Source organism: Rhopalosiphum padi, chromosome 4 (genome assembly GCF_020882245.1).
Source record: "Rhopalosiphum padi isolate XX-2018 chromosome 4, ASM2088224v1, whole genome shotgun sequence".
NCBI classification, from domain to species: domain Eukaryota; kingdom Metazoa; phylum Arthropoda; class Insecta; order Hemiptera; family Aphididae; genus Rhopalosiphum; species Rhopalosiphum padi.
Genome location: NC_083600.1, coordinates 34,492,290 through 34,611,869, shown reverse-complemented (window position 1 = coordinate 34,611,869; position 119,580 = coordinate 34,492,290). Strand labels below are relative to the sequence as shown.

At 31.0% G+C, this 119,580-nt stretch overlaps 1 protein-coding gene across 1 annotated transcript; it reads right to left on the bottom strand.

The window, feature by feature from the left end:
- Nucleotides 1-1,107: 1,107 nt before the first annotated feature.
- LOC132930961 (BMP-binding endothelial regulator protein) lies at nt 1,108-69,683 on the bottom strand. Its single transcript, XM_060997089.1, has 13 exons — nt 68,852-69,683; nt 49,410-49,514; nt 23,142-23,227; nt 13,994-14,099; nt 13,249-13,425; nt 8,473-8,667; nt 6,281-6,546; nt 5,965-6,124; nt 5,644-5,831; nt 5,299-5,500; nt 4,926-5,199; nt 4,534-4,799; nt 1,108-2,035 (listed from the first exon to the last, which is right to left on the bottom strand). The coding sequence occupies exons 2-12, from the start codon at nt 49,489-49,491 to the stop codon at nt 4,658-4,660; spliced, it is 1,878 nt and encodes a 625-aa protein (XP_060853072.1). The 5' UTR covers nt 49,492-49,514; nt 68,852-69,683; the 3' UTR covers nt 1,108-2,035; nt 4,534-4,657.
- Between the last annotated feature and the right edge of the window lie 49,897 nt (nt 69,684-119,580).

The following is a 119,580-nucleotide window of genomic DNA, read 5'->3' as shown; positions in this document are numbered from 1 at the left end:
GTATATTACGCGACGGTAATACACCGCGTTCTCGCGCACGCGTATATTATATAATATATATATAATAGTATTGTCACATCCGTACGGAACGCGTGTAATATTATTAAGATTGTCGTTGTACCGTTGTTGTTAATATTATTATACGGCGCCGTTGGCGGCCGGTCGGCGGGCGCACTGCTGATCACTCGCCCAAAGAAATCGACGGTTTTCCAATCTCGAAAGTCTCTCGTCCTCGGACGGGAGAGTCGATTGTCTCGCGGTGAGCGCGAGCGATTTAGTCACGCGTTCCGCCGGTCGACCGCAGTCATCATAATATTATATTATTATTATTATAAGATAGTATAATATATTAATATTATTATTTTAATATAATACCGTTCTGGTCCCGAGCACTTTTTGGCCGGGCCGGAAACCGTTTTAAAATATAGATTTTTTGGATTTTCTTATAGCGTCATCACTACGATACTGTTATTTTTGTTAACAATTTGTTTAAAATATAAAAAGTATAGAGGCGTGCCTTGTGCGTTTGTGTTTTGCGCACACGACACGCAATTACAAAAATCAAAAATTCCTGTGTATGTGTATCATCTTGTTTTATATTATTCTCGTATACCTATATATTATGTATAAAAGCACAAGTGTTTTTTTTTTCTCGTCTCTCCGGCACGCTCTATTTACTTAATTACTTGCGATTTTTTGTAAATCATTGTTGATAACCGTTCAAAGAATCGAGGATTATACAGTATATTGTGTTATACGACTGAACAAACACGTGCCCTCGGTAAACCAAAGCACAGAAATGAATCTGTGGCGCCATCTGTTAGATATGTTTAAATCAATTTTTATTTTATAAAAAACATGATTTCACCGCCCGGCCGAAGTCGGGTATTTGTTTCATTAGGATCATAACGATAATATTGTGAAAGAAGTATATAAAATGTACTTACATTTTTTTTAAAAGTTTATTTTTTATTACACAAAAGAAAGTATAGTTTTTTTTCTAGAAAAAATAAATAAGTGAAAAAAAAAACATAAAAGTAGGAACATAAATTTGACAAATATTATTTTACAATATTTTGCTTAACGTAGTTAAAATACTTTTTTCATAATAATAATTCTATAGCATATAGTAATATAATATGAATCCTTCTTACCTATATTATAATATATAATAAAATGATTTTAATAACTATCTATAATTACAGTAATCTATATTGGTTTTGTGTTTTCTTCGAAAAATAAAATACAATTATTAAACAATTTGATATTTTAAGCGCTCTACTTAAACATTTTTTTAACAATATTTCTAAGTATAATAAATAATAATTATAATAACATATTATATAATATAAATATATATATATATATATACGACAACCAGGATGTATAAAAGAACGTTGTTCTCTCTGTCAACTAAGGCATGCTAAATAGCTTACGTAGCAAAGCCGCTTACGGTTATGCGCAGCTACTTTATAATATAATAATATAATAATATTATATTATTATCACGAATGAGGAGAAAAAAAAAATCGTCAAAATTCGTGTATACACGAAAACACACTACAAATAAATTATCATAGGCCAATATCGAAATATGAGCGCCAACAATAACATTACTCTGTAATCTGTTTTGTGGTACTTATATATATATATATTAAAATCGCGGTATGTATATTACAATGTAAACGCCGGCGTTTAGGTTTTTAAAAACATCGGCCGACCTCGGTTAGGTTAGTCGCGATCGTACAATCGAACTGATTAAGTGTATAAATAAATAAAACCATTGACATTATGGTAAGAGTGTATAATATTATTGTGCGACGACCACCCGTCAAACGGTAGAGTCGCCGCCGGGTCGGGGTTTGTTGTAGCCACTTAAAAATTAAGTCAATTGTTACTATTACTATTATTACCTACTATTTTTATAATTTTATTTTATTTTATATAATAAATTTTCATAAGAACAAAATTCGGCTGTTCAAGTAAAATACTGTTTAGTCGGTCGACGGTAACGTGGAAACGGTCTTGTCACGATCTGAAACAACATCAATAAAATATTTCAAAAATTTTGCAAGATTATAAATTATAATTATAATATTACGATTATTCTTTGCACTTGTATATTTTGGCAAAATCAAAACTATTCCTGTGAGAAAACATTTACATTTTTCAAGTGAAAAAAAAAATGGAAACACCGACCAGGTTTTAGCCCCTTCAAATTTTTTTTTGTTAGTAAATTGAACTTAATTTGTACCTTTGCTGAAAACATGCAAATTTATGTATACCGTGAGACGGAATGCTAATACTAAATTATTAAAACGACAGAGGCCATGTTCGGGTTGAATTAATTCGATAAAATAAGATAAACCAAAATTCGGGGACGCCGATATTATTGTGAATATACAGTTATAATATATTTAACGTACCTCTCTACTCTTATTAAATTCAATACAATATGTACGATTTGTCGGACGTCATACATCAGCGAAATATTATGCTGTACACTCGTAAACTAAACAACGTTATTTTATATTGACGATTTCGATTAATTAAAATGATGAATCATGGGTAACCACGCGTCGAGCGTGTCTTATGATAATTTTCTGTAGAATTGTTTTCATTCGTTAAATAATATCATTATTTAGTAGTCGTGATCGATGCACATAGATATAGGTAGTGTAAACAATAAAATTAGTTTGAAACTTGCCGGTAGTGTAATTATTCTATTACAGAAAATAAAAACATTAAGCTGATAATCGAAAATACTTTTATAAATTAATTTAAAACGTTATCGAACAATGGCATCACGTTTTATTATTATAATAATTGGTATACATGCGTACGTTTTATTCGGATTTAGACGTAAAAATTAAAATGATTAAATTATAATAATTAAGTATTACATACATAGATGATGATTTAAGATACCTAACGTCATTATGCGCTGTACATAGGTAAATATGTTTATTCAGTGAAATTCTTTGATGTTTGATCACGTAATAACTAATATTATCGTTTATCAGATCTGTGTATCTAAAAGCGCGAGAAGATTTATGTTCCTAATAACGTCTTGAAAAAAATATTATTTCGTTCCTGCGCGTACGCATATTAAGGGATACTAAAACGTATAATTCCCAGCCCCTAGTTGTACAATTATCCAATGATTTATTAGGGTAGTCTTTCTTTCGATTCGTTAGAAAATACATATTTGTATAATTTACATATTTACATAACATCTCAATCGGTATCACTCCGTTAATTATATTACTAAGCGGTCTAAATGTAAAATGTTAATGTTCTCGCGTTATCGAAACCGTTTATTACACGTGTATAATATATTGTAATATATATATATATATGCCGATATATAATATGCAAGTGACGTAACACTGTTATTAGTTATTATATACATTACAATGATAATTTATGTAGGTAAAAATTGTTGATATTATTGTTATTATTATTATTATTATTTGATTAATATATTGTTGTTTAAGAGTTTGACGCTCCCGTCGAATATTATTGTTTATAATCTACCGGCGTTGTGCCTATGACGATTTTGTCAGTGCGGGTACGGGACTACGGGTTATAAGTTATAATAACTGTGTATAATTTAATGCAGTAACTACCTGCCAAGGCGTTGTAAAATAAGGATATTTTCGTGTTGTAAACACCGACTAATTCATTTTGATTCTAATCTAATATATGCACGACGCGGTCGGTTCGCTCGACAAGCATTTTTTTTTCTTTATACACATCTTATTAAACCCATAATTTAATGCGTTTTATAATCCAGAATGATGTAGGTATAATGTCACAACAACGATTGCGAATTACAATTGTTATTCTTCTTTAGGTTAAATTCTTGACAAACTTCCATTTTCAAATAGTCGGTTATTTTTTTGTAGACCTCAAATGGTCGAAATTGTTATTCTATTAACTAAAAATAATTGTCTTTCCATCAATTGTTATAATCATACACTGCTTTACACAATATATTAAACTTTCATCGAAACCGAAACTACAAACAGTAGATTATGTATGTGTATTTTTATTATGTATAATTTGTAATAAATTTAAAATTATTTACGGTTATGAAGCATCTCATGGTAATAATATTACTATTTCCAAGATTATTTTTAATTATTTATAGTGAATGAAAATGTGAAAGGTAGCATAATAATTTTTAAGACTCTTATAGTGTTCTGATTATATTGCCAAATTCTTGATTTTAAAATAATTTTTTTCAAAAAAGTCGTGTAAATATATTATTTTAATCTTCACTTTTATTAATGAACGTGTTAAATCAACTTATTGTTTACTTCAACCATATTATGACCTTTTAGTATTAGTCAGGTCATGACTTAATTCGAGTAGATTATTTTTGTCAACTGGGAATGCACTCAATTTCGACTTATCTCTCATGATTTCATCGCAAACAGTAATAATAACAATAATAACAACAATTGTATTAGTATCATAACATTAATTAGGTATACAACGCATTTAATTGTTTTTAATATATATACTGACCATTTCGACGCGTCGGTCAGGTAAACGCGCGGCGACTACCGCAAAGTTGAAGGTGTAAAAAAACAATGACTAGCAACAACAAACAAGCGGAGTCTACTGCACGGGATGGATGTGAGGACGCGGGTCAGTATGTGTGGCATCCGGTCATGGTCCTCCAGTCCGGTAGCGACACACCAAGGCGGCGACAATTGTGCGCGTAAGCGGTCATCGCCTCGCAATAACACTTCCGGCCGGTGGGACACTCGCACATGTCCGTCAGACAGGACCTATATAAAAATGTGTGCAAATTCGAAGTTTAGTTTACATACGTACAGAAACATACCGGAGAGGGCGCATAATATCTAACAAACGTTTACGACTATACATATGTATATACTGTGTATAAAACAAACCTGAAAAAGTTGACCGGGTTGAGCTTTTTGTGGCATGCGGCAAACATCCGTTGTCGGAGAGGCTTACACATCCGTTCTCGAATTCGGGGACCCTTTTTGGAACACTGTGACGTCTGCACAAACGTGGGTTTCAGCGGCCGACTGCACGCGTTCTTACCGCCCACGCGCCACGACGATCCAAACGCCTGTGCATCCGACTCTACTCGGCCGTCCTTAGTGGTCATGTCGTCTCTCGGCACATTGTTGAAATTTCCACATAGTCCGCACAAACTGCCTGTGGGTACCAGAAATATGCAACGATTACAATCATTTGTTTATCATATTATAATATGATAATAGTTATTCTCGTAAACGTTTTAACGAATTTTCTTACCTTTGTACCTCGATGGTACGGACACTTCTAGAAATCCTCGCCCGTCCCAAATGATAGAAACGCCGATTCTGGTCTCAACCAATACGGTATCGTTCATATTAGATATGGTCAGCTCGTTGCTCCTCTTGTACGGCACCGAAACTCTCTGTCCGTTGATCTTGATCCGTTTATTCTCGCCAAGGTTTACTTTCAACCCTCCGGTCTACGCGGACAAATGCGTGTTAAATAATTACATTTTATTTCTTATTTTTTAGTCTAACTACTATTCTAGCACTTTCGTCAAGACGAGTATTTTACAAAGCACTATCGTTCTCGCGTAAAATTTTTAATAAACACAATAATTACCCTCAAAGAAATAGTTTTTGTCCACGCTGAATTTTTCGTGTTCCTCGCGTCGTTAGTCACTCGAATGCTAAAGGTCCGGCCCACACAGTCCGCACTTAGCAGATATTTGCACGGTCCTTGGAAACTAAAGAATTTTCCGTCGTATGTCCTGTAGTGTGGGTCACCGAACACTGTACACACTCCGTCCACTGAAACAACGACGATAAACATAACATTTAGATATGTAATAACATTAGACACTAACAAGTTGAAACAAATCTGTCCAATCGTTTTTGCTAAGAAACAAAATGTGTAAAACATATAGGCACGCGGTAGACTTACTCGGTACACAGCGGGGGCAACACGAACCCGGAACTGTTCGCAACTTCATGTTTACCGGGCACGACGTCGAGATCGGCGGACACAACTCTTGGGCACACTGCACTTGACCACGAACGCACAAACACGACTTGCACTCGTCCACTTTCCAGCCGTCTCCGTTCTGAAATGAAAAAAAATATTTTCAAAACGATTGCCAATACGGAACGAACGATCGATAGATCGTGTCAGAGTAATAAACTCGTATGCTATCTTCTTATAGTCGTGATTTTTCGATTAATATATACGTCATAATGTACTACATTATAATAATGCCCACCATGTAAATGTTGCCGTTGTCCATGCACGTGTCGCTCTTGTCCACGGTCCTCGGGCACTGCGGGCAGCACTGATTGTGCGACGCGAACGTCTGTTTCTCCACGGGACAGTCCAGTGGCGGGCAAGTCTCCCGTTTGCATACCACCGTCGAGTTGGCGCACGTGCACTCGGTGCACCGGTCCGGGTGCGTCCCCTGGCCCGACGGCGTGATCTTATCGCCCAGCAGACATGCTCCTCTCGGTGGGTCCATCAATTTTCTACTTTTGCCTGTAACAAACCAACATTAGCGTTATTATAATATATCCACGCACCGTACACACATCCAAGTCTATAGTCGAGTAAACAACAGAAATGAGTTACTGGTTAAGCTAAGTCACAAGTTGTATAGTAGTTGGAAAATTAAGTATTTACTGATTATGTAACTCTATTTTGACTATTTAACTCAACTAAAATAAGATTATTTTTTTTTAATTAGCACTTCGGTCACACAGCGGTTGTACAACAATATATATATAATATACGTATTTTGGTAAGTATTCACCATATTTAATTTAAATGCATTGTGGCAGTGATTATAGGCAATAATGTATTATAGTCTCGATTAAATTTTTAAATCAAAAAATATTTATTAATTTATTTGTTTTTAAAACAATCATTGTATACACGACACTGCAAATGACAAACATGCGAATTATTAGTAGGAATATATTTAAAAAATATTGTGTTACCATTTAGTTGGCGAAATTTTATAGCAAAATAAAAATAGCATGAATGGTGTACATTTATATTTATGTTTGCTTCGAATTACAAAATTGCGAGCTCTAATAAGTTTGTCAATTTTTAATCATTGGACAATGATGTATAATGATATCATATAACTTACAACGAAAACTACAATAACCGTTATGATAATAGATGCTGTATAATGTTTTGTCTGGAATGTTTGATTATTGTGTCCATATTCGAAATAAGACGAACAATTTAAACTCAGTATATTATATTATATGCGCTTGTATTACATATTTCGTTCGAAAAACTTTCAAAGGTTTAAAGCGGCGAAGATTAAGTACGTACGTTAGTTACACAGAGACTTATATTATGAACATCGTTCGATATGATATTTTGACGGTGTTTTATCATCGTGTGGGTCATTTGATATTATAAACGATTTAATTGTATACGTCTGCGAATAAACGACCGTAAGATATATTATATACGTGTGTCATAATACAATATTATTTTATTGAATCGTTTGGGCCAGCTCGATTATTTCTTACACAAAAAAAAACGTCTGTGCCTTCAGTCCTCGTCCATCGCCGATCCGAAAGAGCCGAGAATACAATTCAAAACCATAACACGATCGGTTGGCGTTTTTCCACTGTGTATTATTATTATTATTATTATTATTTTATACTACCGCGAATAAACATATCCGTAGTTTGTCAGACGTTTCCGTCCGGTACGTCGTCGTAGTCCGGTTATTATATTATAGCTGTGTTTTATAATGACAAAATATAATAATAACGATATTATACATATAGTATACGATGATGACTATATGATTTGGTTTGGATGTTTGATACGGGTTTTGCACACATTCCTAACAAAGGCCGGATAAAGCTACAGTATCTTTCTTTTCTTTTTCTTTTTTTAATTTTTTCTTCAAATACTTTTGAAAACAAGATATGCAATATTATTTTCGTGGAACAAAGTATATATAATTTTATAGAAATCATATTTTAAAACAGACCCATTATTGTAATGGGAATTCGGGACAATAGGTCCCGACAAAAATTTTGTTAGTGCTAAAATGTTTTGTATTTCAACGGTTATACTGTAAAAAATGTAATATAGTGGACATGTTAGTATATATAGTTATAATATACTACTGGTCGAGTAAAGTTCGTTTATTTTCTTATCGTTTCAACATTGTTGCTACATTCTATTGACTTTCCCTAAACCTTACGATATCGTACATAAAATGAAACAATTTTAAAACGATATCCTAAAATAAATTAAATGTGTGGTTTTCAGATATTTTTGGTAGTTTGTTATATTATATTATTTATGTTATTTGTATTAATGTTACTATCGTAGTATCGTCGTTATTGTTGCAATAACTTTCAGAAGTAATATAACATTACATATTAAATTGTTTCGCATCGGCCTTAACGGCCAATAAATTTCACTTACCCACACATCTGGGGCAGCATTCACCCGGCAGTATCTGCATGCTGCTGGACGGACACTGGAGCACAGGGCACGCCTTTTTCGAACAGGTGAGCACCGGTCCGGCCGCGGATCTCTCGCAGTGACAGGTCAGACACGGGTCGTCGTACAGGCTGATGTTCCTCCAAGCGGCCACCTCTTGCCCGATAACCCGGCAACCTGTGGAACGCAAAACCGGTTACCGCAATCGCATAGATTATAATAATAATATTATTATTATTAACTGTCTGCCATCGACAAACCCCTCTTCGGAGCTCAGGTTATCGATAACGGATTTTTTTTTCCAGAGAAACCAACGCCACCGTTTCGCGTTTTTCTCGTTGTGTTTGTTTAGTATGTACACTATATTATTATTTATTATACTTCCATATTATCCATACTGTATAAGTTTTACCGGCTTATTTTGAGCGGTTCAATATTGGCAATTTTAACAACTTTTATTAGAATAAAAAACAACGCGATGTTGTTTCTACTGTATGTATACATACTATATGCAACATTTTATAAATAAAAAGGTCTGTGTCAATAAAATTATGATTTTATGTCGTAAGTTTTTTTCAAAAGTATATAAAACAATAAAGTATTGTATTATATGTATCAATCTGTTGTAGCTTTTTTGACACTATATTTTCAATAGTAAATAATATTATATTATATTAATATTTAAAGCAATTATCGATTAGGATCAAAAATAAATAAGTTAACAGTTGAAAAGCATCTTTTATGGAAGCTCCGAAATACTACAAAACTGGTAGGTACCTATTTTAAATATATTGAAATATAATAATACTGTGGTTGTTAATAAGCGGACTGTTTCTATCATACATTTCTATTAAATACCTACCTAATAACATATTTTTAATTGGGCATATTTTATTGTTCTACAGGATTGCGTTAATTAAGATGGAGAAAAATCGGTCGTCGTGACAGACGAAAGCATTCGTTATTTCAAAGTATTATCCATATAAGTTATTAAAGGTGCACATGTTTTCAACAGTATAATAATATTATACAGTACTCAAAACGGGGAAGGGCACGACGACCGACTACTACATAATAATTTATAAGTAACATAAAATATAAGAGACACACGCACCGCCGCGGTCCTGTCGACTCACGCACGATAATAGATATCTAACCTATCCTACTAGTGTAAAGTACCTACACGTCAATAATATGTCTTTTCGAAAAAAAACCCTCGTTGTCTCAGATTTATTCGAATCGGTCGACTGTAAAAACATAAAATGGTACATTATTATATGTTTGAAAACGTAATACACTAACAACTGTGCGTAATTGACGAACGAAAAATATATAAAGGAGACTAAAATATAACGATTATATTTTGAAATTTTGTATGTTGTTAATCTGATGACGACGAACGTTGACCACTTTAACTATATTTCCGCCCTAAGACGTACATAAGAAATATTATATTAAGACTAGGCGTTTTTTTATTTCACTTCTTTTCCGTTTAAAATAACAGCACAGAAGTTTTATAAATAAAAAAATGTGTTTCTGATCTGTACAAATTTACAGTTAGATCCGTTACAATGGCTTGTAAACGCGGTGATTTTTTTTAAATATTTTTTTCCGACAAATTATGTTCTAATATAATGTTTCCCCTGAAATTAAAAAAAAATATTGTACAAGTTCATTAAGTCGTCAGAATTGTGCGTTGTTGATCGTGCATTTTTGAGCTCCTCACACTAATCACCGCGGTATTACGATCGTCGTCATCATATAATTGAAATAACTAGCCTCGCACGATATAATTTTCATAAACATCCCTCTCTATATATCTTAGCCGCTATCGCGTGCTCACTGCTCCCGTGATGCCGTCGGTATAGATCATCATCGTGAGTTGCGTACACGTCGTTGGATCGCGCGCGCCGCGAAGTAATATAATTATGATCTCTGATTTAAAATTATATTATAATTTGTTTTTTTTTTTCAGACGAGAAACCGCGCGTGCGTCCGTACCATCCGACGAAGGTTCAGAGGATTGTTTCGAATTTTTTATTTTTTCGTTATTTTTTTTTCAATGCGTGTGGCATCCAGTCTTCAGCCATTAGCCCATCTCCGGCTCGGACGCGCGGTTGCCCTCCCCCCACACACACCCCCGGCCAAGAACTGCGACGTCGCCGCCGCCGTCCAATCGTTTTATCCGGTGCGCGTGCAGCGTGCCCCCTGCCCGCTCGTGTAATCTTTTATTTGTTTTAGACCCGAACAAGTATAATAAATAATAGGCACGACGCAGGCACCGCCCTCGCCGCGTAGTCGCACATCATATAATACATAATATATTATTATATAATATAGGTATAGGTCCATAACGATATGGACAGTATAATACACTTATTATACTTATATCTAATATACCTACATAATAACATAATAAAGCCGAATATAAACCCAAAGGAGATGAAAAAACAAAGAATATTATTTGGTATTCTGACGATCGTCATCGTGCACCATAATAAATTACGACCCGGCATGTTATATTATTACTATATATATATAAATGTAGTTGTGCGTGTGTGCGTATAAAACAATATATGCTACTTCTAGTATTTTTATATATGTATATATTATCTACATCATACCGACGTGCACTGGCGGTACCACCGTCGACGAATATGACAAAATAATGAACACACGGTCGAAAAAGCAACGCGCGCGCACGATTATATCGTCTGTCTGCCATTCAGACCTAAGTGAAAACGCAGGTACCGCTGGTTATAATATATTATTATTATATATACACATATCTATTGTATATATATATAATATATATAGAAAATATCATAATATATTAAAAAGTCATTTCTTCCACCGCTGCCCCCCGTGGGCCGTGACTCGAGGGTCTGACGTGCTCAAGAGTTGTTTTTCGACCAATTACCGCAATAAAGTAACTCGGATATAGCTTCATTAAAATGTTTGAAAACCCGTAGCCTAAAGGTTCCAGTCGAATATGTTTGTTATAACAAAAACATATTTATTAATGAATCTATATAAAGCGATAATGAAAAAAAAAAGTGGATTTCCTTTGGCTATTATTTTCTTTGCATATTTTTAATAGAACTTTATGCGCTATGTTGCAATCGTTTTCAATAATGTACATATATTTTTGACTTAGTATATCATAATATAGTAAACATTATGTTTTATGATTTATGTAATGTATATTCAGTGTATTTCAATATTTTAATAATACCGTTTCCTATCATCGTACCATACATTTGCATTCATATCGTGATGGTATATTATGTAATATTATAATAATTGTATATCGAAACGCTAATTTGGACATTAATATCAGCGGGCGGCAGTTTTGCTTTGAAGTTTTGAGAAAAACTAACGTATAAAAAACATCTTAATTAATATAATATGACGTATACTGTATATATATATATATATATTCCCTAGGGACTAGAATATTATTCACTAAGCGATTATTCTGTTAACAATAATGAATGCTCGGAAATTATCATGTCGGTAACGTATTTATTACAAACTACGCCGTAGTTATTTCTCGGCACTTTACAATACTGTCCGATTAACAAATTATTAAAAATATTATTTAGGCAGGTATAATTATTATTTAAAAAAATTGAATCCGACATTTTTGATAATTTAAAATGTCCTTCGAACCTGTAACAACGTACCTATATATAAATGTATATTGTATAATAATATAGGCAGGCAGGCACATAATATTATTATTATTATCATTATAATACGTGCGTTGATATCGATACGCCAACGATAACCGGTAGCTATAAGCACTAAAGCAGACCGTTTAACATGTTTATGTTGTGCACAATGTTCGCTGCCGGTGGTCCTGCCATCCATCTCTTTATCCGTTTGGCGTTCTGTGTCTAACCTTAGACGCTACTCCTATTCCCTCCTCCTCCTCCTCCTTCTACTACCCAGAAACAATTTTCGTTCACGAACGTTATAATAATAATAATAATACATTATACCTAGCATCCATCCATCCATTGTTTTTTATTATTATTATTTGTATGTGCGTGTGTGTGTGTGTGTGTGTGTGTGTGTGTGTGTGTGTACGAGTATATGGTCTGAGTGTTATTGTTTTATTTTCGTCAGTGCTATACGGCGAACGGAGTTAATGCCACCACATCGTATAGCGGAAGAGAAGACGTATAACATGGGGGTTCATTTCCCACGAGTCACTTGACGGGCGCTTGTGTGCCAGTCGTGATTTATCATGACTGCAAAGCTTCCAAAAGAATGGTTTGTTTTTCTAATGCGCCACGAAAGATTCTATTCCAGAGTAATATTGTACCATATTGTATACCTTCTATAATATATTAATAATATATACGTATTAAACAATGCATAATCCGAAACAATTTTTAGAGACAGAACTCGGAGGGGGACCCTCAAACGATCCGTTTCAAACGAATTCGATCTCGTGTAAACTGTCTTATATATACATGATATTATTATATCTTTTAATCACTCTCCCAGTGTACCATTTACAATTTGACTCGATTCTCTAAAGCATCTACCCAAGAAACTAAAATAACCGCGTTCGACACAACGTTATAAACAAGTCGTGCACACCGACCAAATACAAACGAATACGCACGGACTCGGATGTTTTATACGTCATACGTATCGATCGTAATGTTATTATATTGTGTATAACAAATAATAATAATATATTATATGTACAGCTAAGGCAGACTGTTTTTGTCAGTTGTCACTCACCCGAACAAGTTGGGCAGCAAGTTCCCGGTTTTGGCGGCAGCGGCTGTTGGCAGGGCGTGATGCACTGCATGCGAGTCTCCGTGACCACGCCAGCCTTACAGGACATCACCATGCACGGGTCGTTCGGATCCGTCCACTCCGTGCCGCTCTCCCTCGGCACACCCTTGTACATACAGCCTGTAACGAGTGACGTAAATACGGTATTATTATTATTAAAATTGCGATTTGTGACGAAAATGTTGTAGGCAAAACAATAAATTATGATTACATAATATTTTTGATAAGAGATATTATGTTTTATTGTGATATTTTGATCGATCGCCGTAAAATATAAATTAAATTAATGTTTGGTGAATGATCTCGCGTCTTTTATCTCATCAGTAAAAGAATTATACGTTAGTTAATAAATATTATTATTATTATCTTTTGATCAAGTACCTACTTATGGATAATTGATATATATATATAACTTGTTATTGATCTCTAATATAAAGCGTTAGTTTATAATGCATAATCGAGAAACTTTTACGAAACGATTTATTTTATATTTTTCATTTCTAGTTTTTTTTTTTTTTTTAAACAAATTGTTACTTGTTGTGAGTTGACGAGTTGATAAAATATAAACGTATTCGTGTCTTATACTTTGCGATTATTATAACGAAATAGGAAATTAAATGAGTACAAGTCGGTTTGCACAATATTATGGTTTGTTTATGCCAAACTTGACGTAGGTAACCGAACTTACCTTTACAACGTCTGCAGCATTCTTTCGTATCCACGAAAACGTCTTGTAGCATATAGCAGCCCTGTTCGTCGGGGCACTGGTCCTTGACGCACTCCACGAATCCGTTCTGAAACACAATAAGCATATTATATGGTCGGTTATTATATTGTATTTTAGTATTTATTCGCATTTATAGTTTAAATGAAGAAATTAAAGTAGTTGTCGGACCGTAAATACCATTTTACACGTATAATAATATATACCTGATATAACTGACGATAATTATACGGAAAAATGTACGATATAGATCTTTTGGAATTCGTTTCTGACGCCGCGGCCGCCACCGGTGCGCGCGCGACCTTCCTCCCGTCGCGGTATTCGATTTATTTATTTTTATTTTTTTCCGTCGTATTTATTTATATATATATATATTTATAATTATACTATGCGCGTATTATTATAAAACACTGCGACAGCGACGGTCGGGGCACGGTCGGAAAGCAATCCGAAGTACGCGGCGAGCGTATATAATATAATTGATTAATCGCGCGATTTACGCACAATCGCGATAGCCTAAGCCGCCGGATGATTTACGACAGCATTTTCTGTAATGAGTGTGTGTGAGTGTGTGTGTGTGTGTGTGTGTGTGTGTGTGTGTGTGTGTGTGTGTGTGTTTGTTCACGTTTTCCCAGACTGCGATGTCGTTGTACACATTGTGCACAGTCACCCGGTGAAACGGTTACGCGATAACCGAACGAACGTTAGCGCTTTTCCTATACGGAGTAAACAATAATAATAAACATTTAAAGAACGGAAACTAAGCTGACGAGTTTTGGTGCGAAAATACATCACGATGTGACAATAACAATTAACAACTAATAGTCATCACTGATGAAAGATTTTGCATATAATTGTTGGTTTTTATTTTTATCATTTTTTAAAAGTAATAAGTTCCAGCCACATATTTTGTTTTACATTGCTGAACCGGTAAATCGATTTATCGTCGCATAATTCAGGGTTTGAGCATTATAATAAATATTATATTCAAATTAATAAACTACTGAAAATGTTCTAGTATTGCTTATTAAGTCGTATTTTTAGTGATGTGCTGCTTACATTTAAATACAAGTTTAATTTTTTTAAATAATTTATTCAATCGTTTTAAATCCAACCATAAGGTTTTAATAAAGTCTATAGCATTTCCGTGTTTTTGTTTTTAAATCGATATCCAGAGAATGTTACTCGACGAAAAACTCGACTCGAGCGGGAACGCGGTGCAATAATAAATAGTAAATAATATGCGTTTTGGCGGTAGTGTGTTCGGCTCGGTTTTATTATAATTTATATTACGAGTTTATTATCACGACGTGTGCAGTGCGTACGCATAGCTGCAGTACACACTAAACATACATCATCGGCCGCGGTCATGACGCGTCCCGCGGCGACCTTTTGAGCTGCAATCGCGGCCGGCAGTATAAAAAAAAAAAAAAAAACTCCGCCATTATAATAATTAAATCATTGCAGGCCGCTGCACGTGTCCGTTTTTGTAATAACGCGCGTGTAGTATATGTATATAACATTAAAATGGGTGTATATTTTTACTGGGCGCGTGTTAAAGTCCATCGAACGGGTAGGTTACCCACCTGATGTATTAATTTCTCCGGACGGAATAATAATAATAATAATATTTTAACATTGCACACTATTCACGAACACGCACCGGTACGGTTGGTATATATACGCACGCGCTAACACGGTACGGTTATATTTTATTATCATTATTATGCAGGTGGTTTTACTCGACGGCCGAATGATATGATAATGTCTTTTCGGGAGAAGTAGCCGACGCAACCTTCAATCGAAAGCGAAACGCCTGGTGGCGTCCTTGCAGCAGCGTACCTATGGCTACACCGACAGCGAACGAACGGGGTGCGCCGCGGTTGCGGTGAAAGGACTATGTTATGATACGCGCTTATTACATATAACACTATATAATACGTATAAAATATATCGACGAGTTTTCCTCGCGAAACTACCGAAATATTTCGGCGTCGGGTCATCTGATGCGATCGGTAACTTTACGTTTGGATCTTCGGGGTTGGTGCTACACAGCATTGACTTTTTTCTTGGGGGGGGGGGATACGATGATCGAAAATCGCCGATTGACAATCTACTTTAATTACGCAACATAATATTATTTAACAATATAATATACAAGTATTAATTAAAAGGAAACTTTTCACTAGAATAGAAGACCTTTTAAACCTATATAGGTATATAATATAACATGTTATGTTTGTTATTCAATAGTAATATTTTGTTAAAATAAATGTAACTATACAGTAACCTACTGTATAATTACAGTACCTAGAATTTAACTTAGTCTAGTAAAATTCCAATTGAATATCAATTGTTAATATTTTATTTCAAAATAAAACATAGAAAATATTAGATCGTTTTTAATATTTTTGTATCATAGACTTTACTATAATATTTTTGTACATCAGAAATCGTTGATAATAAAATATCCCATTATTATTCCGCCCGTTCGACGTCGCTGATACGCGTAACTCTGGTAGCGTATTTTATTTTTTTAGTTCGTATCTACAACGTTTTTAATCGTTTCGGTGCATCGAATATAACATGTTATGTTTATTATGTATGAGATTGAGTGTGTATATATAGTGCGCTTAATAAAGAAATATAATTCCGGTTCGTATAAGTATCGATCGTCAGCGATAACGATTGCTGGCTCAGATGAGGTCGCGATCGAGATCTCTGGAGATAAATAGTAGCTGAGTAACGACAACGACGATGAGAGGCGTATACGGTCGAGGTATTAATACCACGGAGTGGGTACACGACGAATGCTTATCAAAAAAATCCAGCCAGTTGATGATAGGCGTGGAAGGGGAGTGGAACGCTAACTTACATGGTTGATAAATCAAAAAATGCACTCATATATTATAGGTTTACTGCAGAGTGATATTTTAACGAGCGTTTACAAGACACCAATTTTCTAAGATTTTTTTTTTCGAGCAAGTAGTATTATCGTTGCGGATTTCTAAGAATCGTATTTTTAATCTTACTTTCGTAAAGTAAAATTAAAAATACGACATAAAAGATATTTCTCTCTCTGATACGTTGACAAAAAAAAAACATGTCATATGCTCATCATTATATATATATATTAATATACCTGCACATATATTATTACTGTACAACCGACGGACCGCGTAAACGTAAACGCCTTACTCTGACCTCGCGGAAATAATCTATTCAAATACCTATATCAATTAATCAATTATTAAGATTCCGATACGTACACGTTTCCGTGGAGGGCATTTAATATTACATATTATATAATAGACAAGTATTATAATAATTTTATTATTTTCCGTAACGGTCATCAACCGCTGCGTAATATGCACACATATACGATATAGATACACATTAATACACGCGAGTGCGTAATAATAAAAGCGCATTCGTAATGTTAAAATGTAAGACGCGTTCGGCGGGACTATGCGCATAACATTATAATATAGATAATATATAATTCGAAAAATAATACACCTGTGCCGACCGTTTGGCGCGCGAGAGGACCGCGAGTTCGATGGGATCGGCGGAGATCTAGCCGACTGCCGGGTGAGCGGCGGCGGCGGCGGCGCGGAGTGGGCACGTGAGTTCTTTTTTATTTCACTCGGCCAAACTGGTTTTGCGCACACAAATTTCTACTACGCACCGCACACACACGCTCGCGCGGTCGATCTGCAGCCGTCGACCGTCGTCGTCGGGTAGTCAATTTTTTTTATGGGACATACCGGCCGAAACCCGTTCGACGCGCGGGTTTTCCCGAATTTCTCACCCGCCGCCGTGCATATATGCATATACCTATAATATCTCCGTGCGAGCGCAATGCGATATTAATATATTATACTATTACTATTATTATCACGAGCACCGCCGTCTATGTTTTAATAGATTTCGGGCGGACCGAGAATCCACTTTACGGGTATTACATTTATTATTTACGTATAATATCGATTAAGAGGTTTATCGGGAGACGCGGCGTCGAGAGGTCGGCGTGAGACGTCCGGTTCGCGCGTAATCGGTTTCGTAACCATCACCGCCGTCGTCTTCACGGTCGTTGGATCGACGACGGCGGAGACACGACGATGGCGAAGAAGAAAACGGCGGCTGGCCGACTGTCGTGAATATAAATTAGATATAATTCTGTTGGCAGTGCCGCCGTGGGTCCCCGCGAACTTCGCGCATATGATATCATATTATATAGTGTACAGTATATATGTGTGTACTTGTACTGGTACGTAACCGCGAATTCGAGTAGGTAATACGCGACGCGCGGACTCGGAAATGTAATTAATTTATAAAAACAAACCGTAAATCGCTCTTTAAACGGGGCGTTTCGACAAACGGATAGGACGTCTTGCTGTAATGTGTTTTAATCACCGATCGCGTATCCGGTTTTGTTTTCGGTTATTATTCGTATTTTTAAATATTCATTTTTGCCCGAACACCGACCATATACAATATTATAAATTATAATAAAGCTATACAGTATACAATATACATATATTACATACTGCATAATATTATGATATTATATAGCGATGTAGCGGCAAAGATGATAATGACGTACACGCGTTAAACCAAATACAATTTAAAAAAAGCAGATATGTATGATTACAGGCACGATATACTGCATCACATAATATATATGCATTCATTTATTTTATCGAACAGTGCCTGCCCATTTAATATAATATAATATATAGGTGCCTATAGGTGCATTATGTGCATAACGTGTTCTCTGTAATTTCTCTTCATTACTATATATACTATAGACAGTATAGACTATATAGTATATAATATTATTAACTTTCATCCATTTATATTTACATTTTATAAACGATAAAACAATAAAATTGTAATATATCATCTACTCGTTTTAATATAACTACGTCTAGTAGTTAATACTTATACTCGAAACGTTGCTGTAAACACGCGATTAATTGTCGATCGCCTGCCGCGGGTGCTTCTACTGTTTGACATCGATTGCTTTTTATGTTTAAAATATCTGTTATCTTGGGTTATTGTGGTGTAATAAAACTCATATGGAGCGGACATCACTGCGTGAACGTTTGCTATTACTGTTACTATAACGCATAGGTGTACCTACGCCATAAGTTATAACATACATTCTTTAACGTATGTTGTATTAAGGAGGATGTGTGGTCTGCAGTATGTGTTGTCTCAGTCTTATAAAGTGGACATGTGTTGTGTCTAACACAGAAAATGTTTATTTAGCAAAATTTATTTTGTATTGACGAGTTGTTAGCTTAATAATATTAGAGAGAATCGACTTATTATCAAACAAAGCTAAGAATATTATCCAGAGTATCTTTGCATATAGACATTTATTGATATTTGAATTTTATTGTAAAAATAACTATATATATAAAATATTACAATTTTAAAATGTCTATAACGACTATAACCAGCTTTAAAATTAAATTATAAATAAAAACCAACGATATTTTTTGAATATTTCATGGATAATGTCTTAAATCTTAACATAGAATTTGATGTTTCATTAATTCAATATAATATTCACGCTATTATCGACACAAAATAAGTTCTGTTGAATACACATTTGCTACGTTGTACAGTTTATAAGACGGAGACAATACCTCACGATGTTTAGAATTTTTTTTCAATCTATTTTTCTTTTATTCAATAAACATAATATTGTTAAAGTCTATTGGACTATCAAATTGATCCTAGGACGTATAAAACGATTATTAATAATAAATTAATAGTATAGTTAATAATTATATAGGTATACCTATTATTTATGCCTATTCTAATTATAATAATATAGACCTATATTGATAATTTATTGTGTTTTGCTTTTACTTTTAAATACGCATGACTACGCGCAGTAAAGAAAGTTTATACATTTTGAATTACGATTATTATTATTGTTTTTTATTGTAACTGAAAAGTACATATGAATCGCGTCCGATCATATCGAGACCTACATATATGTATATAGCCGTTACAAGCAGCCATGAATGGATGGAAAGGAATTCGCGATATATATATTATTTGTTACGTTACAGTATCGGTAAACGTATATATTCCGAGTTTTCGATTTATGTCCGTAAACACAGAAGTTGATTGAAAAGTTTTCAACAAACTTTGTATAAAGTCAAAGCCGCGTAACGACGTTTTATGAGTGTGGCAAATGACGACTGACAATATTGAATTCTCTTATTTTTCCCGCGCACTCCGAAACGCGATTACGCAATATCGAAAACGACGAACTGTTCAATAATTTTCGGTGTAAAATGTCGTCAAATTTGTCAATATGTTTGTCATTTTTCTTTTTATGATCGTCACGCTGTACTTAATTACCATTTATAAGTAATAATATGTATTTAACCTCGAGGGTGTTATTAAAATTAAACAGTAATAATTTCTAGTGGTACACTATAGTGCGATGACGACAATTCGTGGTAAACTGTGACGTACAAAACGAGTTTAATGCACTACAGCCTTGGCATTTGCAAAGAAACACAGCCATCCATAGTGTATCGATGTGTATTATTTTTCATTTTAAGCCATGTCGTCGTCGACGTCTAAAAATTTGCATAGTTATCTATAAATTACGTGTTGAATTCGTACCGCTTACGATAGTAAAAATATGTTATATTAAAACAATCGTCGTGATCTTCAAAGTTGGATAGTATCGGTATCAATATAATAACGATATTATACTACATCAATTAGATATGTATAATAATAATATATCTGATTTTCACTCAGATTGACCGATTGCTATATTGATGGTATTCGTCGTCAAGTATACATAAGTACGGTGACTCAGGTATTATATTCGTATAAAACGTTCGTTATATTATTGTGTCACATATAGTCCCATCAAATTACGACAGTTATCATAACAAAGCGATAGCTTGACATATCGTACAAAGCACTCGTCGACAGTATAATGTTTACACATATGTAGATATAGGTATTCGAGTATTGTGTAATTTACGCGGTATAATCGAGAAAAAAACGATTAGTTTTTAGTGATTTAATGTAGTGTTTACCGGAATTCAACAGTATAATATAATATTATATAGTCCGATACGTGGGTTTTTGGCCTTTGGTGTATTAACCAAACCACAAATCATGCTGTAGGACTGCGTATCGCGTGTCTGCCGAGTCTCGTTATTATACGTATTAGATTATTATTTATTATTATTAATATGTATTTCAATCGGAACGTAATAATAATAATAATAATAATGATATAATTCGCAAAAGTACGTATCCATTGGTATGATTTACAAAACCAGCAGAATGTAAATATGATATGTAATGCAAAATATATTATATTATTAACGTTTAATTTATACGTTAATATAATATCATTATAACATTTATATTTTATCGGCGAGTGGGTAATATTTTTTTTATGTTGGTACATTATGTATATAATATATATTTAATATATCTATACATTTAAGTTTCGCCTAACTGACTAAGCAATAAATTACTTACTCTCCTAATTAAAATGTGTACGAAATTAGTATAATAAATATAAATATTAATGCAAGTATATTGTTATTTTATGGCCATATTAAAATGTTAAAAACCATTAATGATGTTACCGAAAGGAATGTACGTAAAACAATTTAATGTCATGATACGCTTAAGACTAAAGAGTGTTTTTTATGCGTATCGATTGAACTATTTTTGAGTTTAGTAAATACAATATTTCTTCCAACTATAGTTGCAATATATATATATATATATATATATATCGTATCAGAGTAATATATTGCTATAGAGGCATATAGACCTATTCCACTTTAGCGTACGAGTATAATCGAGTGCCGATAATGTTTGACCGAAATCGTTCAATTCGTTATTGATTGCAGTAACTATACAACACTAAACATTTCCAACACAAATAATAATTATTTGATGATTCGTGTACGTATATAATACATCTTATATTATATTATATTTAAATATATTTTTATTAATTGTGGTATGCGACGAATAACTATAGGAATATTAATTATTACGTTAATATCAATAAAATGTTGAAAAAATAACGCTTGTTTTTGTTCCCATTCGATTTCTATAACAGATAACAAGTAATTTTGTATAGTCACCCAAACTACCTATTAGCTAATAATTTAAATAATTCCATGAAATAGCAATGTACAATTTTACAAATTTATTAATATTTTTAAGTGAATTTTTAATTTTTAACTTTTGTAAGTTATTATTTATTTTCGTTTAATAGATAGGATGACTCGACTACTTATAAATAACTAATAATAATAAATATGTTTTAAAGTCTAAATTTTAAATAATTACCGTGATTTAAAAATATGCAAGTTGTATATTGTTCTTACACAGTTACACACAGTGAATAAGTAAAAATTTAAAAATTGTCATGAAATGTGGATTTCAGGATCCTTATTACACAACCTTAACTATAATTCAAGGTCATCCGCTCCAAGTATTTAGTATGTTACTGAAAAATGATGACACATTATGAACATATTGTATTCATATGTATTTAATGTATATTATTACACGGATACGATACTCTCTCATATTATAGTCTAGTAGTACTGAACACGCGCCGGACAGATCAAATTCAAAGTGCAATTATAATCAGCAGGTACCTAACCTAACCTATATTATAATATGCACGTGTGTATACTTGTGTTTATTATAACACGACTATAATACAAATGACTTGGGTGACCGAGTGAGCAAAACGGCGGTGGCAGCAGTGGTGACGCCGGCGGATTCCGGACGGGTTATCTGCGCACAGTGCTTTGGGCAAGGTAGTGTAACCCAGTTTTGAGAAATGGAACTTTCACCGCGCGAGCTCCGTTATTATTATTAATATCGTCGTTGAATTATTATTAAACGTATATTCCCGTGCAGAAAATTATACAACACTTAATGCATATACTTCAATATACTATTATCGATTTGTCCACTTATATTATATTAGGTGTTTTATAATAATATTAAATATATTATTAGATATATACTACAGATACATATGTATATTACACGTGTACATGTTATAATAGGCATGAGTACTCACTTTGCACATGCAAGTGTAACACATCATGTTTTTGATGGTGAGCACGTTCACAATCTCTCCTTCGTTCACACAGCTTTCGGCGTAACCTGTAACACAAACCATAATAATATTATTATTTAGTTGGAATTCACAAAGATACAATAAATGTATCAGTGTATAACATTATGTGTATTTGCAGGCTTATAATAACCGCACGGCTACATGTAATTGATAATATTATGTGTTACATCTCTGCAGCTGTGGTGGAAGAATCTCTCAGGGTAGATGATTTAAAATATTTTCACAAAAATTACGAACATCACGCGTGTAACCATATCGTTTTAAGTACAGCTGCATATCATAAACTTATACAGACACTATTTATTTTATGGATGAGTAGTCGTTTTATTCAAAATATTTGTTTATAAATAGTTATGTTTAATATATCATATTATCATTGTTTGTATACATCCTATCTTAACACATCGTATTATAATTTTGAACATTATTCAGTCGCATAATAATCACCACAATAATATATTATTATGTACGACATTATAATAACGTTTCTTCCGCAAGTATATCGTATTATATTTCTAACGCGGATTTCTGATAACTCTGTGTATATTTTCATAAATATTATTGAATTGAATTTAGATAATGATATTTTTGCTAATGAATTTGTTGAAAATTGGGGAAATCTTTCAATCTTATATAGTATAGTACCGATATCCCTATTGGTTGGGTATTCATTTGAATTATAAATTGAAGTGTGCCCAGATAAAAGTCTAAATCATGATTATATCGATATGCCCGTAAGTCACACATTATATTATATCAGTGTAATATTTTGCAAGCGGCAAACCGTAGTGCAGGATGATATTATGTTGACGCAAATTATTTTTACCATCTAAAACTCGATGATCCACGCCGCGGATTGATTTTATGAAGTGACGGCTCGGGCGGTCGGTGAAACTCAAAAACTAACCTACCCTAAGTATAATTTCATATATCACATATACCCGCATATACGTGCGCTGTTTTTTCGAACAACAATCGAATGCAACAACGATGGGACGGGCGCGTTCTCGGCGCCCTTAAATCCAATAATAGTTGGTGCTCCGGAACGGGTATAATAAATTTATGTCACGTAAGATATATAGATATATGTTTAGTGTGTACATATACATAGGCGACTGATAACAGCGCGTAACTGTGATACATATACAGTATTCGTGACTCGGCGGCCGTGTACTCGAAACGGATTCGTCGCAATAAATTTTCTGGCATCGGTCCGCGGGCCTCTGTTCAGTGTACGTCCGCCCCAATAATCTGCAGAACGAACAGAGATTTTTTTCCACTCTTGCGGATTGACGTCCGCCGTTGTTTATGCGTACCTACTGCACGGACGAGGTTTTCGGTATTTTTTTCCTCCTCGTCGTCATCGTTATTGGGCGATTCGCCCACCGCCGCCGTCGGATCGCGGTTACTATAATTTACAACTCATCGTGTGCGTGTGTATAATATAATGTATAATATACACAGGGTGATTCACCGAGCACACGCGCTCGATCCCGTTTTTTCCCTTGAATTATGTACTTTTCGAATTGCGATTTTGTACATTTTCGAAATTATAATATAATATCAATAACAATAAAATTGTTATATTGAATACTATAAAAGAAAAATAATCATAATATAGTCTTCGTATATTTTAAATCTATTACCGTATAATGCTCAATACATAACTCACTGATAAAATACTACTTGTCCGAAATTCGATTAGTTACATTACCTAATTAAGCATGCTAACAAATAAAAATAAACATTATAAAAGAGCTTGAAAAATATTGTCTATGCCATTTAAGAAACACGTTTAAGACTTTAGCCTTTTAAAGTATTGAATATACCTGATAAGAGTACCTATGCTTAAAATTATTCAAAAATCTGAACTTATATAAATTTGACACTTAAGGATAAAACAAGGATGAGAATTCCTGGTGTACCACACTGTATATATGTATAATTAATAAAACTTGGCAAATGTGATCATTGGTTTAAACGAGATAGAAATTCCTATATTATTCTTCGCGTATATCGAGTATAAACTATTCGCGTCACTTTTGAAGGCGATGGCCGATGGCTAATGTATTTAACGAAACAATATTGTATTATAAATCTACAAAAATGAGGATATAATTTTATTTGAACAACTTTAATGTGATTTTCGTGATTACTCGTTATAATATTCATTATCGATGGGAACGTTTACATGTGAGTATCTATATAACACATTGTGTATCTATATGGGGACGGGCGTTATAACTTATTTCATTTTCGTACAAAAGGCAAAATTTTTTATTAAAATATGATAAATCTATAGTTGCATCTAAATTTTGAGACGACTCCTGATGGTATTCTTTTCAAAAATTATTTTACCGGAACTATATTATAGTAAGCCAAGAACAATAAGGACAACGTACATCAGAAGTCGGACGAAATCACGTATTATTTTATTATTTTTTATTCATATCAATGAAACTTATATGATATTATGCTGAAGATTTAAATGATTTGTGTGTATAAAAATATTATTAAAAATAATAGCAATTTAGTATAGACGTTCTCTACTGGGTTTTAGTTAGTATATAATATAAAAAGCCCTTAAATAGACTTCAATCTTGGCGATTGTTGGCGTCGGATTTGGTGTAAAATGATATCGTGAAACCGATTCCACATAGCCATAAACGTGCATTTGCATGAATAAATTAATCGATTTCACCGACTGATCCAGCTACTGTATTACAACCACAAATCAAGCGAGTATTTTACAATGGTAAAATTATAACTCTTACGAGGTGAACGGCGCGTGTTTTTTTTTTGCATAATGATGAAACTGCATCTGTTTATCGTTCAAACTAAAAATATAACTATCGACAACTCAGTTTACGTAGATCAGCAGAATATAATATAATATTTCCATACGCGCACAACTATGTGTAGGTAGTAGGTACCTATTATAATAAAGTATTATTTACTGCTTGCTTATAGGCGACCGAAAGCATCATATAATTTATTTATATTTATTGCTCAATTCATAAAACTTTTATCACTTCACTCGATATGCAAGCGTTAAAAATCCTTTTATAGTCAAAAATACCAATTATTGAATACATATATGAATACGATATTAGGATATGTTAACCTGTGTAGTAGTATACTAATATCCATAAAAATCTATGCTATTGATTTCCTGCAGTTTGAATGAATAAATATAATAAATAATTGTATAATTCACCTCTATATTACCTATAACATAAATTTAATCAAACCGTTCCTAGACAGGTATTTTTCTTAGATACTTCACGCACAATTTATTATTCTCTATTTCATTATTAGCCCACAGCAATGTCATTACCGAGTAAACATTTTCAAAATGATTGTTTATTACGTTCTCTATACTGGCTGTTGGCCAGCTGCAGTATTATATATGTAATATGTATATGTATAAGTAATAATAGGAACAAATGAGACACAGTTGTCAATAGAGAAGTCTCGAATTCGAAAGCCATTCTCAATGACGTTTATAAATAACATTTTCAATTAATACCATTTTCCTATTGTAATAAAAAGAGCTGGTGTTTGCATCTTTAACGAATGATAATAAGTTTCGGTCGAATTCGTTTCGAATTTCTCCACCTACCCGACATCAAATATGGCGAAGAAATGGATGAAGAAATCGCTCATAAGATTTTTGTCTGTATTTTTACTATCAATTACAACTCTCTTCCTTTATTACTTAAATAAAACTATATTAAATTAGATGATTTTATTATACTCGAAGGAATCGCGATACGATATTTATAGATAACCATAAATGCTGCTAAACCTGCAATAAGAGGAGCACGCCTCGATTTATGTCAATTTGTATTTTTCCGAGTCTAACGTACCATTCGCGAAACGTAGCAAATTCACTATTCAATTCTATAAACACTTAAATGAAAACGCATAAATCACTTCAAAGCAGAAGTATCGAAAACCAGAGATCGCTATATTAGCTATATATAGCGATACAGGCTCGCCGCGTAATATATCGTACGAAAAGGAAAAAATATAGATCGTAGACTGCGGATGTAATGACGTCTCTCCTATAGTATAATCTTCTAGTGTACTTAATGAAATGCTTGTAAATAAAATAAAAATAATTATTACCGATTTCGGATCAAGTACTACTAAAACGTCTCTTCGTGCTCCATCAATGATGGTTGGGGTATTTGCATGTTATATTGAACCGGCGATACACCGAAGACAATATAAATATTTGTTTTACGGTAATCGAAATACAGTCGTTTTCGTGTCGATGTGGAGCCGATCGTGAAAAAAACACATCGTGTAATGTTAATACGTGTAGTAATAATATGTATGGTATATTATATGTAAATTCCGTATAAATACGATCGACACAATATATATATTTATATAATACTTAACGAGAAAATGGTATAATATTATACACACACAAATATAACTATACACATACATATAGTATGTGATGCGCGTGTGTGTTTAATGTTTATGCATTATAATTCATTTATCAAACAATCGTAACACGAAAACCCACGAGGACGCCGCCGACGTTCGTGTGTTTTTCAATTTTTTTTTTTTTTTTTACCGAACATCCTTTGTTGTTCATGTGGTCGTCATCGCGGGCGTGTCGGCTCAGTTGAGGGGTGGGTCGGGTGGAGGGGTATATAGATATACACCGGACCGCATCTACTTCGGCGGTGGTCCACAATCGGCGGCGGCGTCCAGTTACGACCAATCCCGGGGGTTATCACTTAATTCGTTTTTGCCGCCCGCCACGACCGGCCGCCGCCGTCAAAAAACCCGATGACTTTATATATAATAATAATGACGACGACGATGATGATGATAATAATATAACCACCGCGTGCCCGCGCGGTATCTATCGGTGCGGTAATATATATAATAACACGGGTCCGGCGAAATATGTTACCCTGACATCGTTATTAATGAGTACCCCCTCTCCCCCCCACTAGACCTTTTGTCTCATCATCGTAGTCGTACGGCGCACCACACACGCGGCGCAATCGTGTAGGTATATATTTGAGTTGTTTTTTTTTTTCATCTGAGAAGAACAAACAACACGATAATCATAATAACGAGAACGAAAAAAAAAAAAACTAAAATAAATAGTAAAAACAACAGACCATCATTATTATTAACGTCTACCACCGACTACATTAATAAATATATATGAACAATATATATAGTGATGATTTTATTACGTGTGGTACCCCGCGCGTTCGCCAATTTCTGAAATTAACGCTTGTATGGGGGGATGTGGCCTCCCATCACGAGTTGATGCGTCGGAATTTTTCGACTTTTACCAATCCAATTAGGACGGTGAAGAATTGTCGGGACACCGCAGGAGGTCAGCCGGTTACCTATATTATACAATGCATTATGAACACGGACGACGATTGTCTCTTCGTCTACAGCAGGGTGCGCCCGACCACCCCCTTGGAGACGTTTTTACGTTGAAACATAATAATAAATTTAGCAGTCTTTTACCCGTCGACTCTGCAATGTACCAATAGGTATAGTATGTTATTATATGTACATAAACAAGCCCGCCTGTGTAAGATACCACCAAAGTACCGCCGAACGCACTTACATGACATTGTATTGTATTTGTTATGTTTTGCACTGACTGGGTGGGGCTATGTGTATTTAACGTATGTCTAACATATATATATATATATAAATATATATCATACGGTTTATACCGCATACCAATACCACACTACGAACACGGTTACGCACACCACGTGAAATGCGACTTAAATCGGACGAAAATGATACGAATAACAATACTATGTATATAAAATGTTTTGTGTAAGACGCTCGTGTATGCTTTATAAGTTATCATCCATGCTCAGGCATACCTATAATAATATATTAATATAATATAAAAATACACACAATCGATTCGGTCGATTACCCTCAATTATTCGAGGTCGATTAGGTTGATGTGTTCTCATGCGATCTCTTAATCGTCTGAACAATTGTATTATATCAATATCCTAGTAACATTAGGTTAAAATAGATGTAAAGACGGACGGATGTATGGTATTCGGTAAGCGTTTACCATGTATTATGATGGCGTCTGTCAAATTACACGGTTGTAAGAACACAACATTTTGGTAATAAAGCGTAATATTTTCATTTTTTTAAAAATTAATTTAAATGTTTATTTGAATCAGTTTCTAAACTGCAAGATGCAGATTTTTAATAAAAATAAAGTATAAATATTTATTCTACACGTTTATTACATATATATATAAATTAATAAAAAATATTCTTTAGATGTGTTAAATTTATTGAATAATCAAAATACATGCAATTTTTCAAGTTCAAAGTCTTTTAAACATATTTGCAAAACTTAAAAGTAACTATTTATAATTTATAATTTACTTTTTATTTAAAAAAAATGCTTAATGGGATTAGTGATGCATTAATTATTTATTGAGTTGGAAATATCAACGTAAAAGAAATCAATTTCAATTCCAGAAAATTAAATTTTTTTCTTTAATATTATATCAGTTAAAAAAATAATATATACTATTAATTTAATGTTTTACTACTACTTCATTGAAGTTTTCCAAGTACATTATAGCATTATAGATATATTTCCAATTTAATTAATAACGATTATTATAATATTATGTATATGTATAATATTCGTAATTTTTGTGTCACAATTATTTCTTAACAATATATTAAATTAAATTATGTATTATTTGCTCTGTATGCATGTACAACAGTGTACAATAATATTGTATATTATATTATTTATATTACGATTTATTTCGTATTATACATATTATTTGGCGAAATAGAGTGTACAAACGAAGTGACTGAACTAACAATTATTTTGTCGTATTACTCATACTCGTATATCAAACTTGCACACATCATGTAATATAAATAATATTTAAACAATAAATCACTACTGAGGTGACTGATCAAAATATCGAATCAGCTATAATAATAATATTATTATGTATATTTTACCGTGGCGGAGAATGATGGAAAACAAAACTACGTTCGTTTACGGCGGAACTCTATACATCGAGAAACGATACATTACAAGTTGCTTATTACGCATATTACATTCCATAATTTATATAGTATATTATAATTAGGGTTTTGCACTGACAGTTCTTACAATATACAAATAAATTTTACAAAGTATGCAGCTAAAATTGTTATTTTAAAAAAAACCTATGGAATCTACATGTTATAAAAATTAATTGATAATTAGTGAACCAAAAATTATTACTTCACCTAACTTAAGTTACATATGTATTGATAAATAATAAATAAATAAATTTCGATTTGTCTTGATAATTTAATATTATTTTTATGATAGCCAATATATACTAAACAGGTACTCATTTTATAAATCAAGATTATGCTCACTAGTTGTTGGTGCAATTTACAAGCGGTCGCAAAAATATAATATATGCAATTATCGGTTACCACTATCTAATTCGTCTACGGTTACCTGACGTAATATTGGTTTGTCATTACTATATTAAGTTTCGAAGTCGTATTTTTGTATATTTTTATCAAACTATAATATGATGATTGTTGTTTCATTATTATGGCTATAGTGATATATTGTTATTTTTCGTAAATACGAGTATATGTGTAGTAGTAATCTGATAATAAATAATTATCTTCTTTTTTTTTTTTGAAGAAAATAAAAATGTAATAAAAAATTTGCACAGAAAATTAATTCATCCATTTATATTCAGTAAATAATTTTATTTTTTATTTTTTTTATCATTTGAAAATTGTGTCCCACTATAATTAGGGTCGAAGAACGTGCCTCAGATTGTCCTTCCCCTATCGAGAGAACAATATTATATTAAAAATTTTAAAATAAATAATACGAAAAGTAATGACTCATTATAGTCGGCAGTATCTAATCGATATACGCACGTTCAATATAATAAACATACTGTTACTGAGCGCGCTTCTACCACAGGATCTCGGTAAAGTTTAAGCATTTCCTTCTGTTCGGTAGTGGTAAACAATATATTATAATATGTATATAGATCTCAACGACGTTTGCACGCGCTCATTTCGTTGAAAGCAATATTTTAGTCGGCCGAGCGGAACACAAAAACGGTCGTGATTGATGATCAACAGCATACATTGTCAGCGGAATAAATAAAAACAAACATTTTACGATCCCTTTGATTGAATATATAGTGACGGAGATAGACGGTACATTTTGATATATATATATATCGTTAATACATTATACGTTTAGTGCAGGGTAAAAATGCCAAAAGTTTCGCCGAAATATCGACGTAACCGGCTAATCTAGTCATTTCGTTAACGTATTTCTTTCTCAATTTCCAAAAGTCGGTTTAGTGCGATATGTATATCATATAGTACATAATACGTATAAAAAAAAAAAAAAAAAAAATACGTTCCATTGTCGTCAATGAAACTTTTATAGGGATTCATATTACGATTTTGAAGGGATGACAAATGATAAATCGACACGATCCCCTACAGCCGCCGGAAGTCAAACTTCCTGGTAGTCCAACCGCCCTACCCTCGCGGACGTTGAAACCTTTAGATATCGTCTGTGCGTAACGTTGTCAGAGAAGTTTTGATAAAACGGATCAACTCCACTCGTCAACGTTTCACAACAAAAACAGTTATTACTGTATAATAATTTATATGAATACCTGAAAATATGACGTGGTATAATCTATGGAATACCTGCATCTCGTCAAATACATATTAGACGTAAACGCCATATAATATATGCATATTATAATACCGAAATTGGGCGTATTAAGTAAAAATCGTTAACATACCATGAACATCTTACCATCATCAACGGCTGTTGGGTATAGCGTAGGTATTGTATTATTTTTTTTTACTTAATAGTTAATAATTATGGGAATATAATTACATTATTGAATAAAGGGTATAAACTTGATTGAGAAAGGAAAAATATCATATAATCATATAAATTAAAATTTTATACGAATCTTAATTTTTGTTTATAAGTATTAGTCGACAGTAAGAATATTTCTAGAATTGACAAAAAAAATCTATTATTAATCTGTTATAAACCTAATATAACGATAACATAATAATATAATATTACCTTTTTTATTTTTCCCAATGTACGAGTATGAACGAAATATACACTTATCGAAATGCAATTAACTACGTTTTATTGCTTGTTTCGGATTTAATTTTGAACGAAATCTCGTAAAATAAAACCCATATAATTTGAGGTTTTCACAAACGTATTTGAATGCTCTACGAGACGTAATAATTGGAGGCGGAATCGAGTGCGTATTTATATAATAACAACAATAACGATAAATACGTTCTTTAAGAATGTAATATTTATTAGTTTTAGTACCCTTTAGCTTTAGCGACCTAAATAATATTACAAGATCAATGCGTGGATTACTTTGGTTTTACACACTGCTAATAATCAATTACATCAGGATATACTTATCTATATATATATATATATATATATGTAGACAATTTACTGTCCTTTTTATTTTTTTATTCTCCTATTACGTCGGTGCGTATACCTTCTAATTATTTAGTCCTTTCATTATTTATTAGTTTAAATATATATATGTTTTTTTTGTTACTCTCCCACGTCCTTATCTGGTCCAGACCGTCTTTGCCGTAATAACAGTAATAACAGAACGGAATCCCAACAGAACGGGATGTCAGAAAGTATAAGATGGTATATAATGTAATGGTCTACGCGCGCGTTCCAGCAATAATAACGTAATTATAACCTTTTATCTGTTGTTTTTATTAGCCATTCGCAGCAGTTATAACCTGTACGGCTGTATGTGTACCTGGTCTTCAATAGGTTTCATTGCAACACACACGCACTTAACATTCAACATTCAAAACTCCAACACGTCCCGATGATTTTACCTTCTTTGCCGAAAATGGAATGAAAAAATCCCTTAATCTCAACCTCCTCTCACTATCGTGGATTACAGAGTTAAATGCTTTGTAAAAGAATCACCATGACGTCGTATACGTATGTAATTTTCATAAGTAATTCAATGTTAAAATAATTGCGTGAGCTTCGTCGATTCCATTGTCATGGTAAATGTTGCTTAGATTTTCACCACAATAACAATACAACTATATATTGTTCTTATCAAAATATATAATTTTGTATTGAACAAACAAATATGTAACATATACGAATATTACAAAGCATTATTTTTTTGACTCAAGTAGTAGAGATGTATTTGTGAAAATATATATGTCATGATATTATATATTATAAATTATAATATATCAATATATTTTATTTATGTATTTAAAGATATTCAAATACAATCAAGTTTCAAACAAATATTGAATGCGAGTTGTAATAATATGATTACGATTGATCACTCATAGTTGCACGATTTACATACACGTAGACGATAGATGGTTTTCGAGAAATTAAATTTATACATTCCCGGTCAGAATAAGATTTTTAGTTTTTAATAAATTATCCGAATAGCGTCAAAAACGAACGCGGCTCACAATGAATATTGTCGATTTTCCTAAATCGCTGGCGTGCTCGTGTGGTTTTCACGATAATAATATATCTCGCTGTCTATTGTTATACTCGCAGCACGCATCAAACTTTTTTGACAGCGCCCGTCTCGCTCAAGAATGCAGCACGCGATTCACGTCGCACAGGTAGTCGTACGAAAAACCGGATCGGTCCGAGACCATCATGTAGTTGCAATGACGACGGATCGTATGAGAGCATAAACGGTAAAAAAAAAAATAAATAAAAAAAAAATACAAAACAGAAATAACACTCGTGTCATATTATAGAAGAAACGGCGTCGACAACGACTGCTATGCCACTATATTCTGATACTAATGGCACGACGATAACATGCATAGGTATATATATATATATGTTCATTACGGGTAATGTATAAATGTATGTTTATAATATATATTATATTTTTTTTTGGAGAGCTAAAAGCGCCAGGAATTCCCGATTTCAAATCGAGCCGATATAAATAACAAAAATAAAAAAATAAATAAAAAATAAACAGAAAAGACAATAATTCCGGAACGGGTATACGTACCTATACGTAGTTATCGTACCGGTTGGGTCCATTAGGAGAGGCGAATAAAATAAAAAAAAAAATAAAAACACACACACCGAGGGTCATTTGTCTACGACGCATCTCAAGACGATATAATAAAACACGCGCGCGCGTTCCATTATAACGTAATAGTATATTATCGTCGTATATAATATAATATTATACTCGCACGCTCGTTCGTATTCCGACTGCGTATGCCGCGCGTGTTTACGTGTGCGCTGTTACTGCAGATCATCGCATTCCACAGCCGCGCGATTCTCCGCCCGAAAATCAGCGAACGTACATTGGTCCCGACGTCTCACCATAAACCTGGTATACGTGCGTAACCGCCAATCGGTACACCCATATATTATTACAACAGTAAACACCGCACACCACTTTTTGAAGCGGTTAATGCGGGTTTGCATTTTACACGCTCGCGTGTTTGCGCTTTCAACGAACTATTCCTCGAACGTTTCACGATAGTTAAATTAGTCAACTGTGGTTATAGTATTTATGCCGTCTACGTGAAAAATTTCGAGCTAAATGAGAAGATTCGATAGCGGTTAACGGTTTAGTTACACGAACGCCGACGTTAGAAACGTTTCTTGGGTTGAAATATGCAAGCGCTAGGTGCAGTAGTATGTATATTGGCTAACCGTGGTATAGGACATACAGAGTCAAGTCGGGTTTCCACTACATACGTGCACGTGTACGCGCATAAAAATACTTTTCTGTGATTGGCTGGTATACATGGTGAGCTTTTGGTATACCAGAGAGTTTATACGCTCTTATCACACGTATAACCACGATATCATGAAGTTGGATCTAGTTCAACTATTTCCGTCTGAACGGTCTAATTTGGATGATAGCAGCAATCACAAATTTAAAAATCTTAACATTAACCGGAATTGCCAGAGTATTTTTCAAGAATGGCGTTTATGTACAGCCGTACACGCAAACGGTCCAGTGGAAACTCACTTTAACGCACGTGAAAACCTAGGTTTATGGGAGAAAAAAGGTAAACGAAACCAGTAACCGTCGATCGTGATTTGTGGCCGAGTCGGACATCACATTGGACGAAGGTAAATCATATTTCTATACTAAAGACTCGATTGAGCCGCAGGGAATGTTCGCGAAAACCCCCAAAAATATGATGGATATTAAATTATTTTTTCCGGTATAATATTTTATTAATATTCGTAAACATAGTATCGTAATATATGTACATGTGATCCGCCCGAAGTGTTCTTTGTTGTATAATGCATATAATATAATACATATATAATGATATAATATATGTATATTTATTCGTGTTGAATTATTAAATGGTGTTATTCTATAAAATACCTAGATAGCTAGATAATTTATACTCTAACTGAATCAAAACGATAGAACTTTAAATAATATACAATTTAACTAGGTATTTTATAAATTCCCCATCATTATTCAGTTACACAAATGTCGTTAAGATTTCAATATAATTGCATAGACTTAAATAACGTAACTATAAACTAATGGTTCTTTTTATGATTATTTTATGATTGTCAATATATATATTTTTAGCAGATACTAATTCTTTTCTCTTTTCAGTAATAATGCACCATATATATATCTTACTTCAAAAAATAATTATAAATTATAAATTATAATGATTTTAATAAATTTACTACAATGGCCCATGCAAAATGTTAATAAATATAGATTAATTAGTATGTTATATAATGTTTATGATTAACTTTTTAATAGATTCAATATTCATCATGACATTGTGTAATACTAATACGATTTTTGCAATTTGTACTAAAAAGAGTGATACTATAATAACTATCTTTGAAAATAATTAAATTTATCAATTATTTAAATTGCAAATACTTTAACAACTTACAATCTGGAATTTTATGGAATGATTAGTTATATACATTATATATATATTGAGATAAAGGATTTATTTAATTATAGGTAATAAAATAACTTTAACTGAATAGTTACGATAAATTATAGAAAAACGATTCAAGAGTTTAACATGTTATAAAATCATTTATTTAAAAATGTATGTAATGCTTAAAATCTATAATCTCTCTTTTGTTTTATCGAAAATCGTTTGAGAGAACGCAATTTTAGGTTAACCTTAAATTAAAGTGAATTAAGAAATGTTTGTTAAACTCATAATATTCACCACAAGATAATTGTAAATACGACACTGACAAGAGGATATTATAGACACAATAATAATATTATGTGTCTGGCACCGTAGACGTACATAATATTAGGTTTATATACATTGATAGATAAAAATATAACGAAATCGGTGTACGAACTAGAAGTACGTCTAGTGTTTCGCTACTATAATATACCAACACCTATTTATACGACTGACGAGGACACGAGGCAAGTAAAGTTATACAGATAAGAAATTTAAACACTATTAGTGTTGGCTATCAGAATACATTTATAAAATGTATAAATAATACATTTTAAGTACCAGTATTGAGTATATTATTATTATATTATTACGTATTAATAGTCGTGTAATTAATTCTGTTCTTAACATATTTTGTATGTGTACCTATATCGGAAAAACAGAATTTTGAAAAAAGTTAAACTGTTTAATTATTGCATTTAACGTTCAAAAATCAAAAACGAGGTACGAAGCAATAGCTTTTGCTTAATTATAATTTAGAATACCTAGGTCTCTAGGCTAATACCGTTTTTATTGTTTTTAACGATGTTTAATATTACCGCGAAGAGAAAAGGTGGACATATTTTTGATGCGGGAGTTTGGGTAATTTGACAATTTAGCGTGGAATCTTTTATAGTTTTTCTAAAAAAATTCTCCGGTACGATACCATTTCCATAACCTGATACAAACCAAGAAGTGTTTTACCCGAGTGAATGCCGAACGGCATCATAAACGATGTATATACCGTTGTCCGTTGATATAATAAACGAAATTTATTTGTAATAATTAACGTTTGGGCTCGAATGCGCGCAATATTATTATTAAACGTATAAAAAACAAATAATAATCTAAGATTTTTATCGACGTTTTTCGTTGTAGTCTATTAAGTTTTTTACGACTATATACGTAAAGCGTTTCTCGTATTATTGTACTCATCACACATTATACATTAGAATAGATATAATTTTAGTATTATTATTATTATAATATAAATGATTAGCGATTAAATTTTATACGGCCAAATAGCTGCTGATCCGGATTCCGGAATATTTTTAAACAATATTGTTACGGTGGACAAAATATTATTACATAACAAAACCGAATATTATTTCTTTGTTGTAATTATTTGAACGAAAGAAAATCAGAATAACTAAAAACGGCTGAACATCGTCCGTCTATATATCATATAAAAATAAATGTATCTAATATTTCAGTGATTTGAATGAAATCGATGCGTCTACATGCGCCGGTGACCGAATAATCAGGTGTCCGTCAGTTGATTCGACGGAAGAATACTAAAACGCCGCGACTTTCACATGGGCATCATTTAGTTTTAAACTGGTAATTTGTAATCGAAACGTCGTCAAAAATAATTATAATGAAACCGTCGTTGTTGCCAAATACCACGCAGCTAGACACCGTATGGGAACCATAAACTTATAGGTACATGATGTATTCACAATGTGGTAACATGCTATGTACTGTGGCTCTATATAATATGTAAACACTATGCACCAATACGTATATACGTTAACCGACAGTTATTGCGAATGAAAAAAAAAATTTAACTTAAAATGCATGGGTTTTCGTAATTTTCCATTTTCCTGGGTTAGTCAAATATAACTATGTACCATCTGCGGGCTTAAAAAACTGAAATGGAGAGAGGCTACATTAGAACTATAATTTAAGTATAAAAACCATCACGGAATATAATTTGATAACAATATTAGCAATTTTATTTGAGTATATTCTAAATGTATAGACTTAAAGAAGCATGAACTATTAATTATATAAATAAATATATAATATATAAAATTTACAAAAGAAAAGATCTAAAGATTTTTGTCCTACCTTTGAATACGTACCAGGAAAAAATGACAAATCGCGGTGGATCACCCTATGCTTACAATAACTACTGCTTTCAACTTTCAAACCAATGCGGGTGTGTTTTTCATAGTATTTTTATATTATTATAATAATGTATATGTACAGGAAATGTATAAGGACATGTAAAATAATTATTCGCCACTAGTTAGTATATAATAATAGTATGTATCGTCAATCGCCATTCGTGTACAAGATTTATATGCATGCATATTAATTGAGTGGTGCGGAAACATATGTCGTGCACAACTTATCGTACGTATATCGATATTTAAAATACTAAAAGTTTCAGTATGCCACAAATTTAAAATTTCTCTTGGAAGCCAATTTCAGTTTTAAAATTTTTGAAAAAAAGGTATTAACATTTAATAGTGTTATTTTTCATTGATTTTATTATAAAAAATACTATAAAAATAAATGAATTAAGTATTGATTAAATCTTTAAACATTAATTTTTTATTATTTTCCCATAATTAAATCGGACTGTAAAAAGTGGATATTATTAATTTCTTTGGAGCTATTAAAATTTAAAAATATATATGATAATGTTTTATGTTCATATAAGAAACAAAACGTATTATTAGGGAACGGGTTTAAATGCAAAAGTCATTTTTTTTTTAAATGTCCAAAACATTGTTTTCCATACACGAAATTCATTTCATACTTCAAGGAATGAAAACATGTAACTATTATTTTGCATTTTTTCATTTTTGACATTTTTAGTGCATTTTTTATGTTTTCAAGTCATTTTTTTAAAGGAATTGATAAAATTCGATAAAAGCAGCTCATAATTATACAGTGCTATTATGAACACAAGATAAAAGTATAACGAATGTATCTATCTAAATACTGTTAATTCATTTTTTGGAGTAAAAAGAAGATAAAAAAACTAGAAGATAATGAAAATGATACGAATAATTAGTACCTAAGAATAAAAATTTATATAATTAAACAAATGTTTCAAATAATTTTAAGATCATTTTTTTAAAAGCATTTAAATCTATTCCCTATTACTTATTATTATACATATTAAAATATAAATATAGGTTAAAATCAATATAAATATAATAAAATATTTATATGAAACCCAAACCATCAACCTGTATTAAGTTTATTATACATTTATATAATTGAAATTAAATTAGAATTAGATGATTAATATTTTAATTTCCTCAAACATAATAGGTCTAAAATTGATTATTTATAGTTTTTGGTATTATATTTAGTCCATAGATATATTATATGTATGTGCAATGTGTGCTTAATATTATGTCAATATAAATAGCATTAAACTTTTTTTTTCGTTTTATTCACTATTTTTTATTGGGGGTGAGAGAGGCATTTCTATGGTAACAAAGTTCTACAGGAATGTAATCTGCGAGTAAACAGTGGAAATCGTAGAAAAATAGACAGAATTATTACAATAATTCAATTTATTTTTACCACTTTTATTACTGTGTATAAACGTACGAATGAAATGAATTGTTATTATATTTAATATAGAAAAAAAAATCGATTCTATTGCGAGCACGACGTCATCAAGTAAGTACGAGAACGGTGTAGGGGAGAAGAGTGCGTGCACATAAATACCCTAGCAGCTCACGAACCTTTCAGTTGGTTCCGGAAGTGCTAGTGTGTCAACTTCCTGTCGTACACCCTTCGACGAGCTTGTTCAACGTAAAAAATAAGAAAAAAAATTCAACAACTACACTCATGCCCACGGCTGTCCAGTGTCCATATAGTTTATGCACACAGATATACGCGGAATATACGTATTGTACGACTTACGTCTTTTGGGTCGTACCCAAAGTGACATATTTTACTGCGTCCGGGCGAATTTGGCATTTTTTTCGTTTTTACTACACTACGCGTTCGGCGTCAATGGACGAGCATATGTGTGTGTGTGTGTGTGTAATGTGTATATATGTACTATAATTATATATATTATATACATTATACGAGTATATAAACTACAACAACAATATATTTTCAATTAACTCCCGAGGTCAGCTACAATAAATGCGTTCTGAAGACGCTCTGGTTGTTTTTGTTTTTTTAAAATCACTCCACAATAACACCAAAATATAAAAGCGTACGTATACGCACCACCATGAGTAAACGAAACCGACAAGAGTATAAATGCGCTATAACATGATAAGTGTTAACTTTTTTGTAGTTGTACGTGACGTCGTTCTCGGCCTTATAATATTATATCAGGTTTAATTATTATTACTATATTTTATTGTATTCATATTATCGTTAATTATAAATACTACTATAATATAGCAGCCAGCAGGTATATCATAACACTTTATTTATAATCTATGAACATTGAATAACAATGTCTGATTTTCGTATGAATTATATTATTTTATTTGGGTACATTACAATCTGTGCCCACCATAAAATATCACAATCGTAGTTAGCGAGTTGTTATAATGTAATATTATTATAATACTATTTACAGGCGCCGTCAAAAGTATTCGACACTTTTGACATATGGGTCAAGATCCATTTCGTTGAAAAATATTTGCGATCCTCTGGGCCCCGGAGCCAATTTTATCGATATACGCCTCTCAGCTTTCTCAGATCTCATACTCTTTTATTATCTGTCTGTCTTTATTCCATCAATAATCCACAAAAAAAAAAAATAATAATAATTTATCAGGACGAAACGGACTTCTGCTGCAGCAGTATGACCCATACCGATCGTGTACTTAACCGGAAAACAAGTATACTTGATTCGCACTTTGTAAACGCGCAGTTTATCTACTATTATCATTATTATTATTATTATTATATGAAATGCGAGCGCGCGCGATAGTTTGCCACACATGTGCGCGGCCAGCAACCGCCGCGGGGCACCTAAACGCGCGTCCGACTGGTCACTACTACAACAACTATAACGGCAGCTTGACCTTGCGGCTGGTGCGCACACACGTAATAACACTGGGCCGCCCGTTAATCTCGTTTTGAATGCGCGGACGGAGAAAAAAACGCAAACGTCGATAACCTAGAAAATGGCAAGGGGAAAAAAATTGAAAAAATTTCATCGTGATTCGGCTGCGGTGGGAGTCGGCGACGTCTATAGTAAACACGATACCCCTTCTAAAACCAATGCATCGAAAACAAAATATACACTTACTCAGTAACTATAGAGTCTTGGACAACAACAATAATCATAACACTCAGTACTCACCATAGATGGTGCAGATGTATATGGTGGAGAACGGTGAACATTCCCTTCCAATTGCTCGTTAAGTTAAATGATTGTTACTTATTATATAACTTATGAAATATAAATTCTTTAAAGTTAAATATTAAAGTATATGTAGTAGTTTAGTTGAAAAAAGATAAAATAGGAAATATAATGTTTTTTTTTTTTTGTTTGAAGGAAAAACTATTTTGCGTATTGGATGGGATTAAAGCATCTTGGATGAATAGGGTCGAAAGGTAAGTGCTTCAACATTGTACTGAACGTTCGTCAAATGCCTATATTAGATTCCAATAACTATTTGTTATTCTGTTAACTGTTATACTTGAACGTACATTTTCTGTTCTAAAGAGCATATTTTGTGGATGTGAATGAAATTTTTGAACTATTTACAATTGAAATAATATCACAATAGAAAAAAATATATTAATGACCTATGAATAGAACTCTTCTAGAAGAGTGAAAGTTTTAGGTTGGATACTTGAATTAATAAAATATACAAAATGTTCGTTACACAATATTGTGATTATATTAGAATATGTTTTAGTAAAAAATTATTTTAAAGATGTTTATTAAATATTGAGTATAAGTATAATGTTCATCATTATACTTATTTATATGAATACAATTTACCTCTTCTAATAAATATAATGAAAATTGTACTTAAGTTTAATGAGCTTCCTTATTGCTCTCTCCCCAGTTACAAAAATCACAGACACACGACAATGTCACATCATTCACTCTATATATCTAATATTATATACATTATACGGACGATGATGGTAACATAAAGATAAAATAATAATATTATACAGACACAGAAATTATACAACTCACCAATAATAATAACATGGGACAAACAATAATAATAAAACGAGCCCTACGTATACGCATATAAAATGTGTATAGATGGATTCGAGGAGATTATTATTACTTCTACTACTATATACTACTGATCGCTACTAATATTCATGTGTGTGTGTGTATTAAACGCGACGATGAGAAATGAAGACGTCGCGGTGCACATGTACAGGTAGATGGTATTACATATATATGTATACGCAGATTGCCGTTTACCTTTTTTCTCTCTTTTTCTCTCTTACCCTCTCCCGTTAACCATTACCCGTCGTAAATACAATATATATTTAATACCTTTCCTTTATGGTACATAATATATTATATACTCCACGCGTGGTTCTCGTCTCATCTTAAACACGACGTGGTAATTTTTACCATAAGTTATTGGCGCACACACGATAAAACAAACGATTTCCATCGTGCACGTTGTGGTGCACATGAGAAAATTTTGTGTTGTATATTATATACTATTTATTTTGTTTAAATTTTACTAATATTTTATGGTAAGTATATAAGTGGCCTCGTAGTTAAAATTCGAAAGAATAAAATAAACCCTCTTCTAATAGATTGTATACCTAAACGACTGCGCCCAAGAATGTTGACATACCCTGTTTCAGACTCCAACCCTACCATCACTGTCAACTACACCTTCACCATACTCGAGTAATCCAGAAAACAAGGAATCAGTATCTAACAATATATAAATATATGTATATAATCTACATTTATATTATACATATTATAGTAGCAACTAAGTGGCGAGAGGATGTTAATAGATATATAATAAGCTTTAGGATCATACCAGAGTTGAACATTTATATCCCGAAAATCAGTACCTAAATTATTTTTTTATAAAATTATTTTCTTTCAATTTTATTCTGAAACAGGTTGGGTTAGGCTAGGTTATATTTCACAGTAGATGAGACGATTTTTTGTGGATAACTGCTGATTTCTGTCATCGGGAATGTGTGGTCGGTAACTGCTATATTACAGCAAATCACTCTAATAAAAAATGTATGACATACGACATCGTTTAATTTGTACATATTAGAATTATTAGATACCTCAGAATACATTTTTTAACTGATTACGGAATATATTAAACATTTAATATAATATAGATACTATGATTAAACGATCCACCAAAGCAGGTATTTAATATATTAGTAGTATATCAATGTATAGTACGTGAAGATAGACAACCACCCGCGGTAAAACGAAACGTCTACGACTCATTCGTGCCCTTGAGTTCTCTATATTATATGTTGAATTAACGTATAATAAAAAAGTAATAGAAATTTTATAAGTCATTTATTCGATTAAAATCTTAAACATTTAAAATAATATACTTTACATAATATGATATAGGTACCTCACTGTGCTATTCGACCGTAATATATTTATAGTGTAGACACATTTCCGACCAATTGAATAATATTAAAAAGATCGTAAAAAATAATTTATATTGATTTAAATATATCGTTACAACTTAATTTAAACAAATACGTTCATTTATTTTATTTTTTTTAAACAAGATTATTCCGGAAAAAATTAATTTAAAATTGTTTTCTAATGTGACATAAACGCGTGGTAATTTATGTAGAAAGCAATACTCATATTATAAACATAGACATGTTATTTTATTTTTAACGTGTCTTTTCATTTATCGGATAACAATACAAATCGAGGCATGTTAAAAAATTGACAAGAATCGTTGTTAACGTATGTATTGCGTTGTTTTAACAACCGGAATTCTATAAAAACAAAATTGCACAATTTAATCGTTTAATGGTTTTTATTTTAATATGCAATAAAGAATTTATGCTATTGTGTACAAGGAAAATATAATAGTAAATAGATGTCAAATACGTGTTCAATGTATTTTTTGTTTATTTTTTTTTTTTTTTGGTTCAAGCAAAGTGGTTTATATTATATACATTTATTATTTGGTATATTACAGAGACGTAGAATATTTGAAAGAAAAAAACTCGTACCCCAATATTATGTCGAATAAAATATTATACAAAATGTAGCGTAGGACGTATAGGTTGTTCTTATTTTTTTCTTATGTTTCAATAAACGATGTGGGAGATCTGCAGAAACACCAAAACCACCGTGTAGACGGCGGCGGTGGAGACTACAGTTTACGACCTATATCGTATTATTATATATTATGTATTGTCGTCGTCGTCGTCGTCGTTGTCCCTTGTCGGGTCGCTACAAGACCTACCCAAGTCCAACGTCGGCCATTTTGTCGTAAAGGATTGGCATTGCCAACCGCATGCAGAGGGCCGGCCGGTCTCGTACGACCGGCTCGTGCAGTAAAGAGTAAAGACTTCAAATTTATCACGGCGATTTCATCAGAACCGATAACACGCACACTGCACAATGTCTGTCTGTCCGTCTGTCGGCGTAATTACGTGCGCACAATGCACGCGGCGCACTTTAAACGCCATACACACATACACACACACAGACATTATATGAGTATAGCGGTTGGTAAAATAATATTATACGTTACAAACGTATATACACTCAACAGGATCCCGCGAGATTATTATATTTCGTTTTTGAAGAAAATGTTTTTTTTTCGATCTTTGTCGGGTGTGACGTCCGCATCGGTATGTTCTTCGCGGCAAGGACGTCAAAAAAGCACATTATAATATATATATATATATATATATATATATATATATATATACATACACCTTTATATACGCCCGTACATCGCACAATAATAAAAATAATTATTATTATTCTCTCAGTGGTCATGTGAGCGCGTATGTGTGTGTATGTATGTATGCGTGTACAGCCGAGACTCAAGGAAATGAAAAAAGACCCGACGTGTTGTCGTTAATTAAATAGAATAAAAACGTAATTAAATAATGTACACTGCGCGGTATCAGAATACTATAATATAATAATATGTAGTGCGTTACCCTGTATAGGTACGCTGCCGTATCGGGGCGCGCACAAAGGGTGTGACGAATTCGGTAATTAATAATATGATTTTTTTTTTTTCCCACTCACCCTTTCACCGGAACTTTCAAGTATTCCGACTTCGGGTGCGCGCACGACGCGGCCACCACAATACACGCGATAGTAATAATAATAATAATAATATAATGAATTGTGTTTCCATTGGTCGGCATCCGTCGTCGTCGGCAACCCGATAAATCTCATCGGTCTATATAATAATATAATACATACCTACCTACGTATATAGGATTGTTATATACGATATGTTATAGATAATAAGAACATGATTTAGGTCTGTTGTATAAATGCACACCTATAAACACACACAAACACATATTTATACTCGTATAAATAGGTCCTAACTTTCCTTTCAACCTTCAGCATATCGGTGCATCGTGAGAACCTAATCGATCCCCCACAGCCTTCCGTGCACCCCCAAAACGCCAATAATAATAATCGGGGTAGGAATTTTTGACATGTCAATAATATATATATACTTATTATATATAAATACTCGTAGAACCATAATATTATATTGGGAGGTAAGGTCAGGTATTATGTAATAAGTATATGTTCATGAGCCTATACATATATATTTACCGAGTTTATTCACTGAGTTTTCGTCACACATAAAAAATGTTCTTGAACCAAATGAAGTAAATATATTTAACGAGATTGATACATTATTATTTAGCGAATTGGTTGCAAAGGTACTAAATAACACACGAGTAATGCGATTGCCTTTAAAATAATAATGTACCTAAATAATTCCTAATTCGCATTCAGATAGTATCTGCAGTATAAATTACGTATTGTGTATTATTATAAAAAAGAGATCAACGTCAAAACCCTCCCTCTCATTAAAATCATAGCTACTTTATATATACCATAAAGTTTTACATATATATATGGGTCTCATCGTCACGCCTTGACAGTTTTTTTTTTAGTTTTAAAATATAGAATTGATAATTAGTTACTCGATAAAATGCAAAATATAAAATTACGTATCAATTGCAGCGACACGAGATAAATGTATAATTTGTCTAAAGTTTCCTATTTTAGTTGAGCATATAAGATCAAACATATCTATTCGGTAAGACAGTATTTTGTGAGTGGAAGTAAACAGATTATTAAATTTAAACGTTTGCTCGTTATCCATCAAGTTTGAAAATTGCATTGTTTACCTATAATCATATTATTATATAAATTATGTCATAGTCGAGTGTTTCAACAATAAACTATGAATTCCGTCTTAGCGAAAAATCACAACAATCATTTCCAGTCTCTAGCCCAGCCACAAACGTTTCGTGCACCGAGTAAACACCCGTCGTCGTATAATACTGCGAGAGCGTATACAATAATATATAGTTACGCTAAATCTGCAGCAGCAGGGCGTGCGTAAACGGAAATAAGACTTTGTTTTCGGTTTCGAACTGCGGACTCATCGCGGTACCTATAAATAATGCATGTGTGTCGCGTGACGGCGCGATCCCGACCGAGTTTCACATAATAGCCGATGTATCACGTAAACACGATAGAGACCATCATATTATTATTATTATTATTATGTCACGTGTATAATATACGTAATAATGTAACATTATAACGTTTATGTAAATGCGTCGTTGGCAAAGGACTTCTCGGCACCCGTTTACCCGTAATGGCCACGAGTGAGATGCCCCGTACGTTTGTTGTCACTGCTGCGGCGCAGGATGACTGCGATACGCGCGCGTGTATATAATGATATGATGTCATTGATCCGTTTCCAAAATATCCGGAGGCGCGACAACGTTTAGGAACGAACGATCCATTTGGTTAATGTATGAGAATAACGATATAAATATACAGGACGAAAAAAATAAATGGAAAACGGTTATTTTCGATTTAGACCACTTATGTGCGCGACCATTAGTACGGACAGTCGCGGGACGAAACCGCGGCGACGTCATATACCTATAGACACTCACGCATTATACTATAGTAGTATAATAACATGATGTTTTGTAAATCGTTAGCTATTACGTGTATTTATGTCATATTGTGTATAAATTTGTAGACTAGATGAATAACACATGATCAATAGCTACTTGATACTATTTGACTTATTATTATTTTTAAATTTTTAAATATTTTACTTATAATATATTTTGTGACATCTAACCCCAACAATAAGGTGAAATTCAATTTTAAAATTTAAACCAAAATTAATATTTTACGTGAACATTATAATTTGTTGGCTATCAATTATGAATAATGAAAAAAAAAAATCAATCGTGTTCAATATATTAGTACTTATTTTTAGAAAATAGCTTTAAAACCTCAAACGTATTTAATTGAACTTATCGTTTACCATACAATATATAGATTATTTTAAAATAATTATTTTATAAGTAATAAACTAATAAGTGATAAGCACTAATGTTTTTGTATAATATAAAGTATAGGAATAACATTAATTTTGAGTTCCTGTTTTAAAATGCTTCAGTTATTAAAAACAAATATTGCAATTGATATACGCTGACTGGTAAAATTATGATAGTGTTATGAAAATGTAATAGCGAATTGTACAGAATTTGCTTATAAAACATAAATATATTGTTGTTATTTAAAATAACGATGATTTTCTTTATCAAAATGAAAATGAGAACGATTTATTTTAATAATTGAACATTATTTACTTGGGGAAACTGTGACATTATATTATTATTTATCATCATGATACTTATCGATATAATATTATCATATTATTATTATTATAATAATATGCTTCTAATGTATTGAAGACTGATCAGTAATGAAAACCAGGTAAAACATTATGGCATTTATTTTTATTTTCTTTACTATAATATATAAAATATACATCCATTAAAATACTAAAACTTATAGTGGAACAACTGTTAGTGGATTACGCGTTGCTCTCTTTAAGTTTAATAAATGTGACCTAACAGTGTCTTTTAATAGAACGCCCAACGCGTTATACCTATACTATTTTATCATAATACAAAATGTAACAAATACTCGAATCGCTTTGGCCTGGTGTCGAATTCATGCGCTAATATACTTGTGTTCATTCATAGTCGAATTTCCAAGAAACGGACGGCATCATTGCCCGAAAAAAGTAGTTTGAAGAGGTATTACTCATCTTGTCTAAAAACGATGTTGTGATCCGTTGAGTTAATAAGAAATCACACATTCATTATGTTAGTACTATAATATATATATATATATATATATCATTACGTCACCCACACTTGTCTCCGCAAGTGTCCAAAACAGCAATACTCGAACGACGATGTTTAAAATTCGAATACTTAACGAAATAATATTGTATTACTGTATTATTATAATTATAAATTATTATTCAGACGTTTGAAAAAAAAAACAAGGCTTTTAATAATTATTCAAAATTATTCTTTATCACCAATATATTTTTGCTAAATTAATGTGATTCTAATTTCTGAGTCATTACGAAGCGACGTTTATGGAAAATATGTATTATATTCTATTTTTTATCGTTTCGTTAATATGCGTAGGTATTTCTACTTTATTAAATTACAATTACATTTAATATTCAGAAACAGAATGTTTTTCTGAAGATATTAATATTACGAGTATGTAAAAAAATGTGTAGGTATGCAACGAGAAATGATATAATATATATGTATACATATTCGTATGTACATAAAAAATTATGTGTGACTTTTTTCTTCTCTCCATTTTGAGCTGTCTTCAAGACTTAACCCTTTTCTGAAACGCCGCGCCGCGATGACATGTGCTCTGTTATATGCTATTAGTAATATATAATATACCCGAAGAAGGATAAAAAGAAGAAACCCCGTTCTTAATCCTCGGCGACCGGCTATTAACGCGAACAATTTATTTGACAAAAAAAACATACACACAAGCGTTCGTGAGTGTATTATATATTTATATATGAATAAATAATAAAAAAAAATTGTAAAAAAAAAACTTGCCTCTGAGTTGATTGGCGAACATCCCGACGGGCAACAGAAACCAAACGACGGCGGCAACGGTGATTATTCGGCAACGGTCCATGGTGCGGCGGTTCTCTGGTCAACCTGAAAGTAAAAACCCACACAAATTCAATTACTGCACTGCTCCGCTAATGCTAACTAACGCCCGAAGCGTGGATTTCGACATAATATACAACTTGTTTTGTCCTTTTTATTATTAATATTGCCATTATTTAATTTTTTATTTCGCGGCTCTTTCTAATCATGCGAACGTAGCAATATCATATAATAATAATATATACGTGTAGTGTATGTATACTATTATATCTATATATATATATATACGTGTACAATAAACCTTTTTCGTGGACGACAATACGAATCATGTGATTAAAATCACATCCGAAGATTATTATTATCATCATCATTATTGTTACTATTATTATTTTTTTTATTATTATCATTATTATTGTCCTCAGTCCTCACACATATACAGTGCACACACACACACACACACATACGTATTATAAAGTATAGAGTTATATATACGCTTGGTCGGCTGTTTTGACGTTCCGAGAAGTTGCATATAAGAAGACGAAGAGAGTGGAATGGACGAGAAGGAGCGGTAGTAATCGGTCCGACAAAGATTACGAAGACGACTGCGCTTTTTAGCTGACACGGTGTGTTTTTTGTATAAGAGTATGTTATAATAGCCATTAGTCGCTATATTATACTAAAGAACGTTTTTAATTTTTTATCTTATTTTTCTATTACCTATTATATACCTACGAGAGTATACACACATTTTATTATACACAATGTGCTCCCATATACACTACGTGTTTAATATGATATATAATATACCTTCAATACATACGCGTGGGATACGTTGATCTTTTGAATTCAATATCATTTTTGTTTCAAATACATTATATTATGATACATGGCCGAATAATAGACGTACCCATACGCATTTTCGAATCCATGAATAATGGTCGATTAATATCTAAACGTATGGTGTGTATATTTATACACTACCTATATAATATACAATCATGTTTGCTATTATAAATAATCACCTGTACCGAGTCTTTAATACATATTTTTGTTTGTAAAAATATAATAAATTATTATTTTAAAAACGCTATACAAAAAAATCATCACCTCGTTTAAATTTAAGCTGATAAATTGAGATATGGACACTTTGTAGTTCGGCTCTACTTAAGATTTGTAATACGCTAAAGCTATTATTTATTTGTTTATTTTGTTTTTAACAAACATGACAAAATTTAAGTGATTTGCCAGAGGGGCGTATCATGCTTTACCGGCGGCCTTGTTAGTTGGGAATAAACTACAATGTTACTGTACGTTCCTGAATTCATTAAGCAAAAAATTGCAGCGTCTTCTCGTAAAATATTTAAACAAGTTCATGAATGATCATAAATCAAAAACTGGTCTAATTAGTTCTCAGTCGTGAATATTAAACTTTTTTCATCAAACGTTATGTATACAGCGAAAACGATTCTTTAAGACTAACAAAACTACTTATGTCATTAAACAATTTATAGATTTTATACCAGGCTTATAATATATATAAATATATATAATATATGAGGAACCATGTCTGATGTGACTGTATTTATATAATTAATTAAAACGTAGGCATGTCAACGCGGTTGTGTTCATATTTTTCAACGCATTACGCTTTACTGTATAAATAAAAATTAAATATAGAAAAGATAGATTCCATAATACGATTCCAAGCATGCATCATACATGATAATACGATTTTGAGTAAATAATTAATTCTACCAGACATCGGATAAACTTAATTGAAATAAAAATTAATCAAAATATCGGCGTACAACAGAAAATCTTGTAAATAATGTAAATTACTTTTTATTTTTAAATTTGTATTTAAAAATTAATGATTAAAAAAAATCAATTCTAGCCTGTATGAGGTTAACAGACGAGACACACATGATGGTACTTTTCTAATTATTTGCAACGCATTAAAAGCAATATTTATTATTGTAAATGGGAGCAAGGATGCATTTAAGTCCATCGTTATAAACAGTATATAATATGCTCTTCTAATTAAAAATTCATCTGGCGCGACAACGATTGATGAGTCACATAGTATTAATATTGGTATGGTAATTTTTTTTTTTACAAAACAAATTTTAATTTTAAATTTCCAACGATTATTTTTCTATAACTATAAAATAATAAAAATAATGATTATGTTATGATAATAGTTTTAGTAATTATAATAATAGTTATATAGTACAGGTAGCGCAATAATAATAATAATAATTGTTATTATTATCAGTTACGCTGTGTGCATCGGGTGTCGAGTATACTATAATATACATATTCGACGATATAATTTATAATATATCTACCCGAGTAGTGTATATAAAAAAAAAATCGTTTATTAAGTCGTCGTGATCGTTGTAAATTGTGATTCAAACGAATTCGTTTAACCGGTATTATCCTATAGAGCCAGCGCTCTAGTTGTAAAATATTCGCATTTAAAATTAACTATGGTAAATTATGCAAATTAGACCAGGGTTTAGTTCGTTGCAGCAGCGCCTGCGACACGAATCGGTTTCCTGGTACACGAAAAAAACATACTTAATACAACATCCTTTGGCCGTGGCAGGATGTAGAGCTTTTTACACGACGATATTTTATAATATTCGTTCCTATATCGCAATTGTCAAAAAAAAAAAAAAAAATCTATTTTTGGGCAAACAATAATAATTACTATTATAGGTAACGTATATTATTGTATTATATGAAGTATAAGTACACGCGCGCGTTTCTTGTCCGTCCGACTCTCGTCGCTTCTATACACGTGTACCAAACAGTAAGTTATAATAACCTACGCGTTATTATATTATTATAATAACGATAATATGACGTAAAGGTATTCACATCAGTGCGAAACACAATATTATGTCATGACCAAATGCGTTCCGGTTTGGAAAAAGTAAACGACACCGAAGTAATAGGAAGCAAGCACTAGACGTTTTATCATAATATATTATAATACATAATATAATATATACTATATGTGTTTAATCCACAACAGCAGAGTCCCGGCAAGACTTCAATAACCCGAAACGGTTTGGCGAATTTATTCAAATCTACATGATATATCATATTACAATGTTCACGCGTCGACAGTAATATTATAAGTCACAACCACTAGTCAGATTATTCGTTTAAATCTCTTTTTTTTTTTTTTGTTCTACGTGATTTCGGTGCTATCGTGTGCGGTCATTCGCAAAGATCGAATACATCGCTATAGATGTTTATTTCACTACGCGTACAACCACAGCAGTGATAAACAATATTATAATATAATATAATATAGTGTTATGTTATATTATATAGTAACGAGAAATCTTCGATAGCTGCCGTTACGAGTTTATTCTGATATGAAATACTACCCCGCACATAATGTGTATATCGTAAACTTTTTTAAACTCAAATTGTCGATCGATCACTTTCGCGCAATATCGATTCCGCGGTGTACCTATATTTATTCATACGTATACACCCCGTCAGGGATAGCCGCTCGCGCATGTGTATAATATCGTGTTTAGCGGTGATGCGGTAGGCGTCTCGGCGGGCGCGCGGGACTCGTCCAAGTGTCCAAACTTTAAAATACAATAATTTGTTATACCGACCATCCCCCTCGGAACTAAAAACGCCACGATTTCTCTCCGCGGTGAATGTTTAAGGGGAATTTAATCCCTTCTGACGCCAGTCACTTGGAATAAAAATTTTGCGTTCAATGTATAAACTGCGGTTATTATTATTTACTATAATGTTTATACCGCAGCGGTGGTGTGTTTATCGCGGAGAAAAAAAATCAATTCTCCCCGATAAAACGGCCAATTCTTTTTCTCGTCGACGGGCGGTGACGCGAACGCAGAGAACACTCTACTCGAAAAGCTCGCCCTAAGGATCGACAGCAAAGCGCGGTCAACTGTAGCGGAGATTTACACGCATATAATATAATGTCGCGCGCACGGCCGACACTGACCACCCACTGTCTTTTTACGGCCGCCCTGCCGCAGAAATTTCATACTGCCGACGGTATATATGATATACTTACTGCATTTATACCCGTGTAAATATTATATTATATCGACTCCCATAATATTATATATGTATTATTGTACTTATATACCCGTGCTTTATGTCAAAAGTGCAGTTATAATATTGTTATTAAGCCTATCGGCTATCGCGTGGCCGTGGTTATATTATTATATTATACTATGTCGTCGATAAAGTTTTTTTGAATTTGAGTTGCTATTCATGTTCTTTGAGAAAATCCAAAATACCTTTACTACCACTTAGCCGGGTTGGCCGTGTCTAAGTAAGTAGAAAACCCTTCAGCGTCAGACCCTGTCCGTAAAACGTACAGCCGTACAGGATATCGGTATATAATCATAATGATATTAATATAATATAATATTATTGTATGCACGCAAATACCTACAGTACAGTAATTTTCCGCGTCATGTACAACTAAATACAATGAGTACACAGTGAGTAAAGCATAAAACAAATTAAATCGGAACATAATAAGTCGTTGTAAAACCAATACATTTATCGCTCCGCTCGTAATCTAGAAAACGTTTTTACTCTTTATAATAACTACCGTGACATAACATTGAAATAACTTCTTTCGGATGAAAAATACACCATCGAATAGAGCAGCGATACCGCATACCTACATCGTTGTATCGGTTATATAATAATATTATAAAGTGACTAAATTATTAGGACGGACGAGAATCGACCAAAGTACCGACACGGCGAATGATGATTATTATAATTTAAATAGAACTATAATATACGCGAGTGATTTATATATATATACACTATGTTGGCTGCTCAGTGGATGGGCGAACGATGCGGAAAAGGACCGTTGCTGTAGCTGCGGTACATTATAATAATAATAATAACGATAATATAATAATAATAAAGCAGACGACACTTAAAAAGTCGCTTTGGATGGGTCAGTTCCGAGATCGCTGGACGCGCGGGCGGTGGGCGTTGCTCATAAAACGCGTCCGGAGGGATTTTTACATTTTGATTCGTGGCCATAATAACGTATATAAAACAATAAATATACTGCAAAATACATACACACACATACGCACAGGCGCACGTGTGTGCGTTTCGTACTTAAGAAAAATAAAACCTTCGGTCGCGCACATATAATGATTTATGCGGTTTTATTTTAATTTTCCAGTCTCATTCAGCCGGCCGGCCGCCGCCACCGCCCTTATATTTTGCAGTCTGTAAACGGTTTTCTTCGGCGCAGAACAGTTTATCAACGAAGGCGATGTCGGGCAACAGGGCAGGAGAGGGTAAAAGGAAACGGAAAAAAAAACACAAAAAAAAAACATTCAAACGCTTTTTATGCGACGGCCGAGTTTGACTCATAATAATATAAGTCTCTCTCTCTCTCTCTCTCTCTCTCTCTCTCTCTTTCTCTGTCCTCTCCCTCTCACTTCTCTCTCAGTCGGGTTAAGGAAGAGGCGGCGGCCGTTGCTGCTGTCGACAATAAAATAATGAATGGCAGCGAATGCACTGTGCAAACGGGGCTCTAATAAAATCTTTGGAGCCACTTTTTTTTTTTTTTATCTCGCGTGTGCGACCGATAATAATGTAATATTATGTGTAGCGGCGAAATTTTCGCAATGTTTTATCGACTCGATGATGGCGGCGAACAGAGTCTCTGACGACAACGATACGACGAAGACCCTTTCGCCATAGTCTTTTTAATATATTATATAGAATATATGGACTTTACTGAACTCACCGAACATCTCGTCATTGCAATATTATTTGTAAGTCAATCACAATTTACATATTTTATACACTATTTAGTTACAATTCTATATTTTTTTTTCTGTTTGATACTTTACAATTTATTTTGTAAAGTACACAATGAGAAAATATACGATAAAGGTAAATATAGACAATTTATACCTTTGATTAAACAATTACGCATCTATCAGTGACACTTTCTATGAAATTATTATATTATCAAAAAAATTAATAATGATATTATTAAAAAACTGTAGGTAGATTACAATGGATTAAAGTCTCCATACTCAAAATACTATCGTTATTATATTGTGTTTTTGTGAAAAATTTGTATGGACATAAACAGATACGTATTTAAGTTCTTATCTTTGTGAGGAGCGGATTAATACAAATTCCATAAATATATACAATTTGTTAGTAAAAATTGTATACATAGATGTTTTAATTGTTACTAGTCAATGTCAATAGTTAGGTAAATTATATCCTGCTCGTTTTTGATATTTCCTTAAAAAAAATGTACAGCTTATAGAGCAGAGAATATTTTAATGATTTATCATATATATTATTAAATATAGACGTAGATAGCTCTAAATGCTGCTTATTGTGCTCAAGGTTCAATCTGCTACATTATTTAATATTATTTATACTGTTAAGTGCCAACACTTTATAATTCATAAATTATAATGGTATACAGTTTAAGTATACTTATTTACATTATATTAAAACAATTTATACAAATAAAGCTGTTTTTAAATCATAAAGATGCTAAAGACTAAATATAATTGACAACGATTTTCCTTACGTTTTGGATATTCGTTGATTATTAGGTACGTATAATCTCATCATGGTTAAACATGAACTTAATACGATTACTTATTTGGTATACATTACGCATTGAGTAATGCATGTCTTAACTCCTAACTAAATAGTAGCCGATCCATTGCGCAGAACATTGTTGACATTTTGAAAGTAATTAACAAACCACAACAACAATATGCGCGATAATAAACGCGAAATTTTCTCGAATAATATAGCTGTACGTCATTTTTATCTCAAAATGTATAATCGAGTGATTATACAATATATACATAATTAATATAAATTACATTCGAGTCGGTGACTAAAAATATTGAATAGAAAATATGCGAAATATAGGAATAATTCCCAGTGTCACGAACACGTACAGTCGGCAATAACTATTAAGTGATGTATAATGCATATAAATAAATTATGAATAATATTCTCATCATAATCTTATAACAATGCACCATAATGACTTTAATAATATTAATTAAAAAAACATATTCAATCTTTTTATCGGTTCTTCTTTCATTTGCAATATCATTATTGCAAATTCATTTAAAATTTAATAAAAGGGTACGGTATTTTGACAAGACCAATAAATTCTACGGTGTTAATCCCCGCGATGTCTTCATTAGACTCATTACTCGTCTAGAAGTAATTCTCGACAAAATAAAATAGCGTAGATTTGAACTTTTCAACTATTTGAAGTAGAAAGTTTGATCTTAAAATATATTCCTCCTTGAAAATGTAATATATGACTTATATGAGCATATTAATAATATAATTATAATATAGGTTATAAAATGTAGTTAAGATAAGCGATGTATAGTGCACGTGTCTCTGCGTAAATCTACGTGGATTATTTTAATAAAACTTAGTAGGTATAGTTCTAACACAACAAAATATTTAATATGCTAAGCGATTCCCAAATAATACGTACAAATATATAATTTAATTTATTTTATTTAGTTTAATCTCCAACAATTTAAAAAAATATTGTAATAATATAGACAATATAATGTTTACGTTTTTTGGGATATTTGCGCTAAAGTATGCGGATGTGGCGATATTATAGCGTAATACCAGTACCTTGTTATTATTGTAGAGGTAATAACTTAGAAAACCGAGATAATACGTGAGTCGATAACTCCCATACCCTACCCTACCCATACCCTACATCACCGAACCCTACCCACCAACTATGAACTTTATTAAAGTCCTGTTGCGCATGAAATGGTGTCAATACTGGATAATAAAAAAGAATTTTTGTGGAATAACCACAAGTTTATGACTTTTTGAGCTGATGTAAAGTGTTTGCTTATGGTTTATCTTCCATTTCTGTAGTTAAGACTTAAGCGCGTGTAATGAGTCATAATAAAATAATTATTTCAAGTACACATATTTTATACAATTATTATATCATTTTAGTTTGTCTTGTATCTCATGTTAGTATAGAATCTATACAATACGAGTACTTTAGATTATTGACTATGATGATTTGACTCCCTATGACATAATTCATATATATATATATATATATATAATAAACATAGCGATGTTTGCGTTTTTATATAGTTTAAAATATTGAAAATAATAAATATGATGTAGCTTGTAAGAAAACTGGTGTATGCGCTAAGTTATTAGAATATGTAGAATTCAATTTCTACATATTCTGAAAACAAAAATAGTCAATGAGATGTAAAGGTATAATTCAATTGCACAGAAACATAATTATTTTTATACAAGAGTTTTATCTTTTATTTGCGTGAAAAAATCATTAAATATACCTATAAGACGGCTCTATACTCGTATATTGTAAATAATATTCAAGAGATGATAGGTAGGTATGTTATGCTTGGTTACTTATATATGGACATTTTTAAATAAATTATACAACTAAAAATAGTTAAGTACATTTTCAATAATAATTTTTAGTCATGGTTTTTTTTTATATAGCACATAAATATTTAAATAATAATTTTGATTTAAAAATATTGTAGAAAAATAAAAATAATTATTACTATTATTATTACATGCACTAAGTTTTTTAATGACGCATGGACCAATGTTGTACATGTCCAAGTGTGTGTTTGTAAACAATTTATTCCTCTATCATAAATAAAATATGTAATTAAATGGTTTGAATTCGTTTTCAAAACATAAATTAATAATTATTATATAGGTAATAATATACGTGAAGAAGAATTAAAAAAAAAATGTACACATTTATACATGTTCTATACGCAATGTGTTTGTAATATTACTGTTGTGTATGCCTAACTTATGTTTTTTTTTTCATACAGGATAATCTCTTGGTTATGGTTATTTAACATCAGCCAGCGCAAACATAGATAGTCGAGTTCGCTGATTAGGTAAGGATCGGGAGTATTAAAACGTCGACATCGCAGTACCTAATCTATAATTGTTCAATAGATAGATATTTTTAGCATTTTCATCGAACATTTTTTGTATAAAAGCTGAATATAACATTATTATTACATAATATTATGTCATATTATGCACAGGTGTGCATTGCATTACTTTGTTTGGAAGGGAAACCTTAATAATATTATATAATATAATATTGATAATTATTTAATGCAATCTGAACCCATTACTGAAATTATATGCAATTTTCTGCGAGTATTGTGATTAAATATTTATTATTAGAGTGTCCGAGTGAATCTAAAAAGTATACGTGTTACATTTTACCTTTAAATAAGAACACAATTTCTAAAACGTACATATTATTATTATGATTATAATACTAAAAACATCGTGATTTGAATAAATAGATATTAAAACAAAAATATCTTGATAACAAACGTTTGTAGGTACTAATAAGTATTATTATTAATCAATGACGAAAGTTAGAAAGTTAAAAACGTAACAGCGCTACCGCAATGTTATGTGAAACACGCGATTGCGTGGGTTTTGGCCTTTTATGACCTCAAATGTCGATGGATTCCCATTACGAATAGAATTCAAACTATTTAATTGAAAAAATAGATGGGTTCAGTTAAAATACAGACGCCTAAATTTACGTTACGAGCGCGTACATATTATAATAGGTAGGTATATTTATTTAAGACAAAATCTTGCTATTTATGCATATTATTGCATAAAATATTAAAATATGTATATTATATGACGTGTCGAACGACTTCATAAAAACAACTACCTAATAGATTGCATTTCATCGACCGTATAAATAGAATTATCATTTTTTAGTGTGATAGATATAAAAGATAAACTATTATTTATATGGACGTATTAAACAATAATTATTGTTACCATGCTTTTTCTTTTTTATATTTATTAGCATGAATGGAATTTAAATTGATATTTGTGAACGGTTATCAATAATATATAGTGTAAAGTGTATGCATGAACGTACCTGAATAAAAATATGATATTATTAGTTGAAATATTTTATTTTGTCGACATTTAATTGTATATTTATGAAAAACAAAAATGATTAACCCGATAGTTAGGTATACGCGTTCTTATCTCTATTCACGCCATCATAATTATTCATTCCATTATAATTTATTACACCATAGGTTTATATATATATATTTGCGATTTTTCATAGATGTATACACATCAATAACATGTAAAATGACCTACCAAACACATTTATTATTTGTATTGACGAATTATGTTGATTAGTATTCTTTACCGGCACTCTCTAATCTATATTGGTTTCATAATATAATAATCATAGGATATACCGGTGTCCAATAATTACTTTATTATCAGTACACTTACACAGCAGTTGGTCCGTCTCTTATCTCACTAACTGATAGGCGAATCGATTAAAAATGTGACAAAAAGATATTAGAACGCAATAGATTCGTTTAATATTCTATTATAAAAATGCGTTTTTGGCTATAGTTGCCGAGGCTGAATAAATAATGATAATAATAAAAAAATACGTTTATCTGTGGAAGAAAATCCTACTAACGAATTCGTAGGGCAAACAATAATATACGATTCCCTTGAGAAATTCAGTAAAGGATTTTTTTTTTTTTTATCGACATAAAACGGTGTTGATATAAGACGGCGTTATACATATATACGTATGCGTGTTCATTAAATATACAGCGTGGAATACGAATGTAATCCAAAAACGATTGCACTCGGATTGCAAATACATTTTTTAACGACGTGGGACTTGATGATTTCTGGGTCACAACTTTTAGTTGTTACCAGCTGCAGCCGTATAATATATATATATATATATATATATATATATATATATATATATATCTTGGATATCGTCGTGACAATCGAAAACCACCATATGGAAATCATTGGGATCTTTTGGTTTTTCGCCAGACTCGTTAGTACATGTATATTATATACAATTAACTGGCAGTCGGCGATTTTATCACGCGGAATATATGTCGGTCGAGAGGTGTGATCGAAACGTTCGGAAAACTTACGCAATTAGGACCGGCCGTGGAACTTGGGTCGAAAACGTTGTCGCACGACTGACGGCGTGAAATATACACGACACTGTTATATGCAAATGCGACGCGCATTAAAGATTTTTGATCGAATCGCAAAATACTAGAAAATAAATCATATTTTACGATGGTCGGAACCTTTATCGTCGTCGTAATCATTACGTGTATGATATACACCGACTGACGACTTGACGGTTTAACGTTACACTGCACGGTACTTACTATCACAGTAATTATAATATATGGAGCAGAAATCGTACGCGTGGCCGCCGTGTAATATATTACTATCAATCCGAATCACAAATTTTATCTGAGGAGCGATAATACGAATAATATGTAGTAATGTTTCAACGCGACCAGGAAAAAAACACACGTTACATAATTATTAGTTATGTATTATTATATTATATGGTTTAAGACGATTTTGTTTTTTATCACTTGTCAAATGGCAATCGTCTACTACAGGTAAACCTAAATACAACATTAAATAATATTTCACTGTGCAGCTTATTTCACAGTAATAGTTATAAGTTCGCCGTGCGATTGACCACGATCCACTGTATATTATTATTTTGTGTACAGTTTAAATTGTTTACTTTTTAAATACCACACGTGCAGTGACGCGACGCAGAGACAGTATATGTTTTTCACCCACCAAATGTGTCCACAAGAAGAACGGAAAAAAAAAGTTACTTATTTAAACAGCTATCTATCTATCTGTTGTCCGCCGCCCGCTCGTCAACGGCGATCGCCCGCGCGGCCTGCGATCGCAGTCGAAATAATAATCGACGTCGACAATTGACTGACACCACTCGGCGTGTGAAACGGATAAAAAAAAAAAAAAACACTCGAAAAATGGTTTAGTTTTGTCGTCGATTAAATAATAATAATATACAATAGTACTATAAATTATTATGCGACCGCTCGTCTTGTCACATGCGCTCGTCACATATACGTGTAGACGCGACACACCAACGCTGCACATACTCGGTAGTACATAATAATAATATTGGATCACATAAATAATAGTGTGACTATTCTCTAAATAATACGAAACCGGCGGAACGCGTCTGTCTGTCGTCGACGTTATTGTACGTTACAACATTATTGTAATATTATATATTAGGTATACATTATTGTATGTTATACTGACGATAAATCGACAACGGTGTTTATAAAATAAAAAACTGCCTTCTCCGGTGGTGATTTAATAATGAAATTATATTTTATGTATATACGTACTTAAATGGTTGACGCAGACTGTTCTATATATAATGTAATAATATATAATATTATTATGCAATGGTGCAACAATTAGTTTTTATTTTTATTTTTAGTATTATTCAAAAGCGAAGTGACTCATCGTTTTTATAAAGATTTCACTAAAAAATCATGTGGCATCGCAAAATATAATATTATTATCGTAAACATTGAATGTATCTCCACGCACCTACCTAACCCTTCACTGTAGCTGTTCACACGTTCCTGTATCCGAAAATCAATTGTAGATATAATTTAGGTAATAGATAAACGTGCAAACGATTATTATAAGTATAACATAGCATTTTGTGTATAAATTAATGTGTCATTAGAATTATTTTTTGACTTAAAATTAAATTATCTACTATAATATTGTATTGATCTGTAGATTCTGAAGTTCATTCGAGTTCTATTCAGGTTTGAGTTTCATTAATTATTTCGGTTAATCTATGTAGGTTACATGGGTTCGTTTTTTTATGGTTAAAAGTCCTGCTTTTAACAGTTACATGTCGTATTTTCGGCTATCGATTTTTATGGACATTGGTTGATTAAAAAACAGTATAAGCACATAAGTTAGTTGAGACCTTTTTTTTATCTAGTTTTGTCCAGACACAATACTTTACAACTGTTAACGATTTTATAATATAACGTACTTTCGGTGTATTTATAATGATGGTCGTATAATACTTACATCGAATTAATACAATAATATAATGATTAATCAAAGTCACATTAATATGTCTGAAATTTGCCACACGCCTTTGTATATAATATATAATTAGTGGCATTTTTTTTTCTAACTCATCAACTACTTCATGTTGTCAAATAAATAACTATGAAATAGGCAGATATCGAAAGTCTTTAACATAATAAATTTAAATATTCACCCTTCTCTATGAAATTATATGTACATCCGCAGATCATTTTAATAATGATGGAAATACGTGCTACTTTAAGTTTGATGATGTTAATTCCCCGAAAATTTAACCAAATGTCTGCTAATAACCGTGACCATGTGAACGTTACTGCGATTAAAAGTACGCAGCTGGTTACATAATGCTAAAGTAAAATCACTTGTAGTCCGCAGGTTATTGCTATATACTTTTTATATATAAAATACTATCAAAAATAACAGATTCTGAAATTATTTTAAGTGTATCACAACTTTTAATTGTTATAACTTACAAGTATCTAATAACTATCAAGTTATCCACATGTATGATAAAAAAATGTTTATCTTTAAAAAAAATATTATCATCAAATTTTAGTACTTTTGTAAGTTCTAGAAAATGTATAAAAATATAATAAATTCTCTAAATGAGTAGAAACTTTCTACTCCTTCTCACTGTAAATATATTATTATGTATAATAATAATTAATAATATACGTGACCTATTGTTTATATACTTAACCTATTAAACATAATAGCCATGTGTGATGAACTATTTACAATACTAATACCATTCGGCACGTTGATTTATATGAAGAAATATCATGGAAAATACATATCATTTACTCACATATATTATGAGTAAAATAGTATAGTATTTTATATATTATATATATCTTTTATTTACTAATTCATTCAATACATTTAACTTATTACAGCAGTATATCATGTGTAATGAACATATTTTAATAATTTGTATTTGTTAGCAATATGTACACCGATTTTGTACTATGACGTTCCTTGGCATAATTATTATAATATTTTCATCTAGATATTATAATTATATGTGTAGGTAGGTATAATAATATCATTAATTATTTTTTGAGTATTTAACGTATAAAATCATATAATTCGAATTCGTGATATTAACTGTTTGAATATATTTTGATAGATATCAACACAAAGCGTCTCCATAAATTGATTATTACAGACTACTTATTCTTTCAAAAACACAGACAAATCTTTTTTTCTTTCAACCAGCTAAGGTAAATCAATAAAGTACTATATGTTAACTATAACAACAGCCGTGTATTTCCAATACCGTAATCATTAACCAAAATAAAAATAGCGTTAGTAATAAAAAGTTATTTAACGGACACGAGGACGAGTAAAACACTCTGTAAAATAAAAAAAAGATACAAATCTATTTGTTTATTTTAAATTGCTTTTATCTGCACAAATAATACTGAAAACAATAATACCGCGTTTCACACGGTATAATTGATGAGCGTAAACCTAAACTGTAATGATTACGTACTGTTGCAAAGTAGAGAATTCAACTCTCGGGCTGCTATATAAATCGAATCGTCTTATACACGTATAACATGTAACGCGGAAACGTGCAGGGTAAAGTATTAAGCTGTTAATAATCGGCAATGGCGTTTAAATATATTGACGTCATAACACAACGTTGTTGTATTAGGGGGAGTACCTATAAATGTATAAATGTCGTGTATCACTGTATTAGTAATTATTGTATATTGCAGCACCGAGACATTGCAGGTTATACGTATATTTCGGACGACGCGATTATAAAAATCGGCAAACAACCACGATCGCTATAAATCTGTCGTCTGTGTATGAGACGCAGACGTAATAATATTATTGGTACGTATATATATACGTTTTATAAAAATAATAATATATATAGTGCTTAACATATCGTGGTAAATGTACCGCCGATATTATAAATTAAAATTTGGATCGCGAAACAGGTCATAATATTTTTATTTCGTGTCGTTTAAGTCGAGACGTCTGGGATCGACCGCCGAACTGACGAATAAATAAGTACGCGACAATATCATATTATTATACAGCCAGACGGACCAACCCCTTTGGAAAACTTATCTGACGACGTAGTACTGCCGCTGGAACCGCAGACCTGTGCCACCGTCATAATTTTCGAAGACCACCGCGGTCCCCGTGCTCTGAGTATTTTTATATGGCGCGTTTAATGCGGGGTACCCGACCCATATCATATTATTATACGTAACGTTTCTATATGTAAAGAATACACGAATCGTATAAACGCAATATTTTAATAATATCTGCAGTAGTAAATAATATATATATATATATAAATATAATAACTTCAGTAAGTAATGTTCAAGTATTTATATAAAATACGAGAGCATAAAATATCTGTAATTTCAAATGTGTACGATATTATGTTAAGACCTATCCGATGCGCAAGTATAATATTATTATCTCGGGCTATGCGATATAATAAAATACCTACGCTTTCCCGTCTCGGAGCGACAAATTGAATATATTGTTATCTATATTTTTCAGGGTTTATGTCTAAAGTTTAAGCGATCGCGTCGCGGGTTGCAACATGAAACGATGTTGTTACGTAAAAAGCGTTTTTTTCGCGGACGACGGAAAACGCGATTCTTCGTTTTAATATATTAAAGCGTCGCCGCCGACCGGTACCGCAGTTATCTTACCCAACCAGTGCTAAGATTTAGCGGGTAATTTCTGTGCGCTGAGGCATTTTTTAAAAGAAATATTATCACTCTGAAATTCAAATAAATATACCTATAGTATGCAGTGCGAAATTATTCGGAGATAGCTAGTACACGATGACGATGAGCTTACAAAGGAACTGCCGTCGCGGTCGTTCGCGGTCTGCTGCTATAGGTTCTATAGCAGCTAGAGTAATCGACCCTCGGCTTATCGTAGATACAGTCGCAGAATCGATGGAAGACGACGTTTACTGTCGAGTCGGGTATTGTTTCAAAATCTGTGTTGTACATCATTAGGCTATAGTGGTCGCTCATAGCAAAATTTATAAGCATATTATTGTTTGAAATAATTGTCTCCGTTTTCGTAGGAACTCCGTGATTCACGCTATATACCGAGACGGCGGCTGCAAGACGTGCAGGTTGTATCGTCAGCCAACAACCAACATAATAATATTACCTATGCTGTGTAACGTATGGTTGTGTCGAAAATCGTTTGTCTTGTCCGGAACGTATAGTATTGGGTAGGAAGGTCGATCATTCTGCTATGAATTCGTATAAATCGTATTGTACTCTTACAATACGCGCATAAATTCATAATATTTAATAACAACGCATTACAACAACTGTAGCTACTATACGTCATAATTATTGAATATCCTTATATTTTAAATTGTATTTTTTTTTTAACGTGTACGATAAAATTTGAGACCTTGGTATAATATCAACATTCGGACCTTAGGCGGCGCATTGCGGTGGCCTGCACACCAATAGCATAAGGTAAAATAAAAATTATGGTTTGATATTTAAATGTCCACACCCTCTTTACAAAAAAAAAAAAAAAAAACAAAATTTCGGTTCATTATTATGAATATACTGTGATATTTTTGATTCAATTGCAAAATTAGAGAAAATCGAAATGAAAGCTGGACGAAATGCTCGATGTTCTCGACTTTTCAAACACGGGAGAAATGACAACCCCGGGTACTGTGGAATTTCAGCTAACAATTTATTAAATTTTAGGTTTGTATGTCAACACTGCTCCATAAATTCTGAGTCGGAAAAAAACAATTTCTTGAGTTACAATGATAATAAAATATATACATCTAAAAATACTATTTGAGACTAAAGATCATCAAAAATCAAACTCTAAATCGTCTCATAGTAAAGTATGACAGTATTCCTTATATGATATTATACAACAGGACAATATTTTATAATTGTTTGTTCTAGAAGATTCAAAATTTTGTCAGTACTACAGCTGATGACTCGCGAGTCACGGGGTAGCCCGGTCGGGTTGATATCGTACGTGTGTGGATCGTTTATTTTCGCTACCGCACGTACGTATACGTACTCCTCATAATGTGTTTACTATTCAAACAAACCATCAAACAAACAAACAGACGGTCGAACGAAAAAAATTCACTGTCGGTCCTAATCCTCGACCGCGCACATTAACCGCGTGTGCGTAGAGAGTAGCCCCATTATGTTGTTAATATTATTGTATTGCAATGGAAATTTATTATTCGTTTTAAAAAGGAATCGAGTGGGTTATTTTGTCACTCCATCGAAATATTATTATTATTTGTTAATATTGTTTGGGGGAACGTGGTTTAGTCGGTTTAGTCCAGAATAAAATCTGGAGTATTATTGTATTATAATATACTTAAATATCAAAAGAAAAATAATGAGAAAAATGATAAATAAATTATTATGTGTGTAATACATTTTTATTTTATTAGAAATTAAATTATAAATATAATATTTATAATATTGATCTAGTATTAATTTATTTAAAAATCGTGGTGTACAGTATTTATGGGTATTTTACGAAAATCCGATATAACTATTTCATTTTAGTTGTATAATATATTATTTGCATTGATTTCTTTTAATTTTCGAATATATCATTTACCACAGTAAGTATTATTTCCTAATTACTGTTATAGACTATAAATTCTAGTTATACGCGTAAAGTAATATTCATTTTACTTTAAATTTGATTTTAGCGATCAAAAATATATAAATTTATTATATTTTAAGAATTTATTATTTATTGAAAATTTAAAAATTACAAATCTTATAAATTTAAATGTAGTTTAATACTTCACAATAAGACTTAAAATTATTTTATAATATTTTACTAATTGGAAAAAGCAATAATGATAAAATTAGCAATATTTATTCATTCATTTTTTCATAATAATAATAATTGATATTATTATACATAATAATAAAAAATAAACTTTATTTATATCTAATAAATAAGATATTAAATTTAAATGATGAAAATATTTACTAAGTATCGAAATAACTTTTTATTATTATTTATTATTTATTAAAATAATTTTTTCATATTTAAAATTTTTGTGTAAGAAAATGAATTAACAAACTATAACATCTTATCGATTTTATAATAATTGTATACAAAATCGATAGGTATAAGATTATATATAATTATAATTAATTTTATCAAATCAAGTAAATTTATTAAGTATAATATTATGTGAGATCATATTATTATTATTATCATCTATCCGAAGTATTTGTTAAAATATAAGGTAATACCTACAAATTCAAAGTATTTGCATATAAATTTCGATCGGTCGTCGGAAATTCATAAAATATATTTTTCTGTATTCTAGTAATATATTATACTTCTATTTGGATTAAACATTTGAGGATATCCGGGGATAGCTATCTCGCGCGAGCATAACGCGTGTCAATCTATCATCGACAATTTTTTTTTTTTAATGATTAATTAATGTTTTATTTCGTTTTGTTTAATAAACTTTTTCATTCTAAAAATAATAAAAGGTCGTAATTATCGCTTTCCACACCTGACGTACAGACTCAGCGAACCGGTATTTCAAATAGCTTTCGAATCGGTCATTGGAATTGGGACCACATGTACTTTGCAGTCATTTAATTCTTTTTATTTTTTTATTGCGTATACACGAGATGCCGCTAACTACGGAGTTGCATTAAATGCATTTTGTATATTATTTTGTATATGATACGCTCATAATATTCGTATATTACGAAGTGTTAAAAGAAATATTACTTTTTTTTTTGTACGTTTAATGCACTTAGATTTAATATGATATGTATTAGACATAAAGTGATGCATTTTTTACCACGTCTTAAAAAACTTATGGATATAATTTGTTTTTGATTATTTTAATTTTTCAGTTGTAAATAAACGTCTATACGCTTATCACCTTAATATAATTATTACATGATTATTTTGTACTATACTATACGTATTATGACTATATGATTATAATTGTCGGGTTTTCTGAAAGATTAACGATTGTATTATCGCGATATAAGTTGATATAATAATATTATATAGGAACACACGTGGGTCTGATATCAAATGAGATTTCCCAAGTCCATCTATGTTTAATTCGCTGAACTTTCGGAAGAAGCGATTTCCTTTCATTATTAGTTTTATTTATTTTGTATAAATAAAAAAAAAAATATATATCGTGATATTTATTTTTATGTCATTATAGAATAAATCGCCTGAAATATTTTATCATGCATAACTTAACGAGTATAAAAACACGTATTTACGTACAACTAAAAAATAATAATAATGATAATAATACATGATGAATAAAAGTCAAATCTTACCTTGAACGAATTGTTGTGAAATTCTGGATAAAGAATATTTTAATATATTAATGAAGTTCAAACAAATATTTATGATTAAAATACACTTTATTAGGTTTACATAAAATCGTAAGAAAACGGATGAATAAATTAACAAAAAAACACAAAACACTGACAAAAAAATATTTTCACGTAAAAAAAATTGTTTTATTAAAAATTGTCTTTTACAAAAAAAAAAATAATAATAATCACTTATATAAATAATATTTTAATACAATAATTATATCGCTCGAGGCTTGTGATTAAAAAAAATAAATATATGTATAATTGTCACACTGTTAAAAAAAAAATTAAATTGTAATTAGGAAAAAATAACGACAATAATAATTGAATTTTTTCCGCACGAAATACACGGCGATCGCAATGCGACGATAAGGTCGGGTATGATAATTTTTATAATATTATTATGATGTAGGTACAACCGTCGGACGTATCGCAAAATGTAACATTATATTATATCATCATAAATCGTACCACGCGGGCGACGGACGGACGATTTTTGATCCGGTGTCGGGTGTTTGGAAAAAAATTTTGAAAATTTTTTTCACCTCGAAATTCGGTGTTTTACGCGTGCTGGGCGCTGTGTCGCGCGGGACGGACGCGTCGTGTCGCCGTTCAAGTCACACTGTAACGAATTGGCCGGCGATACGATATAATATTAAATTTCGCGCGATAACACGACGACGACGACGACGGCGATAATATCGCGATTATGGTGCAATGTGTTCGCTTGTGTGTGTGCGCGCGCCACGCTGTACACGACGCTACTACCACCTATGCGGCCACCGCGCCCGGCTGGCCAGCCAGTGGGTCGTACCGGCGCCCGATCGCACACGTGCAATCGGCACCAGGCGCGTGCGCGTCTTCTGGCCGCCGCCGTCGGTACGCGCGTTTTTCTCCGGTCTGCCGACCTCCACGCCGGTTTTTTAATCACACAGTCCGCCCGATTTCCGCTCGCTTTTCACCGGTTCCGCGTCCCCAAACCAGTCCGAAACACTTTCCGCGGCGGGGAGGACGCTTTATACAATACAGCTATACATTATATGGCTGTCGACAAAGAGTCAATGAAAATAATTAATTTAAAAGTGAACGCAACACTGCTTGGGGGGGTTAGAAGTAAATCGTTGGCAAATAATAAATTCAACTCGTCAATTTTAAAGTAAATAGGGAAAAAATATTAAGTCAACTCGGCTTAAAAATAATCGATATACTTTTTTTCTAAAAAAATTAGTGCATGGGTGGGTAAATTGTCCATTATACAATTTATTACAGCTCCGTCAGTTTAATCGTGAAAACCTAATAAAATAAATACAAATACAAATATCTGTAAACTCGTATCAACATTTCTTTAGTTAAAAAAAAATTACTACAATTTTAAGTGAAAAAAAGTTCTGGGGATGAGGAGGTGAAATGGTAATCCATCGTAAACACGTCACTATCACATTCCAGTATAATTATGATTATTACTGTTATCAGGTAGACATAACAACGTTAATACGAAAAATACCATAATAACATAAAGTCTATAATAGATAATCATAATGTATTTATTTATTTGGAAAAAATAGGTATACAATTATGGGCGCCACGTCTGAACGTCGTTCTCCGTTCCTAAATATTCTACACATCACATTTATTTATTGCACTTATATTGAATCGAATGTACAAATTGTATACATATATATATATATTATTAAAAAGTATATATATATATGTATTGATAAATATAATATTATACACAATATAGAAAATATAATTTTATTGGCAACGATTTCAACAGACGGTTAATATACCAATTATAATAATATATTATTATATATCATTAAAATTGGTTATTTACACCGTAGATCCGGTATACATATTACGATTCTTTTCATAACCATTAAATAACCGTGGTACTGCTCGTTACCTCGGAGTATGTACCTATTATAGCACATAATATTCTATAGTTTCTAGTGTATAGGACCGGGTGGGTGTTAAAAATATATGATAGTATAATTTGGGGGTTGGTTAATAAAGTAATAGATACATACATTTACACTATTAGTCTCATCCGTAAAACTATATAGGCTTCGTGGTGGGATGGAAATATGTGTAGTAATGCGTACTATCTAAGTATATAATATATGGTATTAATATAGATGGTAATACATTCTTAAATTTACATTTATTCGTAGACTACTCAGTTTACTTAAGCTTGATCATTATTTTTGAAAATATCTTCTTAAACAAGAGTATAGATAACTATAATATAGGTACGCACATAGACGTAATCAATATGTTGGTATTATTAACTGGTAAAACTAGTCTACTAACGGTTTACTTTTCATTTAAAAATTGACATCATTATATTTATGCTATAATTCAATTGTATAATACTATAATGTAGAATAACATCATACAACATAACATTAGTTTAAGATGTGTTTTTTCACCGCCTTAAAAGTAATTCATTTGTTTTATGTCACTCTGTCAATTTATTGTAATATAGTATAGAATATAGATGATAATAAAAGCTCAAAATGAAGATAAAAAAACGATAACAACATGAAAATTTTGGTTAAAATGAACCTATTAGTTTTTTCTCAAAATAAGCTTATATATTATATTGAAGTTAAAATTATTGTTTTAATTAAAATATGGAACTGGTTAGTTGTGTTTAGAGAAAATCAATTAACTAAGTCGAAACTCTTCTGTATTATACTTTCTCGTTCTCTCTTAAACCATTCCACATTAGTCTATAGGTACATTCTTTCGTATATTTATTCTTATTATTATCATGAATTACTAAGTGTTTTTTCCTCAACATTGTGACATAGCAGTTGTAACCAGACGGTTGTTATATAATGTTACTAATATATAAGTTATCACTATCAATGGATTTTAATTAACATTCAGTGTTTTGTCTTTAGTTTATAGGCACGTTCAAACAATACTAATTTGGCTCAAAAGTGGGTTTCCATTTTTTACACATAATACGAATAAAATATTATGCGCATTACAATGGTAAAACAGTAAACCATTAATCAATTATTATTTTTTAATTATAATCGCTATTGCTATACAAAGGTATGTAAAGGTATAAAACCATAATGGGACTAAAAACGGTTACATTCCAATCCGTAAATATAATAAGAACAGTTTTAAGATATTTTCAGGTAAGAAGGTTTACAGTAAAAGTATAAAACTCAATAGAAAGGGTAAATGTTGCATATTGTCACATTGCGTTCATTGTGTTACGTATACGTGTAGTATGTGCACTCTAAAGTCCATTCTATTTGGAACGAGCCGTCGGAGATGTTCTCGTAATCGCAGACCAATGCAGTTTAAAACCAACAATTGAACGTTGCTATTATAATATTATATGTACCTATAATATGAATACTAAATTCTTTATACTCTTTATAATATAGTATGGGTATAATGTGTGTGCTTTTCTATGGACTCGTTACCGCGGTGGATTCATATAATGCATAATATTGGATGCATTTTACGATCTCGTTTGAACCGCGCACACCGTTTAAACGTAAAACGCATTGGCTTGTCTTTTTAAATGTAATTAATTATAAAAACCGTATCGGTTTGAAATATTTAATGCAAATGTATCATCATTGATATTCAAACAATACACACGATTTATTACATTATTATATACATTGCAGAACCAGCCGCGATGGCCGTCGTAATTCGTGGTACGAGTTTTATTTCCTTGGCGATCTCTCACCGTTCATAAACGATACGGATGAGACCGCAATTTCATAAGCTGTAACTCGTAATATATACAATAATTATGTCCATATGAATGACTACATAATCTTGTTTTTTTTTTTTTTTTTTTTTTTTTTTTAATAATCTTCACCTAAAAGTAGATATTTTTTTGATATATATTCGAATGTTCAGTGAAAGTTGTTTTTTTTTTTTTTTTGTAGAAGTAGGTATAATAATTGATATATGGACTATGAAATTTAACTATATAAGGCGTATAGAACCTATTACGATATACGTATATAGTAAATACACGAATTTGTGCAACATAAAAACTGCGGCAACCGGCGGTTATCGAACGGTAGGTGGTTTTGTTTTAAACTCCAATATCCGGTCGAAGAGAATTTTTCGGTTCGAGTTGTCCTCGGTAAAGAACACTGACTGGGTTCAGGATCTAACCTGCACCAACCACGGTTCAAGTAGAGATTGGTATCCTTTATCTACTCCTTTCTGCCGGAGCCGGTCGTACATGAAACCATTTTCATTGGTCGAATAACGATCTTGATATAAATGCGTGCTACACACACTTACACACAAAGACATATACACACATATTTAATATATATATACTATATATATATATATATATATATATATATATGTGTGTGTATATAATATGCATGTATTTACATACAACCTTCGGCCATTTTATGTGAACGTGTATACTGTATACAATATACATACGTAGGTATATAATAATATACGATTTCAGTATTGTAATATATATATATATAATATTATACACTTGTATGGTGCTCGCGAGTCATATTTACCTGTAACGCAAATCAACGCAAATCGAGGAACCTGTGCAGTACATACACATATTATACTTTATATTATATCTATAATTTATAATAATACGTAAGTTGACATTATTGATTTTGACTCAACAGTTTGACGCTGATAAACGGCCACCGCCTCCGCCACTCGTCCTGAGTATTTATACAATATAGTAAATAAGCGATCCCTCAAGGACATCCTGTGATCTAACCGATTGCCGTTTAATGTATATCATTAATTCGCACGAGTTATTATTTCGAAAAAATTTTCCCATGGTAACTAAAAAAAAAAGATATAACTCATCAAACTATCGTTTATGTATTAATATATATAAGTATATTATAAATAATATAATAATATAATAATAACGTTGGCCCCGCTATAATAATATCAACCATTACTAATAGCTACCTTGGCAGACCAATTTCTAGTCGCCTCCAAGACCGGATTAGGTAATTTTCAATGCATTTTTGATATGTTCGTGTCTAATCCAACAGTATTCGTCTCGTATAGACTTTCGATAGATATACGATACGTCTAGTCACCTAGTCATTCTATATACGTTTTCTTACATTTTATTGAAAATACGAAGATTGTATAATATAATTTATTTTATACATATCGCACTTATATATTATAATCACATAGTATAATGTTATATCATACAATATACTGAAACCGTTTATAAGTTCAAAAATAAATTTTTAACTGATAATATTACTCAGGCATACTTTAAAACAGTTGTTTTAGTATTAATGAAATTATATAATATATATATTCTAATAATTTATTATTGATAATGGAAACACATATTTTATATGCTCGTGGTTATTTTTTTTTTTTCATCGAATAATTTTTCATTTAAAAGTTGGCAAAATAACACAAGACTGTAGACGTACGCGTGTCAACAGCCGCACTATATTATATAAATAAACCGAGAACATACAGCAATCGGGAGGCTATAAAACAGATAAATATTGTTAATTTTAAATTAAATTTTATTTTATCTCCTATGTCTATTTTAAAATATAATATTAAATACTACAGTTTGATGAAACCACTCCTCTCCGACTTTTTGCATTCATTGAATTAACTGTTGCTAAATTGATTTTTGGTGTATATAGTGTATATACATTATTTATTGTACATTATTGTAAGTATATCAATATATCATTCTATTATTATACTAAACTGTAATAAATACTCTACTTGAACGATAGAAATATATTATTTTATAATAAACACGTTATAAGAAATAGATTTGTACTGTGTTTTTGAATAGGTACACACAACAAAACAACACAATTACATAAATCAATTTAAGATATTTATAGTATTAAAATTATCGTTTTAATAATAGTTTTAAAAAAAAATAGTCACTTATTAAAAAACAATCATATTTTCAAGCATTTAACTTTAATAAAACTGTTTAAGTATTCATTATAAATATTACTGTATATATGCACTACACCAGCATCAAAATGGCATATTTTTTTTTCTAACCATTTTATTAAGCGAATTTGGCATTTAATCAAATTCATTATTTGGAATTTAATTAATTATGTTTTATTTCATTTTGCCATAAAATGTCATAAAAATGCAGTTTTATCTATAACTTGTCAATGAATTATGAGTCCTACTTAAATTTATCCAACATAATATTAATATCACTGCAAGGAACATTAGCATATAAATTAGCAAACTTTCTAGTGTTTTAAGTTTTTTATATTTAAATAATTGGATATCCATAATATTATGTAGTTAGCAAACGATTATTTTAATACTGCTGCTTTATCAACCCGTTTAAATAAAATGTAGGAATCATTATCAAATAGCCGAAAACTCCCACACTATTTAACACTGATTAATGTATTCATACTTAAAACCTTAATTACCTAATTCAGTAAAATTTAAAATAGGTCATAATATTCGTATACAGTTAAAATATATAATTATCATACTTATTATTACACCAAACCTTTACTCATTTTTCGAAAGCAATTGATTTTATGCGTATTGTACAGTAGGTATTAAAATATGGTAATAATAAATAAATATATATAAAGCGGTTACAGATTAAGAATGAATTTAGCAAGTCCCTTTTTTTTAACTCGCATATAGGGTCCATCCATTGACCAGACGAATTTATAAACATAACTTATACAATATACATTTTATTTTTTTTAATATAAGTATTCTATTATTTTATTAAGCCAGGTCAACGCTATATACGGAGTATTATAATACCTGACTGATTGCAGAGTTGACTTAAATAACTACGTTCAGGATATTTATAAAGTTATAAGATCGTACTTAAATGCATAGAAAGTGTATAATTAACTGATATAATAGCACAGATGTTGTAGAATAATTTGTTTTCCGTATAATTCTCAACCACAATGTAAGTAAAAGGTAAAGACTAAATAGTACATAATATATTATTATAGTATAATAACGACGCTTAAAAAGAGCCCCGGATTTGAGAAACCTACTGCGATGAAATAAAAAAAATCGGTTAATAATATAATCATTATTTGATCGATATTGTATGTATCATTAAAATCTAATATGAGAGTTTAATAAATATATGATATATTATAATGTATTTCACGTAGATCAAATTATTATCGATATTATATACCTATATATATATATAAATATGTACAAAGTTTTGAATCAACGCGTTTGTCCTTGTTGATAACATTTTTTTCTAATTAATATTTTTGAGATTTGATTTTTGAAAATTATTGCTCTATAAAAAAATTGAAGGTTACAAACAGTTGCTGTCTTAATTTATACAAAGTATACTTTATGATTAATATCTAAATAAAAAATGAAAAAATTGAAATTATTGGTCATGTATTCAAATAGTTGTATGTAAGTAGTTGTAGTGTTTAGGCAGGAAGAGGTAGGTCTTGACACTCTTGACGGGTGCGTAGTGTTCGTACATAGACAAATACAGTACATGATATAATATTAATCTTTTGAATATAATATTACAATCATACAGCTGAATAAAATATTATACTACCTAAACAGTCATACATCATGTAGCCATAGTTTTTCGAGGTTTTAAAGTGAGACGAGTACGTGTAGACGAAAATAGCGACGTCTATAATAACATCACACCCCGGTGTGTTATAAGACGCGCTTAAGGTCGCGTTAATTATTATATCGACTCGATGACTACCACGTGTTGTAGCACATGTACACACACGTACATACATCGATATATATATATATAATGTATTATACATATATTTGTACACAGTAAAACGACGACATCTATAACGATGTGCGCGATACACTACTTTACGATAAAACTGCATAAAATAACGGACTTTGGAAAAGAGTAAAAAGTAAAACCGTATATTATATCTATAAATACGAAATGCGTTTTTATTGTGTACGGATGTGTTTGCGTGATATTTCGAAATGGTATGCCGTTGCGGGTTTCGAACTGGTCGCAATATATAGGTAAAAAAAAAAAAAAAGGAAAAAGGAAAAAGGAAAAAAAACGACCACAATAGTAGGTAATAAGTACCTATGTATATATAAAATCGTATGTCTAAAGCTAAAAAAAAAAAAAACGCAAGCAGACGCTCATAATATATATACGTACTGCTTATGGTACCTATTGCAGAAGCAGCAGTGGAATGTATTATGCCATTATATTATTACCGTGCAAAACCTTCCTCCTAGTCTTGTCACCACCATATACACCTACATAATGACAATAATATCAACAACAATAATAATAATAGCAATAGTAATAATAATAATAATAATAATAACAACGATAGATAGAGTACAATAATATATAATAATATAATATAATGCGTCTGCGTCCGTGGACCCATACGGGTCGCGTTCGTGAATGACGTGTGGTGGCGCCCGACCGAACTTATCCGGACACCGATTATACACACACACACACACACACACACACACACACATGCATGCACGCTGGTCGTGTGAAAATACGGCGGCGGCGGCTATAGCAGTGGCGTCGGCTGCAGACGCAGACGTACGCGCACAGCGTCACCAACACACGAGCACTACACACCACCGCACAGGTACCTATAGCGCACGTATAATGATGATGATTGCAGTTGTACATGAATGCGGCGTCAATGGCGCGCTGAAAAAAACCGTATAATACGTATTGCAGCAGAATCCGTATTGTATAATATGTACCGTATTATGTTATGTCGTGTGTGTGTGTGTACCTACAACTGTCTATGTTATTATTGTGCCTATGACTACGTACCCATATATATATATATATATATGAATGATAGGTATAATATATTATAATAATACAGAAATTCACTATATAATACTACGTGATATATATAGCTGTATACACGTCGGTTCAATCGTCGTCTCATCACCGTGTCAACGCAAACCTTAATTTCAGGCGGTGTTTTCGTCATTTCGGAGTCCTTTTATCTGCACCCTCGGTTACGTGCTAGACAGCTCTCTGGTATCTGATGAGACTATAATATACAGTGTCAAAGTAAATGTGTAGACTACCACACGAGAAAACATACACTTGCACCATGCTCTATATAGATTATTATGCGCAACACGGTATATAGTATATTATTGTACAACCGAAATGTATGTTAATATTTTAATGACCGCCTTGTACCCATCAAAACGTTTGAACGTTTAAACATAATTTACATATAATATCATATAATATAGGTGCGATAAATCATAATCTACACGGATATAATAACTATACGAGTATTATTATTGCATTACATAATAATCCCGATGTAGACATCTCTATATAGGCTTGGATTTTATGTACAAATTAAAAACTTTTAAGTTATAATATTATATAAACGATTTTTTTTTTACTCGGAATCATAAAATATTTACCGTTTATAATGTAATACTGTAATAAAAGACAATACTCTTATTTATTTTATCTTTTTATTCCGGAATAAACTTAGTTTTGTTTAGCAGCACCGGACAAAATAAAGACTTCTAGCACATAAATTCAACTCTCAGGATTTCAAAACATACCTACCTACTAGGCTAATTGGGACTTGTGAATGCGCATGCCCCTTAAAAATGTATATAGTACCTACATCCCTACTATTATATATTATAAATTTATATGTAAAAGTACTACTACTCCAACAACTTAAATTTAATTAAATTTAATTTATAATAAAACGCTGTTTTCGATCGTGTTAACATGTCCTATAACAATTATGTACATTCTCTGTGAAACATCATTCAACAATCAACGTCATTATATTAACTAACGATATTATTATTAGATGATAATTGGAGGTATTGAAATGGATTTTTTCACATTTTTGGTTGTAAATCACGTTAATTCACATTTATAAAAATGCCGACTTTATAATTTTCTATATCCTATTTTTTGGTAAAATAAAGTCAAAACGATAATGAGTAAAATTTCAAAATTAATTTTAATCGACTTGACGGCAAATTCAAATTGGTTTTTTTAATATTCATCGTATCATTGACCTGGTCGGTAATTTTGATAAATAACTCGTCCCAATATATTTAACAACTGTGATAGACTATTCTAATTTCTAAGACTACCGCAAATAACCACTTTCAACTCCTTCGATATAATATATTTTATTGGTCGAAACGGCGTCGACGTTTAGTTCCTAGAAAATATTATAGTGTATACAGACAAAAACTCACGCATTATAATATATTATGATCTCTAACAACAACATAAATTATTTCAGAAATACGACGCAAGAACATTCTGGAAACATCCATATGGTAAAATAAGAGTCGATTTATAGGTGTGGCGAAATGCACCGAGTGAATTCTGCAGTAGCCTGTACAAATCTAAAACGAAACATTATAACACTATATATATATATAATATATATATATATATATTTATTTATTATTTATATACCCACCCAAGTACCTAACGTCATACAGTCGTAATAATATTATATTTTCGCAGGTTCACTATCGTATACGCAGGCCCAAACATAATACGTAATATCTGTAATATCATGAAATATGGTAAAAGAGACGCTCGGGAGAAAATATTTTTATTTTTTCAGATAACATTTGTATATACCTAATATATATAATGTATAACCCGGGAAACTGACGATTTAGGAAGGAAGACTCACACACACACACATAAGACATAAACGACACATTATCTCGGCGTGAAGGTCTCTCGTCGACGCGGCGGCGGTGGCGGCGTCAGTGGCTACCTGTGCGATCTTCTTCTGAACATATATATATACACACACACACACACACACATAATCTATAGTATTATTATTATTATTATTATTATTATTATATATACCGTGGAGCGCTGGCGACTGCCGAGTAATAAGAGTGAGAGAGACAGAGTGAGAGTGAGGCACGTGAAGAATGCAGTTTGTTGTAAATCACGAACGCGCGCGGGGGCTCCGCGCCGGCCCAATCCTGTTGGCGCCATCGGCGGGCCGCCGCCGGTCTACGTTTCTCCGGTTGTACGGTCACAGCCGCCGCCGCTGGTGTACGCACACACAGAGAAAACGCACACGCGCGCCGATGACATTTTTTCGGAAATAACCGTCACAAACGCGATGCATAATATCATCGTCATCGTGGTATTTTTATTTTTTCAATAATTACTTACACGCCGCACGCGGTACAAATGGTTTTAAGTTTTGATAATATCGTTGCGCAGGTACATGTCGTCGGTTATTAGAGCCGTAATAATACTCGTAGGTGGTCAACGTGTACATAATATAATATTATTATATACATCGTGTGATGTTTTTTTACCCTTATCACCCGGTAACGAAACGTTGGTTTTCGGTCGGTATAAACGCGCGTCGTACCTTTTTTACCCTGTAGGTAGAATAATTACGGGACAGTGGCATAATTATTATACTTCCGCGACCACGATGATCTCACGAAATGTACACATTATTATGTAGGTAGGCGTATGCTGTAAATTTATAAATCGTGACGACTTCATAAATCGTGGTCGAATATATATATAGACAATATAGAAACTACAAAAGAAAACGCGCTATTAGGTTAGACCATTCTGAGATCGGTACATTTTAATTTTTTTTATGTTGTTTTTTTTTGCTATAGAGGGAATCTATGACATTTTCAATTCGTAGCTGATTAATTAGTTGACAATTTTTAGTCGATCGAGTGAGATTTGTCTTCTCGTTTCTCTTTTTAAAGGGTTTGGTAAATATTTCTGGCGATAAACCCCTTAACAATATTATAATATGATGGCGACGGATAATAATATGGTGAGATGGACAGTTAATGCGCGTGTGTTAGGTAAATATTATCATGTCGGGGACGGACGTCCGTATAGTGTTTGGGATAAAAAAAAAGCGCTTTTTTATCAGTCACGAATCAATGCAATCGCTTATTGTCTCACGTACACAATTGAATTAATTACGTATATATGATTTGAATATAAAATACGTTTGCTTATATTAAAAGTGCATATTATTTATATACTTAAATAATATCTCGTCGTCGTCACACGCGATCGAAATGAAAAAAAAATTGAATAAACAAATAAATAAACGTTTGGAATCAAATAGCTAAGATGTAACATTTACCTATCTTTATAATTATATGGCACAGCAGTGCAGGATAGGTTCCATCATAACGCACGCACACACGCTTTTATATACATTAATGTAGTTAGTATAATGGTGTATACGATCGGAGAAGTATATATTATGTTTGTTTAAAAAATTTAAGTACATTCGTCTTGCACAACAACGCCGTCAATAAAATTAATTTTTATGTCGTTCGACATTAACTTTTTTTTCTCCACGAAGTCGGCATATATAAAAGCATAAAACTATAATGCCGCGGTCAATATATTGTTGAAGAGGTTTATAATATTATTTTATGAACCTCTAAAGTAATAACAGCTTAAACGTTCGAGATTGAAAATTAGGATAACAAGTATTTCGTATGTTTACTGCGTTTAGGTAATATTGTTGTAATAGTGGTTTTCACATTATTTAGTTGATTTTTAAATATAATTTTAATAATTTACTCGTATACAACGTTGATAATCGGATACGAAACATCGAGTAGATTTACGCGTTTATCGTAAATATCTTCAAGACATATTATATTGTATTAAGAACCATATAATATAATATATACAAATGATATTTAAATGGGTGCCTATAATATAGCGATTGAGAAACGTTCAAATACGCTTATAAATTATAGTGATTATTTTATTTTTTTATATGTACGTAAAGGATTGACTCGATTAAATGTCTTTTGGATTGATTATACTTCGATATTTTAATTCCATACAAGATAATCTTTCGATCAAAAAAAATATATATTTAAAAAATCGTTGTCAAATACATATGGATTTACGAATACTACGCCAAAAATTTAAGCACTAAAAATTAAAATGCATTTTTTCTGTCAACTTATCTAAAGCATTACTACTATAATGTTATTGACTGATTTGTAATACTGCCATATTTCTGCGCTTACGAATTTCTTACAATAAAATCCTCAATCTACCAGCTTTATACTTATCAAAAACCGTAAACTTAACTCTCGCCGATGCATCTTTAATAAATAAAATTACAGTGGACTGTTTCTGTACATATTATACTATACTAGTGAAGGGTGTGGCCGTGAGGATAAGGGAGCACTAGGCCCCCCCTCTATTGGCCATGTTTTTATTTTGTTTTGGCTATTTCAGTCTTATTCATTTTAGTATATTCAGTGGCTCTTGTAGTTTCATTATATTATTTAATTGTAGTTTTTATAAAAAAACGTAATATATAATATGGTTTTGTATAGGATTTCATGACAAAATATCTCACAATTCCTAGAAAAATGCAGTTGGCAGATCAGGGATCATAATTATTATAATATATAATATATACATTTTGATACTTTAAGTAAATTGCTTACCACCTACATAGGCAATGTGGGATGTATAGCCCCTCATACGAATTTTCTGATTACACTACTGATACTAGTTCTGTAAATAAATTGTCTATATTCTCTTTCATTAAAAAATAATTCCTGCCACAAATATTCTTATTTTGCTGTTCGACATCAGTTATTGTCTAATATCTTATATTTAATTTATTCCATCATAAAACACTGAAGACCACTATTTTATGTGTTAACAAAGGCTGTGAATTTTATAAAGTAACTTGTACATTAATTATGTGGAGTAATGTTGGATTATGTTAAAGTACAACGAATAATGTATAAATTATTGTATATGTAAAATGTAATACACTATAGTCACTAGTGCGTCATAATATATGATTATTTGTTATACTTCACATTCAATTTGATTTTATTAATTTGGCTTTTTATTTAAGATTGTCTGCTTTTCGATTATTTTGGGATTTTTAAAGTGTATTTGAACAAAATAAAATATATATCGCAATTCCTTGGCAAGAAATGTTATTTTATAATACTTATTTTCGAATATAAATTTACGCGTGCTTCTTAACCATATTATATTATTATAATAATTATTTTCTGCTGTGCCTACTACCTAAATAAATCAAAGTGGTGAAACAGCAAACCTCGTGGGGCGAATAACTGGTGAGGATGCCGTGTGGTATTCCATCACATAAAATACGCGTAAGTATTGTAAAGTGTACAAAATAAACTTATATTATACTAAAATGATATCGTAATGACAACTCCGCGTCAAATCGGTTCGTATTGGCGAACATAATTCGGGAATTTGCATATTATTTTCGGTTGAATTATATTTTGGGTTACGGAGAAAAATCGCCCCGTCAGAAACGATCAAATCTGCGGCCGTCAATGAATATGTTCACGCATCGACGGCGGGGGACAGCGATGGTGAAGACCGCGACGGAAACTATCGGCGTGCAATAAATCGCATTATATTATACGCGTTTAAACGGAATATTATTGTTATTATTATAGACATATCTGTCCGTAACGAAGCGTGCGACGTAGTGCGAATAATCTACGGAAACGATTATTTTAATATTATATATTATTAATATCACATTATCGGTTAAAATCATTCAAGCAAACCGCCGTGGCTGCCGCAATAGCAAAGAGTTCATATTTGGAATTTTAAATAGCACCACGTTCATTAGATCGACCGCGTGGCTATAATAAAAATCGTAAAACCCCTCTCCCCCCGCATACCGATATCGATTGTCATCGGCCGGTGGTCGGTTGAGAGATTCTCGACTAAGCTGTTTTTAATCGAGGCTTGATGGACAAGGTTATAATGGTGGTAAGGTTAAAGGTAGGTATACATTTAATTACATTTTAGAATTGCAGAAAATGTTCGAAATGTACAAAAATATTATCTATACTATACATTCTATAGGAACCTTTTATTATTGCCGATTCGACATTATTGGAATAAAGTATAATGCGTTCATAATTAAGTACATATATAATATAATTTTTTAATATTGAAAATTTAAATTAATTTGATTTTTATACGAATTGTAATTTTTCTCTAAAACATATTAAGTAAGCCAAATGTATTTTATCAAAGTATTGTGACTGGATTTAATGTATATTATACACATGATATAATTTATCATAATTTACTAATTTATATATTGCTTTTTAACATATCTAGATATAAATATATTAATTCAGTACTAAGTACTTTTAAATACATTACCTATATTTAAATTTTGTATAGCCAGAGTCATTTTCGTAATTTGACCGTAAACCTCGAAACAATGAAAGAACAAAACTAATTAGTACTATCTGCAAAACTCCTTCAGCTAACTTCCTCTTGATTGTATGTTGGATAGAACCATACAAACGTTCAATGGAATTCGTTTTAGTCGTTGCATTTGACATTTACAGTTTTTGATCACGATCTCCCCGTAGATAAGTCCACTATATTAATGTAATATTATGCATGCAGTGTCTACAAATAATAACATAATATACCAATACAAATATTATAAAATGTGACTTTATAGTTTATACGCGAGCATCATTTTGATTTTAGATATTCATTCAAATAATAAGAACCGAAATGAATTAAACCACGATTTAGAGTTTCGACGGCCTCGATTGTATATGCAAATACCACGGGCTGCCCAATAATTAGCGTCGCCTCGCTTTTGTACAGGTACACGCGACACACTCGCCGAACGAACACACCCGCACAACACATTCATAAGGAGATTTTTATACGCGCGCGCACACACAAATACACAATGGTCTGGGTCCCATTGTTCGTCACCGTAACCGGCGTATCCCGATATTATGTGCATAATGTAATAGTATACACGGGTAGGTGGCGTGTACACATATAATATAGGTATAAATATAAGCGTATTCGAATCGACTGGAGCCGAGTAACCATCGGTCGAAGAAAGTCGATAATAATAATAATAGTAATATATTATATTAAGTACATTGTGTGCGCGCAGGTATATATATCGTCTATTATATATATATATAAATACGTATAATGTATATAGGCCATAATCCGCGGCGCCCAGACCTGGTAAACGACCCGCTCGTATAAACGCGATATTTATAATATTTATTTAAATATTTTTCCGTGGAATTTAGCGACTACTCGTGATGAAAACAAATATATATGCAAATGAGATAAAAAAAATGTACATAATATACATTTTGTTTAATGCGTAAATTCAAGGTGTAATTATAAACGTTTAAAATTTCCGTTCGATTTAAAATTAAAAAAAAAAAATCATAAAAAGTCATATTATAGAATAATAATAATAATTATTTGAAACCCATCCAGTTGAGCGCTGCAGATAGTAGAATAATATACAGAATAAATCAACCAAAATCTGTCCAATTAGTCTATTATAAGACGTAATCATTTACGTGTTACGTCAACTATATTATAAATTTATAATACGATTTCTCAGATCCGTTAATTTTGTAACGGTATAATTCTCATAAGTCATATTATATATTTAAACTATATTTTCATATCTATGATATTTATAAACCGTTGTCAATCAGTGGCTCTGTTACAAATTCTGGAAAAAAAATCGAACAATCATCCACAAGTCCTAAAAAATATAGAGCCACAATAAAACATCTAAACTATATTGATGATAATATGATTAAAAAATATAAAAAGCTTCAACAAATATAATACATAATCGTAAATCGAAAATTAATTAAAAATAATTTTATAGAGGGGAGCTAAAATTAAAACTACAGTGGGGTTTAGCCACCCCATGTACACCATAGTAACCCATATTATCTTATAAATATAAATTTATTATCATTGAAACATCCTTAAAATAATGACGGAAATAACTTGTGTGATAAATAATTTTTAGATTTAGAACGAAACGAAGAAATATATTGATTTTATATTTTTAATTTTTATAACAATGTGCTTTTTTTTTGCATCTTTCATTATTCATGTTTCAATCCTCAATTCGAGTGTGATTTCTGACATAAAATTTAATGTAATTGGTAGTTTAGTATTGGTTGTGGAGGTGGAGTGGGGGTCAAATGTGGGAAAATTCTCACACTTTTCTTTATAACCAGGAATAGTTAATTTGTAGTAATATTATATATATAATTCAATGAAGAATATAGCCAAAAATTAAACATTTTCAACATTAAATGTATATTATTATTATTTTTTATACACAACGGATTAAAAAAAAAATTGATTAATTATTTTAACGAATTTATATCATGAAACCTATATTTACATCGTTTTATAGTAGGTACGTCGTTATTATTTTAGTTGATAACAAACGGTAGTTTAATGAAAATACTTGGTTATTAAATATAATAAAATACGATATTTTTTTATCAACAATTATTCAACCCACCATATTACTAAAAAACATATAAAACTATTATAATCAATACATATTAAATACAATATCGTTATGAAATATATATATAAAAAAAATATGTCATTGTGCTATAGAAATATTGGCTGGAAGACCATTTAATATTAATAATAAAATATCTTATTATCAAATTAATTATATCAACATCATTACATAATTTCACGATTGATATTTATGTATACCTATATCATATAATTATCAGAGATCGACATTTTATAGTTAAGTACGGTCAGTAAGTGCGGTAATAAGTATAATATTATAATACATTTTTTTTTTTAAACACTGTTTAAATTCTTGGAGGGGGACTCAATTTATATACTTGACTATTATAGCAGAACGACTTCCTTGGGTTTTTTATTATTATTATTCATAATTCATGAGGGACATCGGTCATGGACTAAAATATTTTTCCCGACTGTATAATTAATGCGATTAGGTATCCACATTATGTCACATGCCGAGACATAGAGTATAGGAACACGAGATAATTAAATTATAACAATCTACAGGTATCCTTACATCACAGTCGATACCGCCCACTAATATTGTTATACATTTTTTTATTAAAACGAAAACGTCTGCTCGCTGGAATTTCAGGGAACGAATTTAGAGTTTTATTTTCTAAGTAAAATCGTACATTATATTTTCGTTCCGAGTTCCAGAGATTCCGGAGCGCGATAAACCGGTAGGGCCAGTGACGTTTCGCCGCCGACGCTGTATCTTATATTTCGATCGTATAGTGATAAGGTAACCGGTGCGTGTGTGTGCTACCTATATAGATGCAACCCGTAAACAACGACATGAGCGTGTATAGGTACGACGTTATAGTGTGTAATATTATTATATTATAGTCTCGCGACCGGTGCAGTGACCGACCGCGGCGAACCGCCAGACCAACGCGCATCGCGAAATAAAAAAAATATTAATTAAGCGAAATGCACGACAAAAATATTAAAAAGAACCGGCCGGGCGTCTACGTAATATATTAATTTTGTTATAGTGTCGTATATTATAATAAGACGAAATGGGACAGATATAGTCGCGGCCCTTTCGCCGTGGACAAAAATTGTGTATAAATTCTTATAACTTTAAATTCACCTGTATAATTTTATATGTTATATTATCGTTGATATTATTGGATTTTACTTATTTATCTTATCTTATCTCAAAATGTGTACATATCGCCCGTGACCTTCGACGAGGGTCACAATTACAATCGTGGCAATAAAGTTTTGATCGTTTCTCATCTAGCAGCGATATAACTCGCAGTCAATTAGTAAGTCAGTTAGTAGGCAACATAATGGAACACCAAATAATATCGAATCGTGGTCGTGAAATATTTGTGTGTGACGGTTTTATGTATGTTTATGATGATGTAAATTTTAATAATACAATACGGTTTTGGCGTTGCCGTAATAGAAATTTCTGCAAAGCGCGAATTAATACAGGAATAAATGACATATATTGTATAAATGTATTATTATTTTTTTTTTATATTATTAATATGACGAAAATAGTTAATGGCCACAGCCAGTGGCGCCCAACCCTATTACTAGGTGTAGCGGTCGCTACACCTTGAAAATAAGGGGAGGGTGGGTACTAGGTAATGGGTATGATAACATAAAATAATTAACTAGAAATATGTTCATTATTAATTATTTTTATAAAATAATGATAATGTTATTGTATTTTGTTCATGCTTTATATTTCGTAAACCGTTTGAAATAAACAGTAAACCACCTATACTGTATACTATTTACATAATACTCGAAAATAAATTTTTATTTTGAAGGTTTTAATGAATTTAAAAAATATAATGCCTGTTACATATTGGTATGAATGTATATTAATGTATATTGGTATATCTCTTTAAAAATTAATACACCTTATTCTGACAAAACACAGATTATATTGGTTGGTACCTTAATATTTACTAATATTATCAATTAAAATAATGTGATAAAATGTATAAAATAATATTATTTTGACTTTTAAGTTTATAAGGGGGTGGGTGGGTGGGTAGAATTATTTCTTGCTACACCTGAAAAATATATATTGGGCGCCACTGGCCACAGCGAAACAGCCACGTCGAAATGGCAACGGCGAATTGTCCTACATCCATAACAAGAGGAACGTACGTGTACATATTATGTATATTATTATATTATATTAATAGGAGGAATCGAGGGCCTGAACTCGGTCCGCGTAAATGATCATCGACGAAGATATGGGCTGTTTTACGTAGATCGGCCGATTTGAGTAATAAAGTAATATGGTAAGTTACGAGTTCCGGCGCGCTTTCCAATAACGAATGACGCCGTCTCGCCACAGATATCGTAGTCGTATCAAAAATGACTGCCACGAGTCCTGACGGAGACTGAGACGTATCCGAAGACTTCTAATACGTTTGTGTTCAAACCGATTATTACGTTTATATTATTATATTATTTTGTACAAAATTTGCGCGCGTTGTAATGTGACGCTATCATATATAGTATTGGCAGACGACTGCTGTATCTGCGAGACGCGTGTAATAAAAGCCGTCTCGAAATGCATCATATACCTAATAATAATATTATCGCGTTCGCGTAAATAAAATTGAAAATAAGAGGAAATGTCTGCCCGAACTGCGTCATGGCAATCTCGAATCGACGGGAAAAACAAGCAAAAAACGTGCACGGACTTTGTTTTTCCGGGTCAGACGAAAAGTTATTTTAAACCATGTATATTATATTATCGTCGTTATTATTTTGTTTTCATATATTACAAAATTATATTTACAATTACATTTTATTATTATTGTGCCGTCGTTGTCGTACCATCGGATCGTCGTCGGTGGGATTTTTGTCACTGCGAACTGCGCAACGGAGCTTGTATTATATTATATTGTTTTATACAGAAGTTTTAATTGAACGGACAGACCATGTTGTAGCGGTCGTCATACGCATAATATAATGTAATTCTAGCGTGTAAACAGGTCACGACGAGACGACAATGACGACGGAAGAAAATCGTTTTAATTTTCCTATTGTTTCGAAAAATGTACGATACCCCGACCGAGAGCGTCGATATCTCGTCCCGTATTATTACGACATATTCTGCGCTACAATATAATAATGTAAACGAACTGGAATCGCGTTTTCGCGCTGTTAAGATTCGTTACCGGGCTGCAGGGGAGGGACGTGAATCGGACACAGACCGTAATTCGTACAGACGTCGTAATTAATTTTTGGAGTTCACCGCAATGGCGTCTCGTCCGACGTTAAGTGGCGGGGAGGGGACGGACTTTTATAAAATTCGTTTCGTCCGTAAACGCGAAAATAAAAAAAAAGCGAAAGAAAACTTTCGGTTACGACCTGCTAAAACGCTTTTAAGGACTAGACGTCGTTTTGGGAATTCGAGAGCGACGGAAAACCGTTATTAAGACGTAATATAGACGACAGATACACCCTCCTCGGCACGCCGCACCACGAATATCCCGTCTCGCCGGCCGGCATCCGCCCGGGCGGGCGAGGAGAGACGATGACGCTCGCCGCAGACAACGACGTCCAAACGAATCAACAAATGGACGGCGGTGGCGGTCCGTTCCAGAGTTCCAGACTGCGGCAATGACACGACGTTTTATTTATACGACACATATATTATTATTTTACATTATTATATGATGTAACGGCCGAAACGGATATAATATAACAATATATAGTTCAACATTACTATTTATATCGTCCGAGAGCCGATGACAGTTTCTATATATCACGCCACACGCTGTGACTATAATAATAATAATAATAATACCGATATATGGCGCTACTATAATATTTATTATTATTGATATCCATAATAATATGGACAGTAGTGGATTACATAATTTAGAAACACCAGCGACTTTGATATAGCAATTTGTGCCGAATGTAGTGAACTACAGGTGATATCCCGTCATGTATACATAATATATATGTATATCGTTATTAGTCGTTTTACAAATCGTGAACAATTATTTCAAATCGTTTGATTATATTTAATGTTATAAGATATACGTAGGTATGTACACACATTCCACGCTCGCGAGTGTCTACATGTACCGCACATGTTTGCTCGTAGTGGTTTAGTCCGCGTGTGATGTATACAGTTCGTAAAAATCCATTCGTTTGCAGGTCGTCGTCGTCAGTGGACGAGAACGAGGGGGCGGAGAAAATAATATGACGACTCGCAGTCCTTTATCATTTTTTTTCTCGTTTTGCTTATTTGTTATTGTAATTTCTATTCGCTGTATTTCTAACCGCGTGTAGTTGTGCTGTGCAAACTCGTCGAGGTGGTGGCGTGGGTGGTCGGGGGGATGGTGTTGGTCAGCGGTGGCTGAAAAACCAATAGGAGGAAAAGACTCGCACACAATGATAACAATATAATAAAAGGGACCGAGGCTCGTGGCGCCAACACACACATACACACACACACACACGCACATACACACTCCTCACATAACACACATATTTGCGGACACGTACTTACTTGTGTGACGTCTTGGTCTCGCCGTCCGCGACGTATATATGGCGAGAGAATAGTAGAGCTGTTGTAGCGGTGTTATCCACGCGCGCCACCGATTCATTCATCTAAAAACGGTCCGGCGACGACCGACGGTGCCGAAACAAAAACAAACAGACAAAACAAAAAAAAACCAGATGAATAAAATGTATTTTTTTAGAACGAGGGAAATCTGTCCGCATAACAGTCACGTCCTATGCGCGCTGTAGTTGTATGGGACATAGGCAGTTGCATTTAATGACACTCATCGACTGTGACAATAGTTCACTTGTAATAGGTATATAATTGTCTGTCCGAACCGTGTAATACCATTGATTATAAACACTATATACAGTCTAGTGTCTATAATACTACTGCAGTGCTCACCTACGACGTATAATAGCCTGAAATAGGTATATAATAGGTGTAGTATAATATTTTATAATCTATGGTAATATCACGACTTTACGGTTATAATTAAATCGTCGATTTTTTTTTTGTCGTGATCGGACGACGGTATTTTTATTATATCAATAATAATATATATAGTTATATCTACTTATAATCCACGGCGGGGTGTGTCGTGTGCGTTTGCACTGGTATCGGTGTTAACGAATAAAGTGTTACGAACATTATCTATACGTATTTATTTAAGTCATATACGTACGTACCTACAACTGTATAGTTATACATATAATTATTGAAATAAACCAATAGTTTTGCGATGTGCGAAATGAATCTCTTCATTCGGTGTCGAGACAGATGGCCGTCCGAATGATTACGCGTGTGTTGTCTTTAAATAATTTCGTTGTAATTGCTGAATATACGCACACTACTGTAAATTAATCGAAATTTCAATCGGCTTATCAAAATCCGATTGAGTGTCTCGGATTTCCACAAAAGCATCGAATCCACATAACTAATAATATTTTATAATAGGTGTTGATCTCACGATAACGATCTTGCACCGTATGTACGGTGATCGAAACAGACTTGATCAAACTCTCCAAACGATTTTATCCGTCAGTTCATAGCTAAATATTGGATAATTATGTAAAATACTGTCATTCGATATGCTAATCTTCCTTATTTTATTTTATATTTTTTTTAACACTCTGCCAACTTTTCCTATTTATTTGTTTTGAACGTTTTTCCAATTGCAATTAGTAAATTAAGGAATATTGTTTTATTAAAGTCTTCGTTATTAGAGTTATGTTTTTAATCATATTTCCTTTATTTTGCGAATTATCTTAGTGTATAATTGTGCATTAATTTCTTAAACTACAATTCATCGATTAGACAAAGTATTAAATATTGACTAAATTCTAAAAAAAAAATACCTGATTCACCACATTATAATATCATTACCATTATTATACTGTGTTGCCGTGTAGGTACATTTGTCGAAACTCGTCGTGTACTTTTTAGTTTTTACTGTCCAATATATATGTATATACAGTAAATTAACAGATAAACAAAATATAAATAACAATATAAAGACACGAAAATACATAGACTTCGATGATTACGTCTTGACAAATCTGGTCGAATTGACCAGTTAAGTAGAAAATGCCATTCAAATTGTTTATGGTCTTTTTACGTTGTAGTAAATTACAAGAACACAATGATATGTTTTTTCCTAACATTCCACGGCCATTTGTTGGTTGCTACTTCTGTATCCCTTTTTATGGGCGATTCTCGATAGACAAGTTACTTTATTGCCTACACTCTGAATACAAAAAAAAAATATGTATACATATATATTATTTATACTAATGGATATTATTCAACCATTAAGTGTTTTCTTTTTTTAATATTGATTGTGCCTCGTTTTTTATTCCGATAGTATTTCCTGAAATATTTGTTTTGTTGAACAGCAAATGCGTTGTAGCTTATAGCTTACAATATTTTACAATCAAAATACACTATTTGCATGTATATTAATTAGTTTCAAAAATTTACATATTAATTTATTTTAATAGCTTGTTTTAAAATAACATAGTATTACGTTTCAAAGTATTAATGATCAATACTAATCGCTATCTGTATTTACAAATTATACTTAACGTGTAACATTACACAGAATAATCAATTTTATTGAAATTTTCAGAAAGTCAACATAAAATAAGAATGTGTAGTACAATTTTTATAGCAATTAAAAAAAAAAAAAAAATCAAAGGCCATATTCTGAAATACATAATAAAAATAAATGATTAGATAAAAAAAATTTACTAGGTATGTCCATAAAGAAATCTTATTTATTGCATAATTTAGTTTTTTTTTAAAATTATATGATGATAATTTATTATTCTTACACGATAATATTATCTATCTCTTGTACATCTATTTTTGTTTAAACAAATCATTTTGTTGTCAACATCAGTATTCTTTTTTTGAAACATTAAATAGCTTATTATGTGTTTAATAATATATATATATTAAATATTAATACAATTAATAAATTACGGCATTGTGACTTAAAATTATACGTTCAAAACCACAACGGAATTATTGTATGACACTACATTAGAATATTTTATGAAAATGTAATACTATTTAATATGATCACCGTACAGAAGATAAAAAAAATTAATAATATTATAATCACTAGATGTCTAGATATATAAGCTTTTATTTAAATCATCCTCAACAGAGTTAAAATTTTGCAAACTTTTTGGTTTTGATGAAATTTCAAGTGTTTGTAAATGTAAAGTATGAAAACTAAATCAATATTGCTACTTGCTAGTACTATATTATACTATTATACCTAATTTAGGTTATAATAGACACTAAGTAATATTTAAGGTTTTGTTGAACAATTAAAAAAAAAATAAAAATGTATAATAATGATATTATGCGAAAATTGAAATTATTGTCACATTAAATGGGTATATAACTTTGAATTTATCGTCGTTTGCGAAATATTTCAACGTAAAAACTGAATTTCAATTGCATTACCATGTTAATATTAAATCATTTTTTAAAACGTTTAAAATTGTTTGTTTTACTTTGGTTTTTTCTGTATATATAAGTATGTATAATGTATGAGGTTCGCATCGGTTTGATATAATATTATAATTTATACGTGTATAAACGCGCACTGTAAGTATAGAATTTACAAGTTTATTAAAGAGAACTCATAATATTAAATATAATAATAATAATATATATTGTTTATGATCATTGTACCTACACAAATTATTTCAAAATGTTATACATACATTCAACGTAGGTAATTTGTGTATAATACGTGCATATATAAACATATTATAATATAGTCGTAATAATTAAATTATCTTATATGTATAATATGTACAATGTACATAATATATAATAATAATATATACCTGCATGCACGACACGCGTATGTATGCATATTATATATTACACGTGTATATAATAAAGACTTTATCTTGAATAATGATCATAATATTACACACACACACACACACACTCACACACATATTATGTATAAACGCGTCTGATACCGAGTTGTTTGTTCAAAGTTTTTTCTTTTTTTTTTTTTCATGTGTTTCGACCTAAAATATATTATATTACAATATCTACCGTATACTATGTGTACACGCTGTACGCATATTTTAACGCATTTTTAGGTTGCTGCATTTACGCAAAGTATCATAATAAGTGCCTATTTTAATATGAGATGGGTGGATGAAACGATTAAAAAAACGAGCCCTTGTATTTTTGATCAGACTATTTTATTTAGCGAAATACGTTATTTTTTTTTTGTATTAGGTCTTTCTGCGTATTTATTTATAATTTAGTTGAGTAGAATATAATATTTATGTATGATGAACGGAAAACAACAAATTAGTTCACAATTTCAATAATGTTTTCAGTGACTTAAAATAAAATTCGATTTATTATATTTTAATAAAACATAATAATATTGATATTTTATTTTTACCATATATATGTAAGCAGTAGATACATAATAAAATAATATCTCTAGGAAAATGTCAACTCATCGGACATGCTGGTTATTGTGTGGACAAATTGTTTTTTATACTGAAATACTGAATTATTGTTCGAAACCAAACACCACCGTAAATAATCGCAAGTGTCGCTTCGGATATGAACAAATTTTCTTGCCGCAGTAAGTAAGTATAGTGAAAACCGATATCATATATCCTATATAATATTATTATATAAATATTTTTATCATCATATATTATATCCAGCAATGTAAGAAAATATATAGTTTATAAATACACGAGCCCGCGTGCATTAACACATGCAAACATACACCTGTGTTTGTACTGGTAAATATAGGTGCGTGTGGGGGGGGGGGGGTGATTCAACCCTCTTGAAATAATACACGAATATTTTATATTAATATTGGTATTATAATTTATAATTTACATTGAAATTAATTTATAATCCCCCACCCATTAAATGGCAATTTGTTTTTTGTGCAACTATTCGGTGCGGACATAAATATTTTATTTAAATTCAGTGACTGAATGGTAGGTAGTAGGCCCTATAGCATAATCAAAATGCTAATGGCATGATTTTATTTAAATATATAAATATTTAACTAAATTCAATCCAGATTTGGGACTTTACGGAAAAACGAATAAGTTAATTGTTTTGAAAGAATCGTCAGTTCAGGACGGTTGTAATGCGTATGAATAACAACCCAATAGGTACACGCGTTTAACATTACCGAAAGAGTTTGTCCCTTGTCCTGATCGGTTGTTGTAATTTTATTTGTTCAAAACCTTACCTAAATTCTTCGTTGTATTATAGTTTATTACAGTTTCGACATCTTATTAGCAAAATGTAAGTGTATATATACATATATATATAAATGTACAAGTGGGTGCATTCAATTGACTTTGAATCTTCTCTCAGACCACCGTGGAGGAATGTCGTAATTCAGGTAAAATAATATATGATTCAGCAAAATCCATTTGCACATTAATAACGTAATGGACTTCATTTGGAACAAATCTACCCATTTCGTGACATTTTCAACAACTACAGAATAATACTTAACATTTTTACTTTTATTTTCCAGATAATGAGTTATAATTAAATTATTGAATTTAAATGTTTTACAAAAATATCTGGTCGAGTTTTATTTGAATTGAGCCAATTCATACACAAATTAAATATAATATGATCACCAAACGATCGCCGTTTATTATTAATAATGTGTTAGCAATAATCGTTTCATACTGCCAAATGCACGCATACGGCGCTATACACGTTATATTATGTTTGGTGAAAAGTGAGAAGACGTTTTAATTATTTCAGACTGGTATATTTTATAGAGAATCCAAATTCTATTTTTAATCTAATTGTTTTTTTTTTCGTACATGGTATACACGATAAATGATTTTGAAATATCATTATAAATGTATTATTAATATTATAGAGTGGTTAATTTTAATAGCTATTATTGTAATCACCTATTTACCATTCAAATCAGTGATCATAGGTGTTTCTCACGCTCTAACTCATTTCGAATAGGATTTAAATTAAATGTTCATGTTAATATACGTACCATTCGGGCACGTATAAGACTATTATCATAATGATGGTATAAATTAGAAAAAAATATATTCAAGAATATTTCACAAATTTGTAAATAACCAAAAAGTAATAAACTTATCTTTTCAGTAAAAATATTCTATGAAAGAATGAAAAAATTTAAAGTATTACGATCTTTAAAATATATTTTATGCTATATAATATTGTATATTATTTTATTTATTTAATGTTTTCTTTTTTTTCTGATTTTATCGATGAGAACTTCTGCAGGATAACTTGTTTCCATGTTTACAAACCGGCAACGACTCTCCCCGTGCAGCAATGATAACTGTTCCAAAGATTTTAAACTAACTTTTATTTTATTGAGACAATATAATTTATTTATTACGTAAGATGTAGTTTAATATATTTCGGTATATATCGCGATCCTGTATGATAAATAGAATATTTAGCCATTACATTTATATAAACGCATTATACCTGTATAATATTATAGTGTTGACAAACCATAATACTAATTTAAAGAAAACAACAATATTTTATAATTTGAAAATCATCATAATTTAATGTCATTGGCATACGAGTTAAGACTTCGTAGTAATAACTACCTAGTCTTATATTTCATTATCGTTTATAATTCTATATAACAAACATAACACTATATTATATTATTTGAAAATACTTTTTATTTAAATCAATTTAAAATTGAAAAATGCTTCTTTATTTTTTAATTAATAGGTACTTCTTAATTTTTAATGTTAATATATAATATGTATATATATATATAAAAACCTATTAATAATAATATAATATAGTATACATTAATGTATATATATATATATATGTATATATGTCTACAAGTGACATTAATAAAAGTGATAAAAATAATATCGTTGAAATTTCTATAGAATTCACTGGCGCCACATTTTCAAAAAAAAAAAAAAATGCCATAATACCTCTATAATACCTACGGTTTTTTACCTAACTTGACCCAACCTGTAAAGTAAAACTGTTAAACACCGCAATACCAGAAAACATCTTACAAGAAAAAAATTTAAAAAAAAAACTATTGTATTGTTAAAATTCATTAAAAGGTACCTACACAGGAAATAGCATTTATTTCCTAGTCGGACGTCTTAACACGAATTCAATTGTTATTATTGAGACGTTTTGATAAAAATACATAATATATATAAAGAGATGACGATAGAATAAACTAATGTTGCAATAAACAATAGGTATTGTACGACATCAATAGATGTACGTTGTGTACAAATTCGATTATTTTTATAAAATACGCAATTTCTCATGTGTATTGTTTTATCTTAAAAATGTAATTCATAATTCGACGTGTTAAAAATTTATTATATTATAAAATAAATGAGAACCAAATAGTTGATTGACTCAGTGGCCTCGGACTCATCCATATTATATTTGTACTCATACTATTAGTTATTAATATTGAGGACTTGACATAAAATGCTGTTGAAGTGAGTCTTCCCTTGAGGCGTACATTTCTTTGTTAATTTTATGCTAATATGTATAAAGAGATAAGTATTTAGATTAGTAATTATTACTATTAAATATAATTATTATGCAATTAAACTCAGGATTCATTCGTGAATTTTAAATCCGTAAAGATAATATCACGTGGTCATTGGTTAAAATAGGGTTAGGGGTGACTTTGTGTGACAATAGTTTTTACAAACCAAGTCCTTAATATTATAATTTTCTGCAATTTTGAAAACAGAGAAGATATAATTTTAATTTAGTTTTTATTGTACTATATTTGTATAAAGTATTATTAAATTATAAATAATATAGACAAACACTCATATTATATTACACGCAATCACAAACTACAATAAATTAAAATAATTAAATAATATAATAATATCATGAACAGTTTTTGTCAGAAAAACGTCGAAAATTGTGCTTTTTAATCACTTTTTAAAGGATAACATTGAATTGAGTCCATGCTAATTTTATGTGTTTGAAAAAAAATCCCTCTCATATCTGCGTTGAAAAAAAATTGTTTTAACCATTATTTCAATATTTCAAGAAAAAATGTTAAAAAATCTTTAATTAATCATTACCTTAGTTATAGGTAAGGAAATTAATTATTATTAATTTTGAATAATATACTATATTAGTTTGAAAATAAATATATTTCATGACGTGTTAAGGTATAACGGATAATTTATTAATATGTGAATTCAACTGTGCATTGTGGCAGTTGAAATATATTGTTATGTTCATGTAAGTATGAAGTACGACTAGAACATATTTTAAACGTCACATTAACCCGGTAACTTGACAAATCAGAATTTAACAAACGACTAAAACTATTGAGGCTATATTAATATGTGATGACTTAGTTTATAATACATCAAATTCAAGATGAAAGTAATTTTAATGCAAACTCAACTCATTTCTGTGCATGCAATGCATTGTAAGTGTATATTAAAAAACTATCGGATGGAGATTTAGATATTTTTAAAATATGATGATATATTTTGATAAAGACCAAGTTGTTCCTTTCGATAAACACATTTATTATAATATACAAAGAAAAAAACATTTACAGGTAGATATATTTTTATTTTGAACATATTATATTATATAATAATGTACTTCACCACGGGATAAAACGTTTTTGATGACACAAAAAAATGATCTGGCAGGTAGATTCATTATTAGGTAGAATCACGATTTTTTCCGGGGCTTCGGCGGCGACGTCTGCGACTGCCGAAAGCTATTAGTGATTACGGCGACGACGTGTGGTCAAGGTTTTGCAATGCACATGGCACGTATACTATATAGTGTGTATAATCGTATACATGTGTACAATATACATGTGTGTGTGTGTGTGTATATATATAATATAAACACGGTAATAATTAATAATAATAGATATTCGCCGAACGCCGGCGCCGCGTACGAGTGCAGCGTCCGTAAACAGCCGTTCCTTTATGAATGAATCCTGTTTTTCGATTCATAACTACGTTTGCTTGCAACCGGCCAACTATATTATATACATCGTTGTGTACTGACAAAATAAAAAAAAATCGTATTAAATTGGCAGACACGACACGTGCGAGAGAGCGGCGTCGGGGAATAAATAAATAATAATAATAAAAAAAAAAAAAAAATCGAGTAATTAAAAAACTGTGGAGCATCGGCGCGACGACGATGACAATATATCATTGAATATTATATATATATACGATATTTTTATGCGGATTTTTTTCTTATGAATTTTCCTCCCTCTTCTCTGGGATAGATATCTCGGTCGACCTGACAATGAGATATATTATATAAATATGTATTGTATTCGTTTCAGAGTGATAATAAACGAGAAAGACAGCGGAGGTGGACGGAGTATAATATTTTTGCAGATCGAAGACATTAAATTATACTTTTGGCAAACAAGTCGAAAGTAGATTATTCTAAAAATCGTTTTACGAGTCAATTGGGTAAATCAGAGATAATTTTATTATCCTACTAAATAATAAATTCACAATAATATATATAACCACTATTTTATAAGTATCTAGTGTTTTGAATTGATTTTTTTGTCAGGAGGTACGTCATGTAAAACAATGTATTGGTATATAAATATGTAATGGAAATTGGACAGTATCTATTGCAATTTTTGAATTGTATCTAGATTATTTTTTTTGTTTTGTGTAACTTTTTATTTATTTATTAAAAAATTGAAAAATGTAAAATACCTCACTTGTTAAACTTGGTTTTTGTGTCACAATGTAATTCTTATCATCTATAATACATTTAGCTCATTCACGAGGTATCGTGTGTATGATTTTAATATTATCATTATTGTTATGTGGGTATAATATAGGTACACATAGTATAATTAGAAAAATAATAGCAACAATAAAAAATGACCCGTCTAGTTTACGCGGAACAAGATCGGGAATAATCAATAACAATAATAATAATAATAATAATAATAAAACAATTGTAATGAACAATCGAACTGCGCGTGGAGTTCATTACGACGGTAACTGCGGACGGTATGTTAAGTCCAGAGCAATTATTATTATTATTATTATTATTATTATTATTACAACCCGTGCCAGCTGTATTATATTATTATGTATATTATTTTAATCGCAGTACCACATGAACTAACATACGCATTTACCGGGCCGGCCCGGTGGTAATAAATCTACAAAGACAAAGCTTCGACGACGATTGTGTTGGCGACCGATGAACGAGTATTATTATGCATAATGCGTTTATTATATACACGACAAACAGTTTATAATGATATAATGTTTTCGTCTCGAGGATTTAAAAATAGTTTCAGTAGAAATTTGCTATAAAAATAATTAATAAAATCTGTAACAAAATATTATATACTCTCAACGTGATGATATATACATGTTTGACTGTTGTAATCTGGATCCTTCAATCCTTAATACTATAATGTAATTATAATTTCATATTATTATCCAGTGATGCAGCTACACCACTAATTCATAATATCGTGTTATTTCCAAGAACGTATTTCGTAACAGTTTCTTGAATGAGTCTATAGCTAGTTGCAGGTAGGTAATATGGTCAGAAAGCATCACTGTATAGCAGTGTAAATTAACTTAAATATTATAATGTATCTATATACTTTAGGATTAATGTGCATTGCACTTGAATGCAAAAACAAAACGAGATGTGATTAGTCAACTTCAGATCAATGAACTCCGAGTAATTAGTGAGTATAGGTATTGAAATTATATTATTTGTAGAATACTTAGTAAGTGGATAATATGTATATGAAATTGTATTAACGATAATTTAAAAAATAAAAGTAATTGATCTAGTAAATTAAATGTATTCCAATTATTTTAATTAAAATCAATAATGAGTTTACTAAAGTTTAGAATCTGATGATTAATAAACTAGCGGACAAAAAGGGATATTTAAAGTATTTGACCAACAAATAAGTTGTTAAAAACTTTGCTTAAAAAAAAACAAAGTAGATTTTTCTGTTGACACAACTGTGTGATTAAACATTTTTAAATTCTAATAAAAAAATATGTCATTACAAATATACCTAGTCTTTTTTCGAAATTGTATGTTATTGATCCATTAAAAAACAACGTGAATAACGACATAACCCATCCTAACTTTATGTATATATATATAATATACAGAGATCAACTTTACTGAACAACAGCACCCGCATTACAGGTCATCTGATGATTAAAATACCGAAGAAAAACGGACACGCAGAGATACAGCCTCATTTCGAACTCAACTGAAATACGAGTTGTAATATTTTGTAGATATGAATGTTTCAAAAGTGAGGAGAGAATTGTTCGACTAAATAATAGATATATATATATATAATATATATATATACATTATGCACTATAATATTATAATTTTATCATAGTAGGAATAATAATAAAAAAAATTGTTAATAATATTGGGCGACGCGCGCTTTTCACGTGAAAATAATTTATACGTTACAAAAGTTTTCTTTATAGGTACCATATAATTAATTATATTATACGCCTCACAGTGGGGCGTATAAACTATAAAATACTTATACAATTGTAACGATACCACGGGTCCACGGAGCATCAAAGGTACATGCAGATATTAAAATGATTTAATATTACATACTATTCCTACTCGTTTAGAGGAGATCGCAAATTATGTTTATTGCTTTTCCGTTTGCTATTGTATTCCATACAGAAAATACTGTAACGACAATTATTACACGCGATCGGACTAACAGACGGCGGTCGCTGATTGCATTCGAATACACCACGAGGAAAATACGGCTAGCCAAATAATATCCAGTCTCAATGAACTTTATACTTGCAAATAAAAGACTCACCGCACACGTGAAACTAGGAAATTACATTTATTTTGTACATCATACAGTTAAATAACTTTGCATTATATACGAATGGACAAAGGTTAAAGGTACTTCACTTTCAGTATGTCAAATAAAAACATATGTATTTTTAAAATATAATGAATTCTTTATTGTTGTAACTTCTTTTCTAAAACACATAAGTCTTATACTTATAATATTATAAGTACTAAAAAACGAATTTTACTGAAGCAATATCATAATAAACATAATATTATTATAATTTATATTTACATGATTTTAAATAAAATAATAGTACAATTGTACAGTCACTATGAAAATATTAAATTATAAAAGAAAACTATGACGTCCATCGAAGACTTTAACAATATTAGAATATATAACTGACATATTAAACACTGAAAGTAACTATAAAAAATAAATGTTTGAACATGATTTATAAAATGTATTTAAAATATCAAAAATAATTAAACATATGTATGTGAAACAATGTACCATACTTATATACTTATAAAAGTATAATTGTAATAACTTCTTTCTACAAACGTTTTTGGTACCATACCTTTGTGTATGACTTCGTTTATAACAGACTATATAATACTAAAAACATATTAATTATACAATTTTTCCATAATGGGCATTTAATTTCATAAGAACACAAGATAATAATATCACTTATTCTATCGCGATACAAACAATTTATCAAAAATGTATTTATATTCTCATTAATATAGTGTTATATAATAAGTTGTGGATTTATTTTTTACCATTGCAGTTATAATATGACATTTTGATAACTGTTGCCTAAAATTAAAATTTTTATTTTATTTTTAAACATTTGATTTGTGTTGCAGTCGCGTATAACTTTTATTACACTTGACAATTGTTCCATATAATTATTTATCGGGCGGATATCTGAATGAATATTGCGTCCTCATATTACGTCATTCCGTACATTACAAGATAACCAGACGTGTTCGATGAAATGTGGATATTTGATAATACTTACAAAATCCATTGACTTGTGAATATTTGTATTACCTATCGCGGTTAACAACGATAAGTACCAAATATGTATGTTTTTTAGACATAATAATTCGTTATTCTTTCAATGGCGTGACATCAGTATACTTATTGAGATCAACTTTCAATCGGTAACCCACAAGGTTTTAATGGCATTATATTATATGCGTCCTTATCATACACCCACACAAATACATAATATACGTTTGAGCTGTGATTTTTCACTTTTAAAATCGGTGATTATCCTTTAATGAAGTTTTTTTACTATATATTTATATAACATAACATATTATTTTACTTACATTTTGATGACGACTGATGATGACGATGACGACTGTCGTCGAATAACGCAGTCCTTGTTAATTCGGTCTAATATAATAATTTAGTGTTGCGTACTCAGTAAATACATTCCTGTAACGTAAAAATGTCCATTAATCCTTGATATTAAAATATACGAGGTTTCAAATAAACTGTGGGCGAGGCCCTATTATGAACATATGGCAGTCTGACACTGTGCTATAATTTCATATCATATATTTATTATTATTATTATTATTATTATTATTATGTATATAAACTAAAAACATTTTAAGTATTGAAATACCACTGTATACTACGGATTTTACATTAGGGTTAAATAACCATTGAGCAATAACCTATGCAATATAACCATAGTATTCTTGATTTACTAACGTCTAATAGCCGTTCTTATAGTTATAATATATTACACGTAACAACAAAAACTTTAAAATTATATTACTTACGTATATTGTATGTATAATTTATATACATTACATATTCAATTTGCCAAGTATTTTTATAACCATTTTATTTTGTTATGTCGCATAAATTATAATTTATACAACTGACGTCACAAATCACGATGTGAAAATATAGCTACAGTCTGTCTATAATTATTTGTAATATCTGTTGTAATCTATAGATACTACAAATAATAATAAAAAAAAAACTTGCTATTCCTAATAAAATAGTGAGAAATCGGTTCATTGTATTACAAATATATTTTACCGCATAATATTTACTATAATTTATAATCGAAAAGAATAGTTATAATCACCGATAATTACTAGGTTTACTACGTATTATCAATGGCGAGACATACTATTATTTACATAACACCTTTACTTTAAACGAGCTGCAATTAATTTTAGGACCTTTAGCGCCTTAGACGTACACGCCTTTATATAATGTTATATTATGTTATATGATTGTTGTATATTATATAAACTATAAACGTTATTGTAAATTCTAATTCTTTATAACACCGTGGTTACTTATTTGTTTGTTTTTACTGGCTAATATATATATATATATATATATAGAGTATGATATAAAAAACGCAGATATGATCTAGATTACGAAATCTCATATTTTTCACTTCGTAGTCACTAAAAATACCAAAAATAAGAAAACTTTGTAGACTATACTATATTATAAGTGTGTGTACAAGAACATTAATAGCAGAGAAAAACAAACAATATACAATTGTATAAGATATCATCTAATGAAATAAATTCATACAATTTATATTTATACTTTGTATATGGTATTTATGTGTTGTTAAAACCAAAAAGTAATTTGTAAACTTTGTAGTTTGTATAGAATATACACTCGCCAATGGTTAAAAAGATAAAGTCTAATAATAGGAACATATAAACATGTACACACGAAATACGAGTATAAACGCTGGTTTTACAAAAAGTTAAGTTTATTCAATAATTATTATATTACGTAATACGTATAATATGTCTAATTTATTATAATTTAATATAATTCTAAATTTATAAAATACAATTATCGAAGACATAATATGATGATACTCCGCTGTATAATAATTATTAGGTTTCAGGTGTACCATCACGTTATTAAATAAGTCACTGTAATTATGAATATTGTGTAAAATTCGAATTCAATGATGAATTTTCGCATACGAAAAACGGTTCTGAACGAAGACTGAGCAGCCCATATATTATTAAGTATATAGTCTATGATTAATTTATATATTTCTGTTATAGATATCTATTTTACTATTAGTTAAACGGTACATACATTTTCGTCAAAAACATTGCATTTATTATATTATTAATATTTAATTATTATAATCATATATTATTGTTATTAACTTTTGAATAAATATTGACATACCTTAGAGCTATAAAAATAGGTTTGTAATATAAATATTCAATTCAATAGGCAGTATCATGAAACTGTTGTACATAAATATTTTGTACATTGTATAAAATACAATAATAAACCTACTCTAAAGTTCAAAGTTCCCATAGTAATATTTTTTAATTACAACAGAACAACTAAAATCGTTATTCCTCTTTTAATATCTAATTCCAATCAAATTTGAACTTAAAGTATATTCAAATACAATATTATAGTTTTTTTGGTTTCATTAATCATTGTAAACTACTTATAAGGAATCTTTTATTATATTTTGTAGTCATATTATAAAATTGAACAGCTTATACATTTTTAATTAGATACAAAATTATTGACAAATGTTTATAATTTATAATTTTAAAATTGGAACTAAAAAAAAATAAAAAAAAACGAGCCTAAACACCTGTAAAAATGGAATATTTCAAATGTCTATAAATAGTTAAAAAATAATCAAAATATTATTAATTTATGTATAATAGAAAATGATCGCATAAATATTTCATTAAATCTTTATGTATAGGTATTGGTTGGTTTCTGATTTACAAAAAAATAAATAATCGTTTTTGTCAAAAACTAGACTTGTGTAAAAATTCTCGCTTTTCCTTGATTTTTTTTTAATGCATTTTTAATTATGACCTCATTAAAGTATAAACTATATTTTTCAATCTAAAACCACACTTAAAGTTGAAAATTGGACCATTTTTTTTTACTACTTATCTTGTAGACATACGCACACAAAAAAAAAACACATAATTTTTCAGTTCAAAATCTAAAAAATGTTTATCATATTAATTATTGCTGTCATTTTTTTTAAAGAATATATCAATAATTATAAATTAATATTTTTAAGATATAGGCGTAACTATATTGGACATGGGGTGGCTAAATGTCACTGTAGTATTAATTTTTAACTTTCCCTCCTTAAAATTATGATTAATTATTTTACGATTAATGATTATACAATATCCATATATTATATTTATTGATGCTTTTAATTTTTTTAAACCATTACTATTAATAGAGTTTATATGTTATATTTTTTTTAAAGATTGTTAGTGAATTCTTGATTTGTTTTAATAATAATTAAAGAACTTTTTCCAAAAAGTGTAGCAAAGCTACTCAGTACAGCGTATATATGTGAATATAATATGATATATACATTATACAGTTTAAATATATTAAAATATGAAAAATGAGAATTATTCTTATATTTTTAAATTATTAAATTTGTAGAATAATACAAAATACGTTTAAGTTTCCATTATGTATAAATATAATAATCTCACGTTGTGTCTTCTATTAAATTCTAAAATAATCTTCAAAAAACCTATATGTCCACTATTATCAAAAAAATCTTTTTTATTGATTTGCAACTCTTTGTATTTTTGGAAAATATTCGTTTACATAATATAAATCTTTTTGAAACTTTTAGACTTTTATTTAAGCAAAGAAAATTGTTTAAAATTATAATAATTATACGAAAAAAAAAACCGTTATATAAAAAATATAGATTTCTGTCTAATGAAAAAAAGATTTATGAACTGTCTGTTTTTTCAGTGCACGATAAAGGAATATCTGTTTCAGTAATTTGCATTTGCATTTAATTATATGTTACAAAAACTATATTAATGATAAAAAAATCTTATTGTAATTAAATTGTATATACTATTTTTTATTACATAAAGGGTTAGTCACTATACATTGACCCGTATACTTCCCGAACCACTAAAAAACGATGTATTGCATTCTTATATACGAGCAGTTCCAATGTTCATTTGAAATTGTTGTTTATAGGCACATCGATTCATTTCCATCAAGGTTATAAATAACAATAAATTTGCATGTTGAATAACAATTTATTTATAACATAATAAAAAAAGTACTTGTCTATAGTCCCTCGAATAAACGACCACAGTACACAGGATTATTAATAAATAGTAAAAAAATAGAATATATAATTTCGACGAATAATAAATATTATTATATTACCATTAGGTAAGCGATATAATTGCGTTACATTGCAAAATAACTTGTAATGGTTAATTTAATAAACTATTTTGTTTTATATGTTATATGCGTTGGTACATATTACACACCTGGATCTTGTGTTGGATAAAAATATTCTTTTTCGTATGTTAATGTTATAATTTTATAATACAGATTTTATAAATACCTTTTACGCCCTGCACACATTCCATACGGACATACGGCGAGTCCCAGTCGTTTATTTGCATATAATTATACCTTAATGTAACCCACTTGATTAATGAGGCCCTTACACAATGCCAATAAAACAACGGAAAATAAATTGTAACAGAAAATTATAATTCAATCGTCGGTATTGTAGTTATATTATTATAATGTGAACGTCGTTATTTTGATCAACACAAAAACACTCAAAGATTTAAATTACCTACGCGGTTTTCGTCTTACGATTTATGTGAGACCAATATAATTATCGTACAATGCTACACGTCGCACACTATCCAACGTGCACGCGTTGTGTAACTATAACAATATATGCATAATAACATAAGGTACTGTATTATTATTACGGTAAAACACTGATCTCTGGTTCATTAAAAAGAACGTGTGGTGGTGACCTTATACTAAAGCAATAAAATTATATATACAACATTATATCTTCAACTAACTATAACAACTGCTTAAATTAATCTAGACATGTTTATTGGAATCTAATTAAGAATACATTAAATTTAAATATATTAATATTGTATATGTGAACGGTATTTGATGAACCAACGATGACAACCAAATAACCGTATAATATATTATTGATTTGAAACATTTCAATGTCAACTGCTATTAATTACATCCGCTTTATTTTTTTTTCGTACAATCGTACATTGCTTTATTAACATAATTAATCAATAGTTTGAATAAAAATAATAATAATAATTGTACCTACCTATACTTACGGTCTCTACGTGCTGTGTACGACTTATATACTTGCAAAAAAACTATATTACTCAAATACTTTATTGTCTCGTTTTTATAATAATAATTATACCTACGTTTGTTTTTCAGTCGTTACGGTTAGCGTCGAAGAATATACGAGTATATTATATACTCGAACTAAACACCACCGGTACTTAGAAAACATATTTAGAACATGTATGCAGACAGCAATTATATTTTACAGGTGCGTTTCAGGTTTTAATCGAACTCGACGCGTGTATAGGACGTGTACACGTACCCGTATTAACAATATAATATATCCCCACAGTAGTACCCCTCTGAAAGTATAAACTAACGTGACGTACAATATAAGTACGGTGAATTCGAAACAAATCGATCTCAATATAATATATTATATAGTGAAACATACACGACATTCGCTGCAGTGTTACGCGTCGGAATGTTTTCACGTGCCATCACACGCAAACTGTACATTTTATTTTGTTAAGAAATTGCGGAAAAAAAAATAGGTTGCTCATGAAGTCGCGCACACCGACGAAGCAGTATAACATACAACGACTGGCAATTCATCAAATCAATAGGTATATATATATATGACGGCAGCGCCATTGGATTGATTGGAAGCGACGGAAGTTATAATTTTTCAGCCGAATAGCCAACGACGACGTTTCTCTCGACTCGTGCCGTGGATTTCCGAGAACTAGACGAGTCAATATAACGTATATATAGTACGGTTTAATGGTTTGCCTTTTGCCGTGCGTAATGGTATATAATATTGTCGCAGTCCGGTCACGAACGTTCGGCCGACTGCTGCGGACGACAATAATAATAATTATTGTTACTTTTCTTTTGAGATCCGTACGGACTATTACTATTATTATCGTCGTCGCCGTCATCGTCACCACCACCACCACCGTCGTCGTCGTCATCATATTATTATTGTTGTTATTACATTAATACGACGCACGCGTCTGCATCGTTTTATTCGGAGCGCGACGCATCATATACGTGTAGCGCGGGCACTTGTGAACAATAATTTCCGAATGGGACGTACCGCTCGTATAATAGGTATAATTATTGCAACGGCGGCGGTACGCGTTCACAGTATTCATATTATGTACATAATGTGACGTATATGTTTTGGATGTCCGTTGCCCGCGAAACGATTGAGTGTTCGCGCATACTGCCCGAACGTATGTAAACAACGAACGGTTATCGTTATGACAGTCGGATCCGCGCACCGACTGCAGAGTTCCTTACACCCGTCGGAGTTGTGACCGCGGTGTACCGCGTAGGTAGGTAGGTATATTATAATAACAGGGATGACGAATCCATTGCACGCGTGCCCGAGGTGGCAAGCGAAAAATTGAAATATTTTAACAAACCGAAAATATGAACGAATTAGCATATCGAGTATTAAGCAAAAAAAAATAAAAAAAATAATAAATCAAATTAAGCAAATAAATAACTAACAAAGTAATGTTATTTTAATATGATGTGCCTAAATAAACTTTTTTTTAATACATTAAATAAATTGCCACCCCTATAATATACTACATTTACTTCACCAATGGTTTCCGAAAATCGTGTATTTATCCCATAACTTTCTTTGTGGTTGATGTATTTTCTTAAACAATATTTTACGGACAGTTGCCACGTCGGACAGCCACGATCATCACAATAATATATATATATTATATTTCGTTGTATATCTTTCGATTTATATAATTTATACATATATATGTATATTTTTTTAATTTTATTTATTATTCAGAATTAAAATGTTTACTCTCTTGTTTCTCAAAAAATTTAAGTTAAAAATAAAATATACTCAATTTATTTAACTTGTATTATAATATGTGATAAACACGTTGACACATTAATTTACAGTCTGCAGAAGTCTGGTGTTCCACAAGGTAGTCTCCCCATTACTATATAATATTATTCAATATTTTGTATGTATAGTCGCCGTTTATTCTGTTATTTTTCCTTGTTGGATCCTTATTTTTACCGACGACGTAAAAATATTTTACTGTATTTTGAATATCAAAGATTGTCTTGTTGTTCAAAAAGTCTAAGATAAATTTACGAACTGGTGTAATGCTGTCGGATTATCTCTGAACGTAGTGAAATGTAAAGTTATGCAATTTTACCGGATACGTGATGTATATTAGCGTACGATTATTGTTTAAATGGATTGCCACTGGATCGCGTGTCCTAAGTAAAAAATTGTTGGTGTATAGTGTTTCACTTTTGTGCATTCACTTCATTTCCGTCCTCATGTTGATTTAGTTGTACATAAATCGTTAATAAGTGTCCTTGGTTTTATCCGGCGGCACGGTGGTTTGTATGTGGTAAATTACCTTTTTGATTTGTTTAACATATTAGTTCATTTCATATTTTAATATTTTGATGATTTGTTATCCTTACTAGACGACTGCACGTTTATACCAAATTCGACCGTCGTTGAATGTTTGGTCCGTCTGACATTTGAAGAACATATTGGACAGATTCATCAACTTTGATGGATTTTTCTTAGGAAAATCTAACCTACAGGTTTGCTATACAGATTCTATGCATGTACTCGTGAATATTCAGGGAAGTCGTGTTTCTCTTTTTTTGATAAAAGTAATTTATTCACTCTTTTTTTTTAGTCATTAATGTATTAATTAATTTTATTGTGTTGTTATTTACATGCAAATACAATATTTTATAAATGATAGCCGTTTGGCGTTGATAATTGATTATAAAATAAACAAAAATCTATATAAAATGTATTCAATCAAACTGAATAAAATATGTTATCTTCATTCTGTATGTTTATAATATGAAATTATTGTTTGTTTTCTATTGTTACATTGCTTAATTATTTGAATTGGTAATTGGTATGTATACAATTTTTTTTAAATCGTTATATCATATTATATTTTGTATTATTATTCTATATATAATTTACCAAGCTATATTTTTTTTCTTTAATTTTATTTGTTTTATCTATTTTTTCTTTTATCAATGAAGAATAATGGTGACCTTCAGGTATTGTTCTTTAATTTTATTCAACACACAAAATAAAATATATTCATCAATTAAAAGTTGGTTTTATTCTGTTTTTCTTTTCAGTCGACACAATATAATCACTAATGTGACGCAATTTATACACGGAATGAAGAACAATAATTTAAAGAATATTTCAAAACGACCGTGTTTAAAATAACTATCATGTCAGAAACATAAAAATATAAAATACATTTTGAAAAACTGTATTCAAATTTGCTAAGTATTTACCTAGCTAGCTTTGACTGAGAGTGTTGAAGAAACATCGCACTCCGAGTTCATTCAAATCAATTATCATAGCACTCAAAATTTTCATATTTTCCCCAGAAATCAAATTACAATAACACATATTATATAAGTACCTATAACCAAATCAAATGCACCTAATAACGATGTTTTATTTTATAAAGATTTATAAATAATTATAAATTGTTATTATTATTAAAGTGCCATGAAGTGGTTTACTTTTACTTTGGAGAGGAGGCGGTAAAACTTAGCTAAAACTCTAAATCGACTTTGGAATATCAATCTGCTGCTGTCATAGCTAGCGATAATTAACACTTCGAGACGAGCGTGTGAATACAAAAATATAATGCTGTTTTATTGACAGCACGTTTGATTTTTTTGTTTTGATTTTTTTTTTACCACCACGAAAGAACGATATTATATTATACATTGGCACTCGTTACTACAGCGTACACTTAAATAATAATACACGCGAATTATAATCTCTCTACTGCGGTTAATTTGTGAATTTTGAATTTTTCGTGCGTTATTCGTATGCGTGTTTTCGCGTCGATGCCAAAACAGGGCGATATCACGTCCGCGTGGATAGGTGTATACCTACTGTATACGTTTAAAAATATTGTAATATGCGTTAAAGGTACGCGGACGGCTCGCGGGGTCGCATAGAAATTGCCAATATTATTGTTATTAAAACGCGTATTGCGGAAATCGCCGTGAATAGAAACGACCCGATTATTATATCATCGTATTATACAAACAACGTTATCGTCGTTCGCCACGAAGACCGATACGGGCTCGGACCTCTACTGCATATTATTATATTCTTCGTCTGGGACGCATGTGCGTGAAAATTACACGTGAAATACGGGTTAAATTATTGCGCGGAATATCAACAAATTCTGATTGACAACATGAATGGCAAGCGTGAGTTTGCAGGGCCACGTACAAATAATTACTAATGGTTGGACACATTTTCCGCGCACTTGAGTTTACCTAATGTTATGTATATTTCTGTAGGTGATTATTTTAATAGCTTCTGGATTCAGTACCAAATACTATTATTTAAAAAAATAAAATGGTTTAGAAGAGCATTTTTATTTTACTGTTATTACAATGAATGATTTTAAAAATTATTGTAAAATCTAAAAGTTAACAAAATTTCTTTACGTGAAGTTTTATGTTTGTTAGGTTTGTTCTAAATAAAACATTATAAAATTAATAACGATATTTAAAAAAATTCTGTCGGATTAAAAAGTTCTACGGATTGAACCTTTTGGTTGTAAAAATATTTATTTTCTTTTAGTCAGAACTGTTTTGTTTTAAACCATTCGTTTCTCGAAAAAAAAACATCCGGTTCATACGAGAAAAAAAATAAATGACGTGAATACGTGATGTTTTTAACCAAAATAATTTGATGGTACAAATTACAATTTAAAGAATTTGTATTTTGTTGACAAATAATATACCATAATTAATAATTTTAATAGTTATCATAAATTGATGCCATCATTTATACATAACTTACTGGTTTTAACAATCAGGGTACATTTTGTTCAAAGATTATCATTCTCTTTTCGCCCAGACTAGTTTAGATAAATTTAAAGTTAAAATTTAGTCGACGAAGGTTATTTGGTTCAGTAAAATAATGTTATATTAGTTAATCTTTTTTAAACTCAACTAAAACTTTTTAATGTACCTATGTGCATTTTTTTTAAAAAATTATATGTGTTTATAAATATTGTGTATTAAATTTTAAATTTGTTAAATGTACCATTTTTAAATAGTAAATATTTTTTTAGTGATTTTACATGAATTGTTAAATGTTACTATAAATAATTTATAAAACTATTTAACATCATATTGATTATACCAAAAACGCAAATTTAATAATTTTACTAAAACAACCATTGGAAATTTAATTTTAAATTTATCTAAACTAGTCTGAGTGAAACGGAAACCATTAAAAATATTTGGGTGAAAGGGATTGGTCATTCTAAGCCAATTAGCTCTTCATTCTAGCTTATTATAATAGTGAAAAAAGTAGAACCCATATTTCGAACAACAAATTGTGTTGAATTTGAATATTTTAGATCTTAAATAAATTGTTTATATATTTGTCTGTGATCTATTACAATTATCATAGAACATCGATAACTAAACCTTTATATACTTATTGTATTAAAAAAAAAACGATAAAAAAAAAAATTAATTTAGCTCGGTTTAGTAGTTCTAAGTTTACTATAGATATCATAATCGTAAATTGCATATTAATCGTATATTTTTGAAAATACTTGGAAAGTGTAAGACATATGCATTCGTTTCTAATAATTTGTATATCCTTTATTTGTTGACTGTCATAGGTTTTCGGATAAAACCATAGAACCATCTCTTAAAGTTATTATCAAATTACAATAGTTCGATACTATTTATTTTGAAGATTTCATAATTTAAACAGAGTGATTATTAATATTCTCGTACTCTGACGCAATTTACATAAGCATTTCATGTTTAAACGATTGGTACGGTGCACAAAACACATTTCTGTTTTAGAATGTAAAGTAGGTATAAAATATTATATATATTGACATTTATTAATCAACATTTTAAAGTGGTTTCAACTTGAAAAAGAAAATAGTTTAAAAAGAAAAGAAACAAAAAATGTATAATATGTAAATTACAAAACATAATATCGTAAATTTCGAAAAAAAAAAATTTGAAAAAATTAGTAGTAATTTAGTAAATATATGCGTATTCACTATTAAAAGGGCGATCATACAATAACATATATTTTATGTATTCGTGCATTTGACGTATATTTATATTTCTTTCTGTCTCTCTGTTATGGAAATAACATTTTTCGTGCATAAAAACTGATCTCAGTCGATACCGACGAGAGCATGCACAAACCATAGCTTGTTATTATTTTAATTTTTACACTTATCTCCATTTAATTATATATATATATATATGTACCTGTTTATAAATTATAAAATGCATAACTCTACCAAAAGGTTTGGTTTTAAAAAAAAAATTAGGAAATTAAACACATCATAGATAATCGAAGTTTAATGATAAGATCACAGTTCTATATATTAATGTTATAGTCTAAGCGGATAATCACGAAATCGCTCGGTAAAAAAATACCATAAATATATTTTAACTAGCATACCTACGACAGCATGCAGTCGTGCTAATTAATAATTATCAATTCAGATGATTATTCTACGTCAAAAAAAAAAAAAAATATATTGTCTATCGATTGCTGAAACCCAAAACCCGTCTAGACCAATAGCGTTGAAACAAATTTATATTAAGTCTGGTTTAGTGTAAATTATTATATTATACGTATTTTGTGAAATAGATAGAGATTACGATGACCGCCAAATGAAACGGACACAGTACCATTCAGCGATATATTCGAGTATATTATAATGCGATAAAATACCTATCTTGTTCCGTAATCTGTACATAATCATAAACATTTATAAAGATGGCAATTATTGCTGAAAGTTAGAGTTAAATATAAATGTATATACTATATTATAATAGTATATAATATATAGCTGATGTGAACTAGATATATTATGTACGGTATACGCAGTAACAGTGTTTTAACTATAAATTAATAGGTAAATTATTGTAATATATATTATTATGTCAAGCTAGTTTTACAGAACAAAATTTAAATATATTAAATATGGTATAATGATATTTTATTTGGAGCTAAAATAAAAATATTTTTTGCATAAATCATATTTTCTTCAAAAGTTACCATTTTTTAAAATAAATTATTAATATCTGATTTTTATAATTTTACCAATATACGTATATGTGTTAAAAGAAGCTAAATTACTCCAATATTTAAATGTTCATCAATTATGATACTAAGTCACTTGCTAAAACAACTGATAATTTGAGTGAAATATATATTTTTTACTAAATTATAATATTACTCGATGTTCACGTTTTTGGTTTAATAAGCGCAGGGAATACTATTTGTATATGCTTACTGAATAGATAATTATAACGTATTCCGATCACTTATATATTTTGACAACACTTGTTGAGAATTCAACTCCCGTCTATTACTTTTTCTAATCCCATGTGTAATTTGTATTAAATGGTAATAAAAAATATTTTGATAAGCTTTTCGGGTCATTTATGACTCCTTCAAACGCATTGCCGGATAAACAATTGTTTCCAACGGTTAAAGCAGTATACAATTCGTTATAATATGCTACTCGAATGATGATATTATATTTGCTTAACACAATCGTCCTAAAACCTTATCGCACTGATGACGGGGAGAAGGAGAAGGGGAAATGAAAACGTTGCACCAACAGACATTTCAGTGTTTCACGTAGTTTTCATAGTTACGATCATTATCTGCACTATATTATATTATACTATTTGCGATATTAGTGTATTATACTTATCCATACTGCTGATCAGATTAACACAAAGACGTATTTCATGAAAACGAATAGTGCGAAATCGTGACGCATTTAGCTTCATCGTATAATTGCACAGCGAACTTATACTGTTACCGGCCAACATTGTCTATACTATACGAAGATTGTTACTACTATTATTGCTATTATTATTATTATTATTATTGTCATCGTTATTTATTGTAGCGCGGGAGTATGTTTAGTGATTATTGCAGATGAATTATTGAAAAAACACGTTGCGAGTAAACTCCAACGTAGCGATTATATTGTTAAATTTATTATATACACATACACACGAGACACACACCTCGTATGTATATACCGACTTATACTCGCCAGTCGCAATTATTGCAGTTAATCTCGTTTAACACGTTTATTCGGATCGATCACTTTGCAGTGTTCAAACCGCAGAATCATTCGTTTTTTTTCTTCACAACGTTTAGTTGACATTGTATTTTTAGAATGGTACTTATATTTTCCGCAATGGCAATACCTACACAGAAATCGCACGGCGCAATAACAAGCTATACTTACGGTATGTATTTATTACTTTATAGTATATATATATTGTACAATATATGATATTATATTAATCAGAAAAATATTATTATTGTTTATTTGTCATAACTCGCCGTAACGTCGTTTATAAATCATCAACAGTTTTTTTCCCCGATCTGGAACAACATATATTTTATATTAATCAGTCGTTAATATTTGAAGGTGGAAGAAAAAGCCGGCGTCACTAGAAGAACCGTCAATATCCGCGGACAACCGTCGAGGATAACGATTAGTGTGATTTACAACACATCCTATCGTCATTGGCCTCAAATCGATAGGTTCATATTTTATACATATTATTATTATTTAATTATGCGTTTAGCCTGCACCGCAGTACCCCCGGGCGGTTTAGCACACCACGACACTGCTCTGAATGTACATATACACGACTTGCTCCCGTCGACAAAAACATAAATACTATATGAGAATAAGTTTCACAATAAAAATATGCATCACCGCCGTTCGACGTGTGTGCACCGTGCGCTCTGTTCTTTTAAGCGGCGGCGGAAACAATTTTCAGTGGAACAATCGCGCGTGCGCGTTGGGAGCTGCCGTGCAGTCGGATAAATCATTATCGGTTATCTCGAACGCGGCTCCTCGTAAAATACGGATATCGTGATGTAGTATACACGAGTGTCAAAAAGAACATTACGACCGAGGGGAAAAAACACTCGCGCTCGTTCGTTTTCTTCCATTATTAATTTTTATTATCAGTGCTTTTAATGTGTATATTATGCGTCGTGTGAGTGGAAAAAAAAACACGCGTGTCTGTAATAATAATATTATTTACGGACGCGTTTATATTCTCGTATGATAGGGAATATATAAGGCTGGCTAAGAAGCGACCATATAAACGCACTAGCACAATATACTATATTATATAATTATCGTTATTATTACTATTATTTTTATTATACACGAATATTCGACTCTCTCGAGTTTTCCCATTGCCGTTTCCACCGTCTCTCCGTACTCGGGCGCGGACACCAAACACTAAACGATTATATTATATTATCAATCCGAAGAAAGAGCCGAGTCTCGCTCAACAGCCGCACCACACGAGCCGCATTATGATGATGTGTAGTGTGTACCTACCTCTATATCGTCGGTGCTTTGTGAACCGATTGTTATACGTCTTGTGCATTTCACTCCGCCGCCGCTTGTAATTCATCTTTATAATCGTAGTCTAGTTACGTATTTCGATAATTAATTTCAATGCTACTATGACCGTCGAGCGGTGGACAAAAGGAACTTTGGTAATTGTATACACATGCATATACACACGCGCGCACGCACAAACGCACCATATTATAACATAATATTATAGAAGAGCGTGATGGCAGCTGGAATCATCGTAACGCGGTAGTGTATAGGTCGTATATATAGGTCGTATATGAAACGATTTAACGATTTGAAAAAAAAAAACGGAATTTGTGACGGACGAAAAAAATGAAAAAAATTTTTACTATTATTAGTCGAAGTCGATTTTGAATTTCAAGACCAGTTCGCCGATAATATTGTGCAGCGTGTATTGCGAATTTATTATTATTATTTTTTTCAAACGTTGTTTTCTCAATCGAGAAATGATTCATATTTTGATTTTAATGCGTACACCTACTATATAATATTATTATTATATAAAATAAACACAGAAAGAGAAACATAAAGAGAGAGAGAGAGAGAGAGAGAGAGAGAGTGAGGGAGAGAGAGATAGAGCGCATAAGGAAGAGTGAGGTGGTTGCAGAGAGTGCTACTGCGTACAGCAGGTTTGATGACAGTATACCTTAGGTGAACGGCTATACGGCGACAGACTACTACTACAGTGCGCATAATAATATATAACTACCACCTTAAATATAATACGCGAGATGTTTGTTTTCCTCATCCCCATCACCCCCACCCATATTGCCGAGACTGTCTGTATTGGTTTATTAAATTTTTTTTCTTACGTGTTTTTGCTCTGTGGATACTTGATTTTTGGCTAGCAGTCTGACAAACCGGTCGACGGTTATCGCGATATGATTTACGATAATAATTTTCATCCGTGACATAAGAGGTCTCGGGGACAAGACGTATTGTTATAATTTATTATTATCAAATGGGTACATTTTTTTAACGCCACAACACGATTTGCAGTCTATACGAATCATTTATAGTACTGTACTGCTGCAGCGATGACGAAGACGATCTGTTTTGGTGATTGATGTTTTAATATATTATTATAGAGTAGGTATTAGAATATTATCGTTATTATTAACAGTAGAAATAATTTTTTATTTTAGTTTTCCGTTAAAAGACAAAAATGTGTAAGAAAAATCGTATTTCACTGTTGTATATTGCAGTACCTATATAATATAATATCATTAAATTAATGATGAATAATAATTTATTTATAATAATATCTGCGTATATACTCGTATTATTGCAATACATAGCAACATATTAGCCGACATTGAATTTATTATATTTTAAATTATGCTTTTCGGGAACAAGTATATAATATAATAGCATGTAATATGTGTAATATATGTGACAAGCGTGTATATGTTACTCCGGTGGCTGTATTTTTATTTAGTTTAGTTTAACTTCCAATAAGCGATGCGAAGAATTTACGGGCTTACATGCAATTCTGTTGTTGTTTTTTTTATTTTTCAGATTTCTAGAGAGGGGAGGGTGATAGTACTGTAAATATTTCATACAGCGACAGTATAATTCAACGGAAGTTCGTTGTGAAATATTGTCAAAATGGCAAAATTGAAATTTATTATTTTTTGAGAAAATTGCAAAACTAAGAAACTTTTAAACGCCATAGCTACAATATATATAATTTTAATTGTAAATAGTTTCAACATTATTTCACGTATAGTTTTGGAATTAAATAGACATAATATATACAATATTAGCCGCGAT

Bases quoted from the DNA above. Each gene is read 5' to 3' on its own strand.
- LOC132930961 (XM_060997089.1), bottom strand. From the start codon at position 49,491: ATGGACCGTTGCCGAATAATCACCGTTGCCGCCGTCGTTTGGTTTCTG. The intron at 14,100-23,141 runs GTGAGTACTCAT...ATTGTGTTTCAG, and splicing joins GTTACACTTGCATGTGCAAA to AACGGATTCGTGGAGTGCGT. The intron at 8,668-13,248 runs GTGAGTGACAAC...TGCGTTCCACAG, and splicing joins TTGCTGCCCAACTTGTTCGG to GTTGCCGGGTTATCGGGCAA.